Here is a 110,551-nt window from a genome sequence, read left to right as displayed (position 1 = left end):
GCCCTCACTGTCTCTGGAGCAGATTCCCGGTTCCCTCTCTGTCTCTGGAGCAGATTCCTTGTGCCCTCACTGTCTCTGGAGCAGATTCCCTGTGCTCTCATTGTCTCTGGAGCAGATTCCCGGTTCCCTCTCTGTCTCTGGAGCAGATTCCTTGTGTCCTCACTGTCTCTGGAGCAGATTCCTTGTGTCCTCACTGTCTCTGGAGCAGATTCCCGGAGCCCTCACTGTCTCTGGAGCAGATTCCCGGAGCCCTCACTGTCCCTGGAGCAGATTCCTTGTGCCCTCACTGTCCCTGGAGCAGATTCCCTGTGCTCTCATTGTCTCTGGAGCAGATTCCCGGTTCCCTCTCTGTCTCTGGAGCAGATTCCTTGTGTCCTCACTGTCTCTGGAGCAGATTCCCGGAGCCCTCACTGTCTCTGGAGCAGATTCCCGGTGTCCTCACTGTCTCTGGGGCAGATTCCCGGTGCCCTCACTGTCTCTGGAGCAGATTCCCGGTTCCCTCTCGGTCTCTGGAGCAGATTCCCGGAGCCCTCACTGTCTCTGGAGCAGATTCCCGGTTCCCTCTCTGTCTCTGGAGCAGATTCCCGGTGTCCTCACTGTCTCTGGGGCAGATTCCTGGTGCCCTCACTGTCTCTGGAGCAGATTCCCGGTGTCCTCACTGTCTCTGGAGCAGATTCCCGGTGCCCTCACTGTCTCTGGAGCAGATTCCCGGTGCCCTCACTGTCTCTGGAGCAGATTCCCGGTTCCCTCTCTGTCTCTGGAGCAGATTCCTTGTGCCCTCACTGTCTCTGGAGCAGATTCCCGGTGCCCTCACTGTCTCTGGAGCAGATTCCCGGTTCCCTCTCTGTCTCTGGAGCAGATTCCTTGTGCCCTCACTGTCTCTGGGGCAGATTCCCGGAGCCCTCACTGTCTCTGGAGCAGATTCCTGGTGCCCTCACTGTCTCTGGAGCAGATTCCTGGTGCCCTCACTGTCTCTGGAGCAGATTCCCGGTTCCCTCTCGGTCTCTGGAGCAGATTCCCGGTGCCCTCACTGTCTCTGGAGCAGATTCCCGGTGCCCTCACTGTCTCTGGAGCAGATTCCCGGTTCCCTCGCTGTCTCTGGAGCAGATTCCCGGTTCCCTCGCTGTCTCTGGAGCAGATTCCTTGTGTCCTCACTGTCTCTGGAGCAGATTCCCGGAGCCCTCACTGTCTCTGGAGCAGATTCCCGGAGCCCTCACTGTCTCTGGAGCAGATTCCCGGTGTCCTCACTGTCTCTGGGGCAGATTCCCGGTGCCCTCACTGTCTCTGGAGCAGATTCCCGGTTCCCTCTCGGTCTCTGGAGCAGATTCCCGGTGTCCTCACTGTCTCTGGGGCAGATTCCTGGTGTCCTCACTGTCTCTGGAGCAGATTCCTCTTGCCCTCGCTGTCTCTGGAGCAGATTCCCGGAGCCCTCGCTGTCTCTGGAGCAGATTCCCGGTGCCCTCACTGTGTCGAGACAGTGAGGGCACCAGGCCTCTGATTTTACATGGATATTGGGACCATAAAACTTTCACACCACTAATCTAATCCAATTAAGGATTCCCTCTCTAAGCTCAGTTTGTTTGTTTATTTAAATGTCCATTTATTATCTTCATATACCGCTGCTTCTCACTAAATTAGAATATCATCAAAAAGTTAATTTATTTCAGTTCTTCAATGCAAAAAGTGAAACTCATATATTATATAGAGTCATTACACACACAGTGCCCAGAGTACCGGACCATATCCCCGGCCGCGATACTCCAAGTAGCCAAGGGTGTGGAAGTGACCAATGCACTGAATGAAAAGGCAAAAACCTGAGCCCCTCTTATGTATGACCAGACCCAGCAAGGGGACCAGAAGAGGCGAGCATAAAGACATTTCACATGTTGTAATTGTGGAAAGCCTGGACACATAGAGAAATTGCAGCCCTCCTAGACTCAGAGGAGAGCATGGTAACCCCCCCCCCCATGCACGCTTCTCCAGCGGGGGAGTCAGGGTCCCACTAAGCCATAAATGCTGGGCAGCTCCTCCTGGATTAGTCTGCAATGTGCCCTCCTCATGCATGATAACATCACATTCACCATTGCACTACTCTAAATCCAGCCACCTTGTTGCCTCTGGAGGGGGTGGTAGTGATAATGTGGGTGACCTGCCAGTTGAACCAGAAGAAGAACATGACTGTGTACAAATAATGTCCCACGGGGGGTTTCAGTCATGTCACCGATGTCCCACTAGATAACCCAGACCATGAGCTCTTTGTGGATGGATCGTGGTATGGAGTGGATGGCCGGTTCTTCACTGGATAAGCTGCTGTTTCCCTCCATGAAACCATAAAAGGAAAACCGCTGCCCCCACACATCTGCGCAGGAAGATGAACTCCGTGCCCTAGAAGAAGCCTGCAGACATGCTGAAGACCAGACTGCCACCATTTATGCAGACAGGCGCTATGCCTTTGGCATACCTCCCAGCGACAGACAACACTATCAAGAAGTATAAATCTATCCAACGCCTGATGGAGGCCTTACTTTTAGCCGAGAAAGTTGCCATAGTGAAAGTCAAAAGCCACGCGTGAAGGACAACTCAACCACAGCTAAAGGCAACCACCTGGCCGATCACACTGCAAACTCTGCAGCTTGCCAACCAAGAAACAACCCTGCCAGGGTGACAGCTGCACAGGTGGCCTCCACTGCGGACCCACCTGTGACCTACGACCTTTTCCAGAAGGTACAACAACAGGCTGGTGCTGAAGAATTCACCAGATGACAAGAGAAGGGGGATGTGTGTAGCGCCGGCGTCCCTGCCCTCTGCTAGGCAGGGACGCTGTTCCCCTCACCTCTCTGCTCCGTGCCCGGCGTCCTCCTCCCGCTCTGCTGGCAGCGCGCGCTCCTTCCCGGCCACTGTGCTTAGGGCGCGCGCGCGCGCTCTCCCTCCCTCTTAAAGGGGCCGCGCGCGCCGTCCTAAGGAGTCCCCGGCCAATGGCCGGAGGACTTCACCATATATAAGGCACCTCCTCCAAAATGGAGGTGCCCGAGCAATGTTGTTGCACTGTTCACTACTCTGCTTCAGCCCTCAGGTCCCGTTGCCAGTTACCTGCCTGATTCCTGCCAGAGTCCTGCCTGTCTGCTGTCTTATTCCTGCCTGATATTCTGCTACCTGCCTGCTAGCCTGAGGTCCGACGGTCTGCCTTACTACTCCTGTCAGTCTGTCTAAGGACCAGCTTGCCCGCTCACCTGGGAGCGCTCATCTGCTGCCTGTCTGCTAGCCTACCTGGAGGCTCTGCCGTCACGTGCTGTGACCACCTGCCTGTCCAGTGACTCCTGCCCGCTCACCTGGGAGCGCTCATCTGCTGCCTGTTTGCTAGCCTACCTAGAGGCTCTGCCGTCACGTGCTGTGACCACCCGCCTGTCCAGAGACTTCTGCCCGCTCACCTGGGAGCGCTCATCTGCCGCCTGTCTGTTGGTCTTCCTGGAGGCTCCGCCGTCACATGCTGTGACCACCCGTTTATCCAGAGACTCTCGCCTGCTCACCTGGGAGCTCACGTCTACCATCAGCCGCCACAGGTCGTACCAACCCTTTACCCAGAGACTGCCCCGGTCACTTGCCGTGACCATCTGCCCGTTCACCCAGAGACTGCCCCGGTCACTTGCCGTGACCATCTGCCCGTTCATCCAGAGACTGCCCCGGTCACTTGCCGTGACCTCCTGCCCGTTCTTCTAGAGACTGTCCCGGTCACCTGCTGTGACTGCCTGGCTGGTCGCCACCCGCTCCCTTACAAGGACCGCCCCCTTGTATAGTAGCTCAGAGGTTCCGCCTCCCAGACCCGTTACAGTTTGCTCGGGCCATGGAACCCGGTGGCACCCAAGCTCCCTCGCTCTCGGACCTGTGTCATGAACTGTCCCGTCAGAGGTCCCAACAGGAGTCCATCCTGGGTCACCTGCGGAATGTCAATTCTCGCCTGGACACTCTGACTGCTCCGCCAGCAACCTCCGCCAGTGCCATGACTCGCAATCCGGCAGCTCCGCTGTCCACTAATACCATGGTATCCTACCCCGGACCCCGGCTTTCTGCACCTCCTCGCTTCGGAGGCGACTCCGCCCAGGCTCGGGGCTTCATAAATCAGTGCACCCTGCACTTTGAACTCCTGTCCCACCAGTTTAACTCCGACCGGGCCAAAATTGCCTTCATCATGTCCCATCTCACCGGGGAGGCCCTGGCCTGGCTAAATCCTCTATGGGAGAGAGGAGACCCCCTGGTGTCCGACTTGCCTGCCTTTCTCATGGCTTTCCGGAAAGTCTTCGACGAACCCGGACGGAAGACCTCATCCGCATCATCACTGCTACGCCTCCGTCAGGGAAGTCTCACCGTGGGCCAATATGCCATACGGTTCCGTACCCTTGCCTCGGAGCTGGCCTGGGATAACGACGCTCTGGTATCCGTCTTCTGGGAGGGTCTGTCCGGCCGTATTAAAGATGAACTTGCCGGTCGGGACATTCCTACCACTCTCGATGACCTAATAACTCTTGCCACCCGGATTGACCTACGGTTCCAGGAGCGTGCCAAAGAGGTCACCCGTGAGAGGAGGTTTCCACGTCTAGCTCCTACTTTTCAGAAATCCGTCTCTCCCCAGGTACACTCTCCTGAGCCTATGCAGGTCGACCAGACCAAGATGGTCAAAACCCGTCAGGACTTACGCCGTGCCGAGGGGAGCTGCTTCTACTGTGGCAGTAAGGAGCACCGGATCCGTGCCTGCCCGGAGAGGTCGGGAAACGCCTGTGTCTAGGTTCGCTCAGAGAGGTCGACCTAGACAAGAATAAATCCTCTCCATCTCTGCTGCTGTCAGTCTCAATTGTCTGCGGGGAGAACCGTTATTTCGAACTAGCCCAACTTGACTCTGGAGCAGCCGGGAATCTTATTTCACAGTCCCTGGTAGAGAAATACCGCATCCCCACCAAACCTCTGGCTGTACCCTTGTCTGTTGCTGCCGTGGATGGGGGTCTCTTACCACGCCCCATCCAACTCATCACCGAATCCATTACTCTGCAGGTGGGAATGCTGCATTCTGAGAGTATCTCCTTTCATGTTCTGCCTGGACTCTCTCACGCCCTCTTGCTAGGTCTACCTTGGCTCCAGAGACATGCACCCGTGCTTGACTGGCAGACCGGAGAAGTCCTTCGCTGGGGACAGGACTGCCATAAGACCTGTCTGGTTCCCGTCCATCCCGTCCGTCCTTCTCCTACCCCAGCTAATCTACCTGGACTTCCGATTCCTTATTGGTCTTATGCTGATGTCTTTAATAAAAAGGAGGCAGAGACACTACCCCCTCATAGACCATACGACTGCCCTATCGACCTGTTACCTGGTACTACTCCTCCCCGTGGGCGTATTTATCCATTATCCGCTGCTGAGACCCGGTCGATGTCCGAATATATTGAGGAGAATCTGGCCAGGGGATTCATCCGGAAATCTACCTCCCCGGCGGGAGCAGGCTTCTTTTTCGTCAAAAAGAAGGACGGCTCTCTCCGTCCCTGTATAGACTATAGAGGCCTTAACCAGATCACGGTGAAGAATAAGTACCCCCTTCCGCTCATTCCGGAGTTATTTGATCGTCTGAGGGGGGCTAGAATCTTCACCAAACTGGACCTCTGTGGGGCGTACAACCTGGTTCGTATCCGTCAGGGGGATGAATGGAAGACGGCATTCAACACCCGGGACGGCCACTATGAATATCTGGTAATGCCCTTTGGTCTCTGTAACGCTCCTGCCGTCTTTCAAGAGTTGGTCAATGACATCTTCCGGGACCTTCTCTACTCCTGCGTAGTGGTGTACCTGGACGACATCTTGGTCTTCTCTCCGGATCTCCAGACTCACCGGAGGGACGTTCGTCAGGTCCTGCTCAGGCTCAGGCAGAACCACCTCTTCGCTAAATACGAGAAGTGCCTCTTTGAGCAGACCTCGCTTCCGTTTTTGGGCTACATTATTTCTCAGATCGGCCTACGAATGGATCCAGAGAAACTGTCTGCCATCGAGAAATGGCCTCGACCGGAGCGGTTGAAGGCCATTCAGCGGTTCCTGGGCTTCGCCAACTACTACCGCCTCTTCATACCGCACTTCTCTTCCCGGACTGCCCCAATTTCCGCGCTCACCCGTAAGGGTACTAATCCCAAAGAGTGGCCACCCGAAGCAGAGGAGGCCTTTCTTTCCTTAAAACAGGCCTTCTCTTCCGCCCCGGTGCTACATCGCCCGGACGGCAACAAGCAGTTCTTCCTGGAAGTTGACGCCTCCTCCTCTGGAGCCGGAGCGGTACTTACTCAAAAATCATCTTCCGGGAGGATGGTAACTTGCGGCTTCTTCTCTAAACTCTTCTCCTCCTCAGAGCGCAATTATTCCATAGGAGACCGAGAGTTATTGGCCATCAAACTGGCATTGGAGGAGTGGCGTTACCTGCTCGAGGGGGCTCTTCACCCGGTAATAATTTACACTGACCACAAGAACTTGGCTTACCTCCAGCATGCCCAGAGACTTAACCCGCGCCAAGCCCGGTGGTCCTTGTTTTTTGCTCGCTTTGATTTTGTTCTTCATTTTCGCCCGGCTGACAAAAACGTCAAGGCGGACGCCTTGTCTCGATCCTTTCTGGTGTCTGATCTCGAGGAAGATCCGAAACACATCATCGATCCCGCCAGAGTAATGCAGGTGGCTCCCGTGAGTCTAAATCGTCTCCCTCCCGGAAAGACGTTCGTATCAGTACCTGATCGGGAGAAGATCCTTCACTGGGGTCACTCGTCTAAACTGGCTGGCCACGCCGGTCAGAAAAAGACCCTCCAGCTTATTACCCGGCACTACTGGTGGCCTACCCTGCACAAGGACGTAATAGACTTTGTTTCTGCCTGTGTGTCCTGCGCCCGCAACAAGGTTCCGAGACATCTGCCAGCCGGTCGCCTCCTTCCGCTTTCTGTACCTGCTGCCCCCTGGCAGCATATAGCAATGGACTTTATAACTGACCTCCCAGTCTCTACCGGTTGTACGGTCATTTGGGTGGTCGCTGACCGCTTCTCCAAGATGGCTCATTTCGTTCCCCTGCCAGGCCTCCCGTCTGCACCCGAGCTAGCGAAAGACTTTATTCGTCACATCTTTCGTCTTCATGGCCTGCCCCTCCACATCGTGTCGGATCGTGGGGTACAGTTCACCTCACGCTTCTGGAGAGCCACTTGTAAACTGCTAGACGTCACCCTGGACTTCTCTTCCGCTTACCACCCACAGTCCAATGGTCAAGTGGAGCGGATCAATCAGAACCTGACCAGTTACCTCCGGCACTTCGTTAATGCCCATCATTCAGACTGGGTGGATCTCCTACCATGGGCCGAGTTCTCTTATAACAATCACGAGAGCGAATCCTCCTCCAAATCCCCGTTTTTTGTAGTCTTCGGTCAGCATCCTCGGATTCCTTTTCCTGTCTCCACCTCTGTGGACAACCCGGCTGCGGAATCTCTCGTTAGCAAATTTTCCTCCATTTGGGAGAGTACCCGGTCCGCACTCCTTCAGTCGTCCGAACGGATGAAAAGACACGCTGACAAAAAACGCCTGGATCCTCCACAATTTCGTCCTGGAGATAAAGTCTGGCTCTCATCTAAATATGTCCGACTCAAGATACCTACTTACAAGTTAGGGCCTCGGTTCATCGGTCCTCTGGAGGTCATCAGTCAGATCAACCCGGTGGCCTATAAATTGAAACTCCCGGCCAACTTACGGATCCCTAACTCCTTCCATGTATCTCTCCTCAAACCTGTGGTACTTAACTCTTTTTCCAAGTCTACAGGTACGCCTCCTGCTCCGGTTTCTGCTGAGGACGAGTTTGAGGTAGAGAACATTCTTGCCACCAAAAGGGTAAGAGGAAAGACCTTTTTTCTAGTAGATTGGAAGGGGTTTGGTCCTGAGGAGAGAACGTGGGAGCCCCGGGAGAACATCCATGCCCCGCTCATCCTTGCTAAATTTCTGTCTGGCCTAAAAAAGGGGGGGCCTAAAGGGGGGGGTACTGTAGCGCCGGCGTCCCTGCCCTCTGCTAGGCAGGGACGCTGCTCCCCTCACCGCTCTGCTCCGTGCCCGGTGTCCTCCTCCCGCTCTGCTGTCAGCGCGCGCTCCTTCCCGGCCACTGTGCTTAGGGCGCGCGCGCGCGCTCTCCCTCCCTCTTAAAGGGGCCGTGCGCGCCGTCCTAAGGAGTTCCCGGCCAATGGCCGGAGGACTTCACCATATATAAGGCACCTCCTCCAAAATGGAGGTGCCCGAGCAATGTTGTTGCACTGTTCACTACTCTGCTTCAGCCCTCAGGTCCCGTTGCCAGTTACCTGCCTGATTCCTGCCAGAGTCCTGCCTGTCTGCTGTCTTATTCCTGCCTGATATTCTGCTACCTGCCTGCTAGCCTGAGGTCCGACAGTCTGCCTTACTACTCCTGTCAGTCTGTCTAAGGACCAGCTTGCCCGCTCACCTGGGAGCGCACATCTGCTACCTGCCTGCTAGCCTACCTGGAGGCTCTGCCGTCACGTGCTGTGACCACCTGCCTGTCCAGTGACTCCTGCCCGCTCACCTGGGAGCGCTCATCTGCCGCCTGTCTGTTGGTCTTCCTGGAGGCTCCGCCGTCACATGCTGTGACCACCCGTTTATCAGAGACTCTCGCCTGCTCACCTGGGAGCTCACGTCTACCATCAGCCGCCACAGGTCGTACCAACCCTTTACCCAGAGACTGTCCCGGTCACTTGCCGTGACCTCCTGCCCGTTCACCCAGAGACTGCCCCGGTCACTTGCCGTGACCATCTGCCCGTTCACCCAGAGACTGCCCCGGTCACTTGCCGTGACCTCCTGCCCGTTCTTCTAGAGACTGTCCCGGTCACCTGCTGTGACTGCCTGCCTGGTCGCCACCCGCTCCCTTCCAAGGACCGCCCCCTTGTATAGTAGCTCAGAGGTTCCGCCTCCCAGACCCGTTACAATGTGCAGTCACCAGAAGGACTGTGGCATTTGGGGGACAAAGTTTGCCTTTCCCGAGTTCTGTATCCTATGATAGCTCAAGTCATCAACAGCAATACCCACCAGTCATAGACTGCCATTACAGACCTCATCCACCGCCATTGGTAAGCTCCTGGGTTCAGTGTCACTACAGCCAAACACGTTCAAGCCTGTCTGACCTGAGTTCTCAACAACGCGAGACGCACCACCAAGATGCCTATGAGACACTCACCGAGGCCCATGTACCCGTCCCAGCGTCTTCAGAAGGACTACATTCAACTTCCCAAGATGTAAACCTACGAGTATGTACTTGTCTGTGTCGACCTCTTCTCAGGATGCACAGAAGCGGACCCCGAGTGTAAAGCCACCGCCGAGGCGACAGCAAAGAGACTGATCTCAGAAGTCGTCTGCAGATATGGGGTAAATTTCACAAGATGTGTCCAGATTAAATTAATAGTACTTCCGAACATTCAATTATTACCACAAAAGTTTTTTACCAGGATATATAAAGATTACCCAGTAAAACATGAAGTACCAAAATAATTTTAAAATAAATATTTTATTTAGACATATTAAAAATCAGAATTAGACCATAAAAAGAGAAAGGTACCAAACATGAGGAGGCAGGAGAAACAACACTGAAATCTTAGGAAAGTTTGAGCAGTCTTATAATAATTTGATTATGCTGTGAATGAAGCACTAATCACAAATGAAAAGAGTGTAGTGGTGTAATATATAGCAGCATAGGATGTCAAAAAGAAATTAATTCATCATGCCACACATTGGATCAAATCAACAGGGCAGCAGTGCTGTGACATACTAGTGCTCTCGTGCATACAGATGTATAGACCCGCATTATTCATTAATTGCTGTTAGTGACAGCAGGAGATCTTTATTTATTTATATGCACTGAATCGATCACTTCGGCCGCAGGTGCTGCCCATGCAATTAATGAATAATGCGGGTCTATACATCTGTGTGCACGAGAGCACTAGTATGTCACAGCACTGCTGCCCTGTTGATTTGATCCAATGTGTGGCATGATGAATTAATTTCTTTTTGACATCCTATGCTGCTATATATTACACCACTACACTCTTTTCATTTGTGATTAGTGCTTCATTCATAGCATAATCAAATTATTATAAGACTGCTCAAACTTTCCTAAGATTTCAGTGTTGTTTCTCCTGCCTCCTCATGTTTGGTACCTTTCTCTTTTTATGGTCTAATTCTGATTTTTAATATGTCTAAATAAAATATTTATTTTAAAATTATTTTGGTACTTCATGTTTTACTGGGTAATCTTTATATATCCTGGTAAAAAACTTTTGCAGATATAGGGTGTCTGAGACCATGAAGAGTGACGGAGGCACCCACTTTACCGGAGAAGCAAGGCTGGAAATAATGGCCGCCGTGAGAGTGGAAAAGGTCTTCATACAGTATACCATCCAGAAAGTAGGGGTAGAAAGATTGAATAGGACCCTGAAACTGAAAATCCAGAAATCCATGACTGAAACGGGCAGACCATGGACAGACTGCTCGCCCCTTGCACTCTTCTCAATTAGGTATATCTCCAACAAAAAGACAGGCCTCAGCCCATATGAGGTGTTATTTGGGTCAGCCCCTAGGCTTGGGTTGTATTTTCCACAGCGGCTCCAGATGCAACATGATAGGCTGTCTTCTTATTGCACTTTCAAGACGCTTGTCTAACATATACTCTCGAGTTTACTCTTTTCTTCCAGATTCTGTGGAAGTGAAGAAAAAAATCTGGCACTCATAGAGTTACAGAAAGAATTAGATTTATTAGTAAAGTAATCCAAAAATAGTGACGTTTCGGTCTAAAGGACCTTCTTCAGACAGTTTGCATATAGTTCACTGCATGTGACAGCGCTGTGGGGAATAGGGGTTCAATGCCCATAGGATTTGCACCAGATTCTGTGGAAGGGAGCCCCCCCCCCCCTGCAGCCCGGAGACTGGGTGGTGGTCAAAAGACGCGTCAGGAGAGCCCTTGAGCCTTGATTTCATGGACCCTTCCAAGTTCTGCTGACAACAGAGATGACGGTCAAGCTCGAGGGAAAGCCCAACTGGATCCATGCCTTACACTGCAGGAGGACAGCCGAGCCCAAGAAAGCCGAGTGTTGTGGATGCACACCCTGGGCCTTATCCTTTTTACCTTGGTAAATGGGGGTTCATCGAGGACTATGTCCCAAGAGAGAAAGAATGGCTTTTGTCCAGCCAGGTTTCCGTAATGCCCACCACATCGTACTCTGTGACCGACATAAGAGTCTTCAAATCATTCATTTTATTTGCTAGACTTCTTGCATTTGCCAGCAAACATTTAATACTATTAGCACATTTGTTACTCCTACTCCGCTCTCTACTTTCCTTGCGTATCCCAGTCCCCCTAAATCCTGATTAACCCCTAATGTCTCATTATCTCTATCTATTCCCCCAGATCCTAGTTTAAAAGCTCCTCCATCCATCTGACCCTTTTTCCCCCTGCACAGCTGCACCCTCCCTAAGCTCTCGCTGTCTTTTTAGTGATGCTCGTGGCACCGGCAGTATTTCTGAAAACACCACCTTGGAGGTCCTGGCCTTCAGCTTCTCTCCTTGTTCCCTGTAATATTTTTTAAGGACCTTCCACCTCCCTCTAACTTTGTCATTGGTACCATATCCGTAATATGCCGAACCCGAGCACCCGGCAGACAACACACAGTCCAGCATTCATGGTCTCGGCAGCAGATGACCCTGTCTGTCCGCCTAATTATAGAGTCCCCTACCACCAACATCTGTCTGGCCTTTGCTGCACTCCTATTTCCCTCCTTCTTACAGCAGTCGTCTTCCTGGCTGCTAGGAGCAATGTCCTGCTGTAGTGATCCCGGTCCTGGGCCCGCCGTAGTGATCCCGGTCCCGGGCCCGCCGTAGTGATCCCGGTCCCGGGCCCGCCGTAGTGATCCCGGTCCCGGGCCCGCCGTAGTGATCCCGGTCCCGGGCCCGCCGTAGTGATCCCGGTCCCGGGCCCGCCATAGTGATCCCGGGTCCGCCGCAGTGATCCCGGTCCCGGGTCCGCCGCAGTGATCCCGGTCCCGGGTCCGCCGCAGTGATCCCGGTCCCGGGTCCGCCGCAGTGATCCCGGGCCCGCCGCAGTGATCCCGGTCCCGGGTCCGCCGCAGTGATCCCGGTCCCGGGTCCGCCGCAGTGATCCCGGTCCCGGGCCCGCCGCAGTGATCCCGGTCCCGGGCCCGCCGCAGTGATCCCGGTCCCGGGCCCGCCGCAGTGATCCCAGTCCCGGGCCCGCCGCAGTGATCCCAGTCCCGGGCCTGCCGCAGTGATCCCAGTCCCACCATAGTGGTCCCGATCCCGCCGTAGTGATCCCGGTCCCATCGTAGTGATCCCGGTCCCGTCGTAGTGATCCCAGTCCCGTCGTAGTGATCCCAGTCCCGTCGTAGTGATCCCGGTCCTGGGTCCGCCTTAGTGATCCCGCTCCTGGGACCGCCTTAGTGATCCCGCTCCTGGGACCGCCTTAGTGATCCCAGTGCTGGGCCCGCCGTAGTGATCCCAGTCCTGGGCCCGCCGTAGTGATCCCAGTGCTGGGCCCGCCGTAGTGATCCCAGTGCTGGGCCCGCCGTAGTGATCCCGGCCCTGGGCCTGCCATAGTGATCCCGGTCTTGGGCCCGCCGTAGTGATCCCGGCACTGGGCCCGCCGTAGTGATCCCGGCCCTGGGCCCGCCGTAGTGATCCCGGCCCTGGGCCCGCCGTAGTGATCCCAGCCCTGGGCCCGCCGTAGTGATCCCGGTTCTGGGCTCTCCGCAGTGATCCCGGTCCTGGGCCCGCTGTAGTGATCCCAGCCCTTGGCCAGCCGTAGTGATCCCAGTCCCGGGCCTGCCGCAGTGATCCCAGTCCCACCATAGTGGTCCCGATCCCGTCGTAGTGATCCCGGTCCCGTCGTAGTGATCCCAGTCCCGTCGTAGTGATCCCAGTCCCGTCGTAGTGATCCTGGTCCTGGGTCCGCCTTAGTGATCCCGCTCCTGGGACCGCCTTAGTGATCCCGCTCCTGGGACCGCCTTAGTGATCCCAGTGCTGGGCCCGCCGTAGTGATCCCAGTGCTGGGCCCGCCGTAGTGATCCCGGCCCTGGGCCCGCCGTAGTGATCCCGGTCTTGGGCCCGCCGTAGTGATCCCGGCACTGGGCCTGCCGTAGTGATCCCGGCCCTGGGCCCGCCGTAGTGATCCCGGCCCTGGGCCCGCCGTAGTGATCCCGGCCCTGGGCCCGCCGTAGTGATCCCGGCCCTGGGCCCGCCGTAGTGATCCCGGCCCTGGGCCCGCCGTAGTGATCCCGGCCCTGGGCCCGCCGTAGTGATCCCGGTTCTGGGCTCTCCGCAGTGATCCCGGTCCTGGGCCCGCTGTAGTGATCCCAGCCCTTGGCCAGCCGTAGTGATCCCAGTCCTGGGCCCGCCGTAGTGATCCCGGCACTGGGCCCGCCGTAGTGATCCCGGCCCTGGGCCCGCCGTAGTGATCCCGGCCCTGGGCCCGCCGTAGTGATCCCGGCCCTGGGCCCGCCGTAGTGATCCCGGTTCTGGGCTCTCCGCAGTGATCCCGGTCCTGGGCCCGCTGTAGTGATCCCAGCCCTTGGCCAGCCGTAGTGATCCCAGTCCTGGGCCCGCCGTAGTGATCCCAGTCCTGGGCCCGCCGTAGTGATCCCGGCCCTGGGCCCGCCGTAGTGATCCCGGCCCTGGGCCCGCCGTAGTGATCCCGGCCCTGGGCCCGCCGTAGTGATCCCGGTTCTGGGCTCTCCGCAGTGATCCCGGTCCTGGGCCCGCTGTAGTGATCCCAGCCCTTGGCCAGCCGTAGTGATCCCAGTCCTGGGCCCGCCGTAGTGATCCTAGAACACAACCCAAAAGAGAACAAAAAAAAAAAAAAGGTAACAATCTTTATTAATCATGTAATAAAAATATCAGACAAATTCCAATAGAAGATAAAAATGAGAAAAAAGCGGCAACAAATTGCCATGTCCGAGGCAGATGAGATATATATTTCCATCAGTTTGGCCATAAAGCAAAATCTAGTTTTGGAAATTGACTGGAGCCAACTTTTCCTCCGATAACGCTGCTGTATATTCCTCTGATAACACTGCTGTATATTCCCCGGTAGCGCCGCGGCGTGTTCCACCGGTAGCGCCGCGGTGTGTTCCCCTGGTAGCGCCTCTGTGTTCCCCCGGTAATGCCGCAGTATGTTCCCCCGGTAACGCCGCGGTATGTTCCCCCGGTAACGCTGCGGTATGTTCCCCCAGTAACGCCGCGGTATGTTCCTCCAGCATTACACGTGTTTCCTGCCATCATAACGCTACAGTTCGGAGCAGATTGCGGGGAGCCGAGTCCTTCACACCGCCGCAGTCTGATGTCTCGGAGGTGGATCCACAACACGACCAGTGAGACTTGCCGGGATGACCTTTGTGGCCGTGGCCACAACCCTGGAAGCCGCCTGTATCGGATGACAATGGTTATGCAGATAAGATACGGTGTAGAAGGACATTAGTCGGGATCAGCAGTGCGGCATGTACCTGGCATTGTCGCCCCGCAGCCGCAGCGGGCATCCTTCTGGCCACCACTAGAGCAGAATGTGCAGCAGTGATAGATGCCGCAGTGCGGGCGCAATGATCCCCTCACAGACACAGTAAAAGGGGAACCCTGTGGAGAAAACATGGATGTCAGGAGTGTGCCTCCATCACATGCTGGCACCGTGCCCGCGTGTCGCCGCCTCTTACCTGGATATGGCGGCCTTTTATACACACACTTATGGAGATCTGGCCCGGCTCTGTTGGCGTGTAGGATATCTGATATGTTCCGTCTTGGTTATCCTGGATGGAGGCCGGCACAGACCTGTGTGACATGAAAAGACATCAAGAATGACATGAGTGAGATAGCGAGTGGCTCCACGGTCTACGAGCGGCCATTATCTGCTGCCGTTCAATGACCGGAGGGAAAATCCACATTCATAACACGACCTGCAGTGCTGAAAAGTGTGGCCCCAAATTATCAGGACACGGACATGATGTGTGCACCAATGTGACAGGCACTGAGTCTACGGCTATGGGGGACACTAAATGTCCGACACCAGTATTGATGACACCGAGCATCCGGCGCCGGTATTAGGGGCACTGAGCATCCGGCGCCGGTATTAGGGGCACTGAGCGTCTGGGACCGGTATTGATGGCACTGAGTGTACGGCAATGCTATGAGGGGCACTGAGCGTTCGGCTTCGGTATTAGGGGCACTGGGTGTACGGCAATGCTTTGAGGGGCACTGAGCAACCCAGCTACACTGAGGGACACCGAGCATCCTAAAACACTATGAGGGGCACTAAATGTCCGACACCAGTATTGTTGGTGGCGGAGTGTACGGCAAGGAGGGGCACTAAGTGTCCGGCGCCGGTATTAAGGGCACTGAGAATCCAGCACCATCATGAGGGACACTGAGCGTCCGGCAACGCTATGAGGGGCACTGAGCAACCCAGCTACACTGAGGGACACTGAAAACACTATGCATCCAGTAATGGTATGAAGGGCACTAAGCGTCCAGTATAACGGGCACTGTGTGAGAGGCACATCTGGCGCTGTCAAAAGGGGTACTGGGTGTCCAGCAATGGTACGAGGGGCATGGAGTGTTTGGCACCATTATGGGGGGCACTGAGCATCCAGTAATTGTATGAGGGGCACTGAGCATCCGGAATAAGTGGCATTGAATGACTGGCACTGCTATGAGAGGCATTGAGCATCTGGCACTGGTATAGGGGGCATTGAGCATCCTGCACCATTGTGGGGAGCACTGTGTGACTGGCTCTGATATGAGGGGCACTGTATGGCTAACATCTGTCACAACTCTGTTGTCAGATCTCCCGGGGCCAGGGGCTCCTTCCCTGTCCCTAACACTAGGGGTGCCCTAGCTATCCCTGCTCCCCAGATTACTTCTGCTGTTGCACGTACCTTGCTGAACTTCTGACTCAGCCCTATATCTGTCCACCTTCCCCACCCAGGGAAGTAGGGAGTAATAGTGTATGAATATACACAAACTAGACTAACAAGAGAGGACGTACAGGGATAACTGAAAATACCAATCATACAAATATGCACTCATAGACAACAGAAAGGAACAACAGGGATAAAGGGAAGGAAAAACAAACTGGAGAGGAAGAGGAATTGCACACAGCTGAAACACCAAGCAAAAGTCACATATAAACACTCCAAACGCCTTTACCAACAACCGACACCCCCAACTCCAGAACCAGGCAGTACAAGACTAACACTGGCAATCCAGTACATATAGGAAAAGGGAGTGGTTAACACTGAACAGCTGAGATCATCCAAGCTGGGAAGCTTCAGAGACTCCAAGCTGAACAGATTAACCCCTACACTGCTAACAGAAACCGGCTGCTTTTAATATGAAGAAGTGCTTCTGATAAGTGCACGAGTACATGAAATGAGACGCTGCGGTCTTCTGGCCCCTCTCTGTCGTGGTAAACCTGTGACAACACCTTGATGAGAGGCACTGTGTTCCCTCTCGTCAGTGTACTTTTACCCAGAGTATTCCCAATAAATACTTAAAGAAAAGTCCCAACAAAATTGTTATTTCACTGACTGTCCTAGTTACCTATGCAATGATGTGTAAGTGTATTATTATACTCACCAATCGCCATCTTCTCCGATTTCCAGTGCCGCTCCGGTGGTCTTCATACCCACGAAACCTGCAAACAGACTAAGCAGCTCACACGGGTTTATGTGAGAGCCGACAGTCGCTTTCTCTGGCTAAGTCTATGGAGTCTCGCTCTGAGCCTCCATCTAATGCTCTATAGACTTACATTTTCAGCTAGTATCTCCGCCCCACACAGTGGTCCCTGCGCGAGCCGGCAAAGAGGAACGGTCAGGTGGGACCTGAACTGTGCTGGCAACCGGAGAAGATGGCGATCGATGAGTATAGTAATCCACTTACAGATCATTAAATACTTTAGGTAATTTGGACAGTTTATGAAATAAGAATGTTGTTGGGACTTCTTCTTTAAATACGGTATTGAATAATAGTCTGCAATTTTGAGAGACCACTAGTACTAATCAATCAATACTGGAGCCACAGTCATAAAGCAATTATCTAGACCCAGCAAATCACCAGGCTCCTACACTGGAAAAAAAAGACCCAGCACACCACCGGGCATCTATTCTTGAGAGAGGAGACCCAATACACCAGGCACCCAGGCATCTATTCTTGAAAGAGAGGCGACACGATACATCAACTGGGCATCTATGCTATGAAGAGAAGGCTCAATACACCAGCCAAGAATCTATTCTCAAGAGAGGAGACCCAATATACACCCAAGCATCTATTCTTGAGAGAGGAGACCCAATACACAACCCAGGCATCTATTCTCGAAAGAGAGGAGACCCAATACACCAACTGGGCATCTATGCTATGAAGACAAGACTCAATACACCAGCCAAGAATCTATTCTTTAGAGAGGAGACCCAATACACAACCCAGGCATCTATACTCGAAAGAGAGTAGACCCAATACACCAACCGGGCATCTATTCTGGAGAGAGGAGACCCAATACACAACCCAGACATCTATTCTTGAGAGAGGAGACCCAATCCACCAGGCACCAAGGCATCTATTCTCGAAAGAGAGGAGACACAATACACCAACTGGGCATCTATGCTATGAATAGCAGACTCAATACACCAGCCAAGAATCTATTCTCAAGAGAGGAGACCCAATATACAGCCAAGCAACTATTCTCGAAAGAGAGGAGACCCAATACACCAACCGGGCATCTATTCTGGAGAGAGCAGACCCAATACACAACCCAGACATCTATTCTTGAGAGAGGAGACCCAATACACCAGGCACCCAGGCATCTATTCTCGAAAGAGAGGAGACACAATACACCAACTGGGCATCTATGCTATGAATAGCAGACTCAATACACCAGCCAAGAATCTATTCTCAAGAGAGGAGACTCAATACACAACCCAGGCATCTATTCTCGAAAGAGAGGAGACCCAATACACCAACTGGGCATCTATTCTTGAGAGAGGAGACCCAATACACCAAGCACCCAGGCATCTATTATCGATAGAGAGGAGGCCCAATACACCAACCGGGCATCTATGCTACAAAGAGAAGACCCAATTCACCAGCCAAGCATCTATTCTGGAGATAGGAGACCCAATACACAACCCAGGCATCTAGTCTTGAGAGAGGAGACCCAATACACCAGCCTAGCATCTATGCTAAGAAGAGAAGAGCCAATAAATCACTTGGGCATCTATTCTCGAGAGAGGTGACCAATACACCACCTGGGTATCTATTCTGGTGACAGGACCTGACCCACCACTCACTCAAACATCAACTCATGAGATAGAAGAACCAACGAATCACTCAATCACACAATGTCTATTCAGCAGATAGAAGACCCATCACACAGCCCTGGCATCAATCCTAAAGAGACCAAACCCACCCACCAAGGATCTATTCTGGAGTAAGGAGACCATCCAACCATCCTGACATCCATCTTGGATAGAAGAGACCAAACCCAACACTTAGGAGACCCAGTTTGCTGTCCAGCATCAAAGGATCCATGGAGAGAGACTGACCTGCCGGATTCTTTGTGCAGGATGGTGACTTTTGGTGGTGCCCCTTTATGTTCCTGCTGATCTCTGGATTTGGTGTTACAGGTGAGGGTGAAGTTGGTGAGCTGTCCCTGCTGGACGAGCCGCAGACCTGGGTGCAGTCATGGAGGACACAAGGTTAGTAAACCTTATATTTTTGGTTCTATCACTGCTGCAAATGTGGAAGTATATGAAGTGCTCACCTTGTCCACTGCCCTGGCACCTCCTGGGATCTATGCCCCCGCGCTGCACCATGCCGTATACCTGGTAGCCCTGGCACAGGCCGGCCTCCTCCTTGGCACTGAATACAATTTTGTTGGACTCTGCCTGGTCCACTTGGCTGCGATCTCTGCTGTTTAGCTCCTTTAAGCGGCCAATTACCAGGGCCTTAGTGCGAACAATATGGAGGTCTGGTCCGTGGTCCAGCAGGCCTTGTGTGAATGCAATGGCTGTACCTAGGTCGGTCAGCTGCTGTTGTATCCGAGCTCGCTGCAGGCACAGGGCTTGGTCTTTATGGCGCATTTCCTCCTCTATATCCTGGAGAAGCCGGACTCTGTGCTCCTGAATGGCGCGGATGTACCCGTCCGTGAACGCCACAACTTCCTTCCGTGCCAGGTCTGCACTTCTCTTTAATTCTTCTCCTGCTTCTTGTACAGTATGGAGTGCAGTGTCCAGCGCCTGCAGCTGAGGGCCACACTGCACCAAACTCCCCTGCAGCTGCGCACGATGCCTCGCTGCAACGTCCGAGACTGCGCGAATATCGTGTCCTGAGTGCAGCACCAGAGCGCAGTCCCGACAGGAGAGAAGAGTGCAGGACGCACAGAACAGGAGCAGCTCCTCCAGAGGGTGCAGCGCACAGGCGGGCGCTGGAGACAGCGAGGAGCCAGGAGGGAGGTCCTGCAGGGGCAGCACCGAGTGACCGCACGTCCGCCTCTGCCGCCTGGAAACACAATGTACAGAAGTATTACCAGAGGAATCTCATCAGCGGGGGGCGGCAGTGATAGATGATCACATGTCATTATATCAGTGATGTCATCACCGGGGGCGGGGCTGACAACTCTCACTATATACAGGCTGGTTGTCAGCAGTGATAGATGATCACATGTCATTATATCAGTGATGTCATCACCGGGGGGCGGGGCTGACACCTCTCACTATATACAGGCTGGTTGTCAGCAGTGATAGATGATCACATGTCATTATATCAGTGATGTCATCACCGGGGGGCGGGGCTGACACCTCTCACTATATACAGGCTGGTTGTCAGCTGTGATAGATGATCACATGTCATTATATCAGTGATGTCATCACCGGGGGGCGGGGCTGACAACTCTCACTATATACAGGCTGGTTGTCAGCAATAATAGATGATCACATGTCATTATATCAGTGATGTCATCACCGGGGGCGGGGCTGACAACTCTCACTATATACAGGCTGGTTGTCAGCAGTGATAGATGATCACATGTCATTATATCAGTGATGTCATCACCGGGAGGCGGGGCTGACACCTCTCACTATATACAGGCTGGTTGTCAGCAGTGATAGATGATCATATGTCATTATATCAGTGATGTCATCACCGGGGGGAGGGGCTGACACCTCTCACTATATACAGGCTGGTTGTCAGCAGTGATAGATGATCACATGTCATTATATCAGTGATATCATCACCGGGGGGCGGGGCTGACACCTCTCACTATATACAGGCTGGTTGTCAGCAGTGATAGATGATCACATGTCATTATATCAGTGATGTCATCACCGGGGGGCGGGGCTGACACCACTCACTATATACAGGCTGGTTGTCAGCAATAATAGATGATCACATGTCATTATATCAGTGATGTCATCACCGGGGGGCGGGGCTGACACCTCTCACTATATACAGGCTGGTTGTCAGCAGTGATAGATGATCACATGTCATTATATCAGTGATGTCATCACCGGGGGGGCGGGGCTGACACCTCTCACTATATACAGGCTGGTTGTCAGCAGTGATAGATGATCACATGTCATTATATCAGTGATGTCATCACCGGGGGGCGGAGCTGACACCTCTCACTATATACAGGCTGGTTGTCAGCAGTGATAGATGATCATATGTCATTATATCAGTGATGTCATCACCGGGGGCGGGGCTGACACCTCTCACTATATACAGGCTGGTTGTCAGCAGTGATAGATGATCATATGTCATTATATCAGTGATGTCATCACCGGGGGCAGGGCTGACACCTCTCACTATATACAGGCTGGTTGTCAGCAGTGATAGATGATCATATGTCATTATATCAGTGATGTCATCACCGGGGGCAGGGCTGACACCTCTCACTATATACAGGCTGGTTGTCAGCAGTGATAGATGATCACATGTCATTATATCAGTGATGTCATCACCGGGGGGCGGAGCTGACACCTCTCACTATATACAGGCTGGTTGTCAGCAGTGATAGATGATCACATGTCATTATATCAGTGATGTCATCACCGGGGGCGGGGCTGACACCTCTCACTATATACAGGCTGGTTGTCAGCAGTGATAGGTGATCACATGTCATTATATCAGTGATGTCATCACCGGGGGGCGGGGCTGACACCTCTCACTATATACAGGCTGGTTGTCAGCAGTGATAGATGATCACATGTCATTATATCAGTGATGTCATCACCGGGCGGCGGGGCTGACACCTCTCACTATATACAGGCTGGTTGTCAGCAGCGATAGATGATCACATGTCATTATATCAGTGATGTCATCACCGGGGGGCGGGGCTGACACCTCTCACTATATACATGCTGGTTGTCAGCAGCGATAGATGATCACATGTCATTATATCAGTGATGTCATCACCGGGGGCGGGGCTGACTCCTCTCACTATATACAGGCTGGTTGTCAGCAGTGATAGATGATCACATGTCATTATATCAGTGATGTCATCACCAGGGGGCGGGGCTGACACCTCTCACTATATACATGCTGGTTGTCAGCAGTGATAGATGATCACATGTCATTATATCAGTGATGTCATCACCGGGGGGCGGAGCTGACACCTCTCACTATATACATGCTGGTTGTCAGCAGTGATAGATGATCACATGTCATTATATCAGTGATGTCATCACCGGGGGGCGGGGCTGACACCTCTCACTATATACAGGCTGGTTGTCAGCAGTGATAGGTGATCACATGTCATTATATCAGTGATGTCATCACCGGGGGGCGGGGCTGACACCTCTCACTATATACAGGCTGGTTATCAGCAGTGATAGATGATCACATGTCATTATATCAGTGATGTCATCACCAGGGGGCGGGGCTGACACCTCTCACTATATACAGGCTGGTTGTCAGCAGTGATAGATGATCACATGTCATTATATCAGTGATGTCATCACCGGGGGGCGGGGCTGACACCTCTCACTATATACAGGCTGGTTATCAGCAGTGATAGATGATCACATGTCATTATATCAGTGATGTCATCACCAGGGGGCGGGGCTGACACCTCTCACTATATACAGGCTGGTTGTCAGCAGTGATAGATGATCACATGTCATTATATCAGTGATGTCATCACCGGGGGCGGGGCTGACACCTCTCACTATATACAGGCTGGTTGTCAGCAGTGATAGATGATCACATGTCATTATATCAGTGATGTCATCAGTGGGGGGCGGGGCTGACACCTCTCACTATATACAGGCTGGTTGTCAGCAGTGATAGATGATCACATGTCATTATATCAGTGATGTCATCACCGGGGGGCGGGGCTGACACCTCTCACTATATACAGACTGGTTGTCAGCAGTGATAGATGATCACATGTCATTATATCAGTGATGTCATCACCGGGGGGCGGGGCTGACACCTCTCACTATATACAGGCTGGTTGTCAGCAGTGATAGGTGATCACATGTCATTATATCAGTGATGTCATCACCGGGGGGCGGGGCTGACACCTCTCACTATATACAGGCTGGTTGTCAGCAGTGATAGATGATCACATGTCATTATATCAGTGATGTCATCACCGGGGGGCGGGGCTGACACCTCTCACTATATACAGGCTGGTTGTCAGCAGTGATAGATGATCACATGTCATTATATCAGTGATGTCATCACCGGGGGCGGGGCTGACACCTCTCACTATATACAGGCTGGTTGTCAGCAGTGATAGATGATCACATGTCATTATATCAGTGATGTCATCACCGGGGGGCGGGGCTGACACCTCTCACTACATACAGGCTGGTTGTCAGCAGTGATAGATGATCACATATCATTATATCAGTGATGTCATCACCGGGGGGCGGAGCTGACACCTCTCACTACATACAGGCTGGTTGTCAGCAGTGATAGATGATCACATATCATTATATCAGTGATGTCATCACCGGGGGCGGGGCTGACACCTCTCAATATATACAGGCTGGTTGTCAGCAGTGATAGATGAACACATGTCATTATATCAGTGATGTCATCACCGGGGGGCGGGGCTGACACCTCTCACTATATACAGGCTGGTTGTCAGCAGTGATAGGTGATCACATGTCATTATATCAGTGATGTCATCACCGGGGGGCGGGGCTGACACCTCTCACTATATACAGGCTGGTTGTCAGCAGTGATAGATGATCACATGTCATTATATCAGTGATGTCATCACCGGGAGGCGGGGCTGACACCTCTCACTATATACAGGCTGGTTGTCAGCAGTGATAGGTGATCACATGTCATTATATCAGTGATGTCATCACCGGGGGGCGGGGCTGACACCTCTCACTATATACAGGCTGGTTGTCAGCAGTGATAGGTGATCACATGTCATTATATCAGTGATGTCATCACCGGGGGGCGGGGCTGACACCTCTCACTATATACAGGCTGGTTGTCAGCAGTGATAGATGATCACATGTCATTATATCAGTGATGTCATCACCGGGGGGCGGAGCTGACACCTCTCACTATATACAGGCTGGTTGTCAGCAGCGATAGATGATCACATGTCATTATATCAGTGATGTCATCACCGGGGGGCGGAGCTGACACCTCTCACTATATACAGGCTGGTTGTCAGCAGTGATAGATGATCACATGTCATTATATCAGTGATGTCATCACCGGGTGGCGGGGCTGACACCTCTCACTATATACCGGCTGGTTGTCAGCAGTGATAGATGATCACATGTCATTATATCAGTGATGTCATCACCGGGGGGCGGGGCTGACACCTCTCACTATATACAGGCTGGTTGTCAGCAGTGATAGATGAACACATGTCATTATATCAGTGATGTCATCACCGGGGGGCGGGGCTGACACCTCTCACTATATACCGGCTGGTTGTCAGCAGTGATAGATGATCACATGTCATTATATCAGTGATGTCATCACCGGGGGGCGGGGCTGACACCTCTCACTATATACAGGCTGGTTGTCAGCAGTGATAGATGATCACATGTCATTATATCAGTGATATCATCACCGGGGGGCGGAGCTGACACCTCTCACTATATACAGGCTGGGTGTCAGCAGTGATAGATGATCACATGTCATTATATCAGTGATGTCATCACCGGGGGGCGGGGCTGACACCTCTCACTATATACAGACTGGTTGTCAGCAGTGATAGATGATCACATGTCATTATATCAGTGATGTCATCACCGGGGGGCGGGGCTGACACCTCTCACTATATACAGGCTGGTTGTCAGCAGTGATAGATGATCACATGTCATTATATCAGTGATGTCATCACCGGGGGCGGGGCTGACACCTCTCACTATATACAGGCTGGTTGTCAGCAGTGATAGATGATCACATGTCATTATATCAGTGATGTCATCACCGGGGGCGGGGCTGACACCTCTCACTATATACAGGCTGGTTGTCAGCAGTGATAGATGATCACATGTCATTATATCAGTGATGTCATCACCGGGGGGCGGGGCTGACACCTCTCACTATATACAGGCTGGTTGTCAGCAGTGATAGATGATCACATGTCATTATATCAGTGATGTCATCACCGGGGCGGGACTGACACCTCTCACTATATACAGGCTGGTTGTCAGGAGTGATAGATGGTCACATGTCATTACATCAGTGATGTCATCACCGGGGGGCGGGGCTGACACCTCTCACTATATACAGGCTGGTTGTCAGCAGTGATAGATGATCACATGTCATTATATCAGTGATGTCATCACCGGGGGCGGGGCTGACACCTCTCACTATATACAGGCTGGTTGTCAGCGGTGATAGACGATCACATGTCATTATATCAGTGATGTCATCACAGGGGGGCGGGGCTGACACCTCTCACTATATACAGACTGGTTGTCAGCAGTGATAGATGATCACATGTCATATCAGTGATGTCATCACCGGGGGCGGGGCTGACACCTCTCACTATATACAGGCTGGTTGTCAGCGGTGATAGACGATCACATGTCATTATATCAGTGATGTCATCACCGGGGGGCGGGGCTGACACCTCTCACTATATACAGGCTGGTTGTCAGCAGTGATAGGTGATCACATGTCATTATATCAGTGATGTCATCACCGGGGGGCGGGGCTGACACCTCTCACTATATACAGGCTGGTTGTCAGCAGTGATAGGTGATCACATGTCATTATATCAGTGATGTCATCACCGGGGGGCGGGGCTGACACCTCTCACTATATACAGGCTGGTTGTCAGCAGTGATAGATGATCACATGTCATTATATCAGTGATGTCATCACCGGGGGGCGGGGCTGACACCTCTCACTATATACAGGCTGGTTGTCAGCAGTGATAGATGATCACATGTCATTATATCAGTGATGTCATCACCGGGGGGCGGGGCTGACACCTCTCACTATATACAGGCTGGTTGTCAGCAGTGATAGATGATCACATGTCATTATATCAGTGATGTCATCACCGGGGGGCGGGGCTGACACCTCTCACTATATACCGGCTGGTTGTCAGCAGTGATAGATGATCACATGTCATTATATCAGTGATGTCATCACCGGGGGGCGGGGCTGACACCTCTCACTATATACCGGCTGGTTGTCAGCAGTGATAGATGATCACATGTCATTATATCAGTGATGTCATCACCGGGGGCGGGGCTGACACCTCTCACTATATACAGGCTGGTTGTCAGCAGTGATAGATGATCACATGTCATTATATCAGTGATGTCATCACCGGGGGGCGGGGCTGACACCTCTCACTATATACAGGCTGGTTGTCAGCAGTGATAGATGAACACATGTCATTATATCAGTGATGTCATCACCGGGGGGCAGGGCTGACACCTCTCACTATATACAGGCTGGTTGTCAGCAGTGATAGATGATCACATGTCATTATATCAGTGATGTCATCACCGGGGGCGGGGCTGACACCTCTCACTATATACAGGCTGGTTGTCAGCAGTGATAGATGATCACATGTCATTATATCAGTGATGTCATCACCGGGGGGCGGGGCTGACACCTCTCACTATATACAGGCTGGTTGTCAGCAGTGATAGATGATCACATGTCATTATATCAGTGATGTCATCACCGGGGGGCGGGGCTGACACCTCTCACTATATACAGGCTGGTTGTCAGCAGCGATAGATGATCACATGTCATTATATCAGTGATGTCATCACCGGGGGAGGGGCTGACACCTCTCACTATATACAGGCTGGTTGTCAGCAGTGATAGATGATCACATGTCATTATATCAGTGATGTCATCACCGGGGGGCGGGGCTGACTCCTCTCACTATATACAGGCTGGTTGTCAGCAGTGATAGATGATCACATGTCATTATATCAGTGATGTCATCACCGGGGGGCGGAGCTGACACCTCTCACTATATACAGGCTGGTTGTCAGCAGTGATAGGTGATCACATGTCATTATATCAGTGATGTCATCACCGGGGGGCGGAGCTGACACCTCTCACTATATACAGGCTGGGTGTCAGCAGTGATAGATGATCACATGTCATTATATCAGTGATGTCATCACCGGGGGCGGGGCTGACACCTCTCACTATATACAGGCTGGTTGTCAGCAGTGATAGGTGATCACATGTCATTATATCAGTGATGTCATCACCGGGGGGCGGGGCTGACACCTCTCACTATATACAGACTGGTTGTCAGCAGTGATAGATGATCACATGTCATTATATCAGTGATGTCATCACCAGGGGGCGGGGCTGACACCTCTCACTATATACAGGCTGGTTGTCAGCAGCGATAGATGATCACATGTCATTATATCAGTGATGTCATCACCGGGGGCGGGGCTGACACCTCTCACTATATACAGACTGGTTGTCAGCAGTGATAGATGATCACATGTCATTATATCAGTGATGTCATCACCGGGGGCGGGGCTGACACCTCTCACTATATACCGGCTGGTTGTCAGCAGTGATAGATGATCACATGTCATTATATCAGTGATGTCATCACCGGGGGCGGAGCTGACACCTCACTATATACAGGCTGGTTGTCAGCAGTGATAGGTGATCACATGTCATTATATCAGTGATGTCATCACCGGGGGCGGGGCTGACATCTCTCACTATATACAGGCTGGTTGTCAGCAGTGATAGGTGATCACATGTCATTATATCAGTGATGTCATCACCGGGGGCGGGGCTGACACCTCTCACTATATACAGGCTGGTTGTCAGCAGTGATAGGTGATCACATGTCATTATATCAGTGATGTCATCACCGGGGGGCGGGGCTGACACCTCTCACTATATACCGGCTGGTTGTCAGCAGTAATAGATGATCACATGTCATTATATCAGTGATGTCATCACCGGGGGGCGGGGCTGACACCTCTCACTATATACAGGCTGGTTGTCAGCAGTGATAGGTGATCACATGTCATTATATCAGTGATGTCATCACCGGGGGCGGGGCTGACACCTCTCACTATATACAGACTGGTTGTCAGCAGTGATAGATGATCACATGTCATTATATCAGTGATGTCATCACCGGGGGCGGGGCTGACACCTCTCACTATATACAGGCTGGTTGTCAGCAGTGATAGATGATCATATGTCATTATATCAGTGATGTCATCACCGGGGGCGGAGCTGACACCTCTCACTATATACAGGCTGGTTGTCAGCAGTGATAGATGATCACATGTCATTATATCAGTGATGTCATCACCGGGGGGCGGGGCTGACACCTCTCACTATATACAGGCTGGCTGTCAGCAGTGATAGATGATCACATGTCATTATATCAGTGATGTCATCACCGGGGGGCGGGGCTGACACCTCTCACTATATACAGGCTGGTTGTCAGCAGTGATAGATGATCACATGTCATTATATCAGTGATGTCATCACCGGGGGCGGGGCTGACACCTCTCACTATATACAGGCTGGTTGTCAGCAGTGATAGATGATCACATGTCATTATATCAGTGATGTCATCACCGGGGGGCGGGGCTGACACCTCTCACTATATACAGGCTGGTTGTCAGCAGCGATAGATGATCACATGTCATTATATCAGTGATGTCATCACCGGGGGCGGGGCTGACACCTCTCACTATATACAGGCTGGTTGTCAGCAGTGATAGATGATCACATGTCATTATATCGGTGATGTCATCACCGGGGGGGGGGCTGACACCTCTCACTATATACAGGCTGGTTGTCAGCAGTGATAGATGATCACATGTCATTATATCAGTGATGTCATCACCGGGGGGCGGGGCTGACACCTCTCACTATATACAGGCTGGTTGTCAGCAGTGATAGATGATCACATGTCATTATATCAGTGATGTCATCACCAGGGGGTGGGGCTGACACCTCTCACTATATACAGGCTGGTTGTCAGCAGTGATAGATGATCACATGTCATTATATCAGTGATGTCATCACCAGGGGGTGGGGCTGACACCTCTCACTATATACAGGCTGGTTGTCAGCAGTGATAGATGATCACATGTCATTATATCAGTGATGTCATCACCGGGGGGCGGGGCTGACACCTCTCACTATATACAGGCTGGTTGTCAGCAGTGATAGATGATCACATGTCATTATATCAGTGATGTCATCACAGGGGGGCGGGGCTGACACCTCTCACTATATACAGGCTGGTTGTCAGCAGTGATAGATGATCACATGTCATTATATCAGTGATGTCATCACCGGGGGGCGGGGCTGACACCTCTCACTATATACAGGCTGGTTGTCAGCAGTGATAGATGATCACATGTCATTATATCAGTGATGTCATCACCGGGGGGCGGGGCTGACACCTCTCACTATATACAGGCTGGTTGTCAGCAGTGATAGATGATCACATGTCATTATATCAGTGATGTCATCACAGGGGGGCGGGGCTGACACCTCTCACTATATACAGGCTGGTTGTCAGCAGTGATAGATGATCACATGTCATTATATCAGTGATGTCATCACCGGGGGGCGGGGCTGACACCTCTCACTATATACAGGCTGGTTGTCAGCAGTGATAGATGATCACATGTCATTATATCAGTGATGTCATCACCGGGGGGCGGGGCTGACACCTCTCACTATATACAGGCTGGGTGTCAGCAGTGATAGATGATCACATGTCATTATATCAGTGATGTCATCACCAGGGGGTGGGGCTGACACCTCTCACTATATACAGGCTGGTTGTCAGCAGTGATAGATGATCACATGTCATTATATCAGTGATGTCATCACAGGGGGGCGGGGCTGACACCTCTCACTATATACAGGCTGGTTGTCAGCAGTGATAGATGATCACATGTCATTATATCAGTGATGTCATCACAGGGGGGCGGGGCTGACACCTCTCACTATATACAGGCTAGTTGTCAGCAGTGAAAGATGATCACATGTCATTATATCAGTGATGTCATCACCTGGGGGCGGGGCTGACACCTCTCACTATATACAGGCTGGTTGTCAGCAGCGATAGATGATCACATGTCATTATATCAGTGATGTCATCACCTGGGGGCGGGGCTGACACCTCTCACTATATACAGGCTGGTTGTCAGCAGCGATAGATGATCACATGTCATTATATCAGTGATGTCATCACCTGGGGGCGGGGCTGACACCTCTCACTATATACAGGCTGGTTGTCAGCAGCGATAGATGATCACATGTCATTATATCAGTGATGTCATCACCGGGGGGCGGAGCTGACACCTCTCACTATATACAGGCTGGTTGTCAGCAGTGATAGATGATCACATGTCATTATATCAGTGATGTCATCACCGGGGGCGGGGCTGACACCTCTCACTATATACAGGCTGGTTGTCAGCAGTGATAGATGATCACATGTCATTATATCAGTGATGTCATCACCGGGGGGCGGAGCTGACACCTCTCACTATATACCGGCTGGTTGTCAGCAGTGATAGATGATCACATGTCATTATATCAGTGATGTCATCACCGGGGGGCGGAGCTGACACCTCTCACTACATACAGGCTGGTTGTCAGCAGTGATAGGTGATCACATGTCATTATATCAGTGATGTCATCACCGGGGGGCGGAGCTGACACCTCTCACTATATACCGGCTGGTTGTCAGCAGTGATAGATGATCACATGTCATTATATCAGTGATGTCATCACCGGGGGCGGAGCTGACACCTCACTATATACAGGCTGGTTGTCAGCAGTGATAGGTGATCACATGTCATTATATCAGTGATGTCATCACCGGGGGCGGGGCTGACATCTCTCACTATATACAGGCTGGTTGTCAGCAGTGATAGGTGATCACATGTCATTATATCAGTGATGTCATCACCGGGGGCGGGGCTGACACCTCTCACTATATACAGGCTGGTTGTCAGCAGTGATAGGTGATCACATGTCATTATATCAGTGATGTCATCACCGGGGGGCGGGGCTGACACCTCTCACTATATACCGGCTGGTTGTCAGCAGTAATAGATGATCACATGTCATTATATCAGTGATGTCATCACCGGGGGGCGGGGCTGACACCTCTCACTATATACAGGCTGGTTGTCAGCAGTGATAGGTGATCACATGTCATTATATCAGTGATGTCATCACCGGGGGCGGGGCTGACACCTCTCACTATATACAGACTGGTTGTCAGCAGTGATAGATGATCACATGTCATTATATCAGTGATGTCATCACCGGGGGCGGGGCTGACACCTCTCACTATATACAGGCTGGTTGTCAGCAGTGATAGATGATCATATGTCATTATATCAGTGATGTCATCACCGGGGGCGGAGCTGACACCTCTCACTATATACAGGCTGGTTGTCAGCAGTGATAGATGATCACATGTCATTATATCAGTGATGTCATCACCGGGGGGCGGGGCTGACACCTCTCACTATATACAGGCTGGCTGTCAGCAGTGATAGATGATCACATGTCATTATATCAGTGATGTCATCACCGGGGGGCGGGGCTGACACCTCTCACTATATACAGGCTGGTTGTCAGCAGTGATAGATGATCACATGTCATTATATCAGTGATGTCATCACCGGGGGCGGGGCTGACACCTCTCACTATATACAGGCTGGTTGTCAGCAGTGATAGATGATCACATGTCATTATATCAGTGATGTCATCACCGGGGGGCGGGGCTGACACCTCTCACTATATACAGGCTGGTTGTCAGCAGCGATAGATGATCACATGTCATTATATCAGTGATGTCATCACCGGGGGCGGGGCTGACACCTCTCACTATATACAGGCTGGTTGTCAGCAGTGATAGATGATCACATGTCATTATATCGGTGATGTCATCACCGGGGGGGGGGCTGACACCTCTCACTATATACAGGCTGGTTGTCAGCAGTGATAGATGATCACATGTCATTATATCAGTGATGTCATCACCGGGGGGCGGGGCTGACACCTCTCACTATATACAGGCTGGTTGTCAGCAGTGATAGATGATCACATGTCATTATATCAGTGATGTCATCACCAGGGGGTGGGGCTGACACCTCTCACTATATACAGGCTGGTTGTCAGCAGTGATAGATGATCACATGTCATTATATCAGTGATGTCATCACCAGGGGGTGGGGCTGACACCTCTCACTATATACAGGCTGGTTGTCAGCAGTGATAGATGATCACATGTCATTATATCAGTGATGTCATCACCGGGGGGCGGGGCTGACACCTCTCACTATATACAGGCTGGTTGTCAGCAGTGATAGATGATCACATGTCATTATATCAGTGATGTCATCACAGGGGGGCGGGGCTGACACCTCTCACTATATACAGGCTGGTTGTCAGCAGTGATAGATGATCACATGTCATTATATCAGTGATGTCATCACAGGGGGGCGGGGCTGACACCTCTCACTATATACAGGCTAGTTGTCAGCAGTGAAAGATGATCACATGTCATTATATCAGTGATGTCATCACCTGGGGGCGGGGCTGACACCTCTCACTATATACAGGCTGGTTGTCAGCAGCGATAGATGATCACATGTCATTATATCAGTGATGTCATCACCTGGGGGCGGGGCTGACACCTCTCACTATATACAGGCTGGTTGTCAGCAGCGATAGATGATCACATGTCATTATATCAGTGATGTCATCACCTGGGGGCGGGGCTGACACCTCTCACTATATACAGGCTGGTTGTCAGCAGCGATAGATGATCACATGTCATTATATCAGTGATGTCATCACCGGGGGGCGGAGCTGACACCTCTCACTATATACAGGCTGGTTGTCAGCAGTGATAGATGATCACATGTCATTATATCAGTGATGTCATCACCGGGGGCGGGGCTGACACCTCTCACTATATACAGGCTGGTTGTCAGCAGTGATAGATGATCACATGTCATTATATCAGTGATGTCATCACCGGGGGGCGGAGCTGACACCTCTCACTATATACCGGCTGGTTGTCAGCAGTGATAGATGATCACATGTCATTATATCAGTGATGTCATCACCGGGGGGCGGAGCTGACACCTCTCACTACATACAGGCTGGTTGTCAGCAGTGATAGGTGATCACATGTCATTATATCAGTGATGTCATCACCGGGGGGCGGAGCTGACACCTCTCACTATATACAGGCTGGTTGTCAGCAGTGATAGATGATCACATGTCATTATATCAGTGATGTCATCAACGGGGGCGGAGCTGACACCTCTCACTATATACAGGCTGGTTGTCAGCAGTGATAGATGATCACATGTCATTATATCAGTGATGTCATCACCGGGGGGCGGGGCTGACACCTCTCACTACATACAGGCTGGTTGTCAGCAGTGATAGGTGATCACATGTCATTATATCAGTGATGTCATCACCGGGGGGCGGAGCTGACACCTCTCACTATATACAGGCTGGTTGTCAGCAGTGATAGATGATCACATGTCATTATATCAGTGATGTCATCACCGGGGGCGGGGCTGACTCCTCTCACTATATACAGGTTGGTTGTCAGCAGTGATAGATGATCACATGTCATTATATCAGTGATGTCATCACCGGGGGGCAGGGCTGACACCTCTCACTATATACAGGCTGGTTGTCAGCAGTGATAGATGATCACATGTCATTATATCAGTGATGTCATCACCGGGGGGCGGGGCTGACACCTCTCACTATATACATGCTGGTTGTCAGCAGTGATAGATGATCACATGTCATTATATCAGTGATGTCATCACCGGGGGGCGGAGCTGACACCTCTCACTATATACAGGCTGGCTATCAGCAGTGATAGATGATCACATGTCATTACATCAGTGATGTCATCACCGGGGGGCGGAGCTGACACCTCTCACTATATACAGGCTGGTTGTCAGCAGTGATAGGTGATCACATGTCATTATATCAGTGATGTCATCACCGGGGGGCGGAGCTGACACCTCTCACTATATACAGGCTGGTTGTCAGCAGTGATAGGTGATCACATGTCATTATATCAGTGATGTCATCACCGGGGGGCGGAGCTGACACCTCTCACTATATACAGGCTGGTTGTCAGCAGTGATAGATGATCACATGTCATTATATCAGTGATGTCATCACCGGGGGGCGGAGCTGACACCTCTCACTATATACAGGCTGGTTGTCAGCAGTGATAGGTGATCACATGTCATTATATCAGTGATGTCATCACCGGGGGGCGGAGCTGACACCTCTCACTATATACAGGCTGGTTGTCAGCAGTGATAGATGATCACATGTCATTACATCAGTGATGTCATCACCGGGGGGGCGGGGCTGACACCTCTCACTATATACAGGCTGGTTGTCAGCAGTGATAGATGATCACATGTCATTATATCAGTGATGTCATCACCGGGGGGCAGGGCTGACACCTCTCACTATATACAGGCTGGTTGTCAGCAGCGATAGATGATCACATGTCATTATATCAGTGATGTCATCACCGGGGGGCGGAGCTGACACCTCTCACTATATACAGGCTGGTTGTCAGCAGTGATAGATGATCACATGTCATTATATCAGTGATGTCATCACCGGGGGCGGGGCTGACACCTCTCACTATATACAGGCTGGTTGTCAGCAGTGATAGATGATCACATGTCATTATATCAGTGATGTCATCACCGGGGGGCGGAGCTGACACCTCTCACTATATACAGGCTGGTTGTCAGCAGTGATAGATGATCACATGTCATTATATCAGTGATGTCATCACCGGGGGCGGGGCTGACACCTCTCACTATATACAGGCTGGTTGTCAGCAGTGATAGATGATCACATGTCATTATATCAGTGATGTCATCACCGGGGGGCGGGGCTGACACCTCTCACTATATACAGGCTGGTTGTCAGCAGTGATAGATGATCACATGTCATTATATCAGTGATGTCATCACCGGGGGCGGGGCTGACACCTCTCACTATATACAGGCTGGTTGTCAGCAGTGATAGATGATCACATGTCATTATATCAGTGATGTCATCACCGGGGGGCGGAGCTGACACCTCTCACTATATACAGGCTGGGTGTCAGCAGTGATAGATGATCACATGTCATTATATCAGTGATGTCATCACCGGGGGGCAGGGCTGACTCCTCTCACTATATACAGGCTGGTTGTCAGCAGTGATAGGTGATCACATGTCATTATATCAGTGATGTCATCACCGGGGGGCAGGGCTGACACCTCTCACTATATACAGGCTGGTTGTCAGCAGTGATAGGTGATCACATGTCATTATATCAGTGATGTCATCACCGGGGGGCGGGGCTGACACCTCTCACTATATACAGGCTGGTTGTCAGCAGTGATAGACGATCACATGTCATTATATCAGTGATGTCATCACCGGGGGCGGGGCTGACACCTCTCACTATATACAGGCTGGTTGTCAGCAGTGATAGATGATCACATGTCATTATATCAGTGATGTCATCACCGGGGGGCGGAGCTGACACCTCTCACTATATACAGGCTGGTTGTCAGCAGTGATAGGTGATCACATGTCATTATATCAGTGATGTCATCACCAGGGGGAGGGGCTGACACCTCTCACTATATACAGGCTGGTTGTCAGCAGTGATAGGTGATCACATGTCATTATATCAGTGATGTCATCACCGGGGGCGGGGCTGACACCTCTCACTATATACAGGCTGGTTGTCAGCAGTGATAGGTGATCACATGTCATTATATCAGTGATGTCATCACCGGGGGGGCGGGGCTGACTCCTCTCACTATATACAGGCTGGTAGTCAGCAGTGATAGATGATCACATGTCATTATATCAGTGATGTCATCACCGGGGGGCAGGGCTGACACCTCTCACTATATACAGGCTGGTTGTCAGCAGTGATAGGTGATCACATGTCATTATATCAGTGATGTCATCACCGGGGGGCGGGGCTGACACCTCTCACTATATACAGGCTGGTTGTCAGCAGTGATAGATGATCACATGTCATTATATCAGTGATGTCATCACCGGGGGCGGAGCTGACACCTCTCACTATATACAGGCTGGTTGTCAGCAGTGATAGATGATCACATGTCATTATATCAGTGATGTCATCACCGGGGGGCGGGGCTGACACCTCTCACTATATACAGGCTGGTTGTCAGCAGCGATAGATGATCACATGTCATTATATCAGTGATGTCATCACCGGGGGGCGGAGCTGACACCTCTCACTATATACAGGCTGGTTGTCAGCAGCGATAGATGATCACATGTCATTATATCAGTGATGTCATCACCGGGGGGCGGGGCTGACACCTCTCACTATATACAGGCTGGTTGTCAGCAGTGATAGATGATCACATGTCATTATATCAGTGACGTCATCACCGGGGGGCGGAGCTGACACCTCTCACTATATACAGGCTGGTTGTCAGCAGCGATAGATGATCACATGTCATTATATCAGTGATGTCATCACCGGGGGGCAGGGCTGACACCTCTCACTATATACAGGCTGGTTGTCAGCAGTGATAGGTGATCACATGTCATTATATCAGTGATGTCATCACCGGGGGGCGGGGCTGACACCTCTCACTATATACAGGCTGGTTGTCAGCAGTGATAGATGATCACATGTCATTATATCAGTGATGTCATCACCGGGGGCGGAGCTGACACCTCTCACTATATACAGGCTGGTTGTCAGCAGTGATAGATGATCACATGTCATTATATCAGTGATGTCATCACCGGGGGGCGGGGCTGACACCTCTCACTATATACAGGCTGGTTGTCAGCAGCGATAGATGATCACATGTCATTATATCAGTGATGTCATCACCGGGGGGCGGAGCTGACACCTCTCACTATATACAGGCTGGTTGTCAGCAGCGATAGATGATCACATGTCATTATATCAGTGATGTCATCACCGGGGGGCGGGGCTGACACCTCTCACTATATACAGGCTGGTTGTCAGCAGTGATAGACGATCACATGTCATTATATCAGTGATGTCATCACCGGGGGGCGGGGCTGACACCTCTCACTATATACAGGCTGGTTGTCAGCAGTGATAGATGATCATATGTCATTATATCAGTGATGTCATCACCGGGGGGCGGGGCTGACACCTCTCACTATATACATGCTGGTTGTCAGCAGTGATAGATGATCACATGTCATTATATCAGTGATGTCATCACCGGGGGGCAGGGCTGACACCTCTCACTATATACAGGCTGGTTGTCAGCAGTGATAGACGATCACATGTCATTATATCAGTGATGTCATCACCGGGGGGCGGGGCTGACTCCTCTCACTATATACAGGATGGTAGTCAGCAGTGATAGACGATCACATGTCATTATATCAGTGATGTCATCACCGGGGGGCGGGGCTGACACCTCTCACTATATACAGGCTGGTTGTCAGCAGTGATAGATGATCACATGTCATTATATCAGTGATGTCATCACCGGTGGGCGGGGCTGACACCTCTCACTATATACAGGCTGGTTGTCAGCAGTGATAGATGATCACATGTCATTATATCAGTGATGTCATCACCGGGGGCGGGGCTGACACCTCTCAATATATACAGGCTGGTTGTCAGCAGTGATAGATGATCACATGTCATTATATCAGTGATGTCATCACCGGGGGGCGGAGCTGACACCTCTCACTATATACAGGATGGTTGTCAGCAGTGATAGATGATCACATGTCATTATATCAGTGATGTCATCACCGGTGGGCGGGGCTGACACCTCTCACTATATACAGGATGGTAGTCAGCAGTGATAGATGATCACATGTCATTATATCAGTGATGTCATCACCGGTGGGCGGGGCTGACACCTCTCACTATATACAGTCTGGTTGTCAGCAGTGATAGATGATCACATGTCATTATATCAGTGATGTCATCACCGGTGGGCGGGGCTGACACCTCTCACTATATACAGGCTGGTTGTCAGCAGCGATAGATGATCACATGTCATTATATCAGTGATGTCATCACCGGGGGCGGGGCTGACACCTCTCACTATATACAGGCTGGTTGTAAGCAGTGATAGATGATCACATGTCATTATATCAGTGATGTCATCACCGGGGGCGGGGCTGACACCTCTCACTATATACAGGCTGGTTGTCAGCAGTGATAGATGATCACATGTCATTATATCAGTGATGTCATTACCGGGGGGCGGGGCTGACACCTCTCACTATATACAGGCTGGTTGTCAGCAGTGATAGATGATCACATGTCATTATATCAGTGATGTCATCACCGGTGGGCGGGGCTGACACCTCTCACTATATACAGGCTGGTTGTCAGCAGCGATAGACGATCACATGTCATTATATCAGTGATGTCATCACCGGGGGGCGGGGCTGACTCCTCTCACTATATACAGGCTGGTTGTCAGCAGTGATAGATGATCACATGTCATTATATCAGTGATGTCATCACCGGGGGGCAGGGCTGACACCTCTCACTATATACAGGCTGGTTGTCAGCAGTGATAGATGATCACATGTCATTATATCAGTGATGTCATCACCGGGGGGCGGGGCTGACACCTCTCACTATATACAGGCTGGTTGTCAGCAGTGATAGATGATCACATGTCATTATATCAGTGATGTCATCACCGGGGGGCGGGGCTGACACCTCTCACTATATACAGGCTGGTTGTCAGCAGTGATAGATGATCACATGTCATTATATCAGTGATGTCATCACCGGGGGGCGGGGCTGACTCCTCTCACTATATACAGGCTGGTTGTCAGCAGTGATAGATGATCACATGTCATTATATCAGTGATGTCATCACCGGGGGGCAGGGCTGACACCTCTCACTATATACAGGCTGGTTGTCAGCAGTGATAGATGATCACATGTCATTATATCAGTGATGTCATCACCGGGGGGCGGGGCTGACACCTCTCACTATATACAGGCTGGTTGACAGCAGTGATAGATGATCACATGTCATTATATCAGTGATGTCATCACCGGGGGGCGGGGCTGACACCTCTCACTATATACAGGCTGGTTGTCAGCAGTAATAGATGATCACATGTCATTATATCAGTGATGTCATCACCGGGGGCGGGGCTGACACCTCTCACTATATACAGGCTGGTTGTCAGCAGTGATAGATGATCACATGTCATTATATCAGTGATGTCATCACCGGGGGCGGGGCTGACACCTCTCACTATATACAGGCTGGTTGTCAGCAGTAATAGATGATCACATGTCATTAAATCAATGATGTCATCACCGGGGGGCAGGGCTGACACCTCTCACTATATACAGGCTGGTTGTCAGCAGTGATAGATGATCACATGTCATTATATCAGTGATGTCATCACCGGGGGCGGGGCTGACACCTCTCACTATATACAGGCTGGTTGTCAGCAGTGATAGATGATCACATGTCATTATATCAGTGATGTCATCACCGGGGGCGGGGCTGACACCTCACTATATACAGGCTGTAGTGATGGGCAGTCCGGCTCTTTTTGGCTCAATAAACGGCTCTTCTTACAAATAATAGTAATTTTCTCCCTGTTATAACTCCAGTCCTTTGACTGTAAAGCCAGAACCTCATTACACAGCTGTATCGGCATCTATTGCAGCAGTACAGATGGCTTTTTGCCCTGTCCTCGGTGTCAGCTCCTGTACAGACCGCTCACTCCTGGTTATTGCTGACCGGTGTTACTGTCTAGTATCTGATATTGCTGGTAAATGTCCTTTCTGCATCAGTCTGTGCTGTGACATCTGATGGCGCTGGAGAAGATTCAGATTCTTAAGATTAAGTCGGTCGGTATTGGCAGGGCTTTGAACACAGTATACTTTATGCTGCGTCCAAAGCGCTGCACGCAGGTGAATCCGCATGTGGTCATTGAATCATGCGGGTTCACCGCATCCTAAACATTACAGTGATATCATTTCTCTTGCAGAGTTGCTAGTCTCCGCAAGAGAAATTGACCTGCTGCGGTCTGTGAAGACGCGCCACATGTCCATGTCCACGGGTAATCCGCAGATGCATGGAGATGCATAGTGGGCATGGGATTTCTTGAAATCCCATCCACTATGCTCCAACATCTGGCCGCTGCGGTTTGCACTGCGTCCAATCCGCAGTGATTACTGATTGTGTGCACATATCCTTACAGGCTCTGATTATGATCTGTGCACCAGACGCGCAATGTTAGGCCAGTTTCACATGTCCTGATATTTCTGGTACTGGAAAAACCAGGACTGGAGATATCCATGTGCACCTGTGTGGCGCATCAGTTAGCGCTGTTCCCAAACGCCGGGTGCTGAATGCTGCCCTCATCATTGTCCCCTGCCGGTGCTGAGATCAGCACACGCAAGGGACAATGATGAGTAGTATTCTACTCCTGCTGTGTCCTGGTGTAAAAATAAAAAAACGTTCACGCCGAGGAGCCAGGGAGAATGACTTCTGCAGTAAGTGGGCCCCGATGCTGTGCTCAGCGAGCGGTGTCCTGTCACTCACTGAGCGCAGCGGAGGTTCGGGGCTTGCACGCTGGAGCGAGTCATTCTCTATAGCTCCTCGGCTTGAACGGTCAGATGGGTTACAGTGGGGGACATCTTCGGACAGGTGAGTATAATGATTTTTTTTATTTTATTCTTACACCAGGACACAGTGGTAGTAGAATACTACTCATCATTGTCCCTTGCTGGTGCCAATCACCGGCAAGGGACAATGATGAGGGCAGTGTTCAGCACCTGGCTCTTGGGAACAGTGCTAACTGTATACTGATTCCCAGGCACAGGTACGTGTCACACTGATGACACATAGATGTCATCCATGTGTCATCAGTACGGGATGTTTTGTGACCCGTGCACTGTGTAAAAACGGACATGTCAGCGTGTTTTGCCCATGGACACACTTTCTGTGGAAACACACAGTCATGTGCGCAGACCCATTCACTGGCAGGGGACTGGGGTTTACAGCGCCACTCTAGCAGCAAAATAAAAAACTGCAGGAGTGGAGCTTTAACTTCACTATCTAACAGCTTTTTTCTTTTTCTGCTTCCTTCTGATGATGCTTCATTTGAGAATCCCATTGTCTACTGGGTGCTCAAACGGTGATCATCAGATAAAAATTGGAATCATTCCCACCTTTACCATAGTGAACAATAAAGAAGTGTTCAAAAAAATAAAATCACATTTGGTATCAACGTGTCCACAAAAGTACGATCTCTAAAAACTACAAGGGCTCGCCGACACACGAGCGAATAAACCGGACAAGTGCAATACGATAAAAAAATAGGATTGTACTTCAGCAGTGCAACATTATGGGGCAGTGTACTCAGATGTCACCTGAGTGCAGTGTGATTCCCACGGGCACCGGCAATGAGGGAGATGGAGAAATGACTTTCTCCGTCTCCTCCGCAGCTGTGTTGCGATTCTGTCATGTGAGAGGATAAGAGCACAGAGCACTGACACTCGGATCACACTGGCAGCAGAGCAGGAGCCGAGTGTCATTAGATCGCATCCCATGCTTTATGCTCCTGTGTTTTTTGGTTTTTTTTATTGCACATTTTTTAGTAAACCGTATGAAATGGATGGTGTCAGTCACAAGTATCGCTGGTTCCGAGAAAAAAGGAAGGAGGGAAAGACGAAAGCGCAGAAATTAAAAGGAAAAAAAAAATAACATTATTATTGTAATAACATAGGCCAGTGCTTATGGGGTTAAATGCTCGGCCATGTCAGGTAGGGCTGCTTATTATACTCTCTATCTACCTCCATGTATTCCCCTGAGCTGCGGCCCCCTCTCCTGCCGCACATCCGCCCCCTGTGTCCCCCTGCTGTCAGTGACTCCAGGCTCCTGTACTTTATATATGATGCCAGGCATTGCCAGCGATTTCCGCAAACTTACTTCAGGACCTTAATGACGTCACTGACCATGTGTGCAGTCAGCAGCCAATCACAATCAGAGTAAGCGTTCATGAGGGAGGAGCCCAGTCACATGTATTGTCAATCATCCCGCATGGCCACGCCCCCTGCTCTCCTGCGTCTCCTCCCAGCCCCCAGTCAGGTCTGAATACGCAGCAGCTGAGCTCTCAGTGACAGCGACCCCCATCATTCACATCACAGAGCCGCGAAGGACACGACGTCACTAACAGGCTGGGTGTCAGCAGTGATAGATGACCGCTCCTGATATTTCTGGGGTCTCCTGACTGTCGGGGTCTCGGCTCTGTCTGACGCTCGGTGGTCGTGTCCCCTCCCCCTCCTGTGGGGTCTGAGTGGATGATGGGGGTTGTAGTTCTGGACGATTCTGGTGAATTTATCAATTCATAAAGTGAAGAGAAAAAGACACAAAAAGGACGACTGAGACCCGGAGCCGATAACGACCAGAAAGCGCCGAGTCCTAGTGACCGCAGCCAGGGGGCAGAAGAGAGCCAGCTGAGGGTATCACACAGGAGAGGATTAGATACACGGCTCAGCAGACAGTATCACACAGGAGAGGATTAGATACACGGCTCAGCAGAGAGTATCACACAGGAGAGGATTAGATACACGGCTCAGCAGACAGTATCACACAGGAGAGGATTAGATACACGGCTCAGCAGACAGTATCACACAGGAGAGGATTAGATACACGGCTCAGCAGACAGTATCACACAGGATAGGATTAGATACACAGCTCAGCAGTCAGTATCACACAGGAGAGGATTAGATACACGGCTCAGCAGACAGTATCACACAGGAGAGGATTAGATACACGGCTCAGCAGACAGTATCACACAGGAGAGGATTAGATACACGGCTCAGCAGACAGTATCACACAGGATAGGATTAGATACACGGCTCAGCAGACAGTATCACACAGGAGAGGATTAGATACACAGCTCAGCAGACAGTATCACACAGGAGAGGATTAGATACACGGCTCAGCACACAGTATCACACAGGAGAGGATTAGATACACGGCTCAGCAGACAGTATCACACAGGAGAGGATTAGATACACGGCTCAGCAGACAGTATCACACAGGGGAGGATTAGATACACGGCTCAGCACACAGTATCACACAGGAGAGGATTAGATACACGGCTCAGCAGACAGTATCACACAGGATAGGATTAGATACACGGCTCAGCAGACAGTATCACACAGGATAGGATTAGATACACGGCTCAGCAGACAGTATCACACAGGAGAGGATTAGATACACAGCTCAGCAGACAGTATCACACAGGAGAGGATTAGATACACGGCTCAGCAGACAGTATCACACAGGATAGGATTAGATACACGGCTCAGCAGACAGTATCACACAGGAGAGGATTAGATACACAGCTCAGCAGACAGTATCACACAGGAGAGGATTAGATACACGGCTCAGCAGACAGTATCACACAGGAGAGGATTAGATACACGGCTCAGCAGTCAGTATCACACAGGAGAGGATTAGATACACGGCTCAGCAGACAGTATCACACAGGAGAGGATTAGATACACGGCTCAGCAGACAGTATCACACAGGAGAGGATTAGATACACGGCTCAGCAGACAGTATCACACAGGAGAGGATTAGATACACGGCTCAGCAGACAGTATCACACAGGATAGGATTAGATACACGGCTCAGCAGACAGTATCACACAGGAGAGGATTAGATACACAGCTCAGCAGACAGTATCACACAGGAGAGGATTAGATACACGGCTCAGCACACAGTATCACACAGGAGAGGATTAGATACACGGCTCAGCAGACAGTATCACACAGGAGAGGATTAGATACACGGCTCAGCAGACAGTATCACACAGGGGAGGATTAGATACACGGCTCAGCACACAGTATCACACAGGAGAGGATTAGATACACGGCTCAGCAGACAGTATCACACAGGATAGGATTAGATACACGGCTCAGCAGACAGTATCACACAGGATAGGATTAGATACACGGCTCAGCAGACAGTATCACACAGGAGAGGATTAGATACACAGCTCAGCAGACAGTATCACACAGGAGAGGATTAGATACACGGCTCAGCAGACAGTATCACACAGGATAGGATTAGATACACGGCTCAGCAGACAGTATCACACAGGAGAGGATTAGATACACAGCTCAGCAGACAGTATCACACAGGAGAGGATTAGATACACGGCTCAGCAGACAGTATCACACAGGATAGGATTAGATACACAGCTCAGCAGACGGTATCACTCAGGAGAGGATTAGATACACAGCTCAGCAGACAGTATCACTCAGGAGAGGATTAGATACACAGCTCAGCAGACAGTATCACACAGGAGAGGATTAGATACACGGCTCAGCAGACAGTATCACACAGGAGAGGATTAGATACACGGCTCAGCAGACAGTATCACACAGGAGAGGATTAGATACACAGCTCAGCAGACAGTATCACACAGGAGAGGATTAGATACACTGCTCAGCAGATAGTATCACACAGGAGAGGATTAGATACACGGCTCAGCAGACAGTATCACAGGAGAGGATTGGATACACGGCTCAGCAGACAGTATCACACAGGAGAGGATTAGATACACGGCTCAGCAGACAGTATCACACAGGAGAGGATTAGATACACGGCTCAGCAGACAGCATCACACAGGAGAGGATTAGATACACAGCTCAGCAGACAGTATCACACAGGATAGGATTAGATACACAGCTCAGCAGTCAGTATCACACAGGAGAGGATTAGATACACGGCTCAGCAGACAGTATCACACAGGATAGGATTAGATACACGGCTCAGCAGACAGTATCACACAGGATAGGATTAGATACACGGCTCAGCAGTCAGTATCACACAGGATAGGATTAGATACACGGCTCAGCAGACAGTATCACACAGGAGAGGATTAGATACACGGCTCAGCAGTCAGTATCACACAGGATAGGATTAGATACACGGCTCAGCAGACAGTATCACACAGGAGAGGATTAGATACACGGCTCAGCAGACAGTATCACACAGGATAGGATTAGATACATGGCTCAGCAGACAGTATCACACAGGATAGGATTAGATACACGGCTCAGCAGACAGTATCACACAGGAGAGGATTAGATACATGGCTCAGCAGACGGTATCACACAGGATAGGATTAGATACACGGCTCAGCCAAAGGTATCACACAGGAGAGGATTAGATACACGGCTCAGCAGACAGTATCACACAGGAGAGGATTAGATACACGGCTCAGCAGACAGTATCACACAGGAGAGGATTAGATACACGGCTCAGCAGACAGTATCACACAGGAGAGGATTAGATACACGGCTCAGCAGGCAGTATCACACAGGAGAGGATTAGATACACGGCTCAGCAGACAGCATCACACAGGAGAGGATTAGATACACGGCTCAGCAGACAGTATCACACAGGATAGGATTAGATACATGGCTCAGCAGACAGTATCACACAGGATAGGATTAGATACACGGCTCAGCAGACAGTATCACACAGGATAGGATTAGATACATGGCTCAGCAGACAGTATCACACAGGATAGGATTAGATACACGGCTCAGCAGACAGTATCACACAGGAGAGGATTAGATACACGGCTCAGCAGACGATATCACACAGGATAGGATTAGATACACGGCTCAGCCAAAGGTATCACACAGGAGAGGATTAGATACACGGCTCAGCAGTCAGTATCACACAGGATAGGATTAGATACACGGCTCAGCAGACGGTATCACACAGGAGAGGATTAGATACACGGCTCAGCAGACAGTATCACACAGGATAGGATTAGATACACGGATCAGCAGACAGGATCACACAGGAGAGGATTAGATACACGGCTCAGCAGACAGTATCACACAGGATAGGATTAGATACACGGCTCAGCAGGCAGTATCACACAGGAGAGGATTAGATACACGGCTCAGCAGACAGTATCACACAGGATAGGATTAGATACACGGCTCAGCCAAGGGTATCACACAGGATAGGATTAGATACACGGCTCAGCAGACAGTATCACACAGGATAGGATTAGATACACGGCTCTGCAGACAGTATCACACAGGGTAGGATTAGATACACAGCTCAGCAGACAGTATCACACAGGAGAGGGTTAGATACACGGCTCAGCCAAAGGTATCACACAGGAGAGGATTAGATACACGGCTCAGCAGACAGTATCACACAGGATAGGATTAGATACACGGCTCAGCCAAAGGTATCACACAGGAGAGGATTAGATACACGGCTCAGCAGACAGTATCACACAGGATAGGATTAGATACACAGCTCAGCAGACAGTATCACACAGGAGAGGGTTAGATACACGGCTCAGCAGACAGTATCACACAGGGTAGGATTAGATACACGGCTCAGCAGACAGTATCACACAGGAGAGGATTAGATACACGGCTCAGCAGACAGTATCACACAGGAGAGGATTAGATACACGGCTCAGCAGACAGTATCACACAGGAGAGGATTAGATACACAGCTCAGCAGACAGTATCACACAGGAGAGGATTAGATACACGGCTCAGCAGAGAGTATCACACAGGAGGGGATTAGATACACGGCTCAGCAGACAGTATTACACAGGAGAGGATTAGATACACGGCTCAGCAGAGAGTATCACACAGGAGGGGATTAGATACACGGCTCAGCAGACAGTATCACACAGGAGAGGATTAGATACACGGCTCAGCAGACAGTATCACACAGGAGAGGATTAGATACACGGCTCAGCAGACAGTATCACACAGGAGAGGATTAGATACACGGCTCAGCAGACAGTATCACACAGGAGAGGATTAGATACACGGCTCAGCAGATAGTATCACACAGGAGAGGATTAGATACACGGCTCAGCCAAAGGTATCACACAGGAGAGGATTAGATACACGGCTCAGCCAAGGGTATCACACAGGAGAGGATTAGATACACGGCTCAGCAGACAGTATCACACAGGAGAGTATTAGATACACGGCTCAGCAGACAGTATCACACAGGAGAGGATTAGATACACGGCTCAGCCAAAGGTATCACACAGGAGAGGATTAGATACACGGCTCAGCCAAGGGTATCACACAGGAGAGGATTAGATACACAGCTCAGCAGACAGTATCACACAGGAGAGGATTAGATACACGGCTCAGCAGACAGTATCACACAGGAGAGGATTAGATACACGGCTCAGCAGACAGTATCACACAGGAGAGGATTAGATACACGGCTCAGCAGACAGTATCACACAGGATAGGATTAGATACACGGCTCAGCAGACAGTATCACACAGGAGAGGATTAGATACACGGCTTAGCAGACAGTATCACACAGGAGAGGATTAGATACACGGCTCAGCCAAGGGTATCACACAGGAGAGGATTAGATACACGGCTCAGCAGACAGTATCACACAGGATAGGATTAGATACACGGCTCAGCCAAAGGTATCACACAGGATAGGATTAGATACACGGCTCAGCAGACAGTATCACACAGGATAGGATTAGATACACGGCTCAGCAGACAGTATCACACAGGATAGGATTAGATACACGGCTCAGCAGACAGTATCACACAGGAGAGGATTAGATACACGGCTCAGCAGACGGTATCACACAGGAGAGGATTAGATACACGGCTCAGCAGACGGTATCACACAGGAGAGGATTAGATACACAGCTCAGCAGACAGTATCACACAGGAGAGGAATAGATACACGGCTCAGCAGACTGTATCACACAGGATAGGATTAGATACACAGCTCAGCAGACAGTATCACACAGGAGAGGATTAGATACACGGCTCAGCAGTCAGTATCACACAGGAGAGGATTAGATACACGGCTCAGCAGACAGTATCACACAGGAGAGGATTAGATACACGGCTCAGCAGACAGTATCACACAGGAGAGGATTAGATACACGGCTCAGCAGACAGTATCACACAGGAGAGGATTAGATACACGGCTCAGCAGACAGTATCACACAGGATAGGATTAGATACACAGCTCAGCAGACAGTATCACACAGGATAGGATTAGATACACAGCTCAGCAGACAGTATCACACAGGAGAGGATTAGATACACGGCTCAGCAGACAGTATCACACAGGAGAGGATTAGATACAGCCCAGCAGACAGTATCACACAGGATAGGATTAGATACACGGCTCAGCAGACAGTATCACACAGGAGAGGATTAGATACACGGCTCAGCAGACAGTATCACACAGGATAGGATTAGATACACAGCTCAGCAGACAGTATCACACAGGAGAGGATTAGATACACGGCTCAGCAGTCAGTATCACACAGGAGAGGATTAGATACACGGCTCAGCAGACAGTATCACACAGGAGAGGATTAGATACACGGCTCAGCAGACAGTATCACACAGGAGAGGATTAGATACACGGCTCAGCAGACAGTATCACACAGGAGAGGATTAGATACACGGCTCAGCAGACAGTATCACACAGGAGAGGATTAGATACACAGCTCAGCAGACAGTATCACACAGGATAGGATTAGATACACGGCTCAGCAGACAGTATCACACAGGAGAGGATTAGATACACAGCTCAGCAGACAGTATCACACAGGAGAGGATTAGATACACGGCTCAGCAGTCAGTATCACACAGGAGAGGATTAGATACACGGCTCAGCAGACAGTATCACACAGGAGAGGATTAGATACACGGCTCAGCAGACAGTATCACACAGGAGAGGATTAGATACACGGCTCAGCAGACAGTATCACACAGGAGAGGATTAGATACACGGCTCAGCAGACAGTATCACACAGGAGAGGATTAGATACACAGCTCAGCAGACAGTATCACACAGGATAGGATTAGATACACGGCTCAGCAGACAGTATCACACAGGAGAGGATTAGATACACGGCTCAGCAGACAGTATCACACAGGAGAGGATTAGATACACGGCTCAGCAGACAGTATCACACAGGATAGGATTAGATACACGGCTCAGCAGACTGTATCACACAGGATAGGATTAGATACACAGCTCAGCAGACAGTATCACACAGGAGAGGATTAGATACACAGCTCAGCAGACAGTATCACACAGGAGAGGATTAGATACACAGCTCAGCAGACAGTATCACACAGGAGAGGATTAGATACACGGCTCAGCAGACAGTATCACACAGGAGAGGAATAGATACACGGTCAGCAGACAGTATCACACAGGAGAGGATTAGATACACGGCTCAGCAGACAGTATCACACAGGAGAGGATTAGATACACAGCTCAGCAGACAGTATCACACAGGATAGGATTAGATACACGGCTCAGCAGACAGTATCACACAGGAGAGGATTAGATACACGGCTCAGCAGACAGTATCACACAGGAGAGGATTAGATACACGGCTCAGCAGACAGTATCACACAGGAGAGGATTAGATACACGGCTCAGCAGACAGTATCACACAGGAGAGGATTAGATACACAGCTCAGCAGACAGTATCACACAGGATAGGATTAGATACACGGCTCAGCAGACAGTATCACACAGGAGAGGATTAGATACACGGCTCAGCAGACAGTATCACACAGGAGAGGATTAGATACACGGCTCAGCAGTCAGTATCACACAGGATAGGATTAGATACACGGCTCAGCAGACAGTATCACACAGGATAGGATTAGATACACGGCTCAGCAGACAGTATCACACAGGAGAGGATTAGATACACGGCTCAGCAGACAGTATCACACAGGAGAGGGTTAGATACATGGCTCAGCAGAGAGTATCACACAGGATGGGATTAGATACACGGCTCAGCAGACGGTATCACACAGGAGAGGATTAGATACACGGCTCAGCCAAAGGTATCACACAGGAGAGGATTAGATACACGGCTCAGCAGACAGTATCACACAGGATAGGATTAGATACACGGCTCTGCAGAGAGTATCACACAGGATAGGATTAGATACACAGCTCAGCAGACAGTATCACACAGGATAGGATTAGATACACGGCTCAGCAGACAGTATCACACAGGATAGGATTAGATACACGGCTCAGCAGACAGTATCACACAGGATAGGATTAGATACACGGCTCAGCAGACAGTATCACACAGGAGAGGATTAGATACACGGCTCAGCAGTCAGTATCACACAGGATAGGATTAGATACACGGCTCAGCAGACAGTATCACACAGGATAGGATTAGATACACGGCTCAGCAGACAGTATCACACAGGAGAGGATTAGATACACGGCTCAGCAGACAGTATCACACAGGAGAGGGTTAGATACATGGCTCAGCAGAGAGTATCACACAGGATGGGATTAGATACACAGCTCAGCAGACAGTATCACACAGGAGAGGATTAGATACACGGCTCAGCAGACGGTATCACACAGGAGAGGATTAGATACACGGCTCAGCCAAAGGTATCACACAGGAGAGGATTAGATACACGGCTCAGCAGACAGTATCACACAGGATAGGATTAGATACACGGCTCTGCAGAGAGTATCACACAGGATAGGATTAGATACACAGCTCAGCAGACAGTATCACACAGGATAGGATTAGATACACGGCTCAGCAGACAGTATCACACAGGATAGGATTAGATACACGGCTCAGCAGACAGTATCACACAGGATAGGATTAGATACACGGCTCAGCAGACAGTATCACACAGGATAGGATTAGATACACGGCTCTGCAGACAGTATCACACAGGGTAGGATTAGATACACAGCTCAGCAGACAGTATCACACAGGAGAGGGTTAGATACACGGCTCAGCCAAAGGTATCACACAGGAGAGGATTAGATACACGGCTCAGCAGACAGTATCACACAGGATAGGATTAGATACACGGCTCAGCCAAAGGTATCACACAGGAGAGGATTAGATACACGGCTCAGCAGACAGTATCACACAGGATAGGATTAGATACACGGCTCAGCAGACAGTATCACACAGGAGAGGATTAGATACACGGCTCAGCCAAGGGTATCACACAGGATAGGATTAGATACACGGCTCAGCAGACAGTATCACACAGGATAGGATTAGATACACGGCTCTGCAGACAGTATCACACAGGAGAGGATTAGATACACGGCTCAGCAGACAGTATCACACAGGAGAGGATTAGATACACGGCTCAGCAGACAGTATCACACAGGAGAGGATTAGATACACAGCTCAGCAGACAGTATCACACAGGAGAGGATTAGATACACAGCTCAGCAGACAGTATCACACAGGAGAGGATTAGATACACAGCTCAGCAGACAGTATCACACAGGATAGGATTAGATACACGGCTCAGCAGGCAGTATCACACAGGAGAGGATTAGATACACGGCTCAGCAGACAGTATCACACAGGAGAGGATTAGATACACGGCTCAGCAGACAGTATCACACAGGATAGGATTAGATACACGGCTCAGCAGACAGTATCACACAGGAGAGGATTAGATACACGGCCCAGCAGGCAGTATCACACAGGAGAGGATTAGATACACAGCTCAGCAGACAGTATCACACAGGATAGGATTAGATACACGGCTCAGCAGACAGTATCACACAGGATAGGATTAGATACACGGCTCAGCAGACAGTATCATACAGGATAGGATTAGATACACAGCACAGCAGACAGTATCACACAGGAGAGGATTAGATACACGGCTCAGCAGACAGTATCACACAGGAGAGGATTAGATACACGGCCCAGCAGGCAGTATCACACAGGAGAGGATTAGATACACGGCTCAGCAGACAGTATCACACAGGAGAGGATTAGATACACAGCTCAGCAGACAGTATCACACAGGAGAGGATTAGATACACGGCCCAGCAGGCAGTATCACACAGGAGAGGATTAGATACATGGCTCAGCAGACAGTATCACACAGGAGAGGATTAGATACACGGCTCAGCAAACAGTATCACACAGGAGAGGATTAGATACACAGCTCAGCAGACAGTATCACACAGGAGGGGATTAGATACACGGCTCAGCAGACAGTATCACACAGGAGGGGATTAGATACATGGCTCAGCAGACAGTATCACACAGGAGAGGATTAGATACACGGCTCAGCAGACGGTATCACACAGGAGAGGATTAGATACATGGCTCAGCAGACAGTATCACACAGGAGAGGATTAGATACACGGATCAGCAGACAGTATCACACAGGAGAGGATTAGATACACGGCTCAGCAGACAGTATCACACAGGATAGGATTAGATACACGGCTCAGCAGACAGTATCACACAGGAGAGGATTAGATACACGGCTCAGCAGACGGTATCACACAGGAGAGGATTAGATACACGGCTCAGCAGACAGTATCACACAGGAGGGGATTAGATACACGGCTCAGCAGACAGTATCACACAGAAGAGGATTAGATACACGGCTCAGCAGACAGTATCACACAGAAGAGGATTAGATACACGGCTCAGCCAAGGGTATCACACAGGAGGGGATTAGATACACGGCCCAGCCAAGGGTATCACACAGGAGGGGATTAGATACACGGCTCAGCCAAGGGTATCACACAGGAGAGGATTAGATACACGGCTCAGCCAAGGGTATCACACAGGATAGGATTAGATACACGGCCCAGCCAAGGGTATCACACAAGAGGGGATTAGATACACGGCCCAGCCAAGGGTATCACACAGGATGGGATTAGATACACGGCTCACCCAAGGGTACCACACAGGAGGGGATTAGATACACGGCTCAGCCAAGGGTATCACACAGGAGGGGATTAGATACACGGCTCAGCCAAGGGTATCACACAGGAGGGGATTAGATACACAGATCAGCAGACAGTATCACACAGGAGGGGATTAGATACATGGCTCAGCCAAGGGTATCACACAGGAGGGGATTAGATACACTGCTCAGCAGACAGTATCACACAGGAGAGGATTAGATACACGGCTCAGCAGACAGTATCACACAGGAGAGGATTAGATACACGGCTCAGCCAAGGGTATCACACAGGAGGGGATTAGATACACAGATCAGCAGACAGTATCACACAGGAGGGGATTAGATACACGGCTCAGCCAAGGGTATCACACAGGAGGGGATTAGATACACAGATCAGCAGACAGTATCACACAGGAGGGGATTAGATACACGGCTCAGCCAAGGGTATCACACAGGAGGGGATTAGATACACAGATCAGCAGACAGTATCACACAGGAGGGGATTAGATACATGGCTCAGCCAAGGGTATCACACAGGAGGGGATTAGATACACGGCTCACCAGACGGTATCACACAGAAGAGGATTAGATACACGGCTCCTATCCCCCGCACACTGAGATGTATGAGAATGTGCAGCCACCACTAGGGGGCGCTCTGGGTGGGCTGCAGGTGATATCGGAGGTTTCTGCCACTTACAGGGATTTTCCACTAGATGCATGTTGACTATTTCCAGGCTGGTAATACATGTTTTACCTTTGGGACCCTCCGCGATCCTGATTACGGGGGTCCCAGGATGAATGGATCAGTAGTGAACTTCAATGACCACCACTCCGTTCACTTCTATGGGGCTTGAAGCTCGGCTGGACCCGGAGTGGTCTATGAGCTGGAATCACAAGTCGCCTTTGCTATAAACCGATCTCGGCCCCCATAAAGATGTGTCATGAAAAGACTCAGTGGAGGAGATTGAGCCCCTGATGGAGGGACCCCAAAACTCTGGACGCTGCCATTATCAGTGATCAGGATCCCCCCGGCCCCCGACCATCGGCTGCGAGTGGAGGTCCACGCTAAGACGTATGTGAAAGGGAAATGTACATGAAAAAGCAGAAATGAAAGAAGAGAAAAGTATCGAGAAGATTGAGAAATGTGGGGAGTGAAGTCATCGGGAGGGGAGCGCCCTGCGGGGAGCGCGCTGCGGGGATCACCGGGAAACTCCCCAAAATTACACATCCTAATAATAATCGTAAAATTCCCCGAGCGCTCGAGGACGGAGCAGTCAGCGACACCGCCGGAGATCGAGAAGACAGGGGTGGGGATCGTGTGGGCAGGGTTCCCCAACTCCAGTCCTCAAGGCACCAACAGGTCATGTCAGGATTCCTTAGTATTACACAGGTGATAGGGAACCCTGGTATGGAGGGATCAAGCAGGGATCGTGTGGGGATCGAGCAGGGATTATGCAGAGATGGAGGCTGCCGTGCCCTGCTCTGGCAGTTATATGGTTACAGCGACCCTCTCAAGAAGCAGAGGGGCTGCACCAAATACCTGTTTTATCACCCCACGCTCAGTGACTGCTGACACCCCACGCTCAGTGACTGCTGACACCCCACACCCCACGCTCAGTGACTGCTGACACCCCACACCCCACGCTCAGTGACTGCTGACACCTCACACCCCACATTCAGTGACTGCTGACCCCTCACACCCCGTGCAACAGTGACTGCTGACACCCCACACCCCACGCTCAGTGACTGTTGACACCTCACACCCCACGCTCAGTGACTGCTGACACCTCACACCCCACGCTCAGTGACTGCTGACACCTCACACCCCACGCTCAGTGACTGCTGACACCTCACACCCCACGCTCAGTGACTGCTGACACCCCACACCCTGAGCTCAGTGACTGCTGACACCTCACACCCCACGCTCAGTGACTGCTGACACCTCACACCCCACGCTCAGTGACTGCTGACACCTCACACCCCACGCTCAGTGACTGCTGACACCTCACACCCCACGCTCAGTGACTGCTGACACCCCACACCCCACGCTCAGTGACTGCTGACACCTCACACCCCACGCTCAGTGACTGCTGACACCCCACACCTCACGCTCAGTGACTGCTGACACCCCACACCCCACGCTCAGTGACTGCTGACACCCCACACCCCACGCTCAGTGACTGCTGACACCTCACACCCCACGCTCAGTGACTGCTGACACCTCACACCCCACGCTCATTGACTGCTGACACCTCACACCCCACGCTCAGTGACTGCTGACACCTCACACCCCACGCTCAGTGACTGCTGACACCTCACAACCCACGCTCAGTGACTGCTGACACCCCACACCCCACGCTCAGTGACTGCTGACACCTCACACCCCACGCTCAGTGACTGCTGACACCTCACACCCCACGCTCAGTGACTGCTGACACCTCACACCCCACGCTCAGTGACTGCTGACACCTCACACCCCACGCTCAGTGACTGCTGACACCCCACACCCCACGCTCAGTGACTGCTGACACCTCACACCCCACGCTCAGTGACTGCTGACACCTCACACCCCACGCTCAGTGACTGCTGACACCTCACACCCCACGCTCAGTGACTGCTGACACCTCACACCCCACGCTCAGTGACTGCTGACACCTCACACCCCACACTCAGTGACTGCTGACCCTTCACACCCCACGCTCAGTGATTGCTGACACCTCACACTCCGTGCTCAGTGACTGCTAATGTGGCACCCTGCTATTACAGGTACCACAGGACCCAAAAGGGTGCATGGACGGACTTCTCCACAAGAGGCCCTTACTACACACAGACACCTCCACCCTTCCACCTCAGACCACCAGAGGGAGCCCTGTTAGGGATATATATACTGGAGGGTGGAGTTAGGTAGGCAGTGTGTGTGCTGGCACAGAGATCAGTGAAGAAGCAGCATGTGAGCTGCTGTGCTGAGGGCCAGCCAGGGCCTAAAGCACGTGCTGAAGCCTTGGGGCCTAGAGCGGGGCCGGAGGCAAGGAGAAGAGTGAGAGGAGTTATGGGGGCAGAGGAGCATCTTAGGCTCACCCCAGAACACAAGCTGGACACCAGGTCCGCGCCTATGGGGTTCTCTACGCCTAGTAGGAATAAACGGTATACAAGGAGGATTCTAAACCCCTGGTCAACCTGAAGCTACAATCATTTCAAGAACTAGGAACCATGAAGGCCCCAGCGTCCAGGGATAGTGGTAGCCAGAAGAAAGTTCTTACCACCAAGCATGCAGGTGAGGAGAGGGAAAGAGTACAGAAGCTAGGCCTAGTTCCAGGCTGGTCAGAAGCTTCAGAGTGAGAGGAAGAAACGGATCAGGAGGCCTTATACCCGCTCACTGGAGAGAGTCCAGAAGTGCACCCTTCCTATCAAGTACCCTGGACCGTACCTGCCGTCTACACCAGTAAAGGTACTGAAGCGAACCCCCTGTGTGCGTGTCTGTTATTCTCCCCTGGCCCGGCTGGACCACCTCTCACCTGCATCCCTTCTATCAACCCTGCCCCGGGGGCTCGCTCCACCTGTGGGGAGCAGAAACATCCCAGCTGCCATCCCATCACCCCCGGAGGTCTGCAGCAGCGCCGGTAACCATTACCGGAAACCACAGGTGGCGTCACGAGACAAACTGTACACTAAAACCCCTTTTTAAAGAGAGACCCAGAGTACGGGCCCGGGAGCCGACTGCCGTGACATCCCAAGAAGGTAAAGGCCCAGGTATCAAGTCCCCCATATCCCCTGGGCACTCACACCCCACGATCAGTGACTGCTGACACCCGACACCCCGCGCTCAGTGACTGCTGATACACCACATCCTGCGCTCAGTGACTGCTGACACCCCACACCCTGCGCTTAGTGACTGCTGACACCCCACACCCTGCGCTCAGTGACTGCTGACACCCCACACCCCGCGCAACAGTGACTGCTGACCCCTCACACCCCGCGCAACAGTGACTGCTGACACCCCACGCTCAGTGACTGCTGACACCTCACACCCCACACTCAGTGACTGCTGACACCTCACGCTCAGTGACTGCTGACACCTCACACCCCACGCTCCGTGACTGCTGACACCTCACGCTCAGTGACTGCTGACACCCCGTGCTCAGTGACTGCTGACACCCCACACCCCGTGCTCAGTGACTGCCGACACCTCACACCCCGTGCTCAGTGACTGCTGACACCTCACACCCTGTGCTCAGTGACTGCTGACACCTCACACCCCAAGCTCAGTTTGTTAATATGCTAATGACATATTGTACTAAACCATCTAGATGTTTATTTAAAGAGCAGGATGGGTACAAACTATGCAAGTTGATTAAATGCTCAAACAATGAGACCTGAGCGCTGCCCTTTCCTCCAACCTGTGACTGATGACCTTACACAGATGTAAATGTAAACAGGGATGTCTGTAGTGCTGCCAGCAGAATCAAGGAGCATCAGGAAGACTTTACAAGGAGAATGAGACACAACCTTCAGGACAATAGATGGATAGCATGGCGGCTCCATCCAAAGAGACTTTACAGGGAGAGTCAAGGTTCAGACTCTCTTAGACCATCAGCTTGGTATCATGGCTTTAACCAAAGAGACACAGATTTGGATTCTACATAATTCCGGCCTAAGGGTATATGGCCCTGACTGGAAAGATACATATCTGCTCAAATGACTATCAGAGAGCCCATGGATACATTTGGGGAGACCAGGTTGGGACGATGAAGTCACCTGGCCCCATGGATATGTTGTTTGGTGTTGCCAGGTGGGATCCTCCGGTCGCCTGGAACCCATGGAGACATTCCGAGAAGCCAGATTGGGACCAGACGGTCATCTGGCCCTATGGAAACTCTTGGAGAGGTCAAGGTGAGACCCTCGGGTCTCCTGGCCTTGTACCTCGATGGACTGCTAGCTTCCTAAGCTTGCTGTTACCTTCTCTCTGTGGGGGCCCGTCAGAAGGGGGGGGGCACTGGTTGAGGTAGTCGGCCCTGGAAGTCCTGAAGTCGCAGCTGTTCTATCCTAGGCAGGTGGAGCGGAAGGGTGAGACTGTGTAATGTTGTACCATCTTGGGTATTTGCTGGGACTGTTCTGTGTATTGTCCACTTTGTGGTTCCATAAAGTATTGCCACGCTGGTACCCTCACCCTGTGTTGTCTGAGTAATATTACACCCACGGAAGACACTGTGACTTCACACTAGCTCTAACCTGTCACGCTGTCTCTGTGTACTGGAGGTAGGGGGCCTAAGCTGACCCTAAGCTGGGGCCCTGACTAATCCCTCTACCTGGAGGTACTGTTAAAGGTACAGAGGTCCAGGCCGCCAGCGTAACCCCTACCTCCTGAGGATCCCTGCACCTCAGTAATCTAGTCCTGAGAAGGACCCTGATCACAACAAAAGGGGACAGGTAATAATATGCCAACACTCAGTACTTAGACGAACGAGACAGTACAAGGGTAAAACCAAAACCACCTTGCATACAAAAACTACACAACTACAACAGAGGGAACACCAATGGGAAAGGAGATAAATGATAAAGCGAGGAAGGGAAAAAACACTCCAAATACACTTAGCTCTGAAACTCCAAATACCACGATCCGCTCTGTTAGTCTGCATGAAATGCTTTCACCGACACTTCCCTAACAGACCAGCAGGTATGAAGGAATCTCACTACAGCAGCATTGATTGCAGCTGGGCGAGGCTGGACCTCCTCTAGCACAGAGAGAGAGAGAGAGTTAACTCCCTCACTGCCAAAAAGCACAAAACACCAAAAACTCAGCTGCGAGAAGTCAGGCTGTGCAATCGTGACGATCTTCGTGGAGACACAACCATGACAGTACCCCCCCTTCTACGAGGGGCCTCCGGACCCTCAGGGTCAGGTTTATCCGGGTGAGTTGTGTGGAAGGCCTGAATTAACCGGTCTGCATTAATATCTGACGCAGGAACCCACATCCTCTCCTCAGGACCATACCCTTTCCAATGAACCAGGTACTGAAGGGACCGACGATTACAGCGTGAATCGATGACCTTCGATACCTGGAACTCCAAGTTACCATTGACCACCACTGGAGGGGGAGGTAAAGGTGACGGTACCACCGGCGCCACATACCTCTTAAGCAACGATCTGTGGAACACGTTGTGAATTTAAACGTAGGGGGGAGGTCAAGACGGAATGCCACCGGATTAATAATAGAACTGATCCTGTACGGCCCGATGAACCTGGGACCCAGTTTCCAGGAAGGAACCTTAAGTTTTATATTCTTAGTAGACAACCATACCAGATCGTTCACACTTAGGTCCGGACCAGACACTCTCCTCCTGTCAGCCATACGTTTGTATCGGTTCCCCATAGTATTCAGATTCTTCAGTACCCCTCTCCATACAGAAGCGAGTGATGAGGAAAATCGTTCCTCCTCAGGAACCCCCGAAGAGCCCCCCCTACTGAAAGTACAAAACTGGGGGTGAAAACCATATGCCCCAAAAAACGGGGACTTACCAGTGGACTCGCTCCGCCTATTATTAAGAGCAAACTCCGCCAGAGGTAAGAAAGAAGCCCAGTCCTCCTGGTTCTCTGACACAAAACACCGGAGATATGTCTCCAAGCTCTGGTTCATACGTTCCGTCTGACCATTGGTCTGAGGATGAAAAGCCGATGAGAACGACAAATGCATCCCCCGCCGAGTACAAAATGCCTTCCAGAACTTGGACACAAACTGAGACCCCCGATCTGACACCACATCGGAGGGTACCCCGTGAAGCCTCACAATTTCCCCAATGAACACCTGCGCAAGAGTTTTAGCATTAGGAAGAGCAGGAAGAGCGATAAAATGTGCCATCTTGCTGAACCTGTCTACTACAACGAGAATGACAGTTTTACCCGAAGACGGCGGTAGGTCCGTAATAAAGTCCATAGACAGATGAGTCCAAGGACGCTCCGGGATCTTCAAAGGTAAGAGGGCCCCAGACGGACGGGTATGTGGGGTCTTAGAGCGCGCACAAACCCCACAGGACGCAACAAAAGTTACCACCTCCTTATGTAAGTTAGGCCACCAAAACCGACGCGAGAGGAGATCCACAGTTGCTTTACTCCCCGGGTGTCCTGCCAAAGCTGAGTTATGGTGTGCCTCGATCACCTTTTGTCGTAGCTGATCTGGAACAAACAGTCTCCCTGGAGGTCCAACAGGGACGTCCCCCTGAGCCTCCAATACCTCCTCCTCAAGCTCAGAGCATACTGCCGACACCACCACCCCCTCTTGAAGGATAGGAACCGGGTCATCCGTATTCCCGGCCCCAGGGAAACTATGAGATAAGGCATCCGCCTTCACATTTTTTGACCCAGGACGAAACGTAACGACAAAATTAAACCTGGTAAAAAACAACGACCACCTAGCTTGTCTGGGATTCAGACGTTTTGCGGACTCCAGATATAGCAGGTTCTTGTGATCGGTGATGACGGTGACCGGATGGACTGCCCCCTCCAAAAAATGGCGCCACTCCTCAAAAGCTAACTTAATGGCCAAGAGTTCCCTATTGCCGACATCGTAATTCCTCTCGGAGGACGACAATTTTTTAGAGAAAAAGGCGCACGGATGCCACTTACCAGGGGACGAACCTTGTGACAACACTGCTCCCACCCCTACCTTGGAAGCGTCTACCTCTACAATGAATGGCTGTGACGCATCAGGTTGAATGAGTATGGGTGCCGAGGCAAAACATTTTTTCAAGGAGGAGAATGCTTGACAAGCCTTGTCAGACCACCTAGAAAAATCCGTCCCCTTTTTTGTCATGTCTGTGAGAGGTTTAACCATGGACGAGAAATTACGAATGAACTTCCGGTAATAATTAGCAAACCCCAGGAAACGTTGTAGTGCCTTAAGATTCTCTGGCCGATCCCACTCAAGAACTGCCCGCACTTTCCCAGGGTCCATACGAAAACCGGACCCTGACACCAGGAAACCTAAAAACTGGAGTTCCTGTACGGCGAACACACACTTTTCCCATTTAGCATACAGTTTATTATCCCGCGATCTTCGTGGCGACACAACCATGACATAACCTCAGTCCTATCCCTAACCCTGGTAGTAACCTTAGTCCTAACCCTGGCCTTAATCTTAGTCCTATACCTAACCCTGGTCCTAACCTTAGTCATATCCCTAACCCTGGTCCTAACTTGAAACCTAGTCTTAAACCAAACCCTAGTTCTAACCTGAACCCCAGACCTAACCCTGGAAATAACCCTAACTCTAGCGTAAACTGAACCCCTGCGCAGTGTATCGCGCAAGTGTGTCAGACAAGTGTGATGCATGAATTAGACCTGAATTTAATGCTATGTATTGTCACAAAGTCACTGGCAGAGTGCTGGAGGGGAGATATGTTTCACTGAGGCTATTAGCTTCAGTGATGTGAAACCGGGAAGTCTTCTCCAGCATGTTATGTGCTGAGAGGGTTAAACCGCCATTTTCAAAGGGCTGTTTTTTTTGTGAATGACCATAGTGCGGGTGGGAGGCCATTCACCATATCTCCACCCCAGGGGGTGGTTCTGGGCTATAAATAGCCAGCCTTTTCACTCAGGAGCGGTTCAGTATCTGGAGGCCAGCTCCAGAGAGAGGAGCTTGTGTTTTGGTGCTAATCTGAACCGTGTGTTTTGCTAACCCTGAGTGGCCGGACCCGGGCAGGTACAAGGACTATGCTGGACATTTTTTTTTGTTTTGCTATTATGCCAGAAGGGCCGTGTTTATTTTTATGATCTCTATATTGGTTTATGCCATTTAATAAACGAACAAGACATTTAAAGAGAGAGTGTTCCATATCTACTTCCGTGCGCAGCCGAGTGAGCCGATCTACCACAGGCAGAAGTGCGGGCAGCATTCCCAATGAACACGTGTGACTGTTACCGGAGGGGCAGCATGTCCTGGGTGAAGGCGGCATTGAGCCAGGAGGTGGAGCCAGACAGCATGGAGGACCTGATTAAGCACCTTGTGAAGGCCCAACTGCAGCAACAACTGGTACATCAGGAGATGAGTAAGCTGCTGATGCTACTGATCCAACAACAGCAGCAGCAACAAGACCAGTATAGTCAACAGCAGCAACAGAGTTGAGTTGCTCACAGAGGCGGTTCGTGGGAGGCCAGCAGCCCCTCCCCCAAGTCCAGGTGATGACAACACATGTGTCCAGAAGGCGGTAAGACGAGCGATGCAAAAAATGACCCCGGAGATGATGTGGAAGCATTTTTGACTGTGTTTGAAAGGGTGGCAGAGCGGCAGAAGCTGCTACAGGAGCAGTGGGCGGAGGTGCTGGCCCCCTATATGACTGGCGAGCCCCAGAAGGCTTATTATGACCTGGCCTTACAGGATGCCCAGGAGTATTCCAAACGAAAAACTGAGATACTTGCACGCTCAGGCGTGACATCTGTCTGTCCGAGCTCAAAGGGTCCACCACTGGACGTATTGCGGTGATAAACCCCCTCACTCCCAAATGTTCGATCTGCTGCATCTGGTACAGAAGTGGTTGCAGCCGGAGTCTTCAACCCCAGCCCAGATGGTGGAGTGGGTCGTAATGGACAGATTTATCCACTCCCTTCCCAGACCAATGCAGACCTGGGTTGCCCAGGGGGACCCCCGAAATGCAGATGATCTAGTGGGTCTAGTAGAAAGGTACCAGGTGGTCCAGAGGTCCCTGAGGAATACGAGCGATGTTGCATCCCTGAACTGGGGTACCCAGAAGGAGCCCGAATCTCAAAAGAGGGGTAGTGGAGCCACCACTGGGGGGAGTTTGAGGTCCCAAGGGGTTGCTGAGGGGTTGCCAAAACCGCTGGTAAGGACTTGACCCTGTCACGGTCCTGTACACATAGCCCGCCGTTGTTGTCCTATGTCCTCCAAACAGATGGACTGCAGCAAGGGGGGGTGCTGTTCATATTATTCCTATCCTGCCTGATGGTGGACTGTCAGCCCGGTGAGGGGCCACAGGCATGTCCCTTAACAATAAATGGGATACTGGTGACGGGACTCTTGGACTCGGGGAGTTTCGCGACCCTGATAAGGGCCACACTCCCTCACCACTTGATCCCCGGGAAAAACTTGGGAGCCTGCTGTATTTACGGGGACGCCAAAGACTACCCTGTTACCAGAGTGCCTATAAAAACGAACTGCGGCGCCGAGTCCCATGTGGTAAGAGTAGTTAAGGACCTGCTACACCCAGTAATAATAGGGTGGGACTTTAGCCGGTTCTGGGACTTATGGCGGAAAGCAGGCGCACCATGTGACTCAGGAAGGAGCCGGTTCCACCATGTTGAATCCCCAACACAGTCAGAGACGGATGAATTCCCCCTGTGTGTCCTTGCCGGTGATGAGGACGAGACGCTGACCCAAGAGGCCGAGATTCCTGATTTGGTGGTTTGGGGGGAATTTTGGTTCTGCACAGATGGAAGATCTCACAGTGAAAAATGCATTTGATAAAATGTCTGTAATAAATGAGGTTGCTCAAGATTCGGGGGCTGACACCAGGTTCCCATATTTAACACTAAATGAGGAACTGCTTTATCGGGTCACTAAACCAAGAGGGGAAGTGATAGAGCAGTTGGTGGTGCCGGGTCCCTATAGGCGTAGGGTCTTAGACCTGGCCCATTCTCATATCTTGGGTGGGCATCTGGTAATAGAGAAAACCCAAGAGTGGGTCCTGCAGGGGTTCTACTGGCCTGGATGTCACAGAGAGATTGTTAATAACTGCCGGTCCTGCCCCACCTGTCAGCTGACTGCTCCCGTGTCCCACTTCCGAAGCCCTCTAGTGCTATTTCCTATTATACAGATCCCATTTGACCGGATTGCAAAGGACCACAGTCTTCATCCCAACCCTAACCCACCTCTTCAACCTGTCACTAACAACTGGTGTCTTCTCCTAATGCTTCAAACATGCCTCGATCACACCCATCCTCAAAAAACCCTCCCTTGACCCATACTCTGTGTCTAGCTATCGCCCCATATCACTTCTCCCCTATGCCTCCAAACTACTGGAACAACATGTCCATTCTGAGCTGTCCTCCCACCTCTCCTCCTGCTCCCTCTTTGACCGCCTCCAATCTGGTTTCCGACCGCACCATTCTACTGAAACTGCACTGACTGAAGTCACCAACGACCTACTAACCACCAAATCCAAGCAACACTACTCTGTCCTCCTCCTCCTGGACCTGCCCTCCTCCTCCTCCTAGACCTGTCATCTGCCTTCGACACAGTGGACCATTCCCTCTTACTACAGACTCTCATCTCTCGGCATCACAGACTTGGCCCTATCTTGGATCTCCTCATACATAACAGACCGGACATTCAGTGTCTCCCACTCACACACCACCTTCTCATCTCGCCCCCTATCTGTCGGTGTCCCCCAAGGTTCAGTCCTAGGACCCCTGCTCTTCTCCATCTACACCTTCGGCCTCGGACAGCTCATAGAGTCCCATGGCTTTCATTATCACCTCTATGCTGATGACACACAGATCTACCTCTCTGGACCCGATATCTCCTCCCTACTAACCAAAATCCCACAATGTCTGTCCGCCATCTCATCCTTCTTCTCTGATAGATTTATAAAGCTTAACATGGACAAAACTGAATTCATCATCTTTCCACCGTCTCATTCATCCCCCATCTGACCTATCTATCAACGTCAATGGCTGTCCACTCTCCTCAGTCCCTCAAGCTCGCTGCCTTGGAGTAACCCTGGACTCTGATCTCTCCGTCACACCTCATATCCAAGCCCTTTCCACTTCCTGCCGACTCCAACTCAAAAAATATCTCCCGGATCCGCACATTCCTCAGCCACGAATCTGCAAAAACACTAGTGCACGCCCTCATCATCTCCCGCCTCGACTACTGCAACCTCCTGCTCTGTGGCCTCCCCTCTAACACTCTCGCACCCCTCTAATCTATCCTAAACTCTGCTGCCCGACTAATCCACCTGTCCCCCCGCTATTCCCCGGCCTCTCCTCTCTGTCAATCCCTTCACTGGCTCCCCATTACCCAGAGACTCCAGTTCAAAACCCTAACCATGACATATAAAGCCATCCACAACCTGTCTCCTCCATACATCTGTGACCTAGTCTCCCGGTACTTACCTGCACGCAACCTCCGATCCTCACAAGATCTCCTGCTCTACTCCCCTCTTATCTCCTCTTCTCACAATCGCATACAAGATTTCTCCCGTGCTTCCCTCCTACTCTGGAACTCTCTACCCCAACACATCAGACTCTCGCCTACCGTGGAAACCTTCAAAAGGAACCTGAAGACCCAGCTCTTCCGACAAGCCTACAACCTTCAAAGAAACCTAGGCCATATGCACCTTGGTTTAAATGGAAGAAAAATAGAAAGACACATAAAATTAATTATTATTTATTTCAACAGTTTAAAATAGAAACAGGATTAAAAAACAAGTGCCCTCAGAATACATAACAAACATATTCCCTTAGCTAAACAAATACAGTGGTGGGGGGCCCTATGTCAAAAAGGGTCAAAAGGTATATTACAACTGTAATAAATATTGTGCACAATTCCTAAAAAAAGGGGGCCAATAATGATATAATAATTTGATAATTTAATATTGGTAAATAGTACAACCTGCAGATAAGTGAAGTGCAAATTTGCCTGAAACAGTATCAAAATATGTAAATTAATATATATATATACATACACCCTAAGTCAAATTATAAATAAATATATAAAGTGAAAAAGTACATAAAGAGATTAGTGCATACAAAAATACACTTGCAGGTGTACCAGAAGAACAAAGGTAGTGCAATAATTGTAATTACTTCTTATGCATCCCATTTAGCAAGTGCTAACAACAAGACCTGTCAGGTGGATGCATAGAAATAAAAGCACAGAAGTAATGTGTACACCTCAAAAGAGATTACTTACATAATGACCACCAAGGGAATAGCAAGGGGAGATATGCCGTCCTAAACCCCAACGACGCCGTTTCGCCTGTAGCTTTTTCAAAGGGGCAGCCTACAACCTGCAGTAACCACCGCTCCACCACACCGCTGCACGACCAACTGTACCCTCACCTACTGTATCCTCACCCATCCCCTGTAGATTGTGAGCCCTCGCGGGCAGGGTCCTCACTCCACCATACCGCTCCACGACCAGCTCTACCCTCACCTACTGTATCCTCACCCATCCCCTGTAGACTGTGAGCCCTCGCGGGCAGGGTCCTCGCTCCACCATACCGCTGCACGACCAGCTCTACCCTCACCTACTGTATCCTCACCCATCCCCTGTAGATTGTGAGCCCTCGCGGGCAGGGTCCTCGCTCCACCATACCACTGCACGACCAGCTCTACCCTCACCTACTGTATCCTCACCCATCCCCTGTAGACTGTGAGCCCTCGCGGACAGGATCATCTCTCCACCATACCGCTGCACAACCAGCTCTACCCTCACCTACTGTATCCTCACCCATCCCCTGTAGACTGTGAGCCCTCGCGGACAGGATCATCTCTCCACCATACCGCTCCACGACCAGCTCTACCCTCACCTACTGTATCCTCATCCATCTCGTGTAGACTGTGAGCCCTCGCGGGCAGGGTCCTCGCTCCACCATACCGCTACACAACCAGCTCTACCCTCATCTACTGTATCCTCACCCATCCCCTGTAGACTGTGAGCCCTCGCGGGCAGGGTCCTCGCTCCACCATACCGCTGCACAACAAGCTCTACCCTCACCTACTGTATCCTCACCCATCCCTTGTAGATTGTGAGCCCTCGCGGGCAGGGTCCTCGCTCCACCATATCGCTGCACAACCAGCTCTACCCCCACCTACTGTATCCTCACCCATCCCTTGTAGACTGTGAGCCCTCGCGGGCACGGTCCTCTCTCCACCATACCGCTGCACGACCAGCTCTACCCTCACATACTGTATCCTCACCCATCCCCTGTAGACTGTGAGCCCTCGCGGGCAGGGTCCTCTCTCCACCATACCGCTCCACGACCAGCTCTACCCTCACCTACTGTATCCTCACCCATCCCCTGTAGACTGTGAGCCCTCACGGGCAGGGTCCTCGCTCCACCATACCGCTACACGACCAGCTCTACCCTCATCTACTGTATCCTCACCCATCCCCTGTAGACTGTGAGCCCTCGCGGGCAGGGTCCTCGCTCCACCACACCGCTGCACGACCAACTGTACCCTCACCTACTGTATCCTCACCCATCCCCTGTAGATTGTGAGCCCTCGCGGGCAGGGTCCTCACTCCACCATACCGCTCCACGACCAGCTCTACCCTCACCTACTGTATCCTCACCCATCCCCTGTAGACTGTGAGCCCTCGCGGGCAGGGTCCTCGCTCCACCATACCGCTGCACGACCAGCTCTACCCTCACCTACTGTATCCTCACCCATCCCCTGTAGATTGTGAGCCCTCGCGGGCAGGGTCCTCGCTCCACCATACCGCTCCACGACCAGCTCTACCCTCACCTACTGTATCCTCATCCATCTCGTGTAGACTGTGAGCCCTCGCGGGCAGGGTCCTCGCTCCACCATACCGCTACACGACCAGCTCTACCCTCATCTACTGTATCCTCACCCATCCCCTGTAGACTGTGAGCCCTCGCGGGCAGGGTCCTCGCTCCACCATACCGCTGCACAACAAGCTCTACCCTCACCTACTGTATCCTCACCCATCCCTTGTAGATTGTGAGCCCTCGCGGGCAGGGTCCTCGCTCCACCATATCGCTGCACAACCAGCTCTACCCCCACCTACTGTATCCTCACCCATCCCTTGTAGACTGTGAGCCCTCGCGGGCACGGTCCTCTCTCCACCATACCGCTGCACGACCAGCTCTACCCTCACATACTGTATCCTCACCCATCCCCTGTAGACTGTGAGCCCTCGCGGGCAGGGTCCTCTCTCCACCATACCGCTCCACGACCAGCTCTACCCTCACCTACTGTATCCTCACCCATCCCCTGTAGACTGTGAGCCCTCACGGGCAGGGTCCTCGCTCCACCATACCGCTACACGACCAGCTCTACCCTCATCTACTGTATCCTCACCCATCCCCTGTAGACTGTGAGCCCTCGCGGGCAGGGTCCTCGCTCCACCATACCGCTGCACAACAAGCTCTACCCTCACCTACTGTATCCTCACCCATCCCCTGTAGATTGTGAGCCCTCGCGGGCAGGGTCCTCGCTCCACCATACCGCTGCATGTCCAGCTCTACCCTCACCTACTATATCCTCACCCATCCCATGTAGACTGTGAGCCCTCGCGGGCAGGGTCCTCGCTCCACCATACCGCTGCACAACAAGCTCTACCCTCACCTACTGTATCGTCACCCATCCCCTGTAGATTGTGAGCCCTCGCGGGTAGGGTCCTCGCTCCACCATACCGCTGCACGACCAGCTCTACCCTCACCTCCTGTATCCTCACCCATCCCCTGTAGATTGTGAGCCCTCGCGGGCGGGGTCCTCACTCCACCATACCGCTGCACGACCAGCTCTACCCTCCCCTACTGTATCCTCACCCATCCCTTGTAGACTGTGAGCCCTCACGGGCAGGGTCCTCTCTCCACCATACCGCTGCACGATCAGCTCTACCCTCACCTACTGTATCCTCACCCATCCCCTGTAGACTGTGAGCCCTCGCGGGCAGGGTCCTCGCTCCACCATACCACTGCATGACCAGCTCTACCCTCACCTACTGTATCCTCACCCATCCCCTGTAGATTGTGAGCCCTCGCGGGCAGGGTCCTCGCTCCACCATCCCGCTGCATGACCAGCTCTACCCTCACCTACTGTATCCTCACCCATCCCCTGTAGACTGTGAGCCCTCGCGGACAGGATCATCTCTCCACCATACCGCTGCACAACCAGCTCTACCCTCACCTACTGTATCCTCACCCATCCCTTGTAGACTGTGAGCCCTCGCGGGCAGGGTCCTCGCTCCACCATACCGCTGCACGATCAGCTCTACCCTCACCTCCTGTATCCTCACCCATCCCCTGTAGACTGTGAGCCCTCGCGGGCAGGGTCCTCGCTCCTCCATACCGCTGCACGACCAGCTCTACCCTCACCTACTGTATCCTCACCCATCCCCTGTAGACTGTGAGCCCTCGCGGGCAGGGTCCTCGCTCCTCCATACCGCTGCACAACCAGCTCTACCCTCACCTACTGTATCCTCACCCATCCCCTGTAGACTGTGAGCCCTCGCGGGCAGGGTCCTCGCTCCACCATACCACTGCATTACCAGCTCTACCCTCACCTACTGTATCCTCACCCATCCCTTGTAGATTGTGAGCCCTCGCGGGCAGGGTCCTCGCTCCACCATACCACTGCACGACCAGCTCTACCCTCACCTACTGTATCCTCACCCATCCCCTGTAGACTGTGAGCCCTCGCGGACAGGATCATCTCTCCACCATACCGCTGCACAACCAGCTCTACCCTCACCTACTGTATCCTCACCCATCCCTTGTAGACTGTGAGCCCTCGCGGGCAGGGTCCTCGCTCCACCATACCGCTGCACGATCAGCTCTACCCTCACCTCCTGTATCCTCACCCATCCCCTGTAGACTGTGAGCCCTCGCGGGCAGGGTCCTCGCTCCTCCATACCGCTGCACAACCAGCTCTACCCTCACCTACTGTATCCTCACCCATCCCCTGTAGACTGTGAGCCCTCGCGGGCAGGGTCCTCGCTCCACCATACCACTGCATTACCAGCTCTACCCTCACCTACTGTATCCTCACCCATCCCCTGTAGACTGTGAGCCCTCGCGGGCAGAGTCCTCTCCTCCTGGACCAGTCGTGACTCATTTTTGTTCAGGATTATTGTAATTGTTTTTGCTATGCTTACTTCTTTTTCACATGTAAGGGGCTATAATAATAAAAATTAACACTTGCACTATCCCTAGTCTTAGCATTATCACTAGTCCTAACCTTTACTCTCGTTCTGATTTGAAAAAGTGTGGAAAAACTTATGGCTGGATTCATCAAGATGACGGCTTTGTACTCCCGCCTTAATGAATGAGATGTTGGAGGGCACCCTGTAGATTTTGTTGCATGCAGTCTTTGCTGCCTATGCAGAGGGCAGCAGTTGAGAGGAGCTTGTCATCAGCTGCTATGTTCAATATAATCAGTGACTCAGGTGACAAAGCTCACTTCATTATCCCAGTTGCTGCCTATGCAGAGTGCATCTGCTAATGACAAACTTATCTTGACTGTTGTGCTCTGCATAGGAACCTGTTTCACTGACTTCTGGCTGCTTCAATCATAGAACATCAGGCATGAATTCAAGAAGAAGAGGCAGCGGGGGGGGGTGAAATGTGGCCCCCTTTAGAGTATGGCCCCTGTGGCTCTCCCACACTACGCCCCCGCTGACAGTCCCTTAAGTCCTCTGCTATTTACAGGAGTAACCTAAGATTGACAGCTGCTTATATCGCGGCAGCTCACTCCGCAGCATTGGAGAGAGGGAGGAAACCGGAGAACCCAGAGGAAAGTGACACAAAGACGGGGAGAAGATGCAAAGTGCCTGGTCAGATACGAGGCCAGCGCTCAGTGCCAGCCTCTGCAGCTCAGAGCATGCCCAAACCTCAGGGGGTCCTCAGCACATACAAGCCCATGATTACAACTCCCATGGGAGCCATCACCCAGGAATCGTATGCGAGGTGGACTACGAGAGTCAGTGTTTTTAGCCAAGGTTCTGTCTTTTAATGGCCACAGTGTGAACGTGCACCTGCACATTGCAATTATGTCAACAGATGTTTCTTTGGTCTTGCTAAGAATTGTATGAGGAGAATTTTTAACACGAGATAAGACTTGTGTTCCTCCTCCCCTATCCTGTGCTCCTCCTCTAACCACATGCTCCTCCCCTATCCTGTGCTCCTCCTCTAACCACATGCTCCTCCCCATCCTGTGCTCCTCCTCTAACCACATGCTCCTCCCCTATCCTGTGCGCCTCCTCTAACCACATGCTCCTCCCCTATCCTGTGCGCCTCTTCTAACCACATGCTCCTCCCCTATCCTGTGCTCCTCCTCTAACCACATGCCCCTCCCCTATCCTGTGCTCCTCCTCTAACCACATGCTCCTCCCCTATCCTGTGCTCCTCCTCTAACCACATGCTCCTCCCCATCCTGTGCTCCTCCTCTAACCACATGCTCCTCTCCTATCCTGTGCGCCTCCTCTAACCACATGCTCCTCCCCTATCCTGTGCTCCTCCTCTAACCACATGCTCCTCCCCTATCCTGTGCTCCTCCTCTAATGACATGCTCCTCCCCTATCCTGTGCTCCTCCTCTAACCACATGCCCCTCCCCTATCCTGTGCTCCTCCTCTAACCACATGCTCCTCCCCTATCCTGTGCTCCTCCTCTAACCACATGCTCTTCCCCATCCTGTGCTCCTCCTCTAACCACATGCTCCTCCCCTATCCTGTGCGCCTCCTCTAACCACATGCTCCTCTCCTATCCTGTGCTCCTCCTCTAACCACATGCTCCTCTCCTATCCTGTGCTCCTCCTCCTCTAACCACATGCTTCCTCTGCCTCAAACCACATGCCCCTCCCCTATCCTGTGCTCCTCCTCTAACCACATGCCTCTGCCCTATCCTGTGCTCCTCCTCTAACCACATGCTCCTCCCCTATCCTGTGCGCCTCCTCTAACCACATGCTCCTCTCCTATCCTGTGCTCCTCCTCTAACCACATGCTCCTCTCCTATCCTGTGCTCCTCCTCCTCTAACCACATGCTTCCTCTGCCTCAAACCACATGCCCCTCCCCTATCCTGTGCTCCTCCTCTAACCACATGCCTCTGCCCTATCCTGTGCTCCTCCTCTAACCACATGCTCCTCTCCTATCCTGTGCTCCTCCTCTAACCACATGCTCCTCTCCTATCCTGTGCTCCTCCTCTAACCACATGCTCCTCTCCTATCCTGTGCTCCTCCTCTAACCACATGCTCCTCTCCTATCCTGTGCTCCTCCTCTAACCACATGCCTCTCCCCTATCCTGTGCTCCTCCTCCTCTAACCACATGCTTCCTCTGCCTCAAACCACATGCCCCTCCCCTATGCTGTGCTCCTCCTTTAACCACATGCCTCTCCCCTATCCTGTGCTCCTCCTCTAACCACATGCCCCTCCCCTATCCTGTGCTCCTCCTCTAACCACATGCCCCTCCCCTATCCTGTGCTCCTCCTCTAACCACATGCCTCTCCCCTATCCTGTGCTCCTCCTCTAACCACATGCTCCTCCCCATCCTGTGCTCCTCCTCTAACCACATGCCTCTCCCCTATCCTGTGCTCCTCCTCTAACCACATGCCTCTCCCCTATCCTGTGCTCCTCCTCTAACCACATGCCTCTCCCCTATCCTGTGCTCCTCCTCTAACCACATGCTCCTCCCCTATCTTGTGCTCCTCCTCCTCTAACCACATGCCCCTCCCCTATCCTGTGCTCCTCCTCTAACCACATGCCCCTCCCCTATCCTGTGCTCCTCCTCTAACCACATGCTCCTCCCCTATCCTGTGCTCCTCCTCTAACCACATGCCCCTCCCCTATCCTGTGCTCCTCCTCTAACCACATGCCTCTCCCCTATCCTGTGCTCCTCCTCTAACCACATGCCCCTCCCCTATCCTGTGCTCCTCCTCTAACCACATGCCCCTCCCCTATCCTGTGCTCCTCCTCTAACCACATGCCCCTCCCCTATCCTGTGCTCCTCCTCTAACCACATGCCTCTCCCCTATCCTGTGCTCCTCCTCTAACCACATGCCCCTCCCCTATCCTGTGCTCCTCCTCTAACCACATGCCTCTCCCCTATCCTGTGCTCCTCCTCTAACCACATGCCTCTCCCCTATCCTGTGCTCCTCCTCTAACCACATGCTCCTCCCCTATCTTGTGCTCCTCCTCCTCTAACCACATGCCCCTCCCCTATCCTGTGCTCCTCCTCTAACCACATGCCCCTCCCCTATCCTGTGCTCCTCCTCCAAACCATGGGCTGATCCTGTGTTCTGTGCTCCTCCCCTGCCCTATATTCTTCACTTTGTGCCTCTCAGCTATTCTCTGCACTGTAACACTGGTGGGTGTGGACCTACTGCGCCACGGGCCGGGTTTACCCTGGAGGGGTGTGACTAGGTGTCTACTGGGTCTTCACTACGGCCTCTGATGGTGAGGATAGGCTTGGTCGCTGGTAGACACCAGGTACCACTCCAGGCCAGTCCCCGGGTCTGCATCAGCTGAGGTCAGAGACACTGGTACGAGGTACAGGTGGACACAGGCGAAGACCTGGTCAGAGAATCTGAGGTTGGGGCAGCATCACGGGTTCAATGTATGTAGGCAAGGTCAGGAGCAGAGGGGTCCGGATAAATGGGTAGGGAAGCTGGGTCAGAAAACAGGAGAGACAATACCAGAAAGCACAGGAATCTAGGCAGACTGAAGGAGAACCTCAGGTCAGGCGAGGAGCGGTGGAGGAGCCACCTAATAACCCCCGGCTACTTGAGGATAGGCCAGAGAATCTCACCTCTGCAGGACACCATGGTGCTGTAAACTTGCAGAAAGTGTCCGCACCTCCCTATAGCCATAGCCATGTTGGACGCGTCATCCGTATGAAGCAGGGAAGGAGGACAATGATTGTAAGAAGAGAGGAGGCGCCGGATCAAGACCAGGGACGTCCATCAGACCAGACCGCCGGCTGTGCCTTGTATAGGGGATTGCAGACATATATACAGCATTCTAGTATGCGGTATCAGAGGGCTTATAGGTGCTGGCAGCACTTTATATAGGGAAAACCTGGTGCACAGGTTCGCCGTTATTTTCAAATGTTAGGTCATAGCAGGGCACCAAGGCTTAGGCTGCACCGAGGGGGCACAGAAGTGTCTTCATGGGCGTATTAAATCAGCAAATATTACGCTAAACTGTATATGCCTGGTAATACTTTAGTAAATCTTTATGCAGTCTAATTGTCATTTTGGGATGACTGACTCCCTTTCAATAAGCCTAAAATTCATTTCACCCAACGAATGAACGTTTTTCTCGAGCATCGGGTGATTGACAGCTTGTTCAGATCGATAATCAGTTTCCCACTATCGGCTGCAGTGTTAAAGGGGTTGTCGGGTCTAAAACTACAAATCTGCAGTCAGTCTATGTGTCGCTCTATGTGACTGCAGACTTGCGACTCCTCACATCACGCACTGCTTGCTGTGAGGATTCTCCGGTGTCAGCGCCGGGAACGGCAGTCATGTGATTTGCATACTTCCGGCCACAATCCGACTATGCAAGTAAATTGAGCGAGGCCGCGTCCATCTAGTCGGATTGTGGCCGGAAGTATGCAAATCACATGACTGCCGTTCCCGGCGCTGACACCGGAGAATCCTCACAGCAAGCAGTGCGTGATGTGAGGAGTCGCAAGTCTGCAGTCACATAGAGCGACACATAGACTGACTGCAGATTTGTAGTTTTAGACCCGACAACCCCTTTAATGCTCCTTAAAGGGGTTGTTTCAAGCTGTGATGTTATCCTCTATCCGCAGGTGGTCTGACCCCCAGGGTTTCTGAGAACTGGAGCAGAGGTCGATCATCCGCACTACCGCTCCCTTCATTCTTATGGGAGTGCGGGGATTACTGAGCGCAGCGCTCTGCTGATCTGTGGCGTTCCCATTAGAATGAATGGAGCGATAGTGCGGATGATCGACCCCTGCTCCATTCAGCTGGGGCTCTTCAGATCCCTGTCTCCCAGGATTGGTGGGAACCACAGTGGTTGGACCCCCGTCGATAGGAAATAACTTTCAAACGTGAGATATCCGCTTTTAAGAGTATCTAAATTTTTGGGATATTTGTTATGTTTTACACCCATTCTGAAAAGAGATCGGTGGGTCACCAGTTCTGAGGCCCCCACCAGTCGCTAAACAAAGACCCCCCTAGAAAACCGCAGCTCAGGAGACAGGAGAGCATTCACACAGCGCAGAGTGGATCCAGTCAGAAAGTCACAGTCCTGTCTCCTGAGCTCTGCACTTCTAAGAGGTCATTTGAGCAATCAGTGGGGGTCTCAGATCCCACCCCAAGATGTCCCTTCTCCATACTGACCCAACTTCAGACTCGCACCAATCTGCTGAGAATAAATGCACCTAAAACATCTAAGAAATCTTCCAAAATGTAGTTACTGTATGGTCCGCAGTCTGATGGTGGCTGGGAACAACAACTCCCAGCATCTTCTTACCATTGTTAAGGGCATACTGGGAGTTGTAGGTTAATACCATAAAATTGTATTTGGGGCTGACCTGCTACTACAATTGATTGCTGTACTAAGCTTGGCCATGTATTCATGTATTGATGGACGTTCTGGTGATGTATTACTGTATTGACAGAGGTTCTGTATGCACATACCCTTAGTCTGACTGATCAGTAGGGGGCATGACCACTTAAAGTGCCTAGGACAGCATGAATGCCAAATACGGCCCTGCGTGCTCCTCTTCTCATTATGTGCTCCTCCTCTATCCTGTGCTCCTCTTCTCATTATGTGCTCCTCCTCTATCCTGTGCTCTTTTCTTTGCTCTGTGCCTCTGACATATCCTCTCTTCACTCTACTCTCCTCACCTATACTGAGCACCTCTCCCCATCCTCTGCTCTTCCCTGAACCTCTGTCCTTGCCTTAACCTATCCCCTGAACTTATCCTGTGCCCCGTCCCCTCCCTCTTTTCTCATGTGCTCCTCTTCCATCTTGTGCTCTTGTCATCATGAGCCCTTTCCCTGTAACCTGCTTCTTTCATCATGTGCTTCTGTTCTATGCTACTATGCTACTCCCTTTAGTCTGTGCTCCTCCCCTATCCTGTGCTCCTCCCCTATCCTGAGCTCCTCCCCTATCCTGTGCTCCTCCCCTATCCTGTGCTCCTCCCCTATCTTGTGCTCCTCCCCTATGCTATGCTCTTCGCTCTGTGCTTCTCACCTGTCCTCTTTTCATTCTATGCTCCTCCCCTATCCTGTGCTCCTCCCCTATCTTGTGCTCCTCCGCTATGCTATGCTCTTCACTCTGTGCTTCACACCTGTCCTCTTTTCATTCTATGCTCCTCCCCTATCCTGTGCTCCTCCCCTATCCTGTGCTCCTCCCCTATCCTGTGCTCCTCCCCTATCCTGTGCTCCTCCCCTATCCTGTGCTCCTCCCCTATCTTGTGCTCCTCCCCTATGCTATGCTCTTCGCTCTGTGCTTCTCACCTGTCCTCTTTTCATTCTATGCTCCTCCCCAATCCTGAGCTCTTCCCCTATCCTGTACTCCTCCGCTATGCTATGCTCTTCACTCTGTGCTTCACACCTGTCCTCTTTTCATTCTATGCTCCTCCCCTATCCTGAGCTCCTCCCCTATCCTGTGCTCCTCCCCTATCCTGTGCTCCTCCCCTATCTTGTGCTCCTCCCCTATGCTATGCTCTTCGCTCTGTGCTTCTCACCTGTCCTCTTTTCATTCTATGCTCCTCCCCTATCCTGAGCTCCTCTCCTATCCTGTGCTCCTCCCCTATGCTATGCTCTTCGCTCTGTGCTTCTCACCTGTCCTCTTTTCATTCTATGCTCCTCCCCTATCCTGTGCTCCTCCCCTATCCTGTGCTCCTCCCCTATCCTGTGCTCCTCCCCATCCTGTGCTCCTCCCCTATGCTATGTTCTTCGCTCTGTGCTTCTCACCTGTCCTCTTTTCATTCCATGCTCCTCCCCTATCCTGAGCACTTCCCCTATCCTGTGCTCCTCCCCTATCCTGTGCTCCTCCCCTATCCTGTGCTCCTCCCCTATCCTGTGCTCCTCCCCATCCTGTGCTCCTCCCCTATGCTATGTTCTTCGCTCTGTGCTTCTCACCTGTCCTCTTTTCATTCCATGCTCCTCCCCTATCCTGAGCACTTCCCCTATCCTGTGCTCCTCCCCTATCCTGTGCTCCTCCCCTATGCTATGCTGTTCGCTCTGTGCTTCTCACCTGTCCTCTTTTTATTCTATGCTCCTCCCCTATCCTGAGCTCCTCCCCTATCCTGTGCTCCTCCGCTATGCTATGCTCTTCGCTTCTCACCTGTCCTCTCTTCATTCTATGCTCCTCCCCTATCCTGTGCTCCTCCCCTATCCTGTGCTCCTCCCCTATGCTATGCTGTTCGCTCTGTGCTTCTCACCTGTCCTCTTTTTATTCTATGCTCCTCCCCTATCCTGAGCTCCTCCCCTATCCTGTGCTCCTCCGCTATGCTATGCTCTTCGCTTCTCACCTGTCCTCTCTTCATTCTATGCTCCTCCCCTATCCTGTGCTCCTCCCCTATCCTGTGCTCCTTCCCTATCCTGTTCTCCTCCCTTATCCTGTGCTCCTCCCCTATCCTGTGCTCCTCCCCTATCCTGTGCTCCTCCCCATCCTGTGCTCCTCCCCTATGCTATGTTCTTCGCTCTGTGCTTCTCACCTGTCCTCTTTTCATTCCATGCTCCTCCCCTATCCTGAGCACTTCCCCTATCCTGTGCTCCTCCCCTATCCTGTGCTCCTCCCCTATGCTATGCTGTTCGCTCTGTGCTTCTCACCTGTCCTCTTTTTATTCTATGCTCCTCCCCTATCCTGAGCTCCTCCCCTATCCTGTGCTCCTCCGCTATGCTATGCTCTTCGCTTCTCACCTGTCCTCTCTTCATTCTATGCTCCTCCCCTATCCTGTGCTCCTCCCCTATCCTGTGCTCCTTCCCTATCCTGTTCTCCTCCCTTATCCTGTGCTCCTCCCCTATCCTGTGCTCCTCCCTTATCCTGTGCTCCTCCCCTATGCTATGCTCTTGGCTCTGTGCTTCTCACCTGTCCTCTTTCCATTCTATGCTCCTCCTCTCATCCTGTGCTCTTTTTTATCTTGTCCTCCTCCCCTATCCTGTGCCCCTTCTCTAGTCTGTTCTTTTCCTCTCTCCTGTGGTTGTCTCATCATCTGCTCCTCCTCCATCTTATGCTCTTTGCCTCTCATCTTTCCTCTCCTCCCTTTATGCTCCTCTGCTATAACTGTGGTGCCCCTGAGGGTTCAGTCACCACAGAGGTATTGCATCTGACCCAGAGGGGTGGTATCTCACCCTCAGGTAAGGAAGGAGTACAGCTCAGGACCCTAATACCTGCATCCAACACATACCCGCAGTGGGGGCAGGGCAAGATTGCTCCTACGGGAGAGCACAGTCCCTAGTTCCCTAGCTGGCGGGAGGGGACATGTAGTGGATGTGGGTGGAGAAAGCAGCTTAAGGGAGCACATGACAGAGAGAGTATAAAAGAGGGAATCATCTTAGATCAGGTTCAGTCAGAGGAAGAGAAGTGACAGAAGCAGAGGCTCTGTATGAGCTCTGCTCCAGAGGCGGGCCTAGCCTGGGAGGCCCAGGACTGAAGGAAAAGGAAAAAGGAGAGGGAGCAGGAAGGCTCCAGGAGAAGAAGGGATCCCAGGGGTACAGGCAGTGCTGGAGGCCACCCGTACGCCCGAATCTGTCGGGAGGTGGAGGGGTCAAGCCATATACAGTAAACCGGATCCCTCAACTATTGAAAGATTGCAAGTCTTAGCTAGAAACCGGAGGCTGCAGTACTTTAAGCCCTGTAGCCACAAGTCCATGCCAGTCTCACCGAGAAGGTAGCCACATAGGACCCAGGGGACGGAACATACGTCGCCCGCCAAGGCCCGCGGGTACCGGATTGGAATCACTAGGTGTAAGGTGCAGAGAAGAGGCCAGAGAAAGGACATAGAAGGGGGTCCTGATAAGTACTCCGGAGCTATCTGGGGGTGGACTGAGCCCCTCACTGAGTACGCACAGCACAACGGGGGAAATTGCTCTGGTACCTGTAATCTGGACTGCAACAACTGTGAATAAAGATCCTGGGACTGCACTATACTGACTCTGTGGTTATTACTGACACCCTGCACAACCACCATCATCCACACACTGCCCTGAAGCTAACTCTTCCTGTGGGGAGTTATACCATCATTGCTGCAAAACCACCAGCTTCAGAGGACTGTTCCGCAGCGGCGGCCCCCTTTAGCCGCACTCCACAGGTGGCGTAGTCGGACATTAACACCTATACATATAAAGTTCCCCTTGGATTGACCGCCCTGGGTCACGGACCGGGTCACCGCCACAGTGACTACAACCCCCAGCATCTACCGGCCTGGCATCGGGTACCCCACGGCCCAGGGGGCGCGTCATAACGAGCTCCTCCTCTCATCCTGCGCGCCTGCTCTAACCTCTGTTCTTACTTATCCTGCACTCTTCTTCATCTTGTGCATACGTGCCTTGTATTTCATGTATTAAAAGAGTTGTGTGAGATATGTAAAAAGCTGCACACGAGCAGCAGTAGCGCTAAAATGATGAAATAATACTTAAAGTACTTTTTGGCGGGGAACAGGAACAGAGGGTGTTATCTTTAACACAATTCCTTTTTTAGCCACTTTTTTATGCCTCATGAAAAATGTGTGATTGTAAAATTCACCAATTTTTTTTTAATGGCGCGCACTCGTTTTTTTTGGGGGGGTAGATTAAAAAATATAGTCTAAAAATAACCCAAGAAGGGGTATGAGTATCTAAGAAATAGACTGGATGCAGGCGCTTCGGCGGTAAACCTGGCGCACATAAGACGGTCTAGTATAAGGTTGTGCTGTGTAAAATACAGGCAGGACTATAAATCTGTAGCCAGCTTCCATGCCTTTTTCCCATCATCCCTTTTTTCTCACCTGTGTGCCAGGCAGCAGAACTCGCACATGGTCGCCCTGCAGTCTTGGCACCGCTTCTCTCCCTTATCGTCTCCGCACAGATCACATGGCATCTCATCTCCACCGCACCGAAGACGCTCGAGCAGCACTTCTGTCTGAGCCAGCAGATCCGGTGTTAAATCTCTGATGCCTCCGGGTGGTAGGGTGACTTCGGAGTCGCACACCGGGCACAGGACGCTTTCTTGGGCCACTAGTTTCTGCCCTCGCTCCAACGTGCTGAAGGGTTCTAGGCTTCGGAGGCAGCGCATACACAGAGTGTGTAGACAAGGCAGGACTCGGGGGTCCGAGAACAGGTCGTGGCACTGTGGACATCGACACCGGCACTTATTGGTCGCCACGTCCTCCGGAGGGCAATGTACCTGCGCCATGTATCCCGCCGACAACTCCTGAAATGTCTGTGATTAGAAGTAGTGGAAAAGTGAAGAACGAATGGAGGGTTCTAGGTGCTCCTAGGTGCAGGGCACAGTTCTAGACTGCAGCGGGTGCAGAGCACAGGACACAAGCAGGGGATGAGCCCGTCTGCTGGGCCAGGCCTCAGTCACTGAGTGCACCACTCCCAGGAAGTGTAAGGAAAGTCAGTGCACCAGGCAGAGTCCGGACACCGGTCACACACTGATCCGGATCCTGCTGCAGCTGTGCAGAACGGCCAAATCCTGAGCACATTCCCGGAATTCCAGTCCTGTGGCTCTGAGCGCTCACCCTGCCCCCTTCCTGCTGCTGGAGGCCACCCAACTCCACGACTACCTGCAGCGCCCCCCACACGTCTCCGAGATAGGATAGCAACTGCAAACCCATATATACACACACTGTATACAGAACTATATACCTACATCACACTGTATACAGATCTACATAAACCCCATGTACAGAGCCTTGAAAAAGTCTTCATACCCCATGAACTTTTCCACACTTTTTCACATTACACCACAAACTTAAATGTATTTATTGGGATTTTATGTGATACAAAGTAACAAGTATTTGTGACGTGTAAAGGAAATGATACAAGGTCACTAATTATATTATACATATAAATCTGATCATTTTTCTGTGCATACAGTACAGACCTATAGTTTGGACACACCTTCTCATTTAAAGATTTTTCTGTATTTTCTTGACTATGAAAATTGTACATTCACACTGAAGGCATCAAAACTATGAATTACCACATGTGGAATTATATACTTAACAAAAAAGTGTGAAACAACTGAAAATATGTCTTATATTCTAGGGTCTTCACAGTAGCCACCTTTTGCTTTGATGACTGCTTTGCACACTCTTGGCATTCTCTTGATGAGCTTCTAGAGGTAGTCACCGGAAATGGTCTTCACTTCACAGGTGTGCCCTGTCAGGTTTAATAAGTGGGATTTCTTGCCTTATAAATGGGGTTGGGACCATCAGTTGTGTTGTGCAGAAGTCTGGTGGATACACAGCTGATAGTCCTACTGAATAGACTGTTAGCTGCTTTTTTCTTGCCATAATACAAATTCTAAGTAAAGAAAATGAGTGGCCATCATTACTTTAAGAAATGAAGGTCAGTCAGTCCGAAAAATTGGGCAAATTTTGAAAGTGTCCCCAAGTGCAGTTGTAAAAACCATCAAGAGCTACAAAGAAACTGGCTCACATGAGGACCACCCCAGGAAAGGAAGACCAAGAGTAACCTCTGCTTCTGAGGATAAGTTTATCCAAGTCACCAGCCTCAGAAATCGCAGGTTAACAGCAGCTCAGGTTAGAGACCAGGTCAATGCCACACAGAGTTCTAGCAGCAGACACATCTCTACAACAACTGTTAAGAGGAGACTTTGTGCAGCAGGCCTTCATGGTAAAATAGCTGCTAGGAAACCACTGCTAAGGACAGGCAACAAGCAGAAGAGACTTGTTTGGGCTAAAGAACACAAGGAATGGACATTAGACCAGTGGAAATCTGTGCTTTGGTCTGATGAGTCCAAATTTGAGATCTTTGGTTCCAACCACCGTGTCTTTGTGCGATGCAGAAAAGGTGAACGGGTGGACTCTACATGCCTGGTTCCCACCGTGAAGCATGGAGGAGGAGGTGTGATGGTGTGGGGGTGCTTTGCTGGTGACACTGTTGGGGATTTATTCAACATTGAAGGCATACTGAACCAGCATGGCTACCACAGCATCTTGCAGCGGCATGCTATTCCATCCGGTTTGCGTTTAGTTGGACCATCATTTATTTTTCAACAGGACAATGACCCCAAACACACCTCCAGGCTGTGTAAGGGCTATTTGGCCAAGAAGGAGAGTGATGGGGGGCTACGCCAGAGACCTGGCCTCCACAGTCACCAGACCTGAACCCAATCGAGATGGTTTGGGGTGAGCTGGAGCGCAGAGTGAAGACAAAAGGGCCAACAAGTGCTAAGCATCTCCGGGAACTCCTTCAAGATTGTTGGAAGACCATTTCCGGTGACTACCTCTTGAAGCTCATCAAGAGAATGCCAAGAGTGTGCAAAGCAGTCATCAAAGCAAAAGGTGGCTACTGTGAAGACCCTAGAATATAAGACATATTTTCAGTTGTTTCACACTTTTTTGTTCAGTATATAATTCCACATGTGGTAATTCATAGTTTTGATGCCTTCAGTGTGAATGTACAATTTTCAGAGTCATGAAAATACAGAAAAATCTTTAAATGAGAAGGTGTGTCCAAACTTTTGGTCTATACTGTATGTATTCAGCCCACCTGAGTCAGTACTTTGTAGGACCACCTTTCTCCGCAGTCACTGCTGCAGTCTACAGCGGTCTGTCTCTCCTAGCTTTCTCTGCTGCAGTCTTTTAGACATTTGTGATCAGCAATTTTTTCATCTTGCCACAGATTTTCTGGGATTTGGGTCTGGACTGTGACTGCGCCGTTCACACATAGGGATATGCTCTGATCTAAACCCTCCATTGTAGCTCTGGCCGGATGTTGAGGTTCATTGTCCTGCTGGAAGGTGAACCTACGCCCTGGTCTCAGGTCTCCTGCAGCCTCTAACAGGTTTTCCTCCAGGATTGTCCTGTATTTAGCTCCATCCATCTTCCCATCACTTCTGACCAGTTTCCCTGCCCTGCTGAAGAAAAGCCTCCCCACAGCAGGATGCTGCCACCACCATGTGTGACGGTGGGGATGGTGTTTTTAAGGTGATGTGCAGTGTTAGATTTCCATCACACATAGCATTTTGCATTTAGCCCAAAAACTTCTCCTTTGGTCTCATCTGACCAAGGCCCCTTCCTCCACATGCTCACTGTCCCCTATGTAGCGGTGTCCAAAGAACACCACAAGGCAGGATTCAAGAACGGCACAGCGGACGAGAAGGCGGAAACAAAACTCCGGCTTTATTATGTACAAAGGGATTATATGCCGGGCAGTGAGAATAACAGTATTTACAATGACGATATCAATAACATGAATACAGGAAGAAATAGCTGAAGCGTGTCACAAAGCTATGCTCCAGCTATGGCAATGAAAGCTCAATACAACAGTACACATCAAGTTTCACATACTACTCTACGCTAGTCCCCTATCTGGCTTTCCACTAATCGGGCCACACTGTTACAGTGTCCTATCTAAAGAAAACTACGCTAAACCCTAGCACAGTTCACCACCGGTGAGTCACTCACTGTTGTGCAGATCAGACAAGGATGGCAGCTGCCTTGTTCGTGGCATAACCAAGCAGTATCACGTCACTGGAGACCTTTCCTTTGTATATTGGATCTCCTTCTTCTGCAGGCAAGCAAACCTTGCTTGACTTTCACTGAGGTAAGATGGCTGGTATTCTGTGTTGTGTGTTACCTCAGGTCAGCAGTCTTCAGGGAAAACATTCTTCAAAAAGGGATGGATTTCTCTACTCTTGACCCAGTTCTGACAACAAATCTTGATAAAGTCTGCGCTCTTATCTTTCCAGAGATTTACAGTTTCTTTCTATAGTCTCTCTTTATCAGGAACAGGCAGGAGCCTCTCTGCTACCTCAGACACACAGACACACACACCCGAGGTTCCTCTGCTTCCTAATTCATTTCCCTCTCTCAGCACAGACCAAGAAGCGGGGGCGGGGGGGCGACCAGTCCACAAGCAGAAAACCCAGAGGGGAGCATGGTTACTTAAAGCCACAGTGTATTCAGCGTCTGGTAAGGGCTGATCCCCTACATGCCTCCCCACTTAAAGACGGCTGTCCTCGGCCTCGCTGTATAGCTCTGAAAGCAATAAAGGCTTTATGCAGTGGTATCCATCACAGGAACACTTTCATCACAATACATATGAGTGGACCAAATAATCTAATCAGCATTGTACCTGTCTGGTGGAACCCCTGCATTAGACCTACTGGATCTCCGGAGCTCTTGACTGTCACCCATTGACAGAGCAGCCATAGGACTATCCCCTTCACCTGGAGCCTTTGGTTCCTCCCCTCTGTGAGCTGGCAATGGATCCGTGTCGGGAATGTCAACTCCCTCGGACTAGGGACTTTCCGCGGACTCAAGAACGGTCCACCAGTCTTCAACACAGTCTCTGTCCAGGAAAACTAATCCTGATGAAGGAACAGGAGGAGCAACTCTTGGGACAGATGTAGGATCTTCAGAGTGGCATGGTCATAACATATTCCTATGTAGACTTCTCCGACTAGACTCCTCATTTTCAGCTTGCACTTTGTACACTGGACCATTGGTATACACTCTGTTGATCACTTTGTATGGTTGTACTTCCCAACGTCCGCTCAACTTCCCTTTGGGGCTTTTTCCCGTACCAGCACTCGTTCTACAGGCCAGAGCGGAGCTTCCTGAATTGGCGGTTGGTTGTTGTGCATCTTCTCTTTCAATTTCTGACCTGCTAGCCGGTGGATATACTGAAGTCGTCGCTGATGCTCTTTCACCCAAGAGGTGGTAGATCGTTCAAATAGATCCTTTGGTTGTTCCAGATTTAGCTCAATGATTTCTCAGCTGGGTCTACCAAACAGTAACGTGTATGGGGTATACCCCGTGGTGGTGTGGACCCGATTGTTATAGATCCAGACTAGTTCGGGTACGTAGTCAGGCCAATGCGTCTTCAAATTTTCTTCTAATGTCCTCAACATTTGAAACAGAATCCGGTTGAAGTGTTCACAGGCCCTGTTCCCTTGGGGGTGATATAGGGTTGTCTGGGAACTTTCGATGCCGTACAGTCGGTACAATTCCCCCATCACTTTGCCCTGAAAACACGCTCCTTAGTCTGAAAGAATCCACTTTAGACACCCATAAACCAGGATGAAATCCTGACAGACAGCTCGCGCAGCCAACTCAGCCACCTGGTCCCAAGTCGGGGTAACCACCTAAAACTTGGAGAAGTGGTCGGTTATGACAAGGCAGTACTGTAGACCTCTAGCCGACTTTACCACGAGGAGGTAATCGATGATCAACACTTCAAGTGGTTCTTTGGTCCACATGGTCAGCATGAGTGCCCTCTGTTCTATGCTTTTGGTGAGGTCACACATTCGGCACTGTCGGCACGCTTCTTCAACCGTCTCCTCCAGTCGAGAGCAATATATGTAACGCTGCAGCCACTTGTAAGTCTTCCCCGGGCCGAAGTGAGCCCCAAACTCATGAGCTTCCTTGGCAATTTCTCGTGCCACTCTTCCAGGGACTACTACTTGCCATCTCGCCTCTAAGTCAGCAGGCTGTTGCCACTTGCGATATAGAATGGCCTCTCGAACTTTCAATCTATCCCACTGGCTTATCACGGACTTCGTTTTGAGATCTAGGGCAGCTCTTTCTTCCTTGTCAGGCCATTTTCCTTGGGCTACCCAGATTTTCACTTGCTGCAACCCTGCTTCCTCATCTTGGACCTGAACCCATTCTTCGTTAGTCCTCCCCAGGGACTTGGGTAGAGGTCGAGCCTTCCCACTTGACTGTGCCGCTACTGCGATGGGTGTGAATTTGCAGAAATCTGGGATCTTCTCTTCTTCTAGGTGCTCATCACGGTCCTGACCCGGAGTCTCGAAGGTTACTCCTAACAATCCATCAGTGTTGGTATTCTCTGTGGCAGAACGGTAGCGAATCGAGAAGTCAAATTTTGAGAGATGGGCAACCCAGCGCTGCTCCATGGCCCCCAGTTCTCATTTATTATCCATTCGCACTTGGATCTTGGCTCCCGTCAGGTACTCTGTGAATTTCTCCATCATAGCCCATCTTAGCATGAGGATCTCTAGCCTGAAAGAGCTATAATTGTGAGGGTTATGCTGAGTATCCCTCAAGGCCCTACTGGCATAGGTGATGACTCTTTCATGCTCGTCTTGAATCTGTGAGAGGACTGCTCCTAGTCCATGAAGACTGCCATCCGTGTATAAGAGGAACGGCCGGTCGAAATCTGCGTAAGCCAAGATGGGGGCTGACATTAGGGCATCTTTCAGTGTCTGGAAGGTCTTCTCCTATTTCTGCTCCCGGGGTATGCCCTGGTTCCTTGGTCCCCCAACTCTCCCCCTCAACAGTTCGTGCAGAGGGCCCGCTATTTTTGCATAGTCTTTGATGAACCGCCTGTAGTACCCGGTCAATCCGAGGAAGGCCTTTAGGGCCTAGGTGATGGCCATTGTTGTATCGCAGCTACTTTAGCTTCGGAAGGCAAGACTCCATACTAAGACACGTTGTGGCCGAGGTACTCGATCTCTTTCTTGAAAAGATGACACTTCTCCGGCTTTATCTTCAGGCCATGGGCCTGTAATCGTCCGAGCATCTGCCCAAGTCTGTCTAGATGTTCCTGAAAAGTAGCAGAGTAAACAATGATGTCATCCAGGTAGATCAGAGTAGCTTCAAAGTTTAGGTCACCCAAACACTTCTCCATCAATGACTGGAACATCCCTGGCATGTTGGATAATCCAAACGGCATCCTATTAAATTCAAACAGTCCCATGGGGAGTAGGAACGCTGTCTTCGCCTTGTCCTTTTCCGCCACTGGTAATTGCTATTACCCTATAGCTAAATCCAGAGTAGAGAAGTATTTTGCTTTTCCCAGGGTCATCAAGGACTCTTCAATATGGGGCGAGGGGTATGAGTCTCACAGGGTCCACGCAGAACCGAAGGGTTCCGTCCTTCTTCTTGACAAGCACCACTGGGGCTGCCTATGGGCTTTGACTACTCTGCACCACTCCCGAATCCAACATCTGTTTCAGCAGGGACTTCACCTCTTGGTACAGCTCAGGGGGTATCTGTCGATATCTTTCTCGAATCGGAGGAGTGTCCCCCGTCGGTATCTCATGGGTGATGGCGTCCGTGCAGCAAAAGTCATCCTGATTCTCCCACAGCATTGTTTCTATTGCTTGTATCTGTTCCTAATTGAGAGCTTTCACATCCACCCCCATCTGGGTCAGGAGGGCTCGCCCATTCCATTCTGGAGCCAGTGTCCCCTTTTCTTCGGCCGTGATGGCCAGGGTCCAGACTGCATCATCTATTGGGGCCAGGATCATTTCTCTCGGACTCAACACTTCACTTCGATGTAAGTACACCCTAGCCAGTTCCACTCTTGGGGGTAAATAGACTTCTCTCTGTCCAATATTCATGACCCGGATGGGTCCTCTCCCTTTTTGGACCACTGCCAGTGTACTAGCCACCAGGACATTCTGGTCTATTCCACCTAGGCCCACCGGTTCAATAGCCACCTCCATACCTTCAATGTTGCCGAAAGTTCCCACGGGTAGTGGGAGAATGGTCTCCTAACTAGGAGGGAGGATGAGGGACGCCCTTCCCGGCACTCAGATTATTCCCACAGACTGGTGTATCGGGACGCTCTTCTGTGTCCCACAAACACGGAGCAGCCATTGAAACGCTTTCTGAGTGGGCTTATGCGGGGTAGCCTGTTTCCAATAGCCAGGCCCCCTTTTAGTGAACATTATCTGGTGTAACTACTGCAGGATATTCATTCCCATTATCACCGGTACATCTTCTTTAAATGTCTCAGGGACCAACACGATACCTTTTATTCCACATCTTTCCACATAACCGCAAGTTCATCCACACGACCCCCGTGACTGTGATCAGTTGCTGATTAGCCGTCATCACCCAAATTAGCGTCTCCCGCTCTGGCTTGGCCATCGCCTGAAAATAACGATTGCAACCTGGTATCCACCAAATAGTCCACTGGGATTCCTTTGAACTCGGCTCACAAGATGGGATAGCCTGCAACCAGATGTTCAGAGTTGTGCTGGGTGGTTTGTCCTTCTACCCGTCCTGCAGTATACCTCACTACTGCAGGGGCCGGAAGTTTAACGGCGGCTCTGTATACCCCTGCAAATCACTCCGACACTCTGTAACGAAGTGTTTTTCGCCTCCACATCGCCAGCACTTTGCAACCTGACGTCCCTCTCTTAATCCGCATGCGGGAGGTGCCCTTGATGTCCAACCGGCTGGTCGCAGAGAAGGACGCTAGGGCCTCGGGTAGAATAGCTCAGGCTGGGGAACTGCTGGCGGGTGATATTGAGAGTCTTGGTAACACGGTCAACCCACAGACGTTGTAGGCTGGGGACCGTAAGGGTTCAACAGACCAGCATAGGGAGGTCCAGGTTCAGGAGCTCGATGGTAGGTCTGATAAGGGTCTTCTTGGGCCGAGTATGTTATCTCAGCGGTGGAGCCAGCTCCCATCCTCTTTTCCATTTGTGTCAGTTTTTCTTGCATAATATTCAGGGAACTCTGCAGGTCTTGCACCACCCTGAACAGAATCTCTTCATTCCCTCCACCTCCGACAGTCGTGACGGCCTGAGTACGCACCACTCCGGAGGCACAGCTATCTTCCTTACTTCGGGCCACTGCTTCTGTTAATATTTGTCGGAAACTTAAGGCCGAATTCACTCTTACTCGCTCATGCAGAATCTGTCTCAGGGAAGTACTGCAGAGTCCCAGAATAAATTGTTCTCGTAATATCCGGTCTACAGATCCCATGCCGCCTACTCAGTCTGCCTCTTTGTTTTGTACCTCTGCAAGTAGTTCTTGTAACGATGTGGCGTACTGGGAGACTCCCTCCCCTTCTCGCTGCAACCGATAGAAGAATTTTGCCCGGAGATGCCCCTCACTAGCCGTTTCGCCATATATCTCTTCCAGAAACTTCACCATCTCTTCTAAGGTTGCAAGAAAACATTTCTGCATGCCTCACCCTCCAGGGCAGCCAGAGCGATTTCGGCTTGTAGTTCTGGGCTGACATTATAAATCTTGGCAGCGCTCTGTAACCTCTGTGACCCAGTCTGTTAGCATCATATTTCGACCGTCAAGTTTGGGCAGAACACTAAACAACGTGCTCATAGGGAGGGCCCTTGCAGGGGTTCCACCATTACCTGCGGTACTCACATTAGCCACATTGCTGTCGACCGACATCTCTGTAACTGTACCCTGCTCGCAGCACCACTTGTAGTTGTGTCCAAAGAACACCGCAAGGCAGGATTCAAGTACGGCACAGCAGACGAGAAGGCGGAAAAAAAACTCCGGCTTTATTATGTACAAAGGGATTATATGCCGGGCAGTGAGGATAACAGTATTTACATTGACGATATCAATAACATGAATACAGGAAGAAATAGCTGAAGCGTGTCACAAAGCTATGCTCCAGCTATGGCAATAAAAGCTCAATACTACAGTACACATCAAGTTTCACTTACTATTCTAGGCTAGTCCCCTATCTTGCTTTCCGCTAATCGGGCCACACTGTTACAGTGTCCTATCTAAAGAAAACTACACTAAACCCTAGCACAGTTCACCACCGGTGAGTCACTCACTGTTGTGCAGATCAGACACGGATGGCAGCTGCCTTGTTCGTGGCGTAACCAAGCAGTATCACGTCACTGGAGACCTTTCCTTTGTATAATGGATCTCCTTCTTCTGCAGGCAAGCAAACCTTGTTTGACTTTCACTGAGGTAAGATGGCTGGTATTCTGTGTTGTGTATTACCTCAGGTCAGCAGCCTTCAGGGAAAATGTTCTACAAAAAGGGATGGATTTCTCTACTCTTGACACAGTTCTGACAACAAATCTTGATAAAGTCTGCGCTCTTATCTTTCCAGAGATTTACAGTTTTATAGTCTCTCTCTCTCTTAAAGCCACAGGCTGATCCCCTACACTTACATGGGACTTCTTATGACTTTCAAAATGTCTTTCTTCTTGCCGCTCTTCCATAAAAGGCAGATTTGTGGAGTATACGACTAATAGTTGTCCTGTGGACAGATTCTCCCCCCTGAGCTGTGGATCTCTGCAGCTTCTCCAGTGATCACGGGCCTCTCGGCTGCTTCTCTCATTAGTGCTCTTTAGGTGGCCGGCCATGTCTTGTAGGTTTGCACTTGTGCCATACTCCTTCCATTTTTGAATGATGAATTGCACAGTGCACAGTGAGATGTTCAGAGCTTGGGCTATTTTTTTATGACCTAACCCTGCTTTCCTCTTTTCCACAGCTTTATCCCTGACCTGTCTGATGTGCTCCTTGGTTTCAGGATGCTGTTTGATCGCTAGTGTTCTCACACAAACCTCTGAGGCCTTCACAGAACAGCTGTAGTTACACTGAGAAGAATCACACCCAGGAGGACGCAGTGTACTAATTATGTGACTTCTGGGGGCGATTGGTCACTCAGGATGTTATTTAGGGGCATCAGACTACAGGGGGCTGAATACTAATGCACCTCACAATGTTCTGATTTATATTTATTCAATAATTAGTAAACCTCATATAATTTCCTTTACACATCACTAATACTTGTTACTTTATGATGTATCACAGAAAATCCCAATAAAATACATTTACATTTGTGTTGTAATGTGAAAAAATGTGGATAAGTTCACGGGGTGTGAAGACTTTTTCAAAGCACTGTATATAGCACTCAGCAGAAATGAGTACACTCTCTTTGAAAAGTCAGATTTTAATCAATGTCTCACTGAACACAAGAATAATTTCTAATATTTTGACAATTCTGAGTTTCATAGAGCATTTTTCCCCATGTCATGACAGTGAGGTTATAATATAACTCTCATTACAAAAGCTTCAGTTTTACTCGAATTAGTTATTGCAAAAATTAGTACACCCCCATCAATAACTCCTCCATCTAGTATTGTGTGTGACCTCCATAATGTGTAAGGACGGCGCCGAGTCTTCTCGACCTGGAAGGAACAAGGTGGCGACATATTACAGCGTCCATCTTTCTGCCTCTTCAGAATGAGCTCTAGAACCTGGAGGCCGGATGCAGAGTGGTGACATCTTGTCTCTTCACGACTCCCCACAGGTGTCTGGTTGTCAGGAGACACTTGGTCACTGAATCATTGTCACCTGTTTTTAGTCATAGTATCCTGAGAGAGTTGGAAGGTATTTCAAGATATTATAGTCAGATATTTATTTTGGTTCAGCACTACGTCACTTATTGTCTGCATATCCATGTTTGCTGCGTGCAGCACTTAGGGGGTCTCTATAGAGACAATATATTAGTTCTACTTAATAAAAGTTATGTTTTATGGGGTCTCTTTTGTTAGATGTGCTATTATCCCCATTAATGATGTGCTTTCTGTGATCTCTTTTATCTCATATGCAACCAGGCATTGACTCTCCCCACTCCCTCCACTCAGTGTTAGGGCTCACAGTCATCTGCGAGAAAAACGGACGAGTGCAGTCCGATAAGACATTGGATTGCACTCGGACCAATGTTAATCAATGAGTGACATCTCATCTGCGATTTTTTTTCTCGGCTGAAATTGGGTTGAGAAAAAAAATCGCAGCATGCTGCGTATTGCCGCGTATCTCGGACGAGACTCGCCAATGCAACAATGTATGCGTGAAAAAAATCGCATAGCAGTAGGAACACATCCGATTTTCACGCACTGTCTCTTTAAAAGCTGACAATTCATCAGCCCCATACAGTTAAAACACAGCGGTACCCGACAATTTATAATAGAAAGAATAGATCTACACACATAGAATAGATAGAAAGATGTCAGTCACATCTATCATTAGTACAATGACCCTGCTGATTACTGTACTTGTCATTTTTTGTTAAATTAAAGATTTTATTGAAAAAAAAAATTGGCGTGGGGTTCCCCGTAATTTTATTAACCAGCAAAGGGAAAGCGGATAGCAGGGGCAGATGTTTTTAGCCTGGGAAGGGGGTAATACACATGGAGCTTCCCAGGCTACTAATCTCAGCCCCCAGCTGTATACTTAGCTTTTACTGGCTATTATAATGGGGGACCCCCCCAAAAAAAGCATGTGGGGTCCCCTTATTTTAACAGCTAGCAAAGGCTATACAGACAGCTGGGAACTGTTATTAATACAAAAAGCAAAGCCACACTAAGAAGAATTAAAATTCCCCCAAAAATGCAAGAAAAAAAAATGGCAGGCTGCATAGTACCTGGACGTGACCATCCAGCCTGCCACCCTGCAGAGACACTGAGAAGCGCAGGCATGTTTGCACTCGTCAGTGACTCGCTGTGACGGCATCAACATGAGCTGAGTTCATGTCAAATGAACTCAGTTCAGCTGATTGACATCAGCGTGAGCGTGGGAAAATTCTCACTCTGCATACGCTGACGTCATTTGCCGGCAAGGCGAGCATGAGAACTTTCCCTCACTCGTGGTGACGTCAATGAGGTGAACTGAGTTCCTTTGACATGAACCCCGCTCATCTTGATGTCATCACAGCGAGTCACTGACGAGTGCAAGCATGTCTGTGCTCCTCAATGTCTCTGCTGGATGGCAGGCTGGATGGTCGCATCCAGCTACTATGCAGCCTGCTGTCTAGATGTAGCAGAGCTGGAGCCGTCGTGGGACACTTGGTTTCTGTTCTTCACTTCGGAAAGGTGAGGATGAGGTTGGTTTATTATTTAACTTTTATTACAGGTGACAATGGCTTCAGCTGTAATGGACGTGATGGTAAGTATGGTGTAATTTAGAAGATTAAAGCTGTCTGAATTTATTTCAAATAGAATATTTTATTCTGGGTGATGGTGTCTTTTTTTCACATTTCACTATCACTATGGGGTTAGTAATGGGGCCGTCTTATAGACGCCTCTCCATTACTAACCTGGGCTTGATGTCAGCTGGCATTATAAGCTGACATCAACCCCAACCCTATTACCCCACTGCCACCACTACAGGGCAGTGGGCAGAGCGAGGCTAAGTGCCAGAATTGGTGCATCTTATGAATGCGCCATTTCTGGGGGCGGCTGACGGCTGGTGTTTGTAGCCTCGGAGGGGGCCAATATTCATGGCACCCTTCCTGGGCTATTAATATCAGCCCCCAGCTGTCTGCATAGCCTCTGCTAGCTGTTAAAATAGGGGGACCCCACATGCTTTTTTTTGGGGGGGTCCCCCATTTTAATAGCCATTAAAGGCAAAGTATACAGCTGGGGGCTGATATTAGTAGCCTGGGAAGCTCCATGGGTATTACCCCCTTCCCTGGCTTAAAATGTCCGCCCCAGCAGTCTGCTTAACCTCTGCTAGACTATAAAATTACGGGGGACCCCACGCCAATTTTTTTTTAAATAAAATCTTTAATTTAACAAAAAATGACAAGTACAGTAACCAACAGGGTTACTGTACTAATGATATATGTGACTAACATCTTTCTAACTATTCTATGTGTAGATCTATTCTTTCTATTCTAAATTGTCGTGCACCGATGTATTGTAACTGTATGGTGCTGATGAATTGTCAGCTTTTTAAGAGACTGTAAGTGAAAATCGCATAGCACTCGCATGACACTCGCATAGCACTCGCATAGCACTTGCATAGCACTCGCATGACACTCACATAGCACTCGTATAGCACTCGCATGACACTTGCATGACACTCACATGACACTCGCATAGCACTCGCATGACAGTCGCATAGCACTCGCATGACACTCACATAGCACTTGTATAGCACTCACATAGCACTCGCATGACACTCGCATAGCACTCACATGACACTCACATAGCACTCGCATTACACTCGCATGACACTCACATGACACTCGCATGACACTCGCATGACACTTGCATGACACTCGCATAGCACTCGCATGACACTCACATAGCACTCGCATGACACTCGCATAGCACTCGCATGGCACTCGCAAAGCACTCGCATGACACTCGCATAGCACTTGCATGACACTCGCATAGCACTCGCATGGCACTCGCATGACACTTGCATGACACTCGCATAGCACTCACATAGCACTCGCATGACACTCGCATGACACTCGCATAGCACTCGCATAGAACTCGCATGGCACTCGCATGACACTTGCATGACACTCGCATAGCACTCACATAGCACTCGCTTGACACTCGCATAGCACTCGCATGACTCTCACATAGCACTCGCATGACACTCACATAGCACTCGCATGACACTCACATGACACTCGCATAGCATTCACGTGGCATTCGCATGACACTCACATGACACTCGCATGACACTCGGCCGTTTTTTCGGTCCAAAAAAAAAGAACGTTTTTTTTCAGACATATGGGTATGAGCCCCTACAGTCATCGTGGATTATTAGCTAGTGATGACAGACTTGGATGGATGACAAAGACTTGAAAACCTTGTCACACAAGTATAAACAATGGAGGACATTTGTGGACCCATGTTGTTTTCTCTATAGGTGTTCATCACACAGAGAGCTACAGAAGAGATGGTGAGTGAGGCCTCTGCCAGTGTTGCCGCCATCTGTGTCGTGAGGCTCGGGGGTGGAGGGGGCGCTGGGTGCTCTTATAAGAGCTTCGCTGTAAGGTTTGGTAGTTGTATCGGGACAGGAGGGATGAGAAGGGTGATGAGTGATTGTACGGTCTCCATAATCCACTGGGTGATAATGGTGACAAGATTTCCGCTTATGATATGTAGGGGAGTCCGGTGAAGGGAGGGAATTCTTCATAGTAAAGGAGGATGTGGTCGGAGACTGGGAGAAGAGTAAGGCCGTTTTCTTACATCCATGTTTAATGGTCCAAGTATGGACTGCAATGTATGGACTGCGATGTATGGACTGCGATGTATGGACTGCGATGTATGGACTGCGATGTATGGACTGCGATGTATGGACTGCGATGTATGGACTGCGATGTATGGACTACGATGTATGGACTGCGATGTATGGACAGGCCGCTGGTCTCCTGACCCCATCTCGATAGCCTCATAAGCATACATGAGGCTGTCAAGTTTGGGTTACGGACTTCTGTCCAGTTCATATATCGTACTCCATATTCAGACCATGAAACACGGGGGACGGGACATTTTCCAGCTAATGCTTGGCTAGTCTTCTTTGTTTGGTATAATACTTTTGATCTTGGTAATTGCTCTGTTCGGCTCCGGGACCAACAAAGAAAGGGAGGAAGGTGGGATGTCCCGATGTTTAGTCCCTTCTGCTCTATTGGACCCTTCCGGGGACTTCAGGATCACTGGTCAGTAAGGGGCAGCGAAGGGGGGTCATCAATCGCCACGGCCCGGGAAACGGCCACCACAGTCAGTGACTCCTTCTTTATTTAGTATGGAGTCTACCAATACTTTTGATCCTGGTAATTGTTCTGGTGTTGAACCTTCAGTGGCCCCCACATGTCCTAAGAGGCAAACCTCAGGCTCCAGAGGAATCTGTATATCGTAGCCCTGACCTATTAGATCATCTCAGTCCACAACTCTCTGGTGAGGACACGACCACAACACTTCATTCTACAGATCATCCCGCCACAAGTCCACTGTACACGGAAATAATTAAACAATTGGGGTCCTATATACCGTATGAATAGGGAAAAAGGGACCTTCTGTGTGTAAGGTTTATAGAAACCAAACCTGGAGACTCCAATATATCACCCCATTTATTGGAAGAGATATAGCCCACCACTTCCACGAGGACCACTAAAAATTGCTAACAATGACCGATACATCATAGAGCTCAGGCCATTGGAGTGAACCATATGTTCCAACACATCATTAGCACAAGTATTAAGATAAACGTCTCTCTCTTGGGCCTGAGCCCCATGTAAAACTCTAAAAACATCAGAATGTCGGCGGTCATACTCTTGCCCCCTTTGCTCAAAGGCATGAAAGTGACCCTCCAAGAGCAGCCGGAGCACATACTTCAATCTTTGCCTATCCCAATCTCCAGAATACTCTAGTAGATAGAACTCCCACAAGAAAAAAGACTTACTACAGATGGGAATATATTTGGAGTAGGCCAATATACCCAACCATCTTCCATAAATCCACCATTACTTTATTAAAAAGTAGTAGAGGGGTATCACCTGGATCTCAGTTAATCTATGTGCTTCCAACAATCCTAAAAGCTTTCCTCCAGCAGTGCTCCAGGTGTGCCGAATAGTTGTGGGGAAAATCCAATCTGGCCGAAGATTTCATCCATTATAAATTTATACTTAAAACATACAACTCTGCCCTTCATCTCTCCAAACAAACCTACTTTAACAACCTCATCATCTCACTGCCCAATAATCCTAAACGCCTCTTTGACACTTTTCACTCTCTCCTTAATCAAACAGCACAGGCCCCGACCACCGACCTCAGCGCTGACGATCTGGCCAAATATTTCAAAGAAAAAATGTACCATATCCGACAGGAAATTTTCTCCCAATCCCCTAATGTTATGCCTGCTCTCCCCCGTCACATTGTATCTTGCTCACTTTCTGACTTTGAACCAGTCACGGAAGATGAAGTGATCAGGCTCCTTGCATCTTCTCGCCCTACCACCTGCACCAGTGACCCTATTCCCTCACATCTCCTTCAGTCCCTTTCCCCTGCTGTCACCACTCACCTAACTAAAATATTTAATCTCTCCCTCTCATCTGTTTTTTTCCCTCCTCTTTTAAACACGCCAGCATACAACCATTACTTAAAAAAACATCTCTCAACCAGAACTGCACGGCCAACTACAGACCTGTTTCCAATCTTCCCTTTATCTCTAAACTCCTTGGTCCACTCCTGTCTAATCCGCTATCTCTCAGATAACTCTCTTCCTCTCTTCTTGACCCTTTACAATCTGGTTTCCGCTCTTTACACTCTACTGAAACTGCCCTCACTAAAGTCTCTAATGATTTACTAACAGCTAAATCCAGTGGTCCCTGCTCCCTGCTGATCTCCTGGATCTCTCTGCAGCATTCGACACTGTGGATCATCAGCTCCTCCTCACTATGCTCCGCTCTATCGGCCTCAAGGACACGGTTCTCTCCTGGTTCTCCTCTTATCTCTCTGACCGCTCCTTCTCTGTGTCTTTTGCCGGCTCCTCTTCCTCTCTCCTTCCCCTTACTCTCGGGGTTCCTCAAGGATCAGTCCTAGGCCCCCTTCTTTTCTCCTTATACACCGCTCCTATTGGACAAACAATCAGTAGATTCGGTTTTCAGTACCATCTCTATGCTGATGACACCAATTATACACCTCTGCTCCGGACATCATCCCTGCATTACTACAAAAGACCAGTGATTGTCTTTCTGCTGTGTCTAACACTATGTCCTCCCTCTACCTAAAACTGAATCTGTCAAAAACTGAACTACTCGTCTTTCCTCCCTCCATTAATCTACCTGTGCCCGATATTGCCATCTCCATTTGTGGCTCCACCATTACTCCCCAGCTACAAGCCCGCTGTCTTGGGGTCATTTTTGATTCAGATCTTTCCTTCACTCCTCACATCAGATCACTCGCTCGTTCATGTCATCTACACCTCAAAAACATCTCAAGAATCAGGACTTTTCTCACCTTTGACTCGGCAAAAACTCTTACTGTCGCTCTTATTCATTCTCGTCTGGACTATTGCAACGCTCTACTAATCGGTCTCCCTCTTACTAAACTCTCCCCTCTCCAATCCGTCCTTAATGCAGCAGCCAGGATCATATTCCTCGCCAATAGATCCCTCTGTGTGTAATGACTCTATATAATAGATCGCTCTGTGTGTAATGACTCTATATAATAGATCACTCTGTGTGTAATGACTCTATATAATAGATCCCTCTGTGTGTAATGACTCTATACAATAGATCCCTCTGTGTGTAATGACTCTATATAATAGATCCCTCTGCGTGTAATGACTCTATATAATAGATCCCTCTGTGTGTAATGACTCTATATAATAGATCCCTCTGCGTGTAATGACTCTATATAATAGATCCCTCTGTGTGTAATGACTCTATATAATAGATCCCTCTGCGTGTAATGACTCTATATAATAGATCCCTCTGCGTGTAATGGCTCTATATAATAGATCGCTCTGTGTGTAATTGTAGCACCCTGAGGATTCGGCTGCTACAGGGGTATTGCACCTCACTCCAGAGGTGTGGTATTCCACTCCCGGGTAAGGATGGAGTGTGGGACTGAGCTCAGTAGGCTGCATGCACTACATACATCCCATTTCCGGGGGACAGAACTACGGTACTCCCACCAGTTAAATGTGCAGGTACGAAAGCGTCTGTCCCTGGCTGGAGTGGGAGGGGGGGTGGAGCATCCCAGTAGTGTAGGGGCAGATAGGGGGAGTACTCTGGGTAAAGCTAGGAGCCCATTGGGTGTTAGTCACCTGGGCTCACACATAGAGGGAGTATATAAGGTGGGCACCATCTAGAGACAGGGTCTTTTTAGTCAAGTTCAGCCTGAGGAGAAGCAGAGCAGAGGAGCTCAGCCAGGAGGGCTGACAGGGAGCTATGGCTCCGGCTGGGCCCAGCTCCAGGGCCAAGCATGAAGAAAGAGGAGGAAGAAGGACCCAGAGAGGCAGAGCCAGAGGGAACCCTAAGATCCCAGAATCAGACCAAAAAGGGTGAAGGGTTGGCAGAAAAGGGCACCGGATCCCAAGCTGGCGGAGGCAAAAGTAACCCTTAGCCAGGATCCGGAGGTCGTGGGCAAGCTTTGCCACGACCCTCACCACATCCACCAGGAAGGTACACCAAGAGTAGGGTCAGGAAAGCCAGAGAAGGTTTTGCCATCAGAAGGCCCAAGGGAACCGGACAAAGGTGGATCCCTGGTGGGGACGGCCAGCAGAAAGAGAGAGAGAGAGGGGAGCTCAGGACCACGCTCCGGAACTGCCTGGGGGTTAGCCGAGCCCCGCACCTGGTGGACGCAGCACGGCTCGGGTGGTCACTCAAGGCCAGAGTGACTAAAGCAACATCAGTGAGTAAAAACCCTGAAACTGCATCCCATGTCTCTGTGCCTCCTTACCGCACCATCACAACCTCCATCATCTACTCCTGCTGCCCTGAGGCCATACCCCTCCCGTTGGGGGTTATACCATCCCTGCTGCACCCATACCACCGGCCTCAGCGGACTGTTTTGCAGCGGCGGCCTTGTGACCGCAAATCAACGGGTGGCGTAGTCGACACACATTCTAACATCTACTGCTAATAGACTTGCCGCTTAGTTTGACTCCCTGGGCACGGACCGGGTCACCGCCACGAGACTACTACCCCCATCTGATCCGGCTCCGGGTAAGCCCCCATGCGCGCGATGCCGGACGACACAGAAGGGCCAGGGGCGCGTCATAATGACTCTATATAATAGATCCCTCTGTGTGTAATGACTCTATATTATAGATCCCTCTGTGTGTAATGACTCTATATAATAGATCCCTCTGCGTGTAATGACTTTATATAATAGATCCCTCTGTGTGTAATGACTCTATATAATAGATCCCTCTGTGTGTAATGACTCTATATAATAGATCACTGTGTGTAATGACTCTATATAATAGATCCCTCTGTGTGTAATGACTCTATATAATAGATCCCTCTGCGTGTAATGACTCTATATAATAGATCCCTCTGTGTGTAATGACTCTATATAATAGATCCCTCTGTGTGTAATGACTCTATATAAAAGATCCCTCTGTGTGTAATGACTCTATATAATAGATCGCTCTGTGTGTAATGACTCTATATAATAGATCCCTCTGCGTGTAATGACTCTATATAATAGATCCCTCTGTGTGTAATGACTCTATATTATAGATCCCTCTGTGTGTAATGACTCTATATAATAGATCCCTCTGCGTGTAATGACTTTATATAATAGATCCCTCTGTGTGTAATGACTCTATATAATAGATCCCTCTGTGTGTAATGACTCTATATAATAGATCACTGTGTGTAATGACTCTATATAATAGATCCCTCTGTGTGTAATGACTCTATATAATAGATCCCTCTGCGTGTAATGACTCTATATAATAGATCCCTCTGTGTGTAATGACTCTATATAATAGATCCCTCTGTGTGTAATGACTCTATATAATAGATCCCTCTGTGTGTAATGACTCTATATAATAGATCGCTCTGCGTGTAATGACTTTATATAATAGATCCCTCTGTGTGTAATGACTCTATATAATAGATCCCTCTGTGTGTAATGACTCTATATAATAGATCCCTCTGTGTGTAATGACTCTATATAATAGATCGCTCTGTGTGTAATGACTCTATATAATAGATCCCTCTGCGTGTAATGACTCTATATAATAGATCCCTCTGTGTGTAATGACTCTATATTATAGATCCCTCTGTGTGTAATGACTCTATATAATAGATCCCTCTGTGTGTAATGACTCTATATAATAGATCCCTCTGCGTGTAATGACTCTATATAATAGATCCCTCTGTGTGTAATGACTCTATATAATAGATCCCTCTGTGTGTAATGACTCTATATAATAGATCCCTCTGTGTGTAATGACTCTATATAATAGATCGCTCTGCGTGTAATGACTTTATATAATAGATCCCTCTGTGTGTAATGACTCTATATAATAGATCCCTCTGTGTGTAATGACTCTATATAATAGATCCCTCTGTGTGTAATGACTCTATATAATAGATCCCTCTGTGTGTAATGACTCTATATAATAGATCCCTCTGTGTGTAATGACTCTATATAATAGATCGCTCTGCGTGTAATGACTTTATATAATAGATCCCTCTGTGTGTAATGACTCTATATAATAGATCACTCTGCGTGTAATGACTATATAATAGATCCCTCTGTGTGTAATGACTCTATATTATAGATCCCTCTGTGTGTAATGACTCTATATAATAGATCCCTCTGCGTGTAATGACTCTATATATAATAGATCCCTCTGTGTGTAATGACTCTATATAATAGATCCCTCTGTGTGTAATGACTCTATATAATAGATCCCTCTGTGTGTAATGACTCTATATAATAGATCACTGTGTGTAATGACTCTATATAATAGATCCCTCTGTGTGTAATGACTCTATATAATAGATCGCTCTGCGTGTAATGACTTTATATAATAGATCCCTCTGTGTGTAATGACTCTATATAATAGATCGCTCTGTGTGTAATGACTCTATATAATAGATCCCTCTGTGTGTAATGACTCTATATAATAGATCCCTCTGTGTGTAATGGCTCTATATAATAGATCCCTCTGTGTGTAATGACTCTATATAATAGATCACTCTGCGTGTAATGACTCTATATAATAGATCCCTCTGTGTGTAATGACTCTATATAATAGATCCCTCTGTGTGTAATGACTCTATATAATAGATCCCTCTGTGTGTAATGACTCTATATAATAGATCCCTCTGTGTGTAATGACTCTATATAATATAGGAGTTTCACTATTTGTATTGAAGAACTGAAATAAATTCACTTTTTGATGATATTCTAATTTTCTGAGATGCGCCTTGTTCCTTGGGTAACTTAAACGGCTATTGCCATCTCCAAGATCCTATGCCAATAGGATTATGATTAGGTGTATTAGGTGTAATAATAATATTAGCAAATATCTCCAATTAGAATTGCAGTTATACTGATACTGATACTGTACAGTTCTTCTGATTAGCTATGTCGCTTACCTCATTTGCAGGGTATAGCCGGAGCTTAGGTATAAATCTAGTGACAGTTAGTTATTAGTGGTGTTAGTTCCTGTTGTAAACCGGAAACACCCCAAGACCCACCGTACATTGGGAACCCACTACAAGTCCCGCCGTACACAGGAAACACCCCCAAGTCCCGCTATATAGGGAACACCACGCAAGATTTGTTTATACTGCGAATTCACTACACGTCCCGCTGTACACAGATAAACCCCGCAAGACACACAGTATACTGGGAACCCACTGCAAGTCCTGGCAAGAATCGCCGTACACAGGTAACCCCACAAGACCTGTCGAATACAGTGAACACCCTACAAGACCAGCTGTATACAGAGAACACCCCACAAAACCCACCGTGTAGCAGGAACACCCCACAAGACCTGCTGTATACTGGCAACCCCTCAGAAGATCCGCGGTATTAATCTTACCTGCAATACCAAATTTTGGAATATGAAGTGATCTCAAGAATCATGTGGCAAGGCTCGTCAAAGGGACGATATTGACTTGTAGGATTGCTACTTACAATAGGTGGTGCTATAGTTCTAGTCCTATTTCCCTCTGGAAAGACAATTTGCATATTTAATTTCCCAAAGAAGCATTGCAAGGCTTAAAAGTCTCCTCACTTTGGCACGCCAAGTCTGGCTTGTTACTCTCCACAAACATTACCCCTTAGGTGTTATTTAAACACCAGCCTGAGGCAAAACTCTATTTTCCTAAATAAAAAAAAAAGTCAAATTTGTGACAAAATAATAATTTTTATTTCTCTAGTGCCAGCATATTCCGCAGCACTTTACATCATAGAGGGGATGTGTACAGACACTAAAGACATTGCAGAATAACACATTCAACAGATACAAAAGAAGTGAAGGCCTTGCTGCTCGCAAGCTACAACCTAAGAGAAAATAGGGGAAACACAAAAAGTGAATGATAAAATGTGCTTAAATTGTACACTCCGGCCATCAATAAAATAAATAGGGTATGTGTGACAACACAGCTTCAAATCTTAATCAGCCAGACGATTAGATTTGTTAAGCTTTGGTTGGTCAAGAAGGACAGACCAATATTTGTATAACTCTGAATGTTGTTTCTCTTGGTTCTGCAACAATGATGTTTATTTACAAGAGCCCCCCTGCTATCCCCAATATGTAAATTGATTAGCTCAAACAATGAGACCTGTACCTTTACGTCTGACCTGTGACTGATGACCTTAGCCACGTATATAAAAAAGGGTTTTTCTATCCTGCTGCAAACAGATTTGGATCAGAGAATTGAAAGAGACTTTACAAGCAGAATCAAAGATCAGACTCTCTTCAGACCATCAGAGAGCCCATGGATACATTTGGGGAGACCAGATTGGGACGATGAAGTCACCTGGCCCCATGGACATGTTGTTTGGTGTTGCCAGGTGGGACCTTCCGGTCGCCTGGAACCCATGGAGACATTCCGAGAAACCAGATTGGGACCAGCCGGTCATCTGGCCCCATGGAAACTCTCGGAGAGGCCAGGGTGGGACCCTCGGGTCTCCTGGCCTTGTACCTCGATGGACTGTCAGCTTCCTAAGCTTGCCACTACCTTCTCTCTGTGGGGGCCCGCTAAAAGCGGGGGGCCACTGGTTGAGGTAGTTGGCCCTGTAAGTCCCAAAGTCACAGCTGTTCTATCCCAGGCGAGTGGAGAAGGAAGGGTGAGACTGTGTAATGTTGCACCATCTTGGGTATTTGTTGGGACTGTTCTGTTTACTGCCTGTTTTGTGGTTCAATAAAGTATTACCACGCTGTTTTACCTTCACGCTGTGTTGTCTGACTAGTATTATGCCCACGGAAGACCCCGTATCTTCACAGTATGCACATAACGCTGCATAAACCGGTCACCAGCCAGTATCTGTACAGTTTAGACACAAAGGGCTATTAAGTGCACGGAAGATGTGAACAGATGCTACAAGGGTTCTGATTTTGAAGAAAATTTTGTAAGGGCAAAAAGGGGATAGCTAGATAAGTTAGGCAAGGCGATAGGCCAGTCTAAAGAAATTCATTTTTAGGCCACGCTTAAAATTGTGGGTATTGGGAATTAATATTTATCAAATTGTCCGGGGTAGTGCATTCCAAAGAATTGGCGCAGCACGCGAGAAGTCTTGGAGACGGGAATGGGAGGTTCGGATAATTGAGGATGTTAGTCTTGGGTCATTAGCAGAAAGGAGGGAACGGGTAGGGTGGTAGACAGAGATGAGATGTAGGATGGTGCAGCACTGTGGAGAGGACGGGTTGGTGGTAGACAGGTGGGGGTGGAGATGTAGGGCGGTACAGCACTGTGGAGAGGACAAGTAGGGTGGTAGACAGAGATGAGATGTAGGATGGTGCAGCACTGTGGAGAGGACGGGTAGGGTGGTAGACAGAGATGAGATGTAGGGTGGTGCAGCACTGTGGGGAGGCTGGGTAGGGTGGTAGACAGAGATGAGATGTAGGGTGGTGCAGCACTGTGGAGAGGACGGGTAGGGTGACAGACAGAAATGAGATGTAGGGTGGTGCAGCACTGTGGGGAGGACGGGTAGGGTGGTAGACAGAGATGAGATGTAGGGTGGTGCAGCACTGTGGAGAAGACAGGTAGGATGGTAGACAGGTGAGGGTGGAGATGTAGGGTGGTGTAGCACTGTGGAGAGGACGGGTAGGGTGATAGACAGAGATGAGATGTAGGATGGTGCAGCACTGTGGAGAGGACAGGTAGGGTGGTAGACAGGTGAGGGTGGAGATGTAGGGTGGTGTAGCACTGTGGAGAGGATGGGTAGGGTGATAGACAGAGATGAGATGTAGGATGGTGCAGCACTGTGGAAAGGATGGGTAGGGTGGTAGACAGATGAGATGTAGGATGGTGCAGCACTGTGGAGAGGATGGGTAGGGTGGTAGACAGATGAGATGTAGGATGGTGCAGCACTGTGGAGAGGACAGGTAGGGTGGTAGACAGGCGAGGGTGGAGATGTAGGGTGGTGCAGCACTGTGGAGAGGATGGGTAGGGTGGTAGACAGAGATGAGATGTAGGGTGGTGCAGCACTGTGGAGAGGACGGGTAGGGTGATAGACAGAGATGAGATGTAGGATGGAGCAGCACTGTGGACAGGACAGGTAGGGTGGTAGACAGGTGAGGGTGGAGATGTAGGGTGGTGCAGCACTGTGGAGAGGATGGGTAGGGTGATAGACAGAGATGAGATGCAGGATGGTGCAGCACTGTGGAAAGGATGGGTAGGGTGGTAGACAGAGATGAGATGTAGGGTGGTGCAGCACTGTGGAGAGGACGGGTAGGGTGATAGACAGAGATGAGATGTAGGATGGTGCAGCACTGTGGAGAGGACGGGTAGGGTGATAGACAGAGATGAGATGTAGGATGGTGCAGCACTGTGGAGCGCTTTGTGGGTGGAAGTGATAAGTTTATATTGAACTCTGTATTGGATGCGCAACCAGTGCAATGACTGGCACAGGGTGGAGGCATCGGTGTGTAGCGGTTGGAAAAGAATATGATCTTGGCTGCTGCATTCAGGACAGATTGGAGAGGGGAGAGTTTAGTAAGAGGGAGACCGATTAGTGGCAAATCGCAATAGTCCAGATGAGAATGAATCAGAGCGACAGTAAGAGTTTTTGCAGAGTCAAAGGTAAGAAAAGGTCGAATTCTAGAAATGTTTTTGAGGTGTAGGTGACATGAGCGAGTAATCAGATGTTTGGAGTGAAGGAAAGATCTGAGTCAAATATGACCCCAAAACAGCGAGTGTGCTGCTGGGGAGTAAAGATGGAACCACATACGGAAATGGCAATATCCGGCGTAGGTAGGTTAGTGGACGAGAAGTTAGCTTACAGATTCACGACACTAACACAAGGCGCAATACAGCCATTCTTGAGGAGGAGACTCTAGGGCTAGAGACCTTCACTGAACCAATAAATGTAAGCATGCAAAATGCATTTAATTTCTCAAAACCAAGTGGCTAATGAATATTTTAGAAGGTTTTCTCCTATACTTCCTGACAGAAATGTATTTATTTTTTCCCTAGCTAGTGCTCCAAGAAATGTCAGAGCAGCGGAATCACACGATCTCAGGAGATCGCCAATGAGAATTATCTTCAGAAATAGTTTGAAGATCAAGGTTAACATGGAAGCTGATCCTGCCTCCTATGGATGGAATACAAGGTTCTGATGGACCAGTGCAGAGGTTTGGCGAAGGTGAATTCTCTAAAGGGTCCAAAGTGAGGAAAACTACTTAAAGGGGAGATCTCAAAGAGGATGGGCTACCTTGTGTCTGATGACAATTCTCACCAGAGTGTCCTGAGGAAAGTGGATAATACAGAAATCTGCTCTCGGATGGGAGGACTAGGAACCTTCTCACAGCTTTCCTACAAGTGATGCAGCATTTTGAATCAGGCCTCCTAAAAATAGAAAAGAACGGGGAATTAACACAACATAAACTTCCTGAAGACGCTGATAAGTTTGGCTTCCGTAATTCAGAAGTTCTATCTGCATGAATATAACATAATACAGAACATGTGACGCGGCGGTACTTCATCTACAAGAGGACGTCACATCCAGAGAGACGACAGCTCTCCTTGCATATGTGTCACCCTACCTGGATGCCACAAGTGTAATAAAGCTGTGTCTGAGAGCAAGGGGGAGGTTCTCTGGTCAGGGGAACATTAGCATGCAATGCCTCCTGTCTCAGGCCAGTAGGGGGAGCAGTCTGCCCCTATAAAAGCTGGTACTGGGGGCAGGGTTAGGGAGAACTGGATTGCCTGTCTCAGCTTTGAGACGTGTCCCAGAGTGGAGCAGGGACAGAAAGTTGATTGCACCTAAGAGGAAGTGTGGCAGAAGGAGAGCCACAAGCCAGAGACAAGAGGCAAAGAGAGCCTGTCTTGGCAGAGAAAAGACTTAATTTTACCAGACTTTGGTGTCTGAGGCTGGGAGGATTCCACATCCCCCAGCAGAGAACCAGTCCGCAAGGGACTGTATATTCCTTGGCCTAAGAAGCCTGGAGGCCCTGCCACAACCGAAGGGACCAGTAAAGCCGTACAAGGCCGGGAGCAGAAAGGAACCCACGTCACAGGCCATACAGGCGAGAATACATGGAAAGCTCGGAAACGTGGGCTGTTACCCTATAACGAGGAGATAGCCAGAAGGAGCACAGAAAGCACGGTAGGCCTACACCATCACCCTGACCAGGGCCAATTTCCCCATTGCTCTCAGACATCCAGGTCCCCTCCTAGCTGGGACTGTTTATGGGTCAGTTTACCTGTTTCAGTAAAGACCCTGGACTGCAACCTGTTGTCTGTGTGCTCCTTGCTCCTCCAGCACTATCAGCACTGGGACTCTCACTACCATCACTCCCACCATCCACTACACTGCCCTGGGGCCGCACTGTTCCCGTGGGGAGTCACACTACCCTAGCTGCACACCTCATCAGCCCCAGCGGTCTGCATGCAGCAGCGGTTCCTAATAACCGCAATCCACGGGTGGCGTAGTCGGACATTATCAATAACACATAACGGACTACCACTGGCCTGACCACCCTGAGCCACGGAACCGGGTTGCCACTACTACTCCCATCGTTTCCCTAATTGCCCGGATCCGAGTGCCCCACGGCCCAGGGGGCGAGTCAGCTTTGGCGTAGTCGGCAGGATTTCGTGCCCGCAACCACCGGGTACTGCGTGCCTGAAAAAGACTTTTGTAACTTACCTGTGGCGAAGTTTCCTGCCGTCCGGAGTCGTTTCCCGCCATCCGGAGCTGATTCCCGCCATCAGACGCCATCTTGGACCGTTTCCCGCCGTCTTCTGCCGTCTTCCCGCCATCCGCAGCTGCTTCCCGCCATCGGACGCCATCTTCAGGACGCCGCGCGGGAAGAAGAGGGGCGTGGACGTCAAAACCGCGCGAGATCCGAAGCTCCGCCCCACGCACCGACGCTTCGCAAGGTCCTGGAAGGGAGAGACAGCGACGCTGACGTGATCAAGACGCGACGCAAGGTCCTCGTCCAGAGCAGCAGCAGCGGAGCCGCGGCCTACAGAAGAGGATCGTCGGAAGGTAGGCCACGCTTAACTAGGGGGGAGGAAGATGTCGGACACAGAGGAGCCCACTACCACCAACGCAGCTGCAGCAGCGGTGATGCCCTTTTCCCTGCCCTACATCCCTGGAGAGGCCTGGCTGCCCAAGTACTCAGGGGAGCCCCATGCCCTAACTGACTTCAAGGAAAGGCTGTACAGTTTGTTCCAGGTTTACCCCCTGACAGAGGAACAGAAGGTCAGCAAACTAACAGGGCAGTTAACTGGCGCTGCCCAAAGGGAGGTAAAGTCATGGCCCACTGAGGAGAAAAGGACTGTGAGGGTATTCTGGCCCGGCTGCGGGGTACCTTTGACACACGTACCTCCGCTGAGATTAAAATGAGGTTCTATGGATGTAAGCAGCGGGCACAGGACAGCATCAGAGACTATGCCCTAAATTTGCAGGAAGCCTTGAGGGCTATTCAACAAACTGACCCTGGCAGTGTGCAGGATACGGATAAGCTACTAACAGAACAATTCATAGAGGGTCTGCTGTCCAGCGCCCACAGGGCCCAGCTGCGCCTCATGTTCTTCCAGAACCCTGACCTGACCTTTGCCCAATTTAAGGACAGGGCCATAAGGGTGCTCCGTGAATCTGCAACCAGTGGCGCTATAAAACCCCGGCGCCCTGCTATCACCTACCACCAGGAGGCGGCGCCCTCCTCTATGGACTCCATGGAGGCTGATGCACAGGCCCTGAACCAAGCCCCGTCGAAAGGCCTGCACCACCAAGTCCAGGAGCTGACCAGGAGCGTCGCGGCGTTGACCAGGACCGTCCAGGCGTTGCAAGTTGACCCGTCAAGACCCATCGAGCTGACTTCAAGTCCGGAGGATGTCCCGTGGCGTCGACAGAGGAGGATCCCGTCGTTCCGAGGGAGGCCCACAGACCGCTACGCAGAGGATGGACAGCCCATTTGCCGTCGATGCAACCAGCCCGGACACATTTCCAGGTACTGTAATTTAAACGGGTCCAACCTGGGGCAGAGGGCCGACCCCCAGGCATAAGATCACCAGGCCCTTATAATTGGCGTGATAAGTACGTTGGGGGGCGCCCGGTTTTACCCGTGGTGCTGGACGGTATCCCCATGAGCGCCTTGCTGGATACTGGGTCACAAGTAACCACTATCCCTTATGTACTTTTTAAGCAGTATTGGACTGATGCTGATATCACACGGTATCCAGACAGTAACTTGAGCATCATCGCCAGTAATGGCTTACCCGTGCCGCAGATGGGGTTCAAGGAGATGACCATTAAAATTGGTAAAGTTGAACTGCCGGCACAGGGAGTGATTATTGTGGACATTGACCGTCATGAAAGTCACCCTAAAATAACTGTGGGTACTAACATAATTGAAAATTGTCTTTCAGAGGTAATTGTAATCTTACAACAGGTGGCGGTGAATGCTAGTTCCAGCCAACAGAGAGTCCTCAACAAGGAGATAAAAGCCCTGATGAGACGGCAGCAGGTAGAACTGTCTGGTGGTGAGATCGGTAGCGTAAGACTGAGTGACCCATTCCCCATTTCCATGCCTCCTAAAAGTGAAATGATGATCTGGTGTCGGACTGCAATCGGGTTGAGAGGTAGAGACTACCAAGCCATGGTAGAACCTGTGTACTCAGACAGCAGGCCCACCATTTTGACAGCCCGGGGGGTGGTTGATGTCCATCATGGGAGGGTGCCCGTCCGCATCCTCAACATTGGGGAGAGGGAAGTACACTTACCCAGGTACGCTACACTCGCCAAACTGTTTGTCGTCGAACACAAAGCTATCAGGGCCGTGGAACCCTTGCCTCCATCTCCTCAGGCGGAGGGTAATGAAACAAAAGGAGGACTGGTGCCAGAAACTCCATGTGGGTGCTGACTCCACTCCCCTGCACCAAAAACAAGGAGTCTACCGGGTGGTACAGGAGTACGAGAGAGTCTTTAGTAAGCACCCGCTAGACTTTGGCAGAGTAAAAGGGATAGAACACCACATCCCCACAGGGAGCCACCCACCAATAAAAGAGAGACACAGGCCTGTACCCTCTGCACATTATCAGAACGCAAAGGGCATGCTAAGAGAGATGAAAGAAGCTGGGGTCATTAGAGACAGCTGTAGCCCCTGGGCAGCCCCCTTGGTTCTGGTCAAAAAGAAAGACGGCACCATGAGAATGTGCGTGGACTATAGACAAATCAACCGTATCACTCACAAAGACGCATATCCGCTGCCTAGAATAGAGGAGTCTTTAGCCGCACTAAAATCAGCTAACTTCTTTTCTACTTTGGACCTTACTAGCGGGTACTGGCAGGTTCCTGTGGCAGAGGCTGACAAGGAGAAGACCGCCTTCACCACCCCGATGGGACTGAGTGAATTCAACTGTATGCCCTTCGGGCTCTGCAACGCACCAGGGACCTTCCAGCGGCTGATGGAATGCTGTCTAGGGCACCGAAACTTCGAGACGGTCCTCCTTTACCTGGACAACGTGATCGTCTATTCGAAGACCTACGAGGACCATCTCAAGCACCTGGCTGAGGTGTTCGAAGCCCTGGCAGGCTATGGCCTGAAGGTGAAACCATCGAAGTGCCACTTGCTGAAACCAAAGGTCCAGTACCTAGGGCACGTGGTAAGCGCGGAAGGAGTGGCCCCCGACCCTGACAAGGTCATGGCAATCAAGAGCTGGCCAAGCCCCTCGAACATCAAAGAGGTGAGACAGTTTCTCGGGTTGGTAGGCTACTACCGAAGGTTCATCCCCGGGTTCACTAAGATGGTAGCTCCTATGCAGGATCTCCTGATCGGACAGTCCAAGTCCAGAAGTCAAAAGCCACCCTTCAAGTGGGATAAACCGGAAGAGGAGTCCTTCCGCCAGCTAAAGTTGGCCCTCACTGGGGATGAGATCCTGGCCTACCCTGATTATGGCCAGCCTTTCATTCTCCACACAGATGCCAGTAATGTGGGACTGGGAGCCGTACTGTCCCAAAACCAACAGGGCAGAGAACGGGTGATCGCATATGCCAGCCGGAAGCTGAGGCCCACCGAAAGGAACCCGGAGAATTACAGCTCCTTCAAGCTAGAATTCTTGGCGGTGGTGTGGGCCGTGACGGAACGCTTCAAGCATTACCTGGCCTCCGCAAAGTTCACCGTGTACACGGACAACAACCCGTTGACACACCTGGACAATGCAAGACTGGGTGCCCTGGAACAGCGGTGGATGGCCCGTCTCTCCAACTATGACTTCGTGATCAATTACCGGGCAGGCAAAACCAACGCCAACGCGAACGCCCTATCAAGAATGCCTCACTTACCTGAAGGTGACGAAGACCCAGAAGAGCTGGAAGAGGTAGAACTCCCCGCGTTTCACCGGTATAGAGCCGCTCAACACTCTCACCGAGTGAAGGAGGAGGATCTAACAATCGTGATGATGAATCCCCTACCACACCACAGCTGGGCCGAAACCCAGGATAGTGACCCTGCTGTCCGCCTGGTGAAAGATCTGCTGACCCGGGAAGACGCCCGCCTAGATCCAGATGCCCCAGAGGAAGCCAAGCAGCTATGGAAGGAGAAGAGCAAGCTGTTCTTCTACGAAGGCAAGTTGTGCAGAAGGATTGTCAACCACCGGACGCACGAGCTGACCTGGCAAGTCGTGG

The 110,551-nt window shown here is 50.4% G+C and overlaps 1 protein-coding gene across 1 annotated transcript; it reads right to left on the bottom strand.

The window, feature by feature from the left end:
• Window positions 1-13,909: 13,909 nt before the first annotated feature.
• On the bottom strand, window positions 13,910-79,810 carry TRIM45 (tripartite motif containing 45). Its single transcript, XM_073668748.1, has 6 exons — window positions 79,041-79,810; window positions 18,854-19,590; window positions 18,636-18,762; window positions 14,757-14,871; window positions 14,553-14,679; window positions 13,910-14,473 (listed from the first exon to the last, which is right to left on the bottom strand). Exons 1-6 carry the CDS (start codon window positions 79,445-79,447, stop codon window positions 14,328-14,330), a joined length of 1,659 nt encoding a protein of 552 aa, XP_073524849.1. The 5' UTR covers window positions 79,448-79,810; the 3' UTR covers window positions 13,910-14,327.
• Window positions 79,811-110,551: the final 30,741 nt, after the last annotated feature.

Source organism: Phyllobates terribilis, unplaced genomic scaffold, assembly GCF_046119375.1.
Source record: "Phyllobates terribilis strain yellow unplaced genomic scaffold, ASM4611937v1 Scaffold_2__4_contigs__length_985480577, whole genome shotgun sequence".
NCBI classification, from domain to species: domain Eukaryota; kingdom Metazoa; phylum Chordata; class Amphibia; order Anura; family Dendrobatidae; genus Phyllobates; species Phyllobates terribilis.
This window is presented reverse-complemented; position numbering and strand designations above follow the sequence as displayed.

Excerpts from the sequence above, each read along its gene's own strand:
- TRIM45 (XM_073668748.1), bottom strand. The coding sequence starts at position 79,447 with ATGGCGCAGGTACATTGCCCTCCGGAGGACGTGGCGACCAATAAGTGC. Across the intron at positions 18,763-18,853 it reads GTGCCAGGGCAGTGGACAAG|GTCTGCGGCTCGTCCAGCAG; the intron begins GTGAGCACTTCA and ends GACTGCACCCAG. Across the intron at positions 14,474-14,552 it reads CTGCGGGGCGACAATGCCAG|GCGGCTTCCAGGGTTGTGGC; the intron begins GTACATGCCGCA and ends CATCCGATACAG.